This window comes from Cricetulus griseus, chromosome 6, assembly GCF_003668045.3.
Source record: "Cricetulus griseus strain 17A/GY chromosome 6, alternate assembly CriGri-PICRH-1.0, whole genome shotgun sequence".
NCBI lineage: Eukaryota > Metazoa > Chordata > Mammalia > Rodentia > Cricetidae > Cricetulus > Cricetulus griseus.
The window spans coordinates 31,826,807-31,934,297 of NC_048599.1; the positions used below are offsets into that span (position 1 = coordinate 31,826,807).

The 107,491-nt window shown below is 38.7% G+C and overlaps 1 protein-coding gene and 1 pseudogene across 1 annotated transcript; one reads left to right on the plus strand and one right to left on the minus strand.

Annotated features, from left to right (window-relative positions):
- Window positions 1–1,934: 1,934 nt before the first annotated feature.
- LOC107980340 lies at window positions 1,935–102,819 on the minus strand (annotated as a pseudogene).
- Window positions 102,818–104,287, plus strand: LOC113836350 (homeobox protein Nkx-2.4-like). The gene is given in 3 exon segments (XM_027420970.1): window positions 102,818–103,037; window positions 103,040–103,264; window positions 103,671–104,287. Coding segments are annotated over 3 exon segments (1,062 nt in total).
- The last annotated feature ends 3,204 nt before the right edge of the window (window positions 104,288–107,491 follow it).

The following is a 107,491-nucleotide window of genomic DNA, read 5'->3' on the forward strand; positions in this document are numbered from 1 at the left end:
AAAGTCAATCAAAAAATTGTTATGAATACCTGAATGCACATGGAATGAAGCTGTCTGTAGCTGTATTGTGTACCAAAAGTAGACTTTTATTACTTAAGAGACATTTTAGAGTCTGCCAAAAATTCAGCAGTCAGTCTGCTAAGAAGTGGGATCAGCCTGTTTCTCCTCGTGAGAGTAACTTACTATGCCATATAATTTTGTGCACAACTCGAGTTTAGAATACCCATGAAAAATGTGTGTGCTCTCCGATTGTGATGCTAATGTTGGTCAGCTTGACTGGATGTAGAATCACCATGAGCCGGGCATGGGGGTGCACACCTTTGGTTCCATCACTCTGGGGCAGAGGCAGGTGGATCTCTGTGAGTTCGGGGCCAGCCCGGTGTACATGATGAGTTCTGGGACAGACTGGGCTCTGTAGAGAAATCCTGTCTTTAAAAAATGAAGTACTGATACTGATGTATCTATTAAACTTGAAAACATTCTGCTAAGAAAAAAAGACAGCCACAGAGAACCACATATTGTCATATTGCAGTTATATAAAATATCTGAAATACACAAATCTCTAGAGACAGAAAATTAGGTTGCAGTTGTACAGGGCTGTATTGGAAGAATGGGCAGAATATGCAGCAACTACTACTAAATTCTAAATTCACTGCAAGGCATTAATATTTAAAAATCAGGCTATTGTGATATTACACTGCTCAGAGGTGTAGGAAAAGCAGAATCATACACTTTAAGTGGCTTAAATTTAGTGATATATAAATTATATTTGAGTAAATGTTGTCAAAACAGAAAAGGTTCAAATAAATGATCCCTAAAACCTAATAGGCTTTCAATTTTGGAATTTGTTGTTAAAGCAACCAATTGTATTTTCTTGTCTATTTTGTTTGTGAAGCATTCTGCTGACTTCTCTTGAATCCAAATAAATGACCACTTCACCCCACCTCAAAAAGAATCTCCATGGAACACACCCCTGTGGTGGTGCTTCCAGAAAGGTTTAGCTAAAGATGGAAGACACACCCTGAATGGGCTGGAGATTTGGTCTGAAGACAAAGGAGAAGGTCAGCTAAGTGCCAGATGGATGTAGTGTGGCCAGCCACCTCATACTCTTGCCTTGCCTTCCCTGTCATAATGGACTGTATCCTCCCACTGCGAGCAAGGTGGCCGTGATATATGGTCTTAAAGTGTTCTTGAATTCCACTTACAAGTATTTTGTGGAGAATTTTTGCATTTGTGTTCATCAAGGAAATTGGTCCATAATTTTCCTTGCTGTTTTTGTTACTATGTTCAACCTCTCCAATCTTATTCAATATAGTACTCAAAGCCTTAGCTAGAGGAATAGGGCAAGAAAATTATAAAAGAGTTAAAAAAGGAAATGAAGTCAAACTATTCCTATTTGCAGACAATACAATCAAATACTTAAAAGACCTTGCAGGCTCCACTAGAAAACTGTTAGATCTGATACTTTCAGTAAAGCTGCAAAATACAAATTCAACATATAAAAATCATTGCCTTCACTTATATTCCAGTAGTGAACTTGTTGAGGAAATAAAGGAGAAAATTACCCATTCATAATAGCTCCCCCAAATACCCAGAATCCTAACCAAAGAAGTGAAAAGATTTCTATAATGCAAATGTTAAGACTTTGAAAACAGAAATTGAAGAAGACAGTAAAATATGGAAAGATCTCTCATGTTCCTGTCAGAACTGATATTGTGAAAGTGGCTATACTACCAAAAGAATCTGCAGATCAAATTAATTCCCATGAATTTTCAGTCACATTCTTCACAGAACTAGAAAAATATCATTCTTTTTTTAACAGTCTCTGCAAGATTTTAATGCTCAGTTTTCACAAACAAGTTTCTATCCAATTTTATGAAAACGTAGTAGTGTTTAAAAATGGGCATTATTCAACTATCCTTCATACTCTCTTGCAATCTTTTAAAATTCATCACCAGGAGTTTTTAACCAAAGTAGTAACTCTGCTGTATTTATATCTGAATTGCGTGCCTTAAGAATAAATGAAATACATGATATCTTTTTGGTTAACTCAGTGTATTTTTAACATGAAAACTTCTATCAAAATACCTTTCACTGGAGAAAATAAATAGAAGAGACAATGGATCTACTCAAAGTCCACATTCACTTTGGTAGACTTCAGTGTAGGACAGTTCATGCCAAGCATATTTACCCTTATTCCCCCAGAGCCTATTAGCTTCCAAGCTAATGGTTAAATCATTTTTAACTGAGATTTTATCATGTTGGTATCTGGCTCATTCCACATCATCTTCAGTCAAGCTCTGAGCACTTACAGTTCTCTGACTAGTGGTTGGAAGCTTGGTCAGAAGCCTCTGGAACACTGGTGGTGGAAGAGCCTGCTGCAACACTCGCAGCAGCTGCTGAGGCTATCCACACACAGCAATTGCATTTGTCAGGTGGTCTACACCCTTCTCATATTTACCTTGTGCTAATAACTCGTCACCAAGTTGTATCTCTTCAAGGAAGAATTTTTGAACAGCTTCAGCATCTTTTAAGTCAGGTAACTTGGAAAGCCCAGCTCTTTCCTTAGCAAGCTTCCGTTTCTTTCTTTGTTCTCGAAGCCTGTTCTTGAAGTTGGGATCACTCTGCCTTTTGCAGTCAAAGTAGATGTAGTACCCAATGAAGAGGGCACCGCACACGCCCGCTGCGATGGTACTGCTCCAGTCCACCGTCTTTGCTCAGCTGGGGCATATGCTGGTCCTCGGAGGCCGGCCAAGCAGCAGTTAGCTCCAATAGATCGGAGCATGCCGGCCACTTGCAGGCCCAGTCCAGATGGAAAAGCAAAACAAAAATCACTCTTATAAAAACACAAAAGACCATGGATATCTAGCCAAGCGCAGTCCTAAGAAGGAGAACTGACCCCAAATTACTGCAGAACCACAGTGGTGTGGTGAATACAGCATATATTAGTACAAAAACAGGCATGTAAATCAACAGAGCATAATATAAGACCCATAAATAAACCTACATAGCTATGGCCACCTAATTTTTAAGAAAGTTATCAAAAACATACACCAGACAGGGGAGGCAACTTTATTTAACAAATAGTGCTGACAAACCTGGATATCCATCTGCAGAAGAATGAAATCAGATCCATATTCCCATCCTGGATAAAAATATATTCAAAGTGGATCAAATATCTCAATGTAAACATGAAATGCCAAAACTGCCAGGGGAAAAGGGAATAACCCTCAAGATAAGAGTATGGACATAGACCTTCTGAATAGGACTTTAGTAGCAAATGAAACATCCCCAAGAACAGATAAAGGGATTTTCATGGGATATCAAAGCTTTTGCAAAGCAAAGCAAACTACCAATAGAGTGATTAGACAGCCTCCAGGATAGGAGATAATCTTTGCCAGATGGACTTCAGACAGGGATTTAATATATATATTATATTATATATTATATTATATATTATATATTATATATTATATATATATAATATTTATATATATATATATACCAAAATTAAACACACAAAAAGTCAAGGAGGAAAGAAGAAGAAACAAATGGGTCAATGAATATTTTTAAGTGTTCAGCATCCTGAGATCACTAGGGGGATAAAGTTGCTCTCCATGCAAGCCTGGTAATCTGATTTCAATCCAGGGAGTCAATTAAAGGTGAAAGAGAAAAATGACTCCACAGAGTTGTCCTCTGAATTCTATACGTATAGTGTGGCACAGATATCCCTGAACTCATGTACACATCACACACACATACACACAAATTCAAATTAATAATAATAAAAATAATAAAATTTATAAGTATTTAATGTTATGATAGATCTTTCCACCAAAAGCCACCGAGCCCCACTGCCACGTGTGTGCTTTATGCCAGCTGCCCACTCGAGTTAGGGCCCCAAAGACTTCTATTATGTACAAATGCTGCTTGGCCAGTGACTAGGATTTCTCATCTGTTAGCTCAGTCTTAATTATCATAAATGTATATATTTTATAACACTTATCTTATCGAACACCTTCCAGTGGCATCCTCCCTTGCCGGTGGATCACATCTCGAATCTGGAGGAAGAGAGGAGAGGAAAAGGGACCACTTCCTGCTTGTCCTTCCTTAAATATGTCTCTCCCTACTATGTCACTTCCTGCCTGGATCATCACTTCTTTACTACATTTCCCAGAATCCTCTTTGACTCCTAGTCCCATCTAATGTGTTGCCTCATTGGCCAAACAGTACTTCATTCAACAATCAATAAGATGAACATACACAGAAATACATCCTTATTCATTAGGCAAATGCAAACTAAAACTACTTTAAGATTCCATCTAACCAAATCAGAATGACTGTTATCAAGAAAACCTATTATAGGGGCTAGAGAGATGTCTCAGAGGGTAAGAGCACTGGCTGGACTTCCAGAGGTCCTGAGTTCAATTCCCAAAACCACATGGTGGCTCACAACCATCTGTAATGAGATCAGGTGCCCTCTTCTGGCATGCAGACATACATGCAGCAGAGCACAGTACACATAATAAATAAATCTTTTTAAAAATTATAAAACTGGAGAGTTTTATAATAAAAATTATAAAACTTTTAAGGTTCAGCACTTAAAAGCTGACTGCTCTTTCAGAACACCTGAGTTCAATTCCCAGAACCCACCTGACAACTCAAAACCATTTGTAACTCCAAGGGATCTGATGCCTTCTTCTGGCCTCCTTAGGTGCCATACACATAAGTGGTGCACAGACATACATGCAGGCAAACTACACATATCTATAAAATAAAATTTAAATTTAAAAAATGCTGGTGAGGATGTGGGGAAAGAGGAACTGCTGGTGGGAGTGTAAGTATAAGCATATTCAGAAATCAGGGTAGAGGTTTCTCAAACATTTAAAAATGGAACTAACAGGACCCGGCTATACCAATCCTGGACACACACCTGAAGGACTCCATATCCTACCACAGACATACTTGCACATCCATTTTTATTGCTGCACTATTCACAATACCAAGGAAATGTAATTAGCCTAGCTGTCTATTAACAGATGAATGGATAATGAAAATATGGTACATATATGTTATGATAAATCTTTTTGCCAAAAGCCACCTGAGCCCCACCGCCATGTGTGAGCTTTACGTCAGCCGCCCGCCCGAGTTAGGCCCAAATGAATACACAGAGAGACTTGTATTAGTTACAAAGCTGCTTGGTCAATGACTAGGATTCTCATTTGTTAGCTCAGTCTCAATTACCATACATCTATATATTTTATGGGACTTATCTTATTGGACGCCTATTTGGCGTCCCTCCTTGCTGGTGAATCACATCATGACGCTGGAGCAGGAGCTGAGGGGAAAAGAGAGCGACACTTCCTTTTTCCTCTTCTTAAATATGAGTCTCCTTGTTATGTCACTTCCTGTCTGGAACACCATTTTTCTACTACAATTCCCAGAATCCTCTTTGACTCCTAGTCCAGCCTAACCTGCTGTCTCATTGGCCAAGCAAGTATTTTATTTATAAACATACACAGAAGTATTTCCCCCATCACATATATACAATGGAATTTCATTCATTTTTTTGTTTTTTTTGGTTTTTCAAGACACAGTTTCTCTGTGTAGCACTGGCTGTCTCAGAACTCACTCTATAGACTAGGCTGGCCTTGAACTCAGAGATCCACCTGCCTTTGCCTCCCAAGTGCTGGGATTAAAGGCGTGCCCCACCACCACCTGGTTCAAGAACAGAGATCTTGATGAGATCCTGTCTAAAACCAATGAAGGAAGAGGAGGAGAGAGAAAAAGTAGGATAAAGAAGAAGAAATGATAATATAAATCTGTATGAATATGGATTGATTACACACACAGAGAGAGAAAGAGAGTGAGAGTGAGAGAGAGAGAGAGAGAGAGAGAGAGAGAGAGAGAGAGAGAGAGAGAGAGAAAGTTAACTCAGGCTCAGGAAGACAAATACTACATGTTCTCTCATACATAGGCACTAGCTTCTAATTTTTACATATATGAACTTACTGTGACTGTAGATCATGAAACAAGATGGGGAAATCATGTCTTAGGAAGAGTATGAGGAGAGTGCTAGAACATGTGTTGCAAGGTAATTCCACAAGAGAACACCAATGCCCTTTTTTAACCTTGTTTTTATTGAGTCATGCATTTTCCCCACTTTCCTTCTCTCCTCCCCTCTCCCCTCTCACCCCTCCTCATACCCCTCCCACTCCCAATTTACTCAGGAGATCTTGTTTTTTTCCTATTCCTAGGTTGATCCATGTATGTCTCTCTTAGGGTCCAAATAATACAATTAAAAATGGCATATATATCTAAACAGAGAACTATCAACGGAAGAATCTCAAATGGCCAAAAGACATTTAAGGAATCCTCAACATCCTTAGCCATCAGAGAAATACAAATCAAAACATCTCCAAGATAACACTTTACACCTGTCAGAATGGCCAAGATCAAAAGCACTAATAAAAGGTTATACTGGAGAGGATGCGGACGGAGTGGGGAAAACACTCCTCTATTGCTGACTTGTATAGCCACTTCGGAAATCAATATGGTGGTTTCTCAGGAAACTGGGAACCAATCTACAAGATCCAGCAATACCACTTTTGTGCATATACACAAAGGATGCATATTCATACCACAAGGACATTTACACAATTATGCTCATAGTAACATTATTTGAATATATCTAGAACCTGAAAACAACCTAGATACCCCTCAACCAAAGAAAGGATAAAGAAAATATGCATACATTTGCACAATGGAGTACTACTCAGTGGTTAAAAAAAAAAGACATCTTGAAATTTGTAGGCAAATGGACAGAACTAGAAAAAAATCATCCTGAGTGAGATAACCAAGACCCAAAAAGACAAACATAGTATGTATTCACTAATAAGTGGATATTAGACAAAAAGCAAAGGATTAACAGCCTACACAGTCCACAACCTCAGAAGACCTAGGCAACAAGAGTAGTACCAGTACACTCTTAAAGCCAAATAGAAAGTCTGCATTGCCCAACAGCAGGGCAGGTGCATGGGAAACCTGCCCAAATCATGCAGCCCACAGCCTCAGTGTCCTTTATCTTTTGTGTTCAAAAAGCACATCCTGGTTTATACACTTTGGTTAACAGGAACAGTTAGTGAGAAGTGAAACTATAAAGCCAAAAAGAAAGGTTAGTACATTTAGGGACTTTTCTGGATCCTGGAACTGTGGGTCTTTAATGGTCTTTGTCTCTGTTTTGGCAGGTGTTGAGGCCTACATGCTGGGTTCTAAGGCCAGTGCCTCCAACATGGCATCAGTTGTGCTAAGTCTGGAGTCCTGTTACAACATGTGACATAAAAGTGGAAAGAAGATGCTGAGGTGGAATAATACAGTGGGGAGGGAGGAGGAGGATCAAATAAAACAGTGAAAGTGCCATAAAGAAAAACCTATTACTTTTTATGCTAACTAAAAATAAAACAAAAGCAAAAAAAATGTAAGCCAGAATAAACCCTTTCTTTCCTAAGTAGCTTTTGCCAGTTAGTTTGTCACAGAAACAGGGAAAGTGCCCCCGAGACTGATGTAAACATTTTAGATGCAGTACATGTGTGTGTGTAAAGGGATTTATTGGAATGACTTACAAGCTGAAACCCAGCTAATTCAACAATGGCTAGCTATGAAGAGAAAGTTCAAGAATCCAGTAGTTGCTCCATCCACAAAGTTGGTTGTCTCAGCAGATCTTCTATTTGCTAGCGTTCCAAAGAAGTAGGCTCCAATGCCAGTGAAGGAATGGATGCGCTAGCAAGGTGAGGTGAAGCAGGCAAAGAGAAAAAGCTCCCATATTCTATATTTTTATATAGACTTCCAGCAGAAGGTGTGGCCCAGATTAAACGAATGTGTCTTCCTACTCAAGATCTGGATCAAAGGCATGGATCCTCCTGCCTCAAAGGTCCAGACTAGAAGTGGATTCATCCACTTCAAACCAGGCAAAAAAATTCTCCCAGGTGTGCCTTCCATTCTGGATTATAGTTCATTTCAGATGTAGTCAAGTGGACAACCAAGAGCACCGAAGGAGTAGCACAAGATGATTTTAACTGTTGGAGCTCTAGACTGTTGAACATATATTTCTATCTGTATAAAGACTTTACCAATAACTACTAAGAATCACTACAAGTTTACTTCAAAAATAGAAGATAGTATTTTTCAAACCATTCACAGTGATTTGATTATTACTGTTATTACGTGTGTGTGTGTGTGTTGCCTGGGAATCAAGATTCACTAGACTCAGTACAGGTTAAGTAAAGTCTATTTGGGGAGAATGCACTTTCATAAGAGGCAGGTGACCGACACAGGTTCCAGCTCAAAGGATCCCCCCAGGGATCCCAAGCAGAAGCAAGAGTGAGCTCTGGGGTCCCAGCCCCAGTTCTAGTCCTCTCCTCTGTCTGTTCCCACCGGTGACCATGCCCGGTGTGGTCAGTGCTGCAGGTGTGGGAGGGGTGGATATCTCACTACAATTCCCCTTTTAGTTTAAAGAAAAAGATTTAGGCTTGATAGGAAACTATATACAAAGATAGCAAATATCAAGTATGCTCTAGGAGAAGGAAAAAAAAAGAACAAACACACCTAAGACCTATCACCAGTAACACAACTAGAGCAAATAGAAAGAACTACATATGCAGTCCTAGGGTAAAGACATAACAGAGATTATTGTAGAGTTATCCTAAGATGGAAAGTTTAAGTCTTGAATCTAATATTTCTATCTAGGAAGAGAGAACAATAATTGTGACAGTCTAATCTTCAAGCTCATCAAAGACCCAAGGGGTAGCATAACAATACTAGGGTAGGCAGTATTTGCATGTGTTTGCTGGATATTGTACCCAGGGTCTCATGTATAGTAGGCAAACACTCTACCACAAATACCTCCCTAGCCTGGAAATTATTTTTCATGTGAAAGAAAGTTTCTCTTTAATGTCAGACTTCAGGAAATTAGAGAAATTGATACCAAGTATCTTTTAAGTGTTTTTCCCCTGGGAAATTTCTTCCTCACTCAAAATCACTGCAGAATTGTCTTCACCCTTAAAAAATTATAGCTAATTCTGTGTCCTTCCTTTCTCTCCCCCATTCTTGTTCCTTCCCTTCCTTTCTCTTTTGAGACAGTCTTGCTATGTAGATCAGGCTCTGCTCTAATTCTCCATCTTTCTTCCTCAGCCTCCTTTGTGCTGGCATTCCAGGTGTACCCCATCTCAACCAGCAGTTAACACTAGAGGAAGTTTTAAGGAGAATCCTCATTTTTCTCCTTTTAATGATATCAAGATTTTTTTCACCTCCAAGGCTAGGAAGTAATCCCCAACTTACTTAAAGCAATCCAATGGCCTCCCTTCCCGACAAGGCACCCTTGGTCTTCCATGTTAGCAACTGCTTTTCTTATGGCTAACACGGAAGATTCCTCTCCCTTCCCAAGGACTCCCACAGTCAGGTGCTGATTCACTTCCTCCTAGACTGCTCTCACCAGTCTAGAACCATCAGGCTTGCACTAGTAGACAAGAAGACCCACCCACATGGCCTCACATCCTGTACCAAAGACACACAAAGCACCTAGTCCAGCACCTTCTGTTATAGGTGTCTAATATGGCCCTATATGCCCATTTTGTCTCACTATAATTATTTGAATGTGGAGTACAAATCCCAGCTCTCTGATCAAATAACCTGAGTTTAGGTCAAACACCCTTGTGACTGTGGTCTGATTAATCAAAATCTCTAAATCTCCTTTTCTTGGTCTATAAAATGGTAACAGTATTGGCCTAGTCCATAGGTACATTGGGTGGTTAGATATAACTATGTATATAAAGCCTTTAATAAGGCCCTGTATTATATATAGGTTATATAGCCTCTACAAATTCCAGCTCATTTTTAAAAATTTATTTATTATGTATACAGTGTTCTGCCTCCAAGTATCCCTGCAGGCCAGAAGCTGGCACCAGATATCATTACAGATGGTTGTGAGCCACCATGTGGTTGCTGGGAATTGACCTCAGGTCCTCTGGAAGAGCAACCAGTGCTCTTAACCACTGAGCCATCTCTCCAGCAACCCCCCCCCCACCCCAGCTCATTTTTATTAGCAACAGCTACCTGGTAATGTTCATGGCTTTAGTTTCTTCCCAAGTCCTGATAGTTTTTGCACATTGTTTTAGAGTAGAACTGCAGAAATGCAATTTACATTCATTGTGTTTTGTAGTACAAGATGTCAAATCCAGCACCTTGCGCATACTAAGCTAGTGATATACCTCCAAGGTATATCACCAATAATAATGTTGTACATTATTTTATTTAATTGTTTGTTTTTCAAGACAGGGTTTCTCTGTTGTCTTAGTTAGGGTTTCTATTGCTACAAAGAAATGACCACAGCAACTCTTATAAAGGAAAACATTTAATTAGGGCTGGCTTACAAGTTCAGAGGTTTAGTCCATTTTCATCATGGTGGGACATGGTTGTGTGCAGGCAGACATACATGGTGATAGAGAAGGAACTGAGAGTTCTACATCTTGATCCCCATTCAACAGGAAGTGAACTGTCACACTTGCTGTGGCTTGAGCATATATGAGACCTCAAAGTCTGCCTCCATAGTGACACACTTTCTCCAAGGCTATTACTACTCCAACAAGACCATACATTCTAATAGTGCCAATCCCTGTGGGCCATGCATTCAAACACACGAGTTTCTAGGGGCCATACCCATTCAAACCACCACATCTGTGTAGCCCTGACTGTCCTGAAATTCATGTTATAGATCAGGCTGGCCTATGCTGGAATCACAGGTATGTGCCACCACTGCCTGACGCATTCTTGCTTTAAGTGTTAACATTGCCACCAATGGGTCCCTACCCACTTCCCATTCCTTCATCTCTGTGCTGTCCTGGATCTGCCACAGTCTTTGGCCCCAAACTCTTTACAGATGCCCTAGAATTCAACACCTGTTTTCCACTCTGATGCTCCATTTCTAGCTTTTGTTCTGTGATAGCTGAACCCTTTGTGTTTATCCCACTCCCCAGTGAGTCTAACAAGGACTCAAGTCAAGATCTGAACCCAGCTCCTGGTGGGTTCTTCTTCTTCTTTTTTTTTTTTTTTTTTTGGTTTTTCGAGACAGTGTTTCTCTGTGGCTTTTGAAGGCTGTCCTGGAACTAGCTCTTGTAGACCAGGCTGGTCTCGAACTCACAGAGATCCGCCTGCCTCTGCCTCCCCAGTGCTGGGATTAAAGGCGTGCGCCACCAACGCCCGGCTAAAATAAACACACCACTTCCCTCCACCACGGCAGGACTCAAACCTGCAATCTTCTGATCTGAAGCCAGTCGCCTTATCCATTAGGCCACGCAGCCAACTCCTGGGGGGTTCTTAAACAGAGTACATTCAGTCAGTGTTCACTGTTGCTGTTGCAGATATTCTAACACCCATAAACCATTATGAGGATTGAAAGCATTAATTAAATGTCACTTTTCTTAGATTATCAACCACTATCAGCATGAGCAAACTCCAAAGTGTATTAGTAATGAGGCCAGGGCCTTCCCATGTGACCAACAGTCTTCTCATTATTTGTTGCCTAATAAATCTTAAATATTTGACCTCTAAGAACTATAGTTAGGTATGAATCCAAGGAACAAGCCATGCTCAGCCCCACTCAAGGAATTCAGCTAGAGTTAAAGAAAGTGTCTAGTCCAACTTTCAGAGTTTCTCAAATAATGTCAGAGTTTCTCAAATAATCTTAGTTAGGGTTACTATTCTTATGATGAAATATCATCTCCAAAATCAAGTTAGGGAAGAAAAGGTTTATTTGGCTTACACTTTCACATATTCATCCATCACTGAATGAAGTCAGGACAGGAGCTCAAGCAGGGCTGGAACCAAGAGGCATGAATTGGTACAGAGGACAACCTTTAAGAGTTGGTTTTCTCCTGCATCTATCTGTATGGATCCTGTGGATCAAACTCAGGCTAGCTAGCTCTAGAGAACATATTTTTACCAGCTGAGTCATCACTCCACTCCCCCACTGTACCTTTTTTGAAGTTAAGATTTGCAGTGTTCTATGACTAGATGTCAGCTAGGAAAATCATGCTTGGTACTGGAAACCTAGCCAGCTTCCCAGGGCTTGTGAGGTCATGGACCTTAAGAGAGAATCTCCTACTGCCATTTTGCTAGACCAGCATAATTCTTTACTACATTCTAAATCTTACCCTTATATTGACAGATAAGTGGTCATCATCCTCATCAAAGAAGCCTCTCTTTACACCACAGAAAACCAAAACTGGACATAGTGCAGAGATAGAGAGACTGTAGGGATCCCAGCTCCAACGGATACATCTATATCACAGCTCCTACATCTATGGCTTGAGGATAAACAAGAAAGAGGGGCAGACTAATTTAAGAGCCAGAATACCAGGAAATCTGCTGTGAAACAGTCTCTCTTAGAAATGACTGCATAAGCAATACCAGAACAATTTCAATATCAAAGGATATGTTAATGTGGAAGGGAGAAACTTTCATGGGATTCCACCCCTAGAACTACAGGCAACTAATGACTGCTGGAAGAATTAGCTTTTCCGAGAGATGAGCCCCACTATTGCATGTCCAGGGCAGAGTACTCATCCCTAAAACCATGTACACATAAACAATAAAAATGGACTCAAAAAGTTGTACATATATATATGTACATATATATATGTTCATATGCATACATACATATGAAAGAAACAATAGTAAAGAAAAAGAGACTATTAACTTGAGTGTAAGGGGACATGGAAAGGGCTCAAGGGAGGAGAGCTGTGGGGGGCTAGATCAGTGGTTCTCAACCTTTCTAATGCTGTGACACTTTAATACAGTTCCTCATATTGTGGTGACCCCAACCATAAAATTATTCCATTTCTACTTCATAACTGTAAAATTCTGTTACAATTATAAATTGTAATATAAATATCTGAGATGCAGAATATCTGATATGTGATCCCTATGAAAGAGTCGTTCAATACCCAAGTGGATCACAACCCACATATTGAGAACCACTGGGCAAGAGGGCTGAAAGGGAAGGAGAAAGTGATATAATTCTATTTCAATCAAAATATTTTACAAAATAAAATGTATTTTGCTTTGTATTGTTTGTATCTTGAAATTATTTTAGACTTATAAAAAGTCACAAAATTATTATGAAGAGTTTTTCCATCTACCTTTCATTCAGACCTGGGAATGTTCATGTTTTCTGACTGTAGTATGATTACCAAAACCAGAATATGAACACTGGGTACAACACCTGTAAAGAGTATGGATCTCAGTTGCTTCCCACTCCATCCTTTTCCTCGTCTTCATTTCCTCTTGCCCTTGAGCTGCCCCTCCTTAGCCTTTCTTCTCAAATCTGAGATATTCTCTTGTTATCACCTGTCTTCCCTGACAATCAACTATTTAAAGAAAATTCACTGGTTGCCTTATAAATGTTTTTCAGTTTAAATTTGCTTAATGTTTCCTCATGATTGAGAGTAAGTCATGTATTTTGGGCAACAATGCTCCAGAAGAAATGTGGGGGGTCTTAGTATGTACTGTCACAGTGGTACTGACTTTATCTTCTATATAAGGTGGTACCTGCCTTGTTCTTCCATCATGAGGTCACTGGTTTACTGCTTTTGTCATTAACAGTTGTCTTGAAGGGGTACTTAGTCATGCAGGCCTCCTAACACATTTGCATTCTGACTTTAGCATCCATGCATAGATCTTGCTTGCAGCAGTTATTATTGCTGGTGGTTTTGTATTTCCCCTTGACACTTTTGAATAGATATACTTGTGTTTCAAAATAAGGTTCATTTCTCAATCACTTTTTCTGTTTTTCTGTTTGTTTGTTTTATGAGACAGGGTTTCTCCATAGCTTTTTTGGAGTCTGTCCTGGAACTCTGTCTGTAGACCAGGCTGGCCTCCAACTAACAGAGATCCACCTGCCTCAGTCTCCCAAGTGCTAGGGTTAAAGGTGTGCACCACCACCGCCCAACTCAATCACTTTTTCTTAATAGTAATGTCCAAAGATTTTCTTTCTTCTCTTTTCTTCCCTCCCCCAACTCTCCTCTTTCTGACAGGATCTTATTGTGTATTCCAGGCTAACTTCAACCTCTCCATTTTCCTGACTCTGCCTCACCAAGCATTGGAATTACAAGGGTATGACACCATACCCTTTTTAAAAAAACACTCTTTAAAAAACTATTCTAAGATCATATGTGGAGATGTAGGATTGAGTAATCTCCTTCCCAAAAATGTTGAGAGGATTAGAAATGCCCAAGAGCTATGAGTACTCAAATGTTTCGGGGGAAACAGAGGTGGCTCAGTTCTTCATGAGGAGACACGTGGAAACAACAGGCACTTGGAAGACAGTTGCTAAGCACAACATCTGTCTAGTCTTGCTGAAACTCAAAGTCTCATTTCTGAAGTAATTGCCTGGCCCAGTTACCCTTCTTCTCCAATGTAAGCAAGCACTCAATACTGAAGCCAGGAGGTGATGTGGTAGCCCTATAAAGTTCTTTAAACATGAAATTAAGTGTCTTTATGGTGAGAAGTGGAAAGATCACAGGAAGTTAATTTTAGATGACAACCACTCATCTCTCCTAAAAGATAGTTAATTTATAGTCATAGCTCACATTTGTTGAGTACTTACCACATGAACTGTTGCAGATGCTTTGTATGTGTAACTCACTTAACCCTTATAAATTATTTTAATCCTTGTTTAGTAGGTACTACTTACCACTCAATTTTATAGATGGGTAACTTACATCACACACACACACAAAAAACCTATGTATCAGAAAACACAGTGAATGGGAGACCTGAGTTCAAATTCATGTATCTTAAAAATACATCTTATTATATTCATTTATTTTGTAAGTAGTGGGGAGCACATCTATGCTTCAATGTGCATTTGGTAGTTAATTCCGGGAGTTGGTGGTCTCCTGCCACCATGTGGGTCCTGCAGATCAAACTCAAAATTTCAGACTTGGCAGCAAGTAACCCACTAACCCATCTTGCTGACCCCAAACTCATTAATCTTTTTCCTTGTGTTCTAGTGTATGAAATAAACTGGATGATATAAAAAGCAAATGTCACCTCTTATAAAATGAAATATCAAGGTCAGCAATGACATATCTTCATGCCGGAATGCAGATTTCCCCAAAACTTACATCCTCCCCAGACCTTTAACACCCACCTTTTATCACAGAGGTCAAGTGGAGATCAGGGCAGATCCATCTGACATCATCACCCTTCTGTGATATACCCAGCTCCAAAGAAGTAGCTAATTTCAGCTACTGTGAGGGCTGTGTAACAACCTCAAACAGAGCCCCACTGTTATGGCTAAGAGTAAGCTCCACTACAAGGTCTTACAGTAAATCTTAACTGGATAGTTATAGAAAAAGAATAGAGCAAAGTAATGACACTGGAAAGAATACATTTTCTATAGATTTTCTTTTTGGAATCAAATCAATAGCCTCTGGATGTAGCCTGGGTGACTTCTCCAAGCTGTGCATTACTCTTAGAGGGGAAATGGGAAGAACTGTGCCCACCATATGCCCCAGTCATGAGACTAACACTGTACTGACCTCATTTGCTGAAAAAAGACAGCAAAGTAAGGTCCACTAATCTCTCATGGGGAACCAGTAGAGTTTGCAAAAAGAAGAGAAATTAGAGTACAGATCTAAATAGAGAATTCTCAATGGAAGAATCTCAAATGGCCAAAAGGCACTTAAGAAATTGTTCAACATCCTCAGCCAACAGGGAAATGCAAATAAAAACAACTCTTAGATACCATCTTATACCTGCCAGAATGACTAAAATCAAAGACACCAATGACGGTTTATGCTGGGGAGGATGTCGAGAAAGGCTCTTTCTGCCAGCCGCCTGAGTTCTACCAACATGTTAGGGCCCCCAAATAACACACAGAGACTTATATTAGGTACAATGTTGCTGGCCAATGACTAGGATTTCTTATATGCCTGCTCTGTTTTAAGTATGAACCATAACTATTAATCTATATATTTTATAAGAACTTATCAAGGACACTGGACATGTGCGTCCTCTCTTCCTGGAAATCACATGGCAACTCCTTTACTACATTTCCCAGAATCCACCTTCTCTCCTAGTCCTGCCTATCTTGCTTCCCTATTAGACAACAGTGCTTTATTTATCAACCAATAAGACAAACATACACAGAAGGACCGCCCCCATCAGAAATGCAAACTTGTACAGCCACTTTGGAAATCAATATGGCAGTTTCTCAGAAAATGAGAATTAATCTACCTCAAGACCCAGAAATTTGACTCTTAGACATATACTAAAAGGATGCACATTAATATCACAAGGACATCTGTTCAACTATATTCATAGTAGCATTATTTGTAATAGCCAGAACCTAGAAGCAACCTAGATACCCCTCAACCAAAGAATGGATAAAGAAAATTTGGTACATTTACACAATGGAGTAAAACAAAAACAATCACATCTTGAAATTCGCAGGCAAATGGATGGAACTAGAAGAAACCATCCTGAGTGAGGTAACCCAGACACAGAAAGACAAACATAGCACGTAATCACTCAAAAATGGATATTAAATATAGAGCAAAGGAGAACTAGCCTACAAACCACAACCCCAGAGAAGCTAGGAAACAAGGAGGACCCTACAAGGGACATACATAGACACTTCCTAGAAGGGGAAAGGGACAAGACCTCCTGAGTAAATTGGGGGCATGGAAATGTGGGTATCAGTTGGGGGGCTTGGGCAGTCTATGGGGCCTCTGGCAGTAGAACTAGTATTTATCCCTAGGGTATGAATGGGCTTTGGGAGCCCATTCCCTATGAAGGGATACTCTCTAAACCTAGATACATGGGGGAGGATCTAAGTACTGCCCCAAATGATATGACAGATTTTGATGATCCCCGATGGGGGCCTCATCCTCCCTAAGGAGTGGATGGGGGGGTGGGATGGGGAGATGGTGGGGGGCATGGGAGGATGGATGGGAGAGGGACTTGGGATTGATATGTAAAACAAGATTGTTTTTTAATTCAAATACAAATTAATTTTTAAAAAGAGGAATTGGAATTGGGACTCTTCCTTCAAATAAGACTAGTGTTTTGAGAGAGAGAGAAGAGAGAAGGAAGCAAGTGAGGGAACTAGAGAGTGCATGGGGTGGGGGGAAGACCCAAATGTCCTGCCCTATTCTTTAAAGCGCACTGTATAACTGCCATCTAGATTGTTATATTTTTCATTTCCCCAAGATTAGCAGCTCTCTGAGATGTCAGAATCATTTAGTTCATTTAAATGTAAGTAGCTGTGAGATCAATCAAGATTTTTCAGAAAGAAAATGAAATGAAAAGTTTTTATTTTGTTGGGTTCTAAACAAGGTCATGGCATGATGAACAGTAAAGTCCCACCATAGAGGCCTGAGATCAAGCACCATATCCCTAGACATTAGTGTTTTTAGGGACTTCATTAACCATTCACTGTTCATTCAGGTTTGCACCACATTGTCTGTAGAGCACACTGATACTGGTAGTTTCTATGTATGAGGCAGATTTGGAGACGAGAACACAGGGCAGAACAGAACATTCTTGGCAATGGCAGTCAATTTTTAATTCAAGTTTTCTGTAGCTGTACACATGAACCTAAAGACACCATTTGATGTTGTAGGTCAGGAATCCACGTAGGGCATGGGAAGGACTGTTCATGTTTGCTACTCTATGTTTCAGGTAGTCTGATCTGGAGTCTAGAGCTACTGGTGGTAGAAGATTCACTACTAAGAATTTCTTCATTCCTATGGTAGTGCCTGGCTGGGAAGACTTAAGGACAGACTCAACTCAGGCTGTCACAAGATGTCAAAGGAATTCCTGCCCAAGTGTGGTTTTGTCCTCATGGTGATCTCAGAATAATTATGTTTCTTACATGGAAAATTTAGGAATTCAAGACCAAGTATTCTCTAGGGGAAAGATGAATTATAGTAATGTGGCCTTAGAGGTTGCATTGCATTGCTTCTGTCATACTCTATCAAAGAAGTTAGAGTTTGTCCTGATTCAAAGGGATAAGATAGACCCCACATTTTCACAGTATGCATTTGTCCCCCAAATTCTGTATCTTGAAACAAAACATGCCATATGAGGTCATTAAGGTGTGACATTTTAGGAGATGACTAAATCATGAGGCCTCTGTACTATGGGATGGAATTGGCCCTTATAAGACTTTATGAAGTCTTCTAGTCTTCCACTTTATGAGGACATGGCTATTGTTAACCTCTGGAGGATGCAGCAACAAAACTCCATCTTGGAAGCATAAACAAATCCTTCACCAGACATTAAACCTGGGTGTCTTCACCTTGGATTTCCAGCTAGACTTGTGAGAAATAAACGTATGTTTTTTTTTTTAATTATGTATTTGTGTGTGGTGTGTGGTGTGTGTGTGTGTGTGTGTGTGTGTGTGGTGGCCCCAGTGCTATGGCACACACAGTCAGACGACAACTTGTGGATGTCCACTAAGTAAGGGTTTTTTTTTTTAAGATTTATTTATTATGTACACAGTTTTCTACCTTCATGTATGCCTGCAGGCCAAAGGGGGCACCAGATCTCATTACAGATGGTTGTGAGCCACCATGTGGTCACTGGGAATTGAACTCAGGACCTCTGGAAGAACAGCCAGTGCTCTTAACCTCTGAGCCATCTCTCCAGCCCAAAAGTATATTCTTTTTATAAATTACTCAGTCATAAGCTTGATTACAGGATCTAAACTGAAGGATATATAAATGATTTCTGGCCATATATAATGCTGCCACAATGGGTTGCTTTTGGGAAACTGAAGCCTACTTCTGCTACATGTTTATTTCCCATGACAATTTTCCAGATAGCCATGTAGATATTGCTCTGGATATATTCAAGTTTTCTTAAGTATTAGGGTACATAAGACTCAGTGGAGGAGCTTGTAGAAAACACACGCACACACAGCTCCTCTGCCCATACACCTCTTCCCTTGATCTACTGACTGCCATTCCTCTACACCCAGTTCAGTCTGGTGCTTCTGTTTATTACTAATTAAGGATGTTTTCTTTTGTGTGCGACATATGCATGTGTGTATGCATAATGTGTGCATGTGTGTGTGTGTGTGTGTGTGTGTGTGTGTGTGTGTGTGTTATACACGGAGGGTCAAGGTAGACATTGGGAGTCTTCAACTTCTCCACCTTATTCCTTGAGGTAGGGTCTTCCAGTTGAAACCAGACCTTGTCAATACAGCTAGCCTAGTTCATAAGTTTGCTCTGGTGATCTGTGGTCTCTCTTCTAACCTTTGTAATTATAAGCAAGCTGCCATACTAACCAGAATTTTTTTCTGTCTACATTCTTTTTTTATATTTTATTTTAGAAACAATCTTATTTTACATATCAGTTCCCCTATTCCCTCTCCCTCCCATCCTCCCATGTCCCTCCACCGATATCCCCAACCCAGCCCTACCCACTCCCCAAGGATAGTGAGGCCTTCCATGGGGGAATCATCAAAGTCTGTCACATCATTTGGGGGAGGGCCTAGGCCCTCTTTCATGTATCTACCCCATAGGGAATGGGCTCCTAAAGTCTATTTGTGCACTAGAGATAAACACTGGCTCTTGTTAGAGGTCCCATAGACTGTTGAGGCCTCCTAGCTGGCACCTACACTCAGAGGGCTTGGTTTGGTCCAATGCTTTGGTTCCCCAGCTTTAGGACTAGGGTCTCTGTGCTCTTGCTAGGTCACATCAACTGTTTCTGTGGGTTTCTCCAGCACAGTCTTGGCTCCTTTGCTCATTCCTCCTCCCTCTCTACAACTGGATTCCAGAAATATGGCTCAGTGTTTAGCTGTGGCCACCTGCTTCTGCTTCCATCAGCTACTGGACGAAGGCTCTATGATGGCAACCAAGGTAGTCATCAATCTCGTTACAAGGGAAGGGCATCAAAGGCAGCCTCTCCACTACTGCCTAGATTCTTAGTTGGGGTCATTCCTGTGGATTCCTGAACATTTTCCTAGTGCCAGACCTCTCTGGCTCCCTCTATCAAGGCATTTCCTTTCTTGTTCTCTACTACTCCCTTGTCTCAGTCTTTCTGATCCCTCTTGTTCTCCTCCCCTTTCCTCTTCTCCCCTTCTCTTTTTCCTACTTCCCTCTTCTCTTCCCCCCACCCCGTGCTCCCAATTTGATCAGGGGTTCTTGTCCCTTTCCTCTTCTTCAGGGGACCATGTGTTTTTATCTTGGGGATCCTCCTTGTTTCCTAGTTTTTCTGATGGTGTGGATTGTAGGCTGGTAGTCCTTTGCTCTATGTCTACTATCCATATATGAGTGAGTACATACCATGCTTGTCTTTCTGTGATTGGGTTACCTCACTCAGGATATTTTCTTCCAGTTGAATCCATTTGCCTGTGAATTTCAAGATTTCATTGTTTTTTTCCTGCTAAGTAATACTCCATTGTGTAAATGAAACACATTTTCTCCATCCATTCTTCAGTTGAGGGGCATCTAGGTTGCTTCCAGTTTCTAGCTATTACAAATAATGCTGCTATGAACATAGTTGAACATATGTCTTTGTTGTATGAATGTGCATTATTTGGGTACATGCCCAAGAAAGGAATTGCTAGATCTTGAGGTAGACTGATTCCCATTTTCCTGAGAAACTGCCATACTGATTTTCAAAGTGGTAGTACAAGTTTGCATTCCCACCAGCAATAGAGGAATGTTCCTCTTTCTCCACATCCTCTACAGCATAGACAGTCATTGGTATTTTTTATTTTAGCCATTCTGACAGGAGTAAGATGGTATCTCAGAGTTGTTTTGAGTTGCATTTTTTTAATTTTTTAAATCTTTTATCCATTTTACATACATACCAACCACAGCTCCCCCTCTCTACCCTCCTCCTGCTTCCCCCACCTCCTCCCAACCCACTGCCCATCCAACCATCAGAAAGAGTAAGGCCTCCAATGGGGAGTCAACAAAACCTGACATTCAGTTGAGGAAGAACCAAGTCCCTCCCCACTGCATTGAGGCTGGGAAAGACATTCCATCATATGGAATGGGCTCCAAAAAGCTAGCTCATGCACAAGGGATAGATCCTGGTCACACTGCCAGGAGTTCCACAAACAGTAGGCTATACAACTGTACCCCACAAGCAGAAGGCCTACTTCAGTCCCATGCAGGCTCCCCAGAGGTTGGTTAGAGTCCATGAACTCCCACGTGTTTGGGTCAACTGCCTCTGTAGGTTTCCCCATCATGCTCTTGACCCCTTTGCTCATATACTCACTCCTCATCTCTTCAAATGGACTCCAGAGGTTGGCCTGGTGCTTGGCTTCATCTGCTTCCATCAGTTACTTACTGGATGAAGGTAGAACCATTTTTAAAGCTTTCTCAGATCTTATGTGGATATATGTGGCTGGACATTGGGTACCATCTGTAGTCAGACCTTTATATCCAGACTGCCAGCTCTAGTTCTATTCTGTTGTGAGTTTTTACATTTCCTTAGGTGTATGTCTTACCATTGTTTTAGTTTTGGATATTTCTATTTAGACATCTTCAAGTTCAAACATTCTTTACTCAGTCATACAGTCTTCAAATTGAACTATCAAAAATTTTTGTCCTGTTACTTTTTTGTGTTTTGTGTTTTGTTTTGTTTCTTGTTTTTTTGGTTTTTTTTCTTTTTCTTTTCTTTTTCTTTTTTTTTTATTTGGTTTCTCGAGACAGGGTTTCTCCGTATAGTTTTGGAGCCAGTCCTAGAACTCATTCTGTAGACCAGGCTGGCTTTGAACTCACATAGATCCTCCTGCCTCTGCCTCCCGAGTGCTGGGATTAAAGGTGTGCACCACCAACACCTGTTGTCCTGATACTTTTTTAAAAGCTTCTAGCACTGTCATATTTTTATACCCCTTTCTTAGATTTTTCCTTCTCTCTTAATATTGTCTGCTCTTACATTCTATCTACCAATATTAGAACCCTTAGCATATTAATGATAGTTGTCCGAATTCCTGATCTGATCATTCTAACATCCTAACATATTCTAGACTTTTTAAATGCTCTTTCTGTCCTTTCAGACCTTGGTTTTTGCCTTTTAGTTTACTTTGTAATTGTTTCTTAAGAGATGGACACAATGTACTGTGTAAAAATAACTACAGTAATTAACTATTTTAGCAATATGGTGGTAAGCTTTTGGGGAGAGGAAGTACTCCACAAATGTATAATTAGGCCTCAGTCTTTATTCTCAGTTGTCAGTTAGGAATTTTGACATTTTTGTCTCCCCTTTTGTGTTTAGAATGGAGGGGATGCTGTCAGAGCTATATTTGAGTATTTCCCTTGCATTATTCGAGCTCTGGTAAAACTCCAGCAATTAGGCCTTTGCTAAAGTTTCTCCTTTGTTTAGAACAAAGTGCTTTTCTGTATTTCAAGATGACTGGGGAGTTTTTCCTTCCTTTGCTGGAAACACAGGGGAAGATTTCCTCTGAAGTTTGCTATGAGAACTTAAATGCCATGGACTACCCCAGCCAGGTATGGGAGTCCTTGGGAAGAGGGTCCTTGATGACTAGGTAGGTAAGGATTCGGCAGTGACAAACAGAAACAAACACAGAGGCACTTTGAATCTGAGTGTATTTTACAGTTCTCAAACAAGGCTTTTTTATAGAGATATTTTCTCAGGGGATGTTTTTGTTAAGCAAACCCTAACATATAACATTATTGTTACTTGGCAGAGTAATGTAGATATCCAAAACATAAAACCATCCAGAGTTAATAAAAACACAAAATCATCCTTGGTCAATCAAAACATAGATTTATCCAAGGCTAACCACATATTTCTTAAATCAAATTAATAAATTTTAATGGTCAGTTACTGTTTAACATCTATTACCTAGTTCTTATGAGTTTTTTAAATATTGAGCTATTTTAACTATTTTAACTCTTTCCTATTAAAGGCTTTCTTTACCAGACACTTAAGCCCACTCTTCATGATACATGTGCAGCAATATGAAATTTTAGTGTTGGGAAAGTTTTTATTATTTGTAGTTATGTGAATGATGTGAATGATCTGGAAAGTGCTGGTTTTTCTGGAGATGGTCATAGCTAGTGACCCCATCTCAGGGGATGGTTTCTTATCTATTTCTTTTGTTTAAAATGTCAGCATAGGCTTTTAGGAAATTTCGTTAATATGAAAGAAGAATAGAAGAACAAACAGAAATTGCCACGGGAATCACAGCCAAATATTTTTCTCTAACCGACAGTTTCACAACCAGTTCCAGGAGACATCCTACTTTTGAAGTTATCACCTCAGTCTGTGCAACTTGTCACACAGAATCTACTGGATTTGTTGTGACAATTAAGAGTGCTCCAGAAGGCTGAAAAACAAGTGCCCCCACCACTCCTGTCAGACTAGGTCTGCCTTGAAGCTTGACTCTTAGGTCTGTCCAAACTGAAGATACAGCACTTTGCCTGTTACAGCTCAGGTGTCCCTATCCCAGCATTTGTTCCCATGGTGATTGTTGCTCATGGGCTTCTGTTCTGGTAAGTTACAATTCTCTGATGTGCTTGTCAGTACCTCTAGTTTTGGGGGGTATCAGTGTAACCTGCTGAATTTAAGAAGAGCTGTTTTGTTTCGTTTTGTTTTATGTGTATATGCATGTGTCTGCACTTGAAGGTCATAAGAGTGTGTCTGGTCCCCTGGAGCTAGAGTTACAGGCAGTTGTGTGTCACCCAATGTGGATGTTGAGAACCAAGTGCTCTTAACCACTGAACAATCTTTTCAGATTTGACACATTGATTTTTCAGATAGTTTAGCTTTTTCCTGTGATAGCATGGTAACTAAAGCTTATTACATGTGGGACTAGAAACAATAGCTCAACAGCAGTCTGTATGTACACCATATAGTTACTAGAAAGTGAGTTGTATTTATGCCTCCATAATACAGTATATATGGACCAACTCCAATCAGATTTTACTACATTAACCTTGGTTTCAAGGTCATTTTCCTGGTTTTGACAGTGTGGTATGTCTATACTGTCTATATTATTTTTTAATTATTTTGTTTTAAATTATTTTGAAACACAGTATTAAATAATAAAAATTTTAAATTACTTCATCTATCTACCTTTGCTTCTATTAAGTAGGTATAGCCTTATAACCTACTCCATCACCAAGAAATTGAAAATATTATCTCAAAATCTTACAACAATCTTTTAAAAATGCTGTACCATGCTTAGAGCCTGACCATTGGTTCTTTTACTTGTCTTCAACTTTGGCTAAAGTAAACTAAAATAATACTGCAGTTAACAATACACCACAGGGGAAAAGTCAGGCTGAATAAGACTAGGATTCCAGTAGTATCTGCAAAATTCACTTCATCAGTAAGCTTCCCACAGAGAAGGAAAAGGTATACTGACTGAGCTGCTAAGTTCTCCAACAAAATTTTAAAAATCAATTATAAAGTTATTTAAACTTTTGTATGGCAAGCTTTTTGGTTCATTAAAACCTGAGAACCCAGCATTTTGCATAGATAATCTACTGAATCACCAAAGCCGCTGCCTTCTGACCCAGGAGTTTCCTGAATTTTAGGCATTCATTTGGCAAATATAATGAACTTTTTTTTCAAGAGGCAGTGTTTGAGACAGTTCACATAAATAATACATAGCCAATACTGGTCTTAACTCCCAAGCAGCTAGTGATGCATGTCACCAAACCTAACTTGACTACCCATATGCTACATATAACATGTGTAAGGTTGTTCTGACTAGCAGTGTTGGTAAGAGCATCCATCAATAGGGTCCTAATTAGATGAATAATAACAGGCTATTAAAATGGAATATTGTGCTTATCTTTCTACCTTTGCTTCTATTAAATAAAATGAAGAGATTCCCTTAGAATCAATTTACTCTGGGCAAAAGTGATACATGTCTTTAATCCTAACACTTGGGAGGCAGAAGTAGGCGGGTCTCCGTGAGTTGGAGGCCAGCCTGGTCTACAGAGTGAGTTCCAAGAATGCCAGGGCTGTTAAATAGAGAAACCCTGTCTTGGGGAAAGAAGAAGAAAAAAACTAGAAGAATCAATAGAAAAAGCTCCAAGATACATGATGAAAGATAAAAATGCAAGTTGAAGTACTCCAGTGTGTACCATATAAGCACTATGCAACCATATTTGTTTATATTTGCATAAAATATACACAAACACAGTGATTGTGCATGAATTTAAGAATGTGGGAACTGTGCAAGAGTAGAAGGGGGAAATGTTCATTAAATATTCACTTTGCTAAGTTATTTCTTTTGATTTGTGAGATATGTTTTCTATTTCTCTTTGTGAGATAATATTTTCTATTAAAACATAGAACTATTTTTAAGAAACAATGTTACAGTTCACATAAATAAAAACTGCTGCTTGTGCAGTGACTATAGATTTCTCCATGTGTGCTTTTCATATATACATATAACTGCATTATACACTGCATAAACATCGCTACTATCCCCACACAATTTAGAAATTTAAAATGTGATTAGTTTCCAGGACTCTTCACCCTATTTTATGTATATGGTGTCATCCTACTACAACAAATTCTCCATCATGTTCATAAAGTCACTGATAACTCAGAAAGTTCTTAGGCTGAATACATTTTATTCCACAATTTTGAAAAGTATGTAGGGAAAGAGGATTGGCTATGAAAACAAAGACAGTGTAAACTTTGATTCTCAGAGATGTGGGATGTTGGTTGCCTGGAAGGGCACAGTGAGGGAATAAACGGTGTATGTTTTGGTCCATCTTGTGTTATTAGAGAATACCCAAGGCTGCATAAAGTATCTTAGAAGCAACAGGAGCTCATTTTCTTACCAATTTGGAGAGAATCCAAGATCGAGATGCCAGGATGTGTGGTGTTTGACTTGCTGCAGGCCTTGCTGAATCCCCACACACTTGGCAGGAAGTAAAGAGGTAAGAGAGCAAGATATCAACATGAAGCCATTTTAAGAGATTTAATTCCATTGGCAATGAATGAAGGCTCAGAGTCTGAACACCTCTTAAATGCTGTACTTCTCACATTGACTGCCTGTCACTTTGACAGCACCTGGACTTCTGATTATCATCCAGTCTGGAGAGGGGCAATGCAGGATGAGAAGGTGAAGGAATTTACTTCTGTCTGATCTAGGATGTCCACTTTCTCCTGCACTAGAATATTGGCTTTCCTGGTTCTCAGGGAATCAGCCTTGGACCAGGATTTACAGATAGGATTCCAGATTTCATGTGGCAGATTGTGGGACTTCCTCCTCTCAGCTAATACATTAGAGAAACTTTCTCATTTTCACAACATCCATTTGAATGCAGACAGTATTATAAATAGCAAAGCAGTTCTATAAATTCACCAGGAACCTGGTTATCTGGTTATTTTTTCTACCATCACTAGAAAAACACCTATCCAATTCCTCTATGTGACATATTTTTATTATTATTAGAAAATTAGATATAATTTCAAAAGGTCTTTGTGGTCATTTATATTTGGGAAAGGTTTTTTTCCACTCTGTAAAATTGAAGCTAGGCAGTTAATAAAGACAATTATCTTATTAACTGCACTGAGAAAGTAACTGACTCTTTATGCTAGCACTAATAAATCTTAAAACCAAACAGTGCAGAAAATTATCCACTTTATCACAAAGAACAAAACATCCCAGTTACTTTAGGTGAATTGAAGAATTAAGGGTGAAGTACACCTGAAGAAAGGTTTCATTTCCATTGTTTCTCTATCATTTTCTTATTTATTCATTCATTTACTTAATTAAGAATACATTCTTCTCTCATACTGACCAGTCTCCCCTCCCTCTATTCTTCCTAGCTCTGTCCCCCATCTCCCCTCTGTCTCAGATCCACTCACTCTCCATTTCCCTACAGAAATGATCAGGTCTCCAAGAGACAACAAACAACACGACAAAACAACACATAGTAAGCCAAGGCAAAAACTCTAAGATTGAGGCTGGACAAAGCAACCCAACAGGAGGAAAAGGGCAGGCATGTTTTTATGGGATTCCTATCATTTTTGATAAAGTTTACTATCTCCTTATGTTACCTCTTTAAAGTAAAAAAAATGAGATAGGGTCTTGACATAGCTCAAACTGACCTCACATATAATAAAGGATGACTTTGAACTTCTTATGATCCTCCTGCCTCATCTCCTTAGTGCTAGGGTCATAGACATGTACTACCACACTATAGAACCCAGGGCTTTTCGGAAGTCTACCAACTGAGTTATAGTCCCAACCTCTTAAATTAAAAAATTTATTGAGGGTGCCCACTACAGTGCACATTTGAGGGTTAGAGCACAACTTGTGGGATTTATTCTCTTCGTTCATGTGGGTCCTGGGGATTGAACTCTCTGAGGCTTGGTGGCAAGTGCCCTCACTCATTCAGCCATCTTGCCAGCCTAAACAAAATTTTATATAAAAAAAAACAATTTGTAATCTGATTAAGAACCAAGGCTACATCATTTCTATTCATTGGAGAAGAAGCAAGTTTGGGAATCTTGGGTCAGCTGAAGCTTAAAATTTGCAGCCTTTCTCATTCCTGGCCATTTGAAGATGTGTGGGAGTTACATATTTGAGGCAATAGAGGTACAACTTCAGCATCCAGTTATTAACTTTTTTCCTGTGGCACAGAACACTGAACTCTTATTTTTGATAGCACTCATTTATTCTCTTCATGACTTACAGTTTAATAAAAGCCTAAATTGAGAGACAGTGGTTCCCTCTTTAAGAAAGCTGTCCTTGGTTAGCAAAGAGCAGGCTTTTGACTAGGATGTGGTTTACTTTCCTTGGTGGTTATTTATGATTCTTCTGTTACGCTTATTCTAAAGTCTACCATCGTTTGAGCAAATTTGCTCTCAACTCTCCACTGAGTTCACCAAAGACAAGTAATCTTCCTTCAATTGGCAGGGCTGAAGATTAAGCCACCCAATACGCAATTAAGCATATCCCAAGGTTCAGCTGCTGTGCTACAGTTTACATTCATTACAGCCATTTAGCAAGGTTCTGCTGCCTATGCCCTGCTCTGGAGGGGGATTTGTGTCCTTCATTAGCATGATGGTGCCAGCAAGGATGCTGGGGCATATTCCATGGTCAGGTTGAATCACAGCATTATGAGATTATGGCTGCAAATTTCACCCTTCTGTCACTAGTGGAGCCCTCTAGGAATAGATCTTTTCAAGCAGCTGTGCCAATGTTTGAATGGAAAGCTGGAGTGGTGCTGGTAAGCATAAACAACCGGGGTGAGTTAGAATGGTTATACAATTTGAAATTAGGGATTCTGTTTTTAATAAGGACTCAAAATGGGTACAAATAAGTTTAAGTTTAAAATCACCAAATTAAGCTTTCTGCTTGCTAATGCTGTGAGGGAAGAAGCTTCACTTAAAGCTCTCCTCTCCCTGCCATCACATGGAAGTCAGAGTCTCCTAAGGAACCAGAACAACTGCTGAAGCTCTTCATCAGAGGACCAAGCTTCAAAGCAACCAATGAGTCTCTGAGGAGTCATTTGAGCAATGGGAAACTCACCAACTGTGTGGTAATGAGAGATCCAAGTACCAAGCACTACAGGGGCTTTGGACTTGTCACCCACACCACCGAAAAGATAGGTACATGGGAGAGTTCTAAAACCAAAGAAAGCTGTGTCAAGAAAAGACTCTCAAAGACTAGGAGCTTAACTGTGAAAAATATCATTGTTGGTATTGAAGAGGACACTGAAGAACATCACTTCCGACATTATTTTGAACAGTATGGGAAAACTGAAGTGACTGACATCATGACTGACAGAGACAGGAACAAAGAGGGACTATCTTTGATGACCATGACTTCGTGGATAATATTGCCATCCAGAAACACATATTATAAATGGCTATACTGTGAAGTAAGAAAAGGCCTGTCAAAGCAAGACATGGTTAGTGCTTTATCCAGTCAAAGAGGTTAAAGTGGTTCCAGAAACTTTGGTAGTAGTTATGTAAGTGATTATGGTAGCATTGACAATTTTGGTGACAGAGGAAGCTTCAGTGATCATGGTGTCCTTGGTGGCAACTGAGGTGGTAGAGTATTTTGTAGCAGTAAGGATGGCTATAATGGATGGTAATGATGGAAGCAATTTTGGAGATGTTAGAAGATACAGTGGTTTTGGCAATTAACAACCAGTCTTCAAGTTTTGGAGCAATGAAGGGAAGAAACTTTGGAGACAAAAGTTCTAACCCTATGGTAGTGGTGGAGGCCAATACTTTAAGTCACAAAACCAAGGTGGCTATGGTAGTTCCAAGCAGCAGTAGCTGAAAGGTTCTAATTCTTGCCAGGAATGAGGAGCCTAGAATGAAAAAAAGCCAGAGAGTGACAGGAAAATTAGAGGTTTCAGTAAATTGTGAATTCATCCAAGTATAGTGGAGGTGGTGCCTAGATTCTATAAAGATATGTTTAGACGTTTCTTATGCATATGGGCAAAAAAGCCCTTCAGAATTTTCGACTAATTGAATAACTGATTATTTTAGTTGCTGTTCTGTAGAAAGTGAAAAATATCTGCAAATACAGGGTTTTACTGTAGTCTTTTTTCACCCATACTGTTGACTGCTAAATATAATAGTTCGATCACAACAGTGAATAAATATACTTATTTTCTAAATGTGCTATGTAAAGTTAGTCTACTTTAAAGTCAATTTGGTGAACTTTTCCACCAGTCTGAAGTTAGAAGTCCTTCAGGGTGATGTCATCGTTCCATTTGAAATATATTTATGACTGTTTGGATTAAGAAACCATTATCTTTAGAAACCTTAATAAAGTTAAACTGCTATGTTATTGTTGTGACCGTAATGAGTTTTTCCATATAAATGGTCACACAAAAAATTATTTCACATTATTTAGTTAGAAAAATGGTTGTTGGCATATCCTATGAAATATCAAAATTGAATGATGGTAACAGATAAAATAATAGAAAGGAATGTAGCTTGTGTATCATCCATTGTCATGTGTCAAGGGCAAAAGACACAAAACAGAAAGTGATGAAGGAAGACATACAATTTGCCAGAAGCAACAGTCTTGAGAATGTTTTTGGTAATGATGAAGAAAGGAAACAAGTCAATAAACAGCCAGGTCACTCATTTAAAGATCTGCTAATCAAAACAATTCATGACAGTACACATTTATAGTCCTAACAAGCACCAGAGAAACTCGGGTAGGATTGAGAGTTCCAGACAAGCCTGGGCTACACAGTGAAACTCTCTCAAAAATACAAAAAAAATAAACATAAAATTTAAAAACTTAAAATTTGGGGCTGGAGAGATGTCTCAGCAGTTAGGCACTTGTTCTTGCACAGGACTTGGATTCCTAACACATGGTGGCTCACAATCATCCATCACTATAATTTCAGGAATGACTCCTCTTATGCCTTCTATGGATACCAGGTACATGTGTGGTTCACATACATACATATAGGCAAAACACTCATACATATAAAATAAAATAAATAAATCTAAAAATAATTAAAAACAAAAATGAAGTACCCTTAAGATATACTAATAGGAGATTACTAGCCACATTTAGGAATGAGGATCCTGGGATTTTGCAGCTGGAACTCTAAGACCATCTAGACCACTGGTTCTCAGCTTCTTCAACAGATACATGGACATACATGATTTTACAAGCATTATGTGGAGCTAGAATTTGGGTCGAGAATCTCTCCCAAATCCCCATGCATTGAAGCCTTGGTCCTGAGCAAGCCCTATCAGGAAGTGGTGGAATCTGTAACAGGTGAGGATTTCTGGAAGGCTGTCAGGTCACTGAAGGCATTCAGTTAGGAATGCCTAACTGAAGGTTAGGCATTCAACTCCTAACCAGGAGTTGAATGGTTCTACTCCACTTCTCATTCTCAGAATGATATATTGTCTCGCCATAGCTATGGGGCCAACCAGTCACAGATTGGAAACTCCAAACTGTAAGTAAAAGTAAACCAGCTCTACGTTTATGATCTCAGATGTCTTACAGTAACACAAAACTCTCACTTACATATATGGACTCTCAGGCTAAAAATTACATTCCAGAAAAATCTTGTCATAGATGGGAAAACTGAGTTACAGTATGATTTCTTTATGATTCAAGAGATCTATCAGATGGTATGGAAATTATGTATTTAGAGAAGTTTAGTATTGAGTCAAGATTAATATAAACCAGGGCTGGATAGATGATTTAATGGTTAAGGACATTGACAAGTTTGGTTCCTAGAGCCCATGTCATGCATGCAGCTCCCAACTGTCTGTATCTCCAGCTCTAGGGGCTCCAACACCCCTTCTGTCCTCAATGGTCACCTACATACACATGGTATACACTCAGACACACATATACATAATTAAAAATAAAACAAATATTAACAAATTAAAAAGATGGCTATAAACAAGACTACAAGCCTAGCATGGTAGTACATGCCTATAATCTCAGTAGTTGTGATGATGAGGCAAGAAGACCAGGAGTTCAAGCCAGTTCTAGGCTACAAAGCAAGTTTGAGACCAGTGAAGGCTACATGGGACCCTAACTTACAATCAAAAATAACAATAATGAATTAAATTAGGCAGACTAGAACAGTGCACTCTTTAAGAACCCCAACAGCACTCCTTCACACAGGGTAGTCTCTTCTCCTTACTATAATCCTCAAGATTGTTAAGGGCTGGCCCTTACCCACCTTCATAATTTTATTATCATGTCACTTTCCTCTTGCATCACCATCCATCCAAGCAAGCTTCTGTGCTGTTCCCTGTACTTTCCAGGTTTGGAGTCCATACAGTTACTATTTCCTAGGCCAGATACTCTTTCCCTTAATGTTTACATTGATCTTGCATTTCCTTAATTTATGATTTCAGACTAATAGAGGCCTTCCCTGAACATGGAATTTCCTATGCCATTACCAATCAATCTTCTTGTGTTTATTAATGTAGTCAGTCATTTGTTATCCTCCACACACACAGTCAGTAAAACTATCTCAGAGTGGGAATTTCATTTTTTCTCCTCAGCATATCCTTAGTACCTATCATCAAGCCAGAAATACAATAGGTACTGGAATAGGTACCAAGTGATTTGACTGATATACAATAAAACATATTCACAAAGGAACCAAGAAAGGAAAATGTGTTATAGTGCTGAGTTGGGGATGTTAGCTCAGTGGTAGAACACTTGCCTAGCATGTACAAAGTCATGGGTTCATGTACAACAACAGCAACTTTGAAAATATAGCAGAATGAACTTCACAACTAAATTGTGAGAGTGCTCATATACCTTATTCTTACAAGGCAAAGGGCAGTTTTTCTACTAGTTTTCTGGATAGCTTTGACTTGACAATTGTAATGTTTAATCCAAGTAAATAATGAAAATTCATAAAATTAAACTATATCCAGACCTGGGAATTTTGTTTTTACTAATTTAGTAACAGATCTGCTAGTGTGGGTAGAAATGCTGTCTGGAAGTAATCTTTGGAAGGAGAACTTGTAATTTCTGGACCTATGGCTGAGTTGATACCTTTGCAGGTGGACACCATAAAGCTGTTTCTTGGTGCGTGGCTTTCCTCTGCATTACCAAACTTGGGAGTGTCTTACCAAACACTGACTAGAGGTGATGAGTTGGCTGTGAAGAGATTATAAGCTATCTTTCACCATGATTAATGAGGCTCTGATTTCAAAGGTTAACAAAGATTCGCTTTGGGTTTAATGTGCTATTTCCCCAAGTCATTCTGAACTGACAGCTAAATATGCAGCCTCTTTGTTGGCATCTTTTATGGGTAGGTGCAGCTGGATGAAATTCAGCCACAAAGGAGATCCTGGTGCCATCATTAATAGTGACTTTGTGTAACAGATGTTGTCTACATATTAGGCTGACTGATTAATTTGTCTCTTGCAAACATGAAGCCTCTTGAATATATAATGTACTACCCTCTATCTGAAAATTCCCATTCTTATTATAACAGAGTCCTTCTTCAGGAAGAGCAGTATTTACAATTCAAAGAACAAAAGAGAGCCTCAAATGAAGAAATGCTATGTTCTTAACAACTGTGTTCATCAAGATTACAATAAAAAGAACAAGGGAAGAACATTACGGGAAAACACATGTATTAAAAACAAAAGCCCAAATGAATAGATACTGAGCAAGGGATGAGATGGGTTCTGCCTCTTGTTGTTCCAAATGCTCACTGCTTAGGATAAATAGAATAGGTGACAAAGAGTTAGAAATTTTGTGTATATTGCTAGGGAAAAGACTTCATCCCTCCCACTATCTGGCTATAACTGTCTTATTTTTAGGTAAAGAACTAGTTGTTTGTTAAGTACAGTGAACTCCGGTTTTCTATGAACTCCTCTCCCATAATAATGATACCATATATCACATTTTCTCTCTTTGCTTTTAAAATAAAAATATACATAAGTTCCACTTTTATTTTGGAATAGCTAAGGATACTGTCATGTGTATCATCAACTTAATCAGTTCCACGTTTCCCTCACTAGATGAAAATCAACCTTAGGCAGGTGTGCTGGTACATACCTGTAATCATACCTCTTGAAATGCTGAAGCAGGGGGATCAAGAACCCTTAGACATACTGATCTACATAGTGAGAGCCTGCTAAGAATAAAGTTGTATATGAAGAGATTACACATTCTGAAAACATTTGAAAATTGTATCAAAAACTTAAAAATATTTAAATATAATGACCCCAAACTTCACAGTTGAAAATATATTCTTAATAGTTTAAAATAATAAAAAAGATTACAAAACTACATTTTAATAGCATAAAGGGAAGCAATGACACATTCTTATCTTATATCACTTGGAATAAATTATTACTCAATAAAATATTATTTAGCCATTAAAACTATGCATATAAGACTACATAATATGACATTTATATTTCACATTAAATGGAAATAATGTAAAATAATATATAAGTTAAGTACAATGATATATAACTTTGAAAATAAGAACATGAAAACAATTACAAGACAACATAGAATAAAGTTAAATATTTTGTACAAAAAGGTGGCTATAGATTGGAAGCATGATATATCAGAAGAGTAACTGTCTTCTGCAGTAATTATCAACAGTATTATTTTGGAAGCAGTTCCATGCCTACCAAATTACTTGATTATGACCTGAAAATCCTGTTCCAGCCTCATCTTCAGATTATTCTTTAACATACTTGTGTAAATATAGGGTAAATGTCAGTACCAGCCTCAGGTCAACACTGAAAACAGCATTTTTGCTTATTGATTTAGGAGGTCAAAGTATAGACATCTTACATCCTATTCATAAGGAACCTCCAGATTTTCAGAACAGGTGGTACAGAAGAGGCAATGGACTGTCCCACAATGTTTTATATAAATTAAATCCCCATGGTTTTAATATATGGAAACAACTATAAGTGGATAAGAAAAAAGGGGTAACCTATGTTTCTCTTAAAGTGTAGGGTTTATGTATCAAAGAAACTAAATTCCTACCTACAACATATATAACCACTACTTAAAGATGCTTCAGACTTTCAAGGAGAGGAGAAAAAGCAAGCACCACATGCTAGGTAAGGGTGCTAGGGACTATCACAGACACTATCTCACTTCATTTTCATACCAGTCCTTTCTTTCTCTATCTTTTTCTTTGCAGTATGGTAGGCAATCTCTTTATCACTACATCCCAAGTAAAAAAAATGGCCAACAAGAAGAACAAACTAATAAAAACATCAAGTAATTTTTGAGGGAAGATTAAGGATATGAATTCAGATCTGAACCTGAGTCTGTAAAACCCTCTCCAACTCCCAGACTTTTGCAGAGATTCTTAATTTACTTTCAATTATTTTGTGCACTATATGTGTGGTGTTCACATGTATGAGACAATCATAGATGCACATGTGTATCCATGTGTAGGTGAGGATTTGACATGTCTTCCACAATCCCTCTCCACTTTATTTTCTGAGGCAGGGTCTCTCTCTGAGCCTGTAGCTTAATAATTCAGCTAGCCTAGGTAGCCACTAGCCCTAAGCATCCCATATTCACCTCCCAAACATTGGGATTACAGGTGAGTAAGCACACCTGGTTTTTATGTTAGTTGCTGGCGATCCAAACTTCAGTCCTTAAGTTGCTCAGCAAGCCACTTGATGTTCTGAGACAGATCCTTCTCTTTCTTTCAATTTTCCAGGTAGAGTCCTTATCCACAATAGATCCATCCTATCCTTGGTCAGATATCTTGGAATTCTTGCAGCAGAGATACTTTGAAATTTTGTAGGAGTGAACATTGTTAGGAACTGAGGGTATATTGTCGACATTGAGGCCTTGGAAAAGAAGGTGGAAACCAAGACTAAAAGATGAATAAACAAGATTTGAGAGGTCAGCAAATAGATCCATTTAAGTAAAACTATTATTAATGCTGCCCATCAGCTGCCCACTTTAAAAACAAAGTTTAATACAAAAATTGTCAAGAATTCAAAAGAAGAGATAACTAATGCTCATATTGTTCATCACCCAGTTTACATTTACCCAGATGTTGCCATGTTTGCCTCATCTATCATTTACCATTTTTTTCCTTGTTAAAATGTTTTAAAGTAAATTGTGAGCATGTGTTTTCTCCATGTGGATATTTTCTTACATAACTGTAATGCCCTGGTCACAATGTTGAAGAAATCATTGTTTTGCATAGTTGACATCAAGTAAAGAGAGCAGAGCTGAAGGCATGTCATAGAAGAAAGCATGTTTCTGGAGCCATGTTCTGTAGGGTCCATATGAGAGAGAAACTTTTTAAGGTCTTCCCTCTAAAGCAACTCGCTTGCCTCAACCCCAGACAATACTCAGTCTATAGCCATGTTGCCTCTATTGTTCCCAATTTTTTCTTTTTAAAAACTGGCTTGCTCTGGCAGTGGTGGCCCATGCCTTTTATTAAAGCACTTGGGAGCAGAGGCAGGTGGATCTCTATGAGTTTGAAGCCAGCCTGGTCTACAAAGCTACACAGAGAAACCCTGTCTCAAAAAAAAAATGGCTTGTTCAAATCTGGAGTTTAAAAGCCACCATTTTTAAAGTACTGAGAATGACTAACTGTTGGATGCTAAATGAGTTATCTATATCACCCATCCCAGGCTCAAGAAACATCATGGGGAAAACAAAGACTGTGAGAGACAGAGGATAAAGGAGAGTTATATGAAACAATTAATATGGCATGGCTATCGCAATCTCAAAAACACAGCAGCTGTGACTAAACGTGTGTGTAACACACACACACACACACACACACACACACACACACACACACACAACATAGGGTTAGGAGGGAATTGGTTGCAAAGAAGGGAATCAGTAAGAGAAGAGGAAATGGCGAGGGTAATGAGAAATGGGCACAATCTCAATGCATTCTATACATGCGTATAGTTGTCAAAATAAAACTTAAAAAGCCACTACCTGCTTTAAGATGACATTATTCTATCTGACTTTGCTTCAGGGTACATTTTACTCCTTTTTTCTTATGGCTATTTATTTGTTGTGAATACTGGGTCTGACATTTGTAAAGCTTGTTTCTAAGTCTTGGATTTTCTTTAGCTGATGTACGTAATGATAGAAATAATTCAATTTTCCACCTACAAAACCATTTACTTCATCTACTTTTAAATTACTGATATAAATTTACCAATAGGATTACCTTAGAACTCATGTTCTCTGTATCTGTAGTTGTTTATGCCTTTGTGGTTTGTTACAGGTCTTTGGTTTCCTGACCACAACTCTAGTTTATCATTTCAAAGAACTTCCTTTGTGCTTTACTGAAATTCATTTGTTTTATTTTATTTATTATATTTTAAATATATTTATTCATTTATCTTTTAATTGTTTTCATTATTTCTTTCCTCTTGCTCTAATCCTGGCAGTCTACAGAATCACTGGGAAATCTGCTTGACTGCCAGCAGCTCTGAACCCAAGTAGTACTGCTCAGACTGGATACAGTCTGGTCACAGATATGACCATTCTTCAGTAGGCTTCCCTGAAAACATCTGAGATGCAGTTTCTTCTTTCAGCCATTTCCATTTGCTTTTCATTTTTCTGGGATTCATCATTGTTACAAACACCTTCAAATGATGTTTTATGAACTGCAAAGAAAGCCTAGCAGTTAGAAATGCTTCCTGCTCTTGCAGAGGACCCAAATTTGGTTCCCAGCATGCATGTCAGGTGGCTCATAACTATCTGCCTGTAACTTTGGTTCTGGGGGATCCGATACACTCTCGTGTCTTTGGGCACTGACATATGTGGGGGCAGACATACACATGCACATAGACAAACAAAATGTGAGGATTTAAAACAATAATTACTAGATGAATATCTCTTATCTGAAATGCTTAGGAACAAAAGTTTCTGGCTTTATATATTTTTTCAGATTTTAGAATATTTGTATTTTCTTTTATTCATTAATTCTTTTATTTTTGAGATCATTACATCATTTCCCCTTCCTCCCTCCCTTTAAAGCCTTTCTCTCTTCCACATTGATGGCCTAGTGGAAGGTTCAGGCAGATATTTAGACAGTTTAAAGTGCCCTGTGTTTCGTGGCCATGTCACGGCTATGTCACTCATTATGGGGCTGTATAGGGACTCTGTGCATGCGCGAGCTCCCCCTTTTAAGCCCGTGACCTCATCCCCCTCCTCTCTCTCTGTTTCTGGTTGGTCAACCACTAACGACCCCTCTCTTTCCTCTCTTCTCTTTTGCTCTCTTCACTTCTCTTACTCTTACACTCTCTTCCCCTCCTCTCTCCTCTCTCTTACTCTCCCACCTGTAATAAACTCTATGATTAATGTACTCTCTACAGTTCATGTTCCATCACATCAGTCCCATCTCGAAAACTTTTTTCTAATTTTTAAACTTTTACAATTTCTACAAAATAACTACACCTAGTCTTTCATTGATTGTTGTTACATGTATATATGTATATGTATATGTATATGTATATATATATATACATTTATTTATAAATCTATAAATACAACTACCTCCTCCTATATAGTGTTGCTTGGATAAATGGAAAATAAAACATGCATACACACTATGGAATCTTACTGAACTAAAAAAAATGAAATCAGAACTTTGTGGGTAAATGGATGGAACTAGAAAAGATCATACTGAGTGAGAAAACCCAAACCCAGAAAGACAATGTTGCATGTTTTGACTCAGCAAAGGCTTCTAACTCCAATGAAATGTACTTCAGATGTGACACCATATACTTCAGACAAAGGCCTCTAAGCTGGAACTTATCTGAAAGCCTCCTTCCTGAGGACTAGTTTTTATGGTACCAGAAAGCACCATGAAAGCTTCCAAAGGAGGGAAGCAACCCACAGTCCTATCCAAAGACTCATAATAAGCCTAAGAATGAAGTAGTGACACGCATACCTTGGTGGTAAACAATGGCTTTCTAATTGGACTTAAAGACAACTCATTAAGAGGGAAATCATGCATGGTACCAGAAACCTAGCCAATTACAAAGGGCTAGTGAAGTCATGGATCTTGAAGGAAAAACTACAATCATCACTTTGCTAAGCCAGCACAATTCCTAATTGCATTCTAAATGTTTATCCTTATGCCCACAGATAAGTGTAGTGCTTACCCCTCGTCAAGGACACTTCTTGTCTTAGTTTGGGTTTTTATTTCTGTGAAGACACACCATTACCATGGCAACTCTTATACATGAAAACATTTAATTGAGATGCTTGCTTACAGTTTCAGAGTTTCAGTCTATTATCATCATGGCAAGAACCATGGCAGTATGCAGACAGACATGGTGCTGGAGTTGGCAGTCCTACATCTTGACTCAGAGGCAATAGGAATTTGACTGACAGTCACACGGAGGGAAACGAGCAAAAGAGAACTCAAAGCCTGCTCCCAGTGATACACTTAACATGCCACACCTCCTAATAGTACCACTCCCTTTGGGGGTCATTTTCTTTCAAACTACCACACTTCTCTTTGCAACAGATGGAGGAGACCATTATAGAAAAATCACAACGAATCAAAATACAGAGTTGTTGGCCCCAGGTCCCATGCATACATCTACAAAACAACTGCTGCACTTAAGGCTCAGAAAATATTATAGAAGAGGAGATGGAAAGATTGTAAGTGCCAGAATATCAGTGAGTTTGCTGTGAGATTGTCTCCTAATAGTATCAGAAGTTACATCTATTAAGTCTCACCAACATGACTGCCTAAACATAGGCTGAACAAGGACAACCACAGACATAGTAATGTGAACAATGGAAAGCCCATGAGACCTTAGCCTTACACAAAGAACTACAGACAACTAAGTAATACTGCGAGCAGGAGACAGTCTTCTCCAGGAAAGAGCATACCAATTGGTTATCCAATACCAAACAGTCAGTCCAGAAAACATTCATACAGCTAACATTATACAGATTGACCAGGTAATATTTATGTATGTGCAGTTTTCTAAGAGATATCTTGGGGATGGGACCCAAGTCTGAAAAAAGAAATTCACTAGACTCAGGCTTGCTTCCAAGCAACCACATGGTGCCTCACACCGTCTGTAACTCCAGTTCCAGGTGATCCAATGCCTTCTCCTGACTTTTGTAGTTCATGGTGCACATACATACATGACAAAACACTTATACACATAAAATAAATCTTAAAATATTTGTGCATAAAACAATTTCTGAACATTGAGTGGTCAAAAAGTAAAGACTACCTCAGACACCCATGTGAACCACCTGGATTTCCATTTATAACATGGTACTCATGCTCAAATATTTTTAAGAATTTCAGATTTTGAGTTTTCATATTAATAATAGCCTATATTTATTTTGCTGAGGAATCTGCCAAGCATGTAGGATCATATAGGGACAGGCCATGTCTGCTCCATGCAGTATCAACTGGGAAGGTACAACTGTTCTTGGTGGGCTCATTTCACATCAAGTCAGTTATCAACTAAAAGATGAACTAGAGCTGGAGTCAGCTCCACAGGTTGCTTAGGCTTCTTTACTATGTGCTGGTTTCATTTGAAGAGCAAGCTCAAGATATCAAAGGTACATGTGTGGCATTTTTACATTCTCTCATGCCTCATATAGCAGCTCTTACAATATCTTTACTGGTTGAGACGTAACAGTTCCTCCATGTTCAACAGAAATTATATACCCCACCATTGGGAAAGAAAAATGTCATAGTTGCATTCTAGAAAAGGCACACAAAGGAGATGCTGAAGCTATGCATTTAAAGTGCCAAGTATTATTCATTACCATGACGGTTTTCAATTTTTGAGCACTGTAACTTTATAACAAATAAAATGGTTGTTTCTGAAGAGCATGTATTAGCTAATAGGCCATATTAGTCACTCTTATCAGAAAATTTCAAGAAACCTATACAATCATTATTAAACAAAATTAATGAGGTAATTTTTTAGGGTTGGCTAGACCTCAGACCCTTAAATACTCTTGATTTTTCTTCTCATAGATTAGGGGAGATTCTTTCATGGCAAACCTGTTTCTTTTCCAGTGGCCATAATCACCTAAGTTCTATTTAGTGTTTTCTTACCCCTTTAGTTTAAAAAGAGGAAGACCTAGAGTTTATAGTCACTTACACAAGTTGTCTTTCTTCCATGAATGATCAAAAGCATAGTTTGAGCCTGTGCAGCAAAATAGGAAGGAACAGTAACCATGTTTGTCCACAAGGAATAGAGGACTATTGTCTTTCCCTTTCCCAACAGTTTCTGTGTGCTCCACCCCAGGTCTATTTTCCACTCTTCTCTACCCCATTTGGCTGTGTGCCCTGGGAGGCTTGTCCTTCTGAGCTGAATAAACAGGGCTCCAGGTCCCTCTGAATTCCAGTTGGAGTATAGAAAGAAGACAGAAGTCTGAAACATCTTTACCTACCTTAAATCATTTACTTATACCTTTATTACCTTAAATACATTTTTGTGTTCTTTTAGTCAGAAGGTACATCTGAAACCTGAAGCCTGTGTACAAGGCAAACCTGTCTGTATTTTTTTAACAAGCAACTTAACTAATGAACTACCAAGGGGTTGTAGGCTAGTGGGTGGGGCAACTGTTAAACTGGTAAAACTATCAGTAACCTAGTCATTAAACACCATCAGATCTGAGAAGGATAAACTTCACCTGAGTAAGCATAAGTGCAGACCAAGAAGCTTCCAAATATATTAAAAATGACAGGGACTTACTGGCAACCTAGGCAGCTACCCTAGGTTCCTCCATGGTTGTTGGGGACAAAGGTCCAAAGGAAGCATTAGTCTTTGGCTGCCAGGTTCAGGAGATCTAACAGACTTATCTGTGGAGTAGGAACTTGGTGGTGGTGGTTGTGGTGGGCAAAGTGGGGCAATCAGTTCCCCAGTATCCTGCCTGTCCATAGTCTAGACAGGGTCTTGGCAGCAACTGAGGTGAAAGGTAGTTTTTTTTTCTGCCCAGTGATCAGTTTTGCCATACTTAAAGCAAGCTCCAGATGGAAGTTCTTCTGTGTCCATCTATCTTCTTTGTATGAGATAGGGGTACTGCCAGGAGCTGGCATGTCTCGCTATCATAAAAAGCTTTTTTATTAAACATTTTTTAAATGCCATATTCTCAGATTTCTTGAAGCATTGAGAACCATTCTCAGTTAAGTATATCTAGATTAGACAAATGTTTGCCTCATGGCAAGGAACCAATCAGAAGTTAACTGGTGGTGCTATGCTTTAAGGCTCTGGGTGTACTTTACGGACAAGTGCACAGCAATGACACGCAGAGCATAGCAATCACCCTGGGAGGGCCTATGGGCCATAACAACCAGTTGACCAATCAACACAGGGCAAGCCCTCCAAGCCTGGAGGCACACCAATCCTGAGCCTGCGTGTACCCCTAGACACTCCCCTTACGCTGCCCTATAAGATCTTTGCCCCATGGTTTTTCGGGGTCTTTCCCAGCCATCTGCCATGGTGGGTGGATGAAAGGCCGGAACTAACATTGGGTTAGCTCATTAAACAACTGCAATAAAAGACTCCATTTGTTCCCAAATGAATGCGGTCCTTGCTGCTCTTATCCTGGAGTCAATAAAGAAACCTTTGTCCTTGCATTCGGTGAGTCGCCTCCTTGTTGGCGGGTTCTTTTGGGGCTCCGAAATCTCGGCGCAACATATCAAAGTAGAACATTGTCAGGGTGGTCAGGCTGGCTGCAAGGCGAGAGAAAACCAGGAGAGAAAAGAAAAGTTAAGTACTCATGTGGGTCAGCAAGCCAAAAGAACCAGAGCCATGTGGAATACAATGGCCTAGAGCTGAAGCTGTGGCTCTCCCAGGCTGCTGGGAGAGGTGAGAGAGCAGGAGAGGAGATGTCCACATGGGTGCAGGAGGTTGGAGGAGCCAGATGAGTGCACATGTGCCCATGTGGATGGTGACACAGGACTGAGGAAAGCAGCAACTGAAGAATCAGATTCTAGAATTTGAAATCAAATTTATAGACAAATGACCTATACATACCTTATTGAGGGTATTATTATTATTATTATTATTATTATTATTATTATTATTATTGTTCTCTCTATGAGGGAGAACAGGCATGTGCTGGGCATGCAGCAGCTGGCCTCTCTGGCTCTATCACATTGTAACAAATTTAATGAGAGAACATTTGCAAAGTTTAGGATGAGAAGGCAGACAGAAACAAAGAGAGAGGATCTATTGCAGGTGGAATGGGCAGGTAGGATCCCAGCATGGTTGGGTGGGAGGGCAAACAGAAATAGAGAGCAGGGATCTGTTTCAGGTAGAGTGGGCAGGTAAAATCCCAGCATTGCCAAGCCAAATACCAGGAGAGCCTAGTGAGTCTTTGGCACCAATGAAAAGATTTTTTAAAAAGGCAAACTGGGATAAGGGAGCTCAAATCATTTGAGTGTATGGTGTGAGACAGCCCCAATTTGGATGAATTTCACAGAAGACACCCCCCAGAGGTGAATCAGGATCAGTTTTAGACCTGGCACTGCCCATTTCTAAGCCTGTGCCAGAGACTGAAGACTAGGGCAAGGTGTCCAACACAATAGCCTGGAATCAAGCAGTGGGGCTGGGGGTAGCTTTGGGAAGGACATCTCCTAACACAAAGATCCCCCAGAACAGAGACTGTCTCTGCTCTGGGATAGACAGTCTTGCCCTGGCATGGTCACGACCTGGAGGGGATACTGAGAGTCCTGGATACTGAAAGAGGTACCCTTTAGGCAGTGGCTGGGAAATAGGTGACTTACCCAAAGTCAAAAGTTGATCATGCCTGGCAGAGAGAAAGATAAAGGGAAAGGAGTGCCCCCCCATGTGGCCAGAGCACCTAGTCCATCTGGCAGGAGAGCTCAGCTCCTCCTGGGTTTCATCACCAAGATAATAGGTTTTCTGTTCCCCCATAAAAGGTTTCTCTGCCAATGCAGTAAGCCAAATCACTCTGAATTGAAAAGGTATAACAACAGGTTTATTTGAGCAAAGCAACTCCTGAGCAGGTTCTCCAGATCCAGAGATTGAGGCTGGAGAAGCTGCGCCCCCCAATTAAAGCAATGAGATTATATAGCTTGTAAGTGAGGGGCGATGATGTGTCTACCACCAGCTGGGTTTATGCCCCAGTATGGTCAAAAGTTCAATGCTTTAGGCAGGGACTTGGGTGGCTGGCAACTTCAGGGGAGGAAGTTGTATCCCCCAAGAATGTGGAACTGGGCTTTTTGGTGCCTTTCCTTTGTTTGGAGATTCTCTGAGTGGGTGGGGTTTGTAGAGACAGGAATGGGGCTTTCCAGATCATGCAGGGGTGAGCTGGAGGTTCCACCCTGAATACGTGTGTGTGTGTGTGTGTGTGTGTGTGTGTGTGTTTGCTGCTGTTTTATTGTATTAAGTAATCTTTAAATTTAATTTTAATTTCAGGGTAACTCATTTCTCTTGAATTTGGACATCAGTTAGTTGGTGATCTTATGTCATTCTGGAGAACTTCAGGCACACAATTTGTCAATAACAAACAATGACATTAAGTGTTATTGTTTATTAATAGAACAGGTACACTAGTTACATTTAAAGTTGTCTACTCAAACATATTTTCACTTTAGAAAATATGGTATTAGTTTTTTATCAGAAACCTTTAATTATCTTCACTTAGGAGAAACTAAGTCTCCCAGATACAGAACACTTTTTTTTTAAATGATGTGAAAGTTTTAAAAATAGTATAATCAAGATGGTTTCATAGACAGTACTAGTTTCCAATCCTGAATATTTGCAAGTTTACATAACTTGATATAGATATGCATATATACACACACACACACATATATATATATATAGAGAGAGAGAGAGAGAGAGAGCTTAATTGACACAGATATTTTCCCAAATATCTCTCTAATCTGCACTTGAATTTTCTACCTAGAATCTCAGCAAATTATACCTCTGTCCTGATTAAGTACTTGATTGTGGTCAGTGATTTTTGAAGGTTTTCAATGGTTTGCTTAAGTTCCACTTCAGACACACTGTGATCAACCTCTGTATCAATTCTCCTACATTCCTACAGCAAATATGTTCTGAAGGATGCTCATGGGGACTTCATCATATCTCTGCTTTGGAGAGAGCTGAGCATCAAGCCACTGACCTAAACTCTGGAGAGCTAGATATTACATGGTTTGGTAGGTAGGAGCTCAATTATATATTTTTCATTCAGCAGACTAAGTAATTCCTTTGAAGAATCTTAAAGAGCAAAGGCCACATGAGGCTTTTTGTGAAAATTAAACAGGCAGCTCTCCACCAGATTAAAATTCCAAATCTTTCAGCATTTGTCATATTGATCAATACCATTTTGAATATATATGATTACTTTTCAGAATTTCACCTGGGCAAAATTCTATACATGAGCAGCTGGTTTTCTTTTGCTGCACCTTAAATAGCCCTGCTTTGTGATAACCTTCTCTACCCCACCCCAGTTAATAGCATTTCTTTGGATATTTGGCTGCTTTTCTAAAGTATACATTTTAAATAATGATATATGTTATATCAAAATGAATAAATATAGCATTGGCATATTATCATACCTTGAAATATTCCCAGGTTTTCATTTTACCCTGCAAAAAATGTTTAGATGAAATAGAATATTACATATTCAGAAAGATTAATATAAGTGACTTTATGTGCAAAGATCTCAGTGTCCTCCATAGATACTTGCTCAGCCATGTTCATTGGTGCTCTATTTATAATAGCTAGACAATGGGAACAACCTAGATGTCCTTTAACTGATGAATGAATAATGTAAAAGTGGTAATATACATTATGGAATACTATTCAACTGCAAACCAAAATGAAATGATGAAACATGCAGGTAAATGGAAGAAATTATATTGAGTTGGGTAACCCAGACTCTCAGACCAAGTAAGTAAATGACATATATTCTCTTCTCATCTGTGGTTCCTAACACTAATCTTTAAACATAAGTAGCCCTCGCCCCTTGTCTTAGGGTTTCTAGTGTTTTGAAAAGATGCCATCACCATAGCAACTCTTGTAAAGGAAAACATTTAATTCTGGCTGGCTTACATTTACTGAGGTTAATCCATGGTTGTGTGCAGACAGACATGGTGCTAGAGAAGGAGTTAAGAGTTCTACATCAGCTACCCCTCCACCCTACGCCTGCCGCCTGAGGTGAGTCTGGGCCCTGCTATGCCCCCAACTTCCACTACTACACCCTCCTCGCTTCTTCCTGAGCCTGCCCCTGGAGTAGAGTGGACCCACCCAAACGGGAAGGCCAACCCTGAGTCTGGACACACCTCACTCTTGGTTCCCCCTCTACCCTTCGCCCTTTTCTTGAGGAGACTAGAAGGGAGGAAGAGACCTCACCTGCACCCACTAGAAGAAGGGATGGGAAGACAACAGAATAAGAACACACTCAACAATGGAAAGATCAATATGACATCACCAGAACCTAGGAACTCCATACCAGCAAGAACTGAAAAGCCCAACGCAAAGGATGAAGAAGAGATGGACCTTAAATATTATCTTATGTGACACCCCATGGAAGGCCTCACCATCCAGTGGGGAGCAGAAAGCATATGCAATAGGTAGGGTTTTGGTTGTGGGGGTGGTAAGGGAGGACAGGAGGGAGAAGGGAACTGGGATTGTCATGTAAAACAATCTTGTTTCTAATTCAAATAAAAAAATCTGGAAAAAATTATCTTATGAAGATGATAGAGACCATTAAAGAGGAAACAAGAAAATCCTTTAAAGAAATAGAAGAAAAAACAAGCAAAAAATTACATGAAATGGAGGAAAAGACAAACCAAAAAATTCAAGAAATAAATAAATCTCTTAAAGAATCTAAAGAAAGTCAAGAAAAAACAACCAAAGGAAACAATTCAAACAGTTCACGGTTTGGAAGAAGAATTAGAAACAATAAGGAAAACACAAAATGAGGGGATGCTAGAAATAGAAGCTGGGTAAAAAAATCAGGAACCACTGATATAAGTATAACCAATAGAATACAAGAGATGGAAGAGAGAATCTCAGGTGTTGAAGACTCACTAGAGGATATACAGTCTTTGACCAAAGAAAATCTCAAGTCCAACAAATCCCTAACACAAAATATCCAGGAAATATGGGATACCATGAAAAGACCAAACCTAAGAATAATAGGTATAGAAGAAGGTGAAGAAATTCAGCTCAAAGGTACAGAAAACATATTCAACAAAATCACAGAAGAAAACTTCCCCAACCTAAAGAAAGATATGCCTATGAAAGTACAAGAAGCTTACAGACACCAAATAGATTGAACCACAAAAAAGAAGTCACCTCGCCACATAGTAATCAAAACACCAAACTTACAGAATAAAGAAAAATATTAAGAGCAGCAAAAGAAAATGGCCAAGTAACATATAAAGGCAGACCTATCAGAATTACAGCCAACTTCTCAATGGAAACTTTGAAAGCCAGAAGATCCTGGATAGATGTTCTACAAACGCTAAGGGAACATGGATGTCAGCCCAGACTACTGTATCTAGCAAAGCTTTCAATCACTATACATGAAGAAAACAAGATATTCCATGTAAAACCAGATTTAAGCAAATACAATTCCACAAATCCAGCACTACATAAATTACTGGAAGGAAAACTCCAACCCAACCCAACGAAAATAACTACACTCAAAAGACCATAGGCAATAGATAATCCCACTTTACGAAATACCAAAAGAAAAAAGGAGGTAAATCCACACATAATAACACTAACAACAGCAAATCCAAAACAAACAAGAATCAACAATCAATGGTCATTAATATCCCTCAATGCCAATGGTCTTAACTTACCTATAAAAAAATACAGGCTAACAGAATGGATACGAAGACAGAATCCATCCTTCTGCTGCATACAAGAAACATATCTCAATGTCAAAGACAGATGTTCTCTCAAAGTAAAGGGTTGGGAAAAGACTTTCCAATCAAATGGACTCAAGAAAAAAAACTGGTGTAGCAATCCTAATATCTAACAAATTAGACTTCAAACTAAAATCAATCAAAAGAGATGAAGAAGGGCATTTCATACTGTCACAGGAATAGTCCATCAAGATGAAGTCTCAATCCTGAAGTCTATGCCTCAAATACAAAGGCACCCACATTCGGAAAGAAACATTACTAAAGCTCAAATCACACATAAACCTCACACACTTATACTGGAGACTTCAACACCCCTCTCTCACCACTAGATAGGACCACCTGACAGAAACTTAACAAAGAAATAAAAGAACTAACAGAAGTTATGACCCAATTGGGTTTAACAGGTATCTATAGAACATTCCATCCAAACACAAAAGAATATACCTTCTTCTCAGTGCCATATGGAACCTTCTCTAAAATTGACCACATACTTGGCAACATAGCAAACCTACACAGATACAAACAATTGGAATAACCCCCTGTATCTTATCAGACCACCATGCTTTAAATTAGAATTCAGCAACAACACAAATTGCAGAAACCCTACAAACTCATGGAAACTGAATAATGCACAATTGCACCATTCCTGGGTCAAGGAAGAAATAAAAAAAGAAATTAGACTTCCTAGAATTTAATGAGAATGAAGACACAACATACCCAAACTTATGGGACACTCTGAAAGCAGTGCTAAGAGGAAAGTTCATAGCACTAAGTGTCCACATGAAGAAACTAGAGAATAGTCATACTAGAGAATGGACAGAACAACTGAAAGCGCTAGAACAAAAGGAAGCAAACTCGCCCCACTGGAGTAGACACCAGGAAATAATGAAACTGAGGGCTGAAATCAATAAAGTAGAAACTAGGAAACCACTACAAAGACTCAATAAGACAAAGAGTTAGTTCTTCAAGAAAGTCAGAGAGATAGACAAACCTTTATCCAAACTAACCAAAAGGCAGAGAGAGCATGCTAATTAACAACATCAGAAATGAAAATGGGGACATAACAACAGACACTGAGGAAATCCACAGAATCTTCAGGTCATACTTTGATAACTTGTACTCCACAAAATTTGAAAATCTAAAGGAAATGGACAATTTTCTGGATAGATATCACTTAACAAAATTAAATCAAGAACAGATAAGCAATTTAAACAGACCTATAACCCCTAATGAAATAGAAGCAGTCATCAAAAGTCTACCAACCAAAAAAAGCCAGGGCCAGCTGGTTTCAGTGCAGAATTCTACCAGAAATTCAAAGAAAAGCTAATACCAGTATGTCTCAAATTGTTCCACACAATAGCAGCAGAAGGAACATTACCAAGCTTTTTTGTGAGGCTACAATTACCTTGGTAACCAAGCCACACAAAGACACAACTAAAAAAGAGAATTACAGACCAATATCCCTCATGAACATTGATGCAAAAATATTCAACAAAATACTGGCTAATCGAATCCAAAAACACATCAGAGAAATCATCCACCATGATCAAGTTGGCTTCAGCCCAGGAATACAGGGATGGTTCAACATATGAAAATCCATCAATGTAATCCACCATATAAACAAACTGAAAAAGAAAACTCACATGATCATCTCGAGAGATGCTGAAAAAGCCTTTGACAAAATCCAACATCCCTTCATGATAAACGTCTTGGAGAGATCAGCAATAACAGGAACATACCTAAACATGATAAAAGCAATATACAGCAAACCAAGAGCCAACATCAAACTAAATGGAGAGAAACTCAAAGCGATTCCTCTAAAATCAGGAACAAGACAAGGCTGTCCACTCTCTCCATATCTCTTCAATATTGTACTTGAAGTTCTAGCTAGAGCAGCAAGACAACAAAAGGAAATCAAGTAGATATAAATTGGAAAGGAAGAAGTCAAACTTTCACTATTTGCAGATGATATGATAGTTTACATAAGTGACCCAAAAAACTCTACTGGGGAACTCCTAGAGCTGATAAACACCTTCAGCAAAGTGGCAGGATACAAGATTAACTCAAAAAAATCAGTAGCCCTACTATATACAGATGATAAATCCATTGAGAAAGAAGTTAGAGAAACATCACCCTTTACAATTGCAACTAACAACGTAAAATATTTTGGAGTAACGCTAACCAAAAATGTGAAAGACCTGTACAGTAAGAACTTTGAGTCTTTAAAGAAAGAAATTAAAGAAAATACCAGAAAATGGAAAGATCTCCAATGCTCTTGGATAGGTAGAATCAACATAGTAAAAATGACAATCTTGCCAAAAGCAATCTACAGATTCAATGCAATTCCCATCAAAATCCCAACACAGTTCTTCACAGACCTTGAAAGAACAGTACTCAAGTTCATATGGAAAAACAAAAAACCCAGGGTAGCCAAAACAACCCTGTAAAATAAAGGAACTTCTGGAGGCATCACCATCCCTGACTTCAAGCTCTATTATAGAGCCATAGTCCTGAAAACAGCTTGGTATTGGCACAAAAATGGACAGGTTGACCAATGGAATCAAATTGAAAATTCTGATATTAACCCACACACCTACGAACACCCGATTTTTGACAAAGAAGCTAAAGTTATACAATGGAAAACAGAAAGCATCTTCAACAAATGGTTTTGGCATAACTGGATTCGGACATGTAGAAGATTGAAGATAGATCCATATCTATCACCATGCACAAAACTTAAATCCCAATGTATCGAAGACCTCAACATAAATTCAGCCACACTGAACCTCCTAACAGAGAAGGTAGGTGGTACCCTTGAACAAATTGGTACAGGAGACTGATTTCTGAACATAACACCAGTCACACAAATATTGAGATTGACAATTAATAAATGGGACCTCATGAAACTGAGAATCTTCTGTAAAGCAAAGGACACAGTCAGTAAGACAAAACGACAGCCCACAGAATGTGAAATGATCTTCACCAACCCCACATCTGACAGAGAGCTGATACCAAAATATGCAATGAACTCAAGAACCTAGCCATTAAAACACCAAACAATGGAATTAAAAAGTGGAGTGCAGAACTAAATAGAGAATTCTCCACAGAGGAGTCTAAAATGACTGAAAGACACTTGAGAAAGTGCTCAATATCCTTAGCCATCAGGGAAATGCAGCTCAAAACCACTCTGAGATATCATCTTACTCCTGTTAGAATGGCTAAATCAATAACACCAATGGCAGTCTATGATGGAGAGGATGTGGAGAAAAAGGAACACTCCTCCATTGCTGGTGGAAGTGCAAACTTGTACAACCACTTTGGAAATCAGGTTGTGGTTTCTCAGGAAAATGGGAATCGGTCTACCTCAAGATCCAACTATTCCTCTCTTGGGCATATACCCAAATAATGCACCTTCATACAATAAGGACATATGTTCAACTATGTTCATAGCAGCATTGTTTGTAATAGCCAGAATCTGGAAGCAACCTAGATGCCCCTCAACTGAAGAATGTATAGAGAAAATGTGGTACATTTACACAATGGAGTACTACTCAGCAGAAAAAACAATGGAATCTTGAAATTCGCAGGCAAATGGATGGAACTAGAAGAAACCATCTTGAGTGAGGTAACCCAGTCACAAAAAGATAAACATGGTATGTACTCACTCATATATGACTTTTAGACATAGAGAAAAGGATTACTAGTCTATAATCCACACTGCAAGAGAAGCTAGGAAACAAGGAGGACCCCAAGAGAAGATTGCATAGTCCCTCGAAGAAAAGGAGGGGGACAAGAACACCTGACCAAAGTAGGAGCCTGGGGGGGGGAGAGAGGAAGGAGGTGGCAAGGGAATAAGGGGGGAGGAGAACAAGAGGACTGAGACAGGGGAGGAATAGATGATGGCAAGAAAGGAGATGTCTTGATAGAGACAGCACAGGTTTGGAGAGAGGTCTGGCACAAGGGAAATGTTAGGGGATCCACAGGGATGACCCCAACTAAGAATTCAAGCAGTGGTGGTGAAGATGTCATTGATGCCCTTACCCTATAATGAGATTGATGTCTACCTTGGTTACCATTCCTAGAGCCTTCATCCAGTAGCTGTTTGAAGCCAAAACAGGCACCCACAGCTAAGCACTGAATCATACTCCTGGAATCCAGTTGTGGAGAGGGAGGAGGGATGAGCAAAGGAGCCAAGACGGTGCTGCAGAAACCCACAGAAACAGTTGACCTGACCTAGTGAGAGCATGGAGACCCTATTCATAAAGCTGGGGGAACAGCATTGGACCAAACCAAGCCCTCTGACTGCGGGTGCCAGCTAGGAGGCCACGACAGTCTATGGGACCTCTAACAGTGGTTCCAGTCTTTAACCCTAGAGTACAAATGGACTTTGGGAGCCCATTTCCTATGGAGGGATATTATTGCAGCCCAGATACAGCAAGGAGGGCCTAGGCCCTCCCCCAAATGATATGACACACTTGAAGGTCCCTGATAGAGGGCCTCACTATCCCTGGGGAGGAGTTGGGGGGGTTGGTGGGGAACATGGGAGGATGAGGGAATGGGGGAATGGATATGTAAATATGAGTAGTAATTAAAGAATTTAAATTTTTAAAAATGGAAAGAGTTCTACATCTTGATTCATAGGTAACAGGAAGTGAACTGAGTGCCACACTGTGTGTAGCTTGAGCATAGGAGACCTCAAAGCCCACCTCCACAGTGACAAACTTCCTCCAACAAGGCCATACTTATTCCAACAAAGCCATACCTCATAATAGTGCTATTCCCTATGGAGGCCCTTTTCTTTCAAACTACCACACCCTCTTCAAAAAACAAAACATTAAAAAAAAACCAACTTCTCTTTGTAACAGAGACCATTACACAGAGACCATTACAGAAAACCACAACAAATTAATATGAAGATAGCAAGTGATGCCCAGCCCCAGTTGACACATCTACAATACAACCCCTGCATGGAAGGCTCAGGGAACACCAAAGTAGAGGGGGTAGTAGAAAGGTTGTAAGAACTGAAGAAAAAACAAGTCTGCTCTGAGATTATATCTCCTAGAAATATCACGGAAGTCTCATAAACATGTGTGTCTAAACAGGATATGAGCAAAGATAACATCAACAGAAAAGCTAACATGGAAGGGGGAAATCTGAAAGAGCCTGATCCTAGACATTATACGTGTGTGTGTGTGTGTGTGTGTGTGTGTGTGTGTGTGTGTGTGTGTGTGTGTGTTACATGTGTACTTTGCCACTAAGCCACATCCTAGCCCAATGACCTATTTTCAATTTTTAAACATATTGACCATTTTTACCATTTAAAAAATCTCTAACCACTCTGCTATAAAATTGTAACTACCTGTGTTTTACAACACATTCCACCTTTTTAACTTTTATCTTCGCTGGTATGTCCCATGTCCTTTTTTGTGGTTATTCCTCAAGACTCATCTTCACTTTCTTTGCTTTCTTTTCCATTCATTATTTTCTCCTTATAAATGCTAGTTCAGTATTATCAACTTGACCCAAACTAGACACATCTATGAAGAGGGAATCTTAATTGAAGAACTGCCTACATCAGAACATCCTATGGACAGGTCTATAGAGGTATGTCTTGATTGATGATTGGTGTGGGAGGACCCAGCCCACTGAAGGTGGTAGCATGCCTGGGCAGCTGGTCTTGAGTGGTATAAAAAATGCAGGTTCAGTAAGCCATGAAGAGCAAGCCAGTAAACAATGTTCTTTCATGGCCTCTGTTTTTCAGTTCTTCTGGTTCCTTCTTTGAATTCCTATCCTCACTTGCCTCAGTGATACCCTGGGGCATGGAAGTGTGAGCTAAAAGAAACCTTTCTCTCTCCTGAGATTGTATACATTTGTCACAGCAATAGAAACTAAAGTAGGGCACTAAACATCCTTCTCTTGCCATTGTTTGGTTAGATACCTAAATCCATCCTTGGCCAACTCCTGAGTTTCAGGACTACATTATCAACCAGTGAAATTATTTCTCACAGATATTCCAAACTTGAACAACATTAATGATCTCTCCCTCTTCAAACCATATCTTACAGCTCAAACACCTAACCATCCATCCTAGTTCAGTAATGCAAGACTGATATTCCTCCTTTATTCCTGATCTCTAACAGGACTCATCCTACTTTGCTAGAGACCTACCAGAGTAGCTAGTATTAATGCCACCATCTAGCCTCTTTACTAGATTGTAGTTGAAGTCCTTAACATGCAAGTCAAAGCCCCTCAAATCCCTTGCTGCTGAGGCCTGGGAACTGCATGCTGTGGATCCCATCCCGGCGGGGTCCAGCCCAGCCAGAGACTGCCAGCCAGTGCCCTAGTCGCTTTCTCTGCCCACGGGACAAGAAAAACTTGGGCCTGTTTCTGGCCAGCCTTCTGGGCCCTGCTAGGAGCCACCTAAAGCCTGGGGACTGTGCTGAGGATTCCATCCCAGTGGGGCCAGACCACCCAGAGACTGCCAGTCAGTGTCCTTGTCCCTTTCTCTACCCACAGGACGAGGAAGAGGAGAGCCATCAGATTATTGGACCTGGTTGCACCCACAGGAAGGGAACCTTGGCCCTGTACCCACCAGGTGAGGAAGGGACTCCTTCTGCACCCACTGGAAGAAGGGATGGAAGAAGACAATATAAAAACACATTCAACAATAGAAAAACCAATATGACACCACCAGACTCTACACCAGCAAGACCTGAACATCCCAATGCAGATGAAACAGAAGAGAAGGACCTTAAAACAACTTCATGAAAATGATAGCGGCCCTCAAAGAGGATATGAGAAAATCCCTTAAGGAAATGGAAGAAAAAAAAAACAAAAAAATTGCAAGAAATCAACAATTCTCTTAAATAAAGCCAAGAAAAAAACAATCAGATGAAGGAAACAGTTCAAGACCTGAAAACTGAAATAGAGACAATAAAGAAAACACAAACTGAGGGAATGCTGGAAATAGAAAAGCTGGGTAAACGATCAGGAACTACAGATGCAAGCGTAACCAACAGACTACAAGAGATGGAAGAGAGAATCTCAGGCATTGAAGATACACTAGGAGAAATAGATTCATCAACCAAAGAAAATCTTAGGTCCATCAAATCCCTTGCTGATCCAGGTATAGTCCATCTTCTGCTCTCACTTCCCCATCTCTCTTCATAATTGTTTTACTTGGTTTCTCACTGAGTATATTGCATGGCCTCCTTCTGTTGTTTCTCTTCACAGGTTTGCTGTTCTCTCTGCACTTCTATTAGCCCTCCATCTGGTGATCCTACTTATCTCCAGGCCCAGTTTAAGTAACAGTTTCATCATAAGTCTTTCCATATCCCTCCTGCTATATTTGAGTGGACTAGATTTAATTCTCTGGGCCGCAACCATGATTTGAACTTTTGTTTTGATGCTATCTGCAGACTAACAAATAGAATGTTTTGTGACAGGTGGACCTGTCCCACCTTCCACATTTTTAACTCCTAGGAGGTAGGGATACTTGTGATCCAATTCTTTTAACTTCTAGCAATTCCCAGGCACATGGTAAGCTGTCAACAAATGTTTCAGATGAATTTTATTTCTTCCTATTACAATTATGCCAGTTGCCCTGAGACATTGTAGCCAAATCTGCCAATTTTACTTTGAAGTGCTTTTTTTTTTTTTGATAACCCAATTATAGCTCACTCCTTTATCTATCTTCACTTCTCACTTCTGCTCTGTCCTATCAGGCATCATTGTACTACACTGATATCTACCTTCCTTTTTCTTGCCCTCATCTGTGCCCCCCCACAGCCTTTTCATCCCTCCTCCCTCTTGCAATCTCTCATTTAACCCCCTTAAGTCCCCTGGACACCATTCTGTTGTTGTTATAAAATAGGGTCTTGTTATACAAGCCAGGCTGACCTGAAACTTAGTCTAGGTCTAATCCTTCAGTTTCAGCCTTCTAAGAACTGGGATTATAAGCATGTGCCAACTGACCTGGCCTACCCTCTTCGCTGAAATTTGCTATTATGAAAGAGGTGGGATTACACTTTATTTACAAGGATACGTAGAGCTAACAATTCAATCCTCTTCAAAGACTTTTATATTATTTGCTTGTGACAGGATAGTAGGGACTGGAAAAATTATATCAAGATTAATATATGAAAATCCAATGACAAATCATAGAGAGGTTGGGGGGAAACTTGGAATGGAGAGGCTGGAAACTATAAAAGGCTATGCACTGAGTGTCTGGACTGTTTTCCTAAACTCACCAGGCCACTTCTATTCTTGGGAATGTTCTTCTCTACTTCTAGATCTAATGGATCCCCGGGACACAAAAGTCTGAGGTCAAATGTCCTCTGAACTTAAACCTGCAGCTTCTAAGCACATTTTCCTAGTACTATTGGCTTCCTCACCATTTCTCTGATCTCCATGGCTAAATTAAAAGGCATGACTTTTTCTCCATATCCCTTTCTGGTAACTGCTGGGATTTTTAGTTTGTCTATATTGTTGCTTTTCTTTCAAAATCTAATAAAATTGTCCTCAAGTTTCCTTCTTAGTCTGTTTTTAAATTATTTAAGAGACTATAAACCATCCCTCAAATAGAACCTCATTTTCCCCACTAACAATCTTGTCACAATTCTTCAGCCCCTACCAGGTGAAGTGTAAGCTCCAGTGACACACCAGAGAATATCATATGGAAATTCTAACTTGTAGACCAAAACAATGACATTCAAAGGAGGTTAGCAAACTTATTCAAGGTCATCTAAGCAGTTGGCAGCAGCCTTTTGAGTCCACCGTATTTTCACTTTTCAGCATCCCTATGAAGAGAGCTTTACACATCATCACTAATAATGCTGGAACAGTCTCCCATGAAAGCCCATTTCACAACACCAGCTCATCTTATCTAGAGCCAGTCATTGTTCCTATTTTTGATTGCTGAATGTATTATATTTTTCTATGTTTGCTAAGTATGTTTTCATGTATTGGAAATAACTGCAGAAAGACAATGTCTCACATATGGGAACTAACTAAACATCAATTTTTATTTTGCCAGATAATTGCAAAATAATAAAACCCTGGAAAAAATCAGATATAGTTTTCTATACTCTATTGTCCTCAATAGCATTGGGTTTGATTAACAAGGGGGAAAAGAGCTGAAACGAGAAAATGGAAGAGGGTTATTTACATCCTGGTTTGTTTGCACATCCTCAAAGAAACTGTAATGCAGCACAATTTCAATGATTGTCACAAAATTGGTAGTTCTCAGCAGCACCTAAGATTCTCCATTGACCTGATTGTTCCTGGAATTCATTATAAAACAAAGATAAGGATAATTTTCGTAGGATTATTGTTAAGCATCTGGTTATGTGTGTAAGCAACTACCATTTTCAGTTTTCTGAATATAAAAGCATGGCAAACAAAAAGCAGTGATTAGGAAGAAATCCAAAGCATGTCATACTCAAACTTCATAATATGTGTCAGTATTTGTTCTGTTTTTAGAATTCAAATTCAGAGAAACAGAAACTATATCCTTTTGTATTCATCTTTACTTAATATTTCCTGGAGCTCATGTAAACATGTGTAGGAACCTGCACTCTCATATGTATCACACACACACACACACACACACACACACACACACACCACCACCACCTCCACCACCACCACCAACAACATATATACATTACATACATACAAACGCCATAGACACCTTCACATCCCACACATTAAATAAAAATACTTATGAGTCAAGCATCTTAGCTGTCTCTGGAGAAGAGGTGTTAGATGTTATGAAACTAGGTGATAATACAGAAAAGATTATATTTTTTATCTACTTCTTACACCGTAAGAATTTTAAATGGATCAATGATTTCACTGTAATGCGGCAATAGTGGCGGATGCCTGCAATCTTAGCATCTGGGGGGCTGAAGCAGTAAGAATGTCATGAGTTGAGGCCACCCTGGGCTATATAGTGGGTTCAATGCCAGCCTAAACTACAGATTGCACCCTACTACCCCACCTCAAAATTTTTTTCTGCATAAAAAAATGAATATGGGGAGGGGGCAGGGAAAAGTCACTGTCTCTATAATCTAAAAAATGAAATTATGACTTTAAAATCTAGAAATGTGGTGATGGTATAGTTCTGTTGATAAAGTGCTTACTGCACAAGTATGTATAAATTCAATCTGAGTTTAATTCCCAGTAGCCCCATAAAAATCAAACCATGGTGGTGAATTCTTGTAGAAACAGGATGGTCTCTGGAGCTCACTCACCATCCAGTCTAGCTTAATTGGCAAGTCCCAGACCCCAATGAAAGAAGCTGTCTTAAAAATACCTTGTAGGGGCCAACCTGATCCATAACGAGAGCCCTCATCCAGTGGCTGATGGAAGCAGAGACAGACATCCACAGATATACACTGAGCTGAAATCTGGAATTTAGTTGAAGAGAGGGAGGAATGAAGATCGAAGGGGTCTGTACCAGGTTGGAGAAACCCACAGAAACAGTTGGCCTGAACAAGGGAGAGCACATCGACCCCAGATGCTGTCTGGGAGGCCAGTACAAGACTGATCCAAACCCCTGAACATGATGTCAATAAGAAGGCCTCTGCACTCCAGAGAGCCTCTAGTAGTGGATTAGTATTTTTCCCTGGTGTAAGAAGGGACTTTGAGAGCCCATCCCACGTGAAGGGATGCACTCTGGCCCTGGACACATGGGGAAGGGCCCAGGCCCAGCACAGGAAGATTTGGTGGACTTTGCAGAGCCCCCGTTGAGGGCCCTACCCTGCTTGGGGAGTGGTGGGTGGATGGGGTGGGGGGTAGGTTGGGGTGGGGGAGGAGGGATGGGGTGAGGGGAGGGAGAGAGAGAAGGGACTTACATGTGAAACAAGCTTGTTCCCTAACTTGAACTAAAAAAAAAAAAAATACCTTGTAGGTGGCTCCTGGGAAACAATGACCTAGGTTGTCTCTGACCTCCACATACACACATATACAAGTGCATCTGCACACACATGCACATCATACACACAAAACTCACAAACATACATCTAGAAAGAATAAAGGGAAGATAGGTCACAAAATGAGCTCCAAAATGGCAGTGTGGTGCTTTTTAAAGAGGGAAGCTAGGGTCCCACTAGAACTGGTTTTTGCTAGGAAACAGAAACCTAGCCTCCAACACTCATTCTCACCTCTTCCTGTAAGTCCCTATACCAACCTCAGGCTGTTTTGGCCTACAGGCCACTTCCCAGGATAAAACTGACAAAAATTTTCCTGCCAAGCTGCTTTCTGCTCTAGTGAGCCAGCCAGGCAGTCTATCCTCCAATAAACTTTTTTTGAGTATGTACAGAGTGGTCTAGTTTGGTGGTTTTGCTGCACTTGCTTATAATGATAAACTAAGAAAATACTTTTGCTACTCACAGCAAGGCATACAGGGGTGGCATTCTTATTTAGGAAGAGATTCCAAAGAAAAGGAAAATTTCAATATCCCCCCCCAAAAAGGACCAGGAAAGAAATTCAAATTGCATCCTAGTTTGCTTTCGATTGCTATGGTAACACACCATAGCCAAAACCAACTTGAAGATGAAAGGGTTTATCTTACAGTCATAGTCCATCATTGGGGAAGCCAATGCAGGAACTCAAGGCAGGAACCCAGGAGCCTAGAGGCAAGAATCCAGAGGCAGGAAGTGAGGCAGGGAACAAAGAGTGATGTTGCTTACTGGTTTGCTCTGCATAGCTTGCTTAGCCTGCTTTCTTATACCACCAAAATAAGCTGTACCCTCCTGTATTTGCCTACAGGCAATCATATGTAGGCATTTTCTCAACTGAGGTTCCTTTTTCCCAGATGACCTTAATTTATGTCAAGTTGATAAAAAAAAAATTATCCACCACAGCTGAGGATACAACTCTGTTTAGAGAACATGCTTGGCAAGCTGGTGTCCCAGGGTTCATTCTCTTGTGTAAAGGGAAGACAGGGTAGGGAAGGAGAGGGAAAGGGAATAGGAAAGAAATTCTTAGCCATGTGAAAAGTTCTATACCACATGAAAGGATGTTGAATCATATTTACAAGAAGGGAAATGTAAATTAAGAAAATACTGGAATATCATTTATCAGATTAGCAGAAGTTATCAAAAAACACTAGTGGCAGGTATCCAAAATGACACAACCTTCCCAGGAAAAGAACATGGAAGTATTACAAGGGTAGTTTTTTTTTTTTTTCTTTAACCTAGTAATTCCATCCTAAACTCCAAATACATCCTGGAAATTAAAATGTGTAATGATACATATTATTCACTGCAGCAAGTTTTATAACAGCAAAAGACTTGAAACAACTCAAATTTCAAACAGAAAGATACTAGGTGATTTATTATAACACATCCATAAAATGGAGCATCATTTACCAGCTCAAAAAGGCTAGGAAATGTACATTACCTCCACACAGTGATCCCCAGGATATACTGGCATGTAAAATAGTAAAGTAAAATTAAGTGTACACAATATACTTCCCCCTGCACACACCTTCATTATAGGAACATCAACTGGATTATTTTATATTGTGGGTAATTACTTGGTCATATGTCTAATAATAGCACCAAGCTTTTAAAATTTACATTTTTAGGAAGGAGATATGAAAATATATACTCCATGAGACCCAGAAAGAGGAAGGGAAGACTCAGAATGCAAAGACATATACATGGTGGTGTTGCATTATATTTGCATATACTGTAAAGATGTGTCTTTGCCTATGGTGCTTTCTGGTTGGTTTAATAAAATGCTGAGAGGCCATTCGCTAGGCAGAGGATAGGTGGGACTTCTGGGGAGAGAGAGGAAGAGGAAGAGGAATCTAGGCATGTAGATTTCACCAGAAGACTCGGAATTAAGTCAGACATGCTGTACTGAGGCAAGGTAACTGAGCCATGTGGCAGAACATAGATTAAAAATATGGGTTAACTCTCACCACTGGACAGGAACACCAGACAGAAACTTAACAAAGAAACAAAAGAACTAATAGAAGTTATGGCACAATTGGACTTAACAGATATCTATAGAACATTCCATCCAAATACAAAACAATTTACCTTCTACTCAGCGCCACATGGAATCTTCTCTAAAATCGATCACATACTTGGCAACACAGCAAACCTCAACAGGTACCAAAAAATTGAAAAAAAACGCTGTGTCTTATCAGACCACCATGCTTTAAAATTAGAATTCAACAATACGAATTACAGAAAACCTACAAACTCATGGAAATTAAGTAACACCCAATTGCACAATTCATGGGTCCAGGAAGAAATAAAAAAGAAATTAAGGATTTCCTAGAGTTCAATGAGAATGTGGACACAACATATCCAAACCTGTGGGATACTTTGAAAGCAGTGCTAAGAGGAAAGTTCATAGCACTAATTGCCTACATGAAGAAACTGGAGAAAAGTCACACTAGAGAATTAACAGCACAACTGAAAGCTTGAAAAAACAAAGAAGCCAATACACCCCCCGAGGATCAGACACCAGGAAATAATCAAATTGAGGGCTGAAATCAATAAAATGGAAACTAGGAGAACAATACAAAGGATCAATATAACAGAGTTGGTTCTTCGAGAAAATCAACAAGATAGACAAAGCTTTATCCAAACTTACCAAACAACAAAGAGTGAACATGCAAATTAATAAAATCAGGAATGAAAAGGGGGACATAACAACAGACACAGAGGAAATCCAGAGAATCATCAGGTCATACTTCGAAAACCTATATTCCTCAAAATTCAAAAATCTAAAGGAAATAGACAATTTTCTGGACAGATTTCACTTACCAAAATTAAATCAAGAACAGATAATCAACTTCAAAAGACCTATAACCCCTAATGAAATTGAAGCAGTCATCAGAAGTCTCCCAACCAAAATAAGCCGAGGGCCAGATGGCTTCAGTGCAGAATTATACCAGAAATTCAAAGTACAGCTAATAACAATTCTCCTCAAAATATTCCACACAATAGAAGCAGAAGGGTCATTACCAAACTCTTTTTATGGGGCTTCAATAACCTTGATACCCAAGCCACACAAAGACACAACTAAGAAAGAGAACAACAAACCAATATCCCTCATGAACATTGATGCAAAAATTCTCAAAAAATACTGGCAAATCGAATCCAAGAACAACACATCAGAGAAACCATCCATCATGATCAAGTAGGCTTCATCCCAGGGATGCAAGGAAGGTTCAACATACGAAAATTCATCAATTCACCATATAAACAGACTGAGGAAAAAAGCCACATGATCATCTCATTAGATGCTGAAAAAGCCTTTGACAAAATCCAACACCCCTTCATGACAAAGGTCTTGGAGAAATCAGAGATAACAGGAACATACCTCAACATAATAAAAGCAAAATACAACAAGCTGATAACCAATATCAAATTAAATGGAGAGAAACTCAATGCAATTCCTCTAAAATCAGGAACAAGACAAGGCTGTCCACTCTCTCCATACCTCTTCAATATTGTTCTTGAAGTATAGCTAGAGCAATAAGACAACAAAAGGAGATCAAGGGAATACAAATTGGAAAGGAAGAAATCAAACTCTCACTATTTGCAGATGATATTATAGTCTACATAAGTGACCCAAAACTCTACCAGGGAAATCCTACAGCTGATAAACACCTTCAGCAAAGTGGCAGGATACAAGATTAACTCAAAAAATCTGTAGCCCTACTATATACGGATGACACATTGGTAGAGAAAGAAATCAGAGAAACATCACCCTTTACAATTGCCACAAACAACATAAAATACCTTGGGGTAACACTAACCAAAAAAGTGAAAGACCTGTACTGTAAGAATTTTGAGTCTCTAAAGAAAGAAATTAAAGAAGATACCAGAAAATGGAAAGATCTCCCATGTTCTTGGATAGGCAGGATCAACATAGTAAAAATGGCAATCTTGCCAAAAGCAATTTACAGATTCAATACAATCCCCATCAAAATCCCAACACAATTCTTCACTGACCTTGAAAGAACTATACTCAACTTTATATGGAGAAACAAAAGACCCAGAATAGCCAAAACAACCCTGTACAATGGAGGAACTTCTGGAGGCATCACCATCCCTGGCTTCAAGCTCTATTACAGAGCTATAGTCCTGAAAACAGCTTGGTATTAGCACAAAAATAGACAGGTAGCCCAATGGAATTGAGTTGAAAACCCTGATATTAACCCACACACCTATGAACACCTGATTTTTGACAAACAATCCAAATATATACACTGGAACAAAGAGAACATCTTCAACAAACGGATGCAAACATGTAGAAGACTACAGATAGACCCAAGCCTTTTGCCCTGCACAAAACTTAAGTAAAAATGGATCGAAGACCTCAACATAAACCCAGCCACACTGTACCTATTAGAAGATAAAGTGGGAAATACTCTTGAATTAATTGGTACAGGAGACTGCTTCCTGAACATAACACCAGTAGCACAGACACTGAGATCAACAATTAATAAATGGGACCTCCTGAAACTGAGAAGCTTCTGTAAGGCAAAGGACACAGTCAGCAAGACAAAACGGCAGCCCACAGACTGGGAAAAGATATTCACCAACCCCACATCTGACAGAGGGCTGATCTCCAAAATATACAAAGAACTCAAGAAGCTAGTCTCCAAAACACCAAACAATCCAATTAAAAAGTGGGGTACAGAACTAAATAGACAATTCTCAATAGAGGAATCTAAAATGGCTGAAAGACACATAAGAAAGTGTTCAACATCCTTAGCCATCAGGGAAATGCAAATCAAAACAAATCTGAGATACCATCTTACTCCTGTCAGAATGGCTAAAATCAAAAACACCAATGACAGTTTATGCTGGAGAGGATGTGGAGAAAGGGGAACCCTTCTCCACTGCTGGTGAGAGTGCCAACTTGTACAGCCACTTTGGAAATCAGTATGAAGACTCCTCAAGAAAATGGGAATCAGTCTACAACAAGATCCAGCAATTCCACTCCTAGACATATACCCAAAAGAAGCATATTCATACAACAAAGACATCTGTTCAACGATGTTCATAGCAGCACTATTTGTAATAGCCAGAAACTTGAAGCAGCCTAGATGCCCCTCAACCGAAGAATGGATAGAGAAAATGTGGTACATTTACACAATAGAGTACTACTCAGCAGAAAAAAACAAAGGAATCTTGAAATTTGCAGGAAAATGGATGGAACTCAAAGAAACCATTCTGAGCGAGGTAACCCAATCACAAAAAGACAAACATGATATGTACTCACTCATATGTGGATTTTAGACATAAGAGTAAGGGATTGCCAGCCTACAATCCATACTGCCAGAGAAACTAGTAAACAAGGAGAACCCTAAAAGAGACAAACTTTGTCCCCTGGAGAAGGGGAAAGGGTCATGATCCCCTGAACAAATTGAGAGCATGGGAAGAGGGGGGAAGGAGCTACGAGAATGAGAAGGGAAGAAGAGGAAGGATGCAGAGGTCATGAGGGAGCAGAAAAGTTGAGTCAGGTGTAGATTAGAAGAAAGGATAGGTAGGGTTTTAGTTGCAGGGGTGGTAGGGAGGAAGGGAGGGAGAAAGGAACTGGGATTGTCATGTAATTCAATCTTGTTTGTAATTCAAATAAAAAAAATAAAGAGGAAGCACCTGCAAAAAATAAAAAAAAAAGAATGGCCAGGCGTTAGTGGCACGTGCCTTTAATCCCAGCACTTGGGAGGCAGAGGCAGGCGGATTTCTGTGAGTTCAAAGCCAGCCTGGTCTCCAAATCGAGTGCCAGGATAGGCTCCAAAGCTACACAGAGAAACCCTGTGTTGAAAAAAAAAGGATGTAGATAGAAGGATGATGAACAAAGCATCAACTCTTCTTCATGGATATATATATATATATATATAATATATATATATATATATATATGGTTAATTATGTTATGAGTTAATTGGAAACAAGCCTAAGCTAAAGACCAAGCTTTCCTAATTAATAAGTCTGTGTGTCATTATATGGGGCTGGCAACCCAAAGATAGTCCAACAAGAAAGCTTGCTACGTGAAGGCCAGGCATGGTAGTGCACAAATTTAATTTCCGCACTCAGGAGGCAGAGGTACAGGCAAAGATCTTTGTAAGTTAGAGGCCAGTCTGGTCTGTAACAAGTTCCAGGCCAGCCAGGACAACACAATGAAACCATGTCTCAAAAACAAAAAAACAAAAACAAAAAAACAGAGAAGTAGAATATAGATGCAAAACCCCTTAAAACATATGAAATCTATATAAGGCAAATAGATACAAGTCAGATACATTTTATATACCAACAGCAATCAAAGTATTTTACTTACAATGGAAAAAACTACAAAATGTTTAGAGATAAATATGTACCCTAAAACATTATTGGTAAAAAAAATTAAAGGTCTAAATAATGTCCTTAAAGCCAGTTATGTACTATTGAACATAACTAGTTTTAGAACTCTTGGACATGAACAGGAAGATCAGAAGTTCATGGTCATCCTCAACTACATAGTGAGTTCAAGTTCGGACCAACCAACATGAAATTCTGTCTCAAAAAAAAGGTTCATAAATTGTACAGCTTGATGTTGTCAGGATGACAGTTCTCTGTAAACTGATCTATAGAATCTAATACAATTTCACCTAAAATCCCAATACAGTACTTTGTTGAAATTAAATGTATGTATTGAATGGCTCTAAAATCATTTCAATTCCATATAATCCATTCTAGATGAGGGAGAATTCTGTTGGTGGTAGTTATGGTGTTGGAGCTGGCTTGTGCACCCTTTCTTTCTCCCTCCATCTCCCTCCCACTTTTCCCCTACTCCTCTCTGTTTTTTGGAAATAGGTTCTTGTATTATGAAACCCTGGTTAGTCTTAAACCTGCCTCTGCCTCCTAAGTGTCAGGATTACTAAGATTAGCTACCCAACCCACTCTGGATCTGTTTGAAGCCAGTTTTATAGCACCAGGAAGATAAACAGTAGTAACTGCCAGGTGGTGGTGGCACACACCTTTATCTCTGTGAGTTTGAGGTCAGCCAGGTCTACAAAGTGAGTTATAGGACAGTCAGCACTGTTAAACAGAGAAACCCCGTCTCAAAAAAAAAAAAAATATAAGCACTCTTAAGAAAATGAGATTTAATCTGTCAACCAGGAACCTCAAATCAGAGTTTTACATTTTTGACATACTTTTTACTTTTTTTCTCCTCATATAATTTATCATTGAAATTTTTGATCAGAGACAGACTCCCACAGCAAAGTGTTTCTTATCAAATGTGAAGTAAATGCATCTTTTACTAAGGAAATGAAGAGACAGAGAGAGGAGTAAATGGGTAGTTTGCATACATACACACACACACACACACACACACACACACACACACACACACACACGCACACACACCTCACACACAAGGGGATAGGATTTCAAGTGTTTGTTTATAAAAACCAAAATTAAATATAAAAATTATTCTATGACTCTTAACATAATAAAAATAAATTTGTGGGGGGAAATATTTACTTGTTTTTTTTTTTTTGAGACAGGTTGTTCTGTATAGTAGGCTGGTCTCGAATTTACTATATATTTGAAGCTGGCCTTAAAATATTCTTTGTGTTAAGTCACTCTTCCTTCCTGCTCCACCGACCTGACCCCTACCAAGGTAAGTGACCCTCTGCTCTTGTCCAACTCCTGTACAAAGCCCCATTCACCCCGATCTTTCTGGGCCTGCACCTGCTTGGAGTGGACCCACCCAGCCAGGGAGGAGCCCCCTGAGTCTGGAAACACCTCACCCTTCCTTCCTGATCCGAAGGCCTGACCCTTCCCGAGGCCTAACCGAGTGAGGAGACTACCAGGAGAGGCAAGACCATCCAGAGCTGTGGACATTGAATTGATGGCCCAGACACACCACCAGGTCACAAGAGGAGATAGAGAGACCCCACCTGAACCCACTGGAAGAAGAGATGGGAAGAAGACAGAATAAGAACCTACTCAACAACAGAAAAACCAATATGACACCACCAGAATCTAGGGACTATACAACAGCAAGATCTGAAAAGCACAACACAAAGTTATGAAGAAGAGATGGACCCCAAAAATTATCTCGAGAAGAGGATAGAGACATTTAAAGAGGAAACAAGAAAATCCCTTAAAGAAATAGAAGAAAAAACAAGCAAAAAAATTACATGAAATGGAGGAAAAGACAAACCAAAAAATTCAAGAAATAAACAAATCTCTTAAAGAATCTAAAGAAACCCAAGAAAAAACAACCAAACAAATGAAGGAAGCACTCGAAACAGTTCAAGGCATGAAAGCTGAAATAGACACAATAAAGAAAACACAGAATGAGGCGATGATGGAAGTAGAAAGGCTGGATAAACAATCAGGAACTAAAGATGTGAGTATAAGCAATAGAATTCAAGAGATGGAAGAGAGAATCTCAGTTATTGAAGACTCACTAGAGGATATACATTCATTGACCAAAGAAAATCTCAAGTTCAACAAATCCCTAACACAAAATATCCAGGAAATATAGGACACCGTGAAAAGGCCAAACCTAAAAATAATAGGTATAGAAGAAGGTGAAGAAATACTACTCAAAGGTACAGAAAACATATTCAACAAAATCACAGAAGAAAAATTCCCCAACCCACAGAAGGATATGCCTATGAAAGTACAACAAGCTTACATAACACCAAACAGACTGGAACACAAAAAGAAGTCCCCACACACACATAATAATCAAAAAGCCAAATCTACAGAATAAAGAGAAAATATAAATATTAAGAGAAGCAAAGGAAAACGGCCAAGTAACATATAAAGGCAGACCCATCAGAATCACACTCGACTTCTCAATGGAAACTCTGAAAGCCAGAAGGTCTTGGATAGATATCCTACAAACACTAAGGGAGCATGGATGTCAACCCAGACCACTGTACCTAGCAAAACTTTCAATCACTACAGATGGAGAAAAGAAGATACTCCATGACAAAAACAGATTTAAACAATACATATCCACAAATCCAGCACTACAGAAGGTTCTGGAAGGAAAACTCCAACCAACAAATATAACTACACTCACAAAAACATAGGCAAAAGATAATCCAATTTTACCAAACACGAAGAAACAGGAGGGTGAAATCCACACACAATGACACCACCAACAATAAATCCAAAACAAACAAGAACCAATAATCAATGGGCATTAATATCCCTAAATGTCATGGTCTTAACTTACCCATAAAAAGATATAGGCTAACAGAATGGATATGAAGACAGAATCCATCCTTCAGCTGTATACAAGAAACACACCTCAACTTCAAAGACAGGCATTACCTCAGAGTAAAGGGTTGGGAAAAGATTTTCCAATCAAATGGGCAAAAGAAACAAGCTGGTGTAGCAATCCTAATATCTAACAAATTAGACTTCAAACTAAAATCAGTCAAAAGAGATGAAGAAGGGCATTTCATACTCATCACAGGAAAGGTCCATCAAGATGAAGTCTCAATCCTGTCTCAATCTCTATGCCCCAAATACGAAGGCAGCCACGTTTGTAAAAGAAACATTACTCAAGCTCAAACCACACATAAAACCACACACACTTGTAGTAGGAGATTTCAACACTCCACTTTCACCACCAGACAGGAACTTAACAAAGAAACAAAGGATCTAACAGAAGTTATGACCAAACTGGGTTTAACAGATATCTATAGAACATTCCATCCAAACACAAAAGAATATACCTTCTTCTCAGCGCCACATGGAACCTTCTCTAAAATTGACCACATAGTTGGCAGCAAAGCAAACCTCCACAGTTACAAAAGAATTGAAATAACCCCCTGTATCTTATCAAATCACCATGCATTAAAGCTAGAATTCAACAGCAATACGAATTGCAGAAAACCTACATATTCGTGGAAAATGAGTAACACCCAATTGCATCATTCCTGGGTGGAGGAAAAAATAAAAAAAGAAATTAAAGACTTCCTAGAATTTAATGAGAATGTAGACACAACATACCCAAACTTATGGGACACTCTGAAAGCAGTGCTAAGAGGAAAGTTCATAGCATTAAGTGCCCACATGAAGAAACTGGAGAAAAGTCACATTAGAGAATTGACAGAACAACTGAAAGCATTAGAGCAAAAAGAAGCAAACTCACCAAGGAGGAGTAGACACCAGGAAATAATCAACCTGAGGGCTGAAATCAATAAAGTAGAAACTAGGAAAACATTACAAAGAATCAATGAAACAAAGAGTTGGTTCTTTGAGAAGATCAACAAGATTGACAAACCTCTAGCCAAACTAACAAAAAGGCAGAGAGAGAGAGCATGCTAATTAACAAAATCAGAAACAAAAAGGGGATATAACAACAGACACTGAGGAAATCCAGAGAATCTTCAGGTCGTACTTTGAAAACCTGTACTCCACAAAATTCAAAAATCTAAAGGAAATGGACAGTTTTCTGGATAGATATCACTTACCAAAATTAAACCAAGATCAGATAAGCAGTTTAAATCAACCCCTAATGAAATAGAAGCAGTCATCAAAAGCCTCCCAACCAAAAAAAGCCCAGGGCCAGATGGCTTCACTGCAGAATTCTACCAGAAATTCAAACAAGAGCTAATACCAGTACTCCTCAAATTGTCCCACACAATAGAAGCAGAAGGGACATTGCCAAACTCTTTTTACGAGACTACAATCACTTTGATACCAAAGCCACACAAAGACACCACTAAGAAAGATAACTACAGACCTATATGCCTCATGAACATCGATGCAAAAATACTCAATAAAATATTGGCGTATCGAATCCAAGAACACATCAGAAAAATCATCCACCATGATCAAGTAGGCTTCATCCCAGGGATGCAAGGATGGTCCAACATATGAAAATCTATCAATGTAATCCACCATATAAACAAACTGAAAAAGAAAAACCACATGATCATCTCACTAGACGCTGAAAAAGGCTTTGACAAAATCCAACATCCCTTCATGATAAAGATCTTGGAGAGAACAGGAATAACAGGAACATATCTAAACATGATAAACGCAATATACACCAAACCAATAGCCAACATCAAACTAAATGGAGAGAAACTCAATGCAATTCCTCTAAAATCAGGAACAAGACAAGGCTGTCCACTCTCTCCATATGTCTGCAATATTGCACTTGAAGTTCTAGCTAGAGCAATAAGACAAGAAAAGGCGATCAAAGGGATACAAATTGGAAAGAAGAAGTCAAACTTTCACTATTTGCAGATGATATGATAGTCTACATTAGTGACCCAAAAAAACTCTACCAGGGAACTCCTACAACTGATAAACACCTTCAGTAAGGTAGCAGGATACAAAATTAACTCAAAAAATCTGTGGTCCTACTATATACAGATGATAAATGCAATGAGAAAGAAATCAGAGAAACATCACCCTTCACAATATCCACAAGCAACATAAAAATATCTTGGGGTAACACTAACCAAAAGAGTGAAAGACCTGTATAGTAAGAACTTTGAGAATTTAAAGAAAGAAATTAAAGAAGATACCAGAAAATGGAAATATCTCCTATGCTCTTAGACAGGTAGAATCAACATAGTAAAAATGGCAATCTTGCCAAAAGCAATCTACAGATTCAACAAAATCCCCATCAAAATCCTGACACAGTTCTTCACAGACATTGAAAGAACAATACTCAACTTTATATGGAAAAATAAAAAACCCAGGATAGCCAAAACAACTCTGTACAATAAAGGATCTTCTGGAGGCATCACCATCCCTGACTTCAAGCTCTATTATAGAGCCATAGTCCTGAAAACAGCTTGGTATTGGCACAAAAATAGACAGATAGACGAGTGGAATTGAATTGAAAACCCTGATATTAACCCACACACCTATGAACACCTTATTTTTGACAAAGATGCTAAATCTATACAATGGAAAAAAGATAGCATCTTCAACAAATGGTGCTGGCACAACTGAATTTCGACATGCAGAAGATTGCAGATAGATCCATACCTGTCACCATGCACAAAACTTAAATCCCAATGTATCAAAGACCTCAACATAAATCCAGCCACAATGAATCTTCTAGAAGAGAAATTGGGAAATACCCTTGAACAAATTGGCACAGGAGACTGCTTCCTGAACATTACACCAGTAGCACAGAGACTGAGGTCTGCAATTAATAAATGGGACCTCCTAAAACTGAGAAGCTTCTGCAAGGCAAATGACACAGTCAGTAAGACAAAACACAGCCCACAGAATGGGAAAAGATCTTCACCAACCCCACATCTGACAGAGGGCTTATTTCCAAAATATACAAGGAACTCAAGAAGCTAGCCACCAAAACACCAAACAATGTAATTAAAAAGTGGGGTGCAGAACTAAATATCGAATTCTCAACAGAGGAATCTGAAATGGCTGAAAGACACTTAAGAAAGTGCTCAAAATCCTTGGCCATCAGAGAAATGCAACTCAAGTCAACTCTGAGATACCATCTTACACCAGCCAGAATGACTAAAAATAAAAACACCAATGACAATCTATGCTGGAGAGGATGTGGAGAAAAAGGAACTCTTCTCCATTGCTGGTGGGAGTGCAAACTTGTAAGACCACTTTGGAAATCAGTATGGTGGTTGCTCAGAAAACTGGAAATCAGTCTACCTCAAGATCCAGCAATTCCTCTCTTGTGCATATACCCAAATAATGCATGTTCATACAATAAGGACACATGTTCAACCATGTTCATATCAACATTGTTTGTAATAGCCAGAACCTGGAAGCATCCTAGATGCCCCTCAACTGAAGAATGGATAGAGAAAATGTGGTCCATTTATACAATGGAGTACTACTCAGCAGAAAAAAAGCAATGGCATCTTGTAATTCGCAGGCAAATGGAAGAAGAAACCATCCTGAGTGAGGTAACCCAGTCACAAAAAGACAAACATGGTATGTACTACTCATGTATGATTTTTAGACATAGAGCAAAGGATTACCAGCCTATAATCCTCTTCACCCTGCCTGGGGAGTGGAGGGTGGATGGGGTGGGGAGATAGGTCGGGGGAAGGGAGGGGATGAGGGTGAGGAGAGGGAGAGGAAGAGGGAAAAGGGATTGACATGTGATACAAGCTTGTTCCTAATTTGAACTAATAAAAAAAAAGAAACAATAATAATAATCTTTGTGTTTCCACCTCCTAAGTGCTAAGATTACAGTTGTCTGATATCATACCTAGCAAAATATTTCACTTAAAAGAAATTATATGTGCAAGTAAGATTATACTAACTTTATAAATAGTATAAAATGAAGCATAAGTATGCCATTATTTGTATGTAAAACATAATTACAAAAATCACAGGGATGAGAGGAGAAAAGAAGTACCAGTGTACCAAATCTCTTGACTAATAAAGTTATTTCAAAATACTGCTTTTCTCTTATCTCTGAAGATTATAGAAATAATGACTACATATAATTTCTGAAAAGTGTGAAAGTAATCACTAGCAGAATTTAAGATAGGAATATATCTTTTTGATTACTGAAAATTCAGAAAATGCACACAATTATTTATATGAAAAGAAAAAGTTAAAATGGGAAAAAACAGAAAACCAAAACAAGATGACAAAAACAAGTCTTACAAATTATAATAATAATGACAAATCCCTTGACTCAGTAACAACAATGTCTCATCAAAAAGACCAAAAGGTCAGGTGAGTATTAATCGGGCAATTCAAACAACACAAAATCAGGTTACAAAATTAATATCAAACAGCTAAGAATTTAGGGCAAACATTAATTGGGCAAAGATATTAAAGCAGATAAAGTTTACAATTTTCAAAATTAATTAGTTTCATGAAATTGTACTTTCTATATCTAAGTAGAATTACATTAAAATATACAGAAGTTATATATTCATATCTTGTATTTGCAAGGATAAATTTACCAAGGTTTTGTAAATGCCACTATGCCCTGAAGTTTCCCATTGTCGACCATGGTTGACATTAGCGTTGAAGGCAAACCTTTGGGCTGCTGCATCTTCTTTGAGCTGTTTGCAGACAATTTCCAAAGATAGTAGATAAGATTTGTTCTCTAAACACTGAAGAAAGGGGAGTTGGTTTCAAGGGTTCCTCCTTTCATATAATTATTCCAGGATTCATGCGACAGGGTGGTGACTTTACATACCATAACAGCAAGTCCATCCATGTGGAAAATTTCAACCAGAGCATACCAGCATTTTGGCAAATGCTGAAACAAACACAAATGTTGGCCAGTTTGTCATCTGTACTAACAAGACTGGGTAATTGGATAGCAAGCATATGAACTTTGGGAAGATAAAAGATAGCAAGAGTCTTACAGAAGACATGGAACATTTTAAGTCTAGGAATAGCCAAAACTAGCAAGATCACTGCTGCCACTTAATATTTTGACTTGTGTTCATCTCAACAAGGAGACCATTTCTTTTGTAGCTGAGAAGAGTACACTCATTCCCTTCTAAGTCTATGTGAATTGCAGAGCTATTTATGATTAGGAATAAAACCTAAATAACAACAAGAAAAAGAACAAACATTACCACATTGTTATATGAGCAGTGGTGGTAGGAGTCACTTTCAGTGATCGTCACTGGCAGATCAAATAAACGAAAGGTAACTCTTATGGGTCAGGTTCCTAGGAAAGAGACTCTGAGACAGCTATTGCCTCCAAGAGATTTATTGGTTACATTCTTAAAATTAATACTTGTGAGGGAATGGTGACAAATGGATGCATACAAAGGGAACCTAAACCATGCTGCAGGTACATCAAACACCTTAGATCCTACAAGGAGCTCTGGAGCTGGCAGGATCCTTCAAAACAAAGTCCCCACTGAAGGAAGGCTAGAAAATCTTTTTATTTCCTTTTCAGTTTCTTAGGCAGAATGCACCCCAGAAAGTCTTAACCTCTCTACTGAAGACAGTCACTGGGAACTGACTCAGATCTAAGTTATAAGCAGCTAACAGTCATTACAGTGTTTAGGGCAATGACAGTACTGTTCTCAACAAAATGAAGGGAAGCTAGAATCTCATGAGGACTTCTGGATCAGAATAGAAACGTATGGAAGAGAGGTGAACTGGATACACCCCCTCTAGATTACTCTGATATGCTTCTTCCAATCCAAGTCAGAAGCACTAAAACCTAAATAACGCAAAATTTAAAGTTGGTTTAAAAATATATCATGCCTTTCAACCTGGAAGGGTAGGTCAGTGGTTAAGAGCACCTGCTGCTCTTCCAGAGAACCAAGTAAGTCCCAGCAACCACATGGAGGCTCACAATTTCTGTAACTCTAGTTCCAAGGAATCCAGTGCTCTCTAGCCTTCATAAACAGCAGGCATGCTCACAGTACACAGAAATACATGCAGACAAAATACTTATACATATAAAATAATAAGTAAAATTAAAAATTAATGCTTCTAAATTTAAAAATTGAACTTACTTTCCAAGCCAGCATCTAGGCAACATTTACAAAATCTTACCAAATTATTAGATTATAGAAAGCATATCATAAAAGCATATAACATCCATAGTGTTCTAAACATAATAATTTTAAGAAGGATAAGATAAGACAATAATCAGCAAAATTTAATTGATTAATAAATTATCAGGGTCCAAAATAGTAAGGGTAAATCAAATGAAATACAGAAAGGATATTACTATTGCTAACAAGAAAAGTTGCTTTCAGATCAAGAGGGAAAAAGTGAAGAAAAAACTTTCACAGAAAAGTGAGCAAAATAAACAGGATATTGTATTGGTTGGAAACCTTGGGACCTGCAATATTGTCATCACTGCTTTCACTAAAGCTACTACAGCTGCCTTTTCTCACTTTCATAAAAGTATCAGACCACATTATCCTTATGGTGATCATTTTTTCCTTCTAGATTAAGTCAGATTTTCACTAGAAAAAATACACTGGAGTGGAAGGGTAAGCAAATAGGAAATAAGCAGAATAATTTGCCTTGTGTCTCAGTCCTAGTATAACAGGAATAGGCACTTTGTGTCTTGTCAAGAGATGCATGGGAAAAGGTGTATAAAGTATGAAAACGTCTCACAATGGATTTATCTCTGTATTTTCTGGTAGATAACTAATGCCATAATTTTTCCCTCATTGCTTTCTCACAGTAAGCTCACAAAAGTCTGTCTTTCAACTTCAGTGATAGTATTATATCCAATAGGTACCAAACACAGAAAGAATGGTTTAGGAAGAAACAGAACTTCAACCAACTTCTAAAATGTTCTTTATGTTAAAAGGCTGAGGATATTTTAGAGTAAAACCACTGTGAGGTAATACTACAATGGAAATTGGAGCCTTATTTTAGAATGTTAATTTGAAAATTAACAGGTATATTAGTGAGGGCTCTTTGGAAAAACAGAACCAAAATGAGAAAAAGAGATGTATACATACAGTTACCCCTTGAGATCTATAAAGGACTAGTTGTGGCCCGTCACTCATGGATACAAAAATCCGTTGCTATGTTCATTTCTCACATGAAATATGATATACATAGAATCTATATATTTTTCCTATATGCTTGTTTTCTTTTTCATTGTTGTTTTTGTGGTCTTTTTAGTGTTGGAAATTAAACCCTTGGCCTTATGTATGTTAAGGAAGAACTCTACCTCTGCACTACACTATCAGTTCATCTCAAATGTTTGAATGATCTCTAGGTTATCTATAGCATATATAAAGTCACACAATCTAACTATCTATTATACTGTAACATTTAGAGAATAATAACAAATGTCCATACACATTCCATACAGCTTTAGAAAACAATTTTGGACTATAGTTAAAGCCACAAATGTGGAGTTCATGTATATGTAAAGTTGACAGTATATATAGGACCTGGTCAATACAACTTTGGGAGTTAGAAAATCTGATATCTACAAGGCAGAATTCCAATCCCTAGAGACTGCAACTTTTAAGATTGTCAGCTGGCAGGATGAAGCTCACCCAAATTATGGAGAGTAATATACCCAAATTATGGAGAATAACATGTTTGAATTCATATATACTGATTTAAATGTTAATTGCTTCTAAACAATTCTATATACTAGAAACATATAAGCATCAAGAGAGTCCCAGGACTAGTCTTTCTAAATGCATTGGAGTACCATGCAATTCCATACAGAAATCTGAGTCACCTGAGAAAATCTACTAAACATCAGCCTAGAGAAAGTCTTCATAATTTATTCAAATCTCTTAAAGGACAATAGGAACACTCTAGTGGGAAGCATGATAGCAGTATTTGATGTAACCATATTATATTAAGAACTTAAAACATTGTCTTTTTAATATCTTTTCTTGGAAACTATGGTTGTTAACATCAGTTTTACACTTTTATAGCACTATTTCATTACTGTATTATGTTTATTTTTATGAGAAGTAAGACACATTTCTCTTTCAATAGTTACTGTGTTGATATATTGACAGCAATTTTGATATACTACAGTAATGACAGTGAATATGTTATAGTGCAAGTTTTTTTACATTTTTACATTTTAACATTTTACTTGCTGAAATTCTTCTGAATTTTGAGTTTGCTGATTTGATTCTATTTGGCATAAAAAGCAAATCTATAATCTCTTTACATGTTACTTTTGAGTTCTAGTTTTAAGTACACTGAACCAACAGTATTTTTATTAGATTATTGCCTTCAATAGATATTAGATTATTGTGACAAATTGCCTAAATCTTTCCAAAATTGGATCTGTGATTATTTTTCCTTATTTTTTTCCTTTTTTTAAAAATTTGAATTAGAAACAAGATGTCAATCCCAGTTCCCTCTCCCTCCCCTCAACTAAAGCCCTACCTATCTCATATCCTTTCTGCTCCCCAGGGAGGGTGAGGCCTTCCATAGGGGGTCATTAGAGTCTATCATATCCTTTGGGATAGGGCCTAGGCCCACCCCCATGTGTCTTGGCTCAGGGAGTATTCCTCTATGTGGAATGGGCTCCCAAAGTCCACTCCTATGCTAGGGATAAGTACTGAACTACTACATGAGGTCCTGTAGATTTCCTAGGTCTCCTCACTGAAACCCACGTTCCTGGGGTCTGGATCAGTCCCATGCTAGTATCCCAGCTATCAGTCTGGGAACCAAGAGCTCCCCGATGTTCAGGTCAGCTGTTTCTGTGGGTTCACCAGCCTGGTCTGGACCCCTTTGCTCATCACTCATCCTTCTCTGCAACTGGATTCCAGTTCAGTTCAGTGATTAGTTGTGAGTGTCGGCTTCTACTTCCACCAGCTGCTGGATGGAGGCTATAGGGTGGCATATAAGTCAGTTATCAATCTCATTATCAGGGGAGAGCATTTAAGGTAGCCTCTCCTCTGTTGCTTAGATTGTTAATTGGTGTCATCTTTGTAGATCTCCAGACATTTCCCTAGTGCCTGATTTCTCTGTAAACCTAAAATGTCTCCCTCTGTTATGGTATCTCCTTTCTTGTTTTCTTCTATTCTTCCCCCACTCAACCTTTTTGCTCCCTCATGTCCTCCTCACCCCTCCTCTTCTCCCCTTCTCATTCTCCTAACTCCCTGCCCCTCCTCCCATGCTCCCAATATTTTTCCTTATTTTTTAATTATTATTTTTAAGTGTGTGAAGTGTGTGTGTGTGTGTGTGTGTGTGTGTGTGTGTGTGTGTACAATTTAGAGCCGGTGCTTGTAGAGGCCAGAGGCACTGGATACCCTGAAGCTGGAGTTACAGGTATTTGTGAGCACCTGGTGTGGGGTTACTGGGAACCAAACTCAGTTAATCCTCTGGAATAACAATAAGGGCTCTTAGCTGCTGAGTCATTTCTCCAGCCCCTTATTTTTAATTTTCAAAGTATCTACATCATCATTTTCATTTTCACCAAATATTTCCAGCAAAAAATTCTTTGATTCCATGAACTTAATTGATGTGTGAAATTTCTGTTGAATTATCAGAATTTTCTGGTTCAAAAACAAAGAGAACACAAAGACATTTTATTGTGAAATGTGCTTGATTAATGCTTTGAAAAAGAAAGTGAACTTTTGTAGATAGGATTTTTAAAGATACACTATAAAACAAAAAGACAGACAACTAACCTTTAGAAAAAAAGCTACAAAAAGAATTTATGACTCAACCTGACAACCTTTTACAGAATGCAAAAATTAATTGCATAACACTAAGAGGTGAAATATAAGTAACAAGCCAAATTTATCTCAAAACTGAATATTTTCACACACAAGCACACACATATATCTTATCTAAGTAAAAAAAAAAATACTGAAATGAAATGGCCATTTACACTCTCCACAAAAGCAGATATATCTATAGGGAAAAAATCTCTGTCAGTTTGTACTGTTGAAAGTGGTTACAAAGAAAGACAGAAAATCTGAAAAGCAAGCAGTTAAGGGCAGTAACTGCTGCCTAAAGAAATAGAATGAAATTACTGACAATGATGGAGTGATTTCAGGAGGAAATGAGAAAATCATACATCAGCGAATAGAATTTTCACAAAGGAAAATAGCCCCAGTTTATCAAAGCTTTGATACTCAGTATTCTAGAAATAAATGCACTGCTGACATCTGATTCATAGAGCATTAGTAACTAAATCACCACGTAATAGGGAAACTCAAAAGACTGAGGCATTACCATTAGAAGAGTATAAGGTCATTGTGCACCCATATGGTGAGAATCATTTATAGTCTCTCTCAACATAAACGTCCAAGCGGCTCAGATTATCTCAGGCTGAGTATGGTGAATACCCACATCATGATCTTGTGAGCTACTGGCATGAATATTTTAGGCAGTTAGTTGGTTATTTCCAGTTATTAGCAACTATGCAAATGTATTTGAGTATTAACTCACCTATGAAGGAGTGAATCCTTTTCCCACCTGTCACCATTAGAGGCCCTTTGGATATGTAAATGAGACTGCTCAGAAAACAGGGAGACCATTAGCTCTCTACTTCTGACTGCTATCTGTATTTGAGTTTTCCCTTCTCTATCCCTTTGCCTCACATCTGGGCAAGCTGAGAAAAATCTAGGCACTCCTTTCCTGCTTTTCTTGAGCCATTTCACACCTGTTCTGCTTTCTCCAGAACTAATTATGCATGTAATAAAGTTTTTCATATCTTCTTGGTGTTTGTGTGTTGTCACTAGTATCAACATCTGAAACCAATTTTGAGAAAATGTCCTTTCTGTTCCCCAGTGGTTAAAAAAAAAAAAAAAAAAAAAAAAAGTAGTTCATAATATATTGCTGAATGGGGATTCTTTTCCCCGGATTTTTCTGAATAAAAGAAAAATCCAGGCTACTGTTAGTGGCTTACAAATTACAATGCTGGTATAGATTTGGTGACAGCTGTAGATTTTTTTAAAAAAATGGTTGATTTAATGACAAGAGAATCTACATTTAATTTGCTTACAGCACTTTTGGAATAATTGTGGAAATGACCCTGATGATACAACATAATCAAACTGAACTCCTGATCCTACCTTATTTTTGTGGTGTTTGTAAGATTCTATGTCAGTTGTTCTCAACCTTCCTAAGGCTGGGAACCCTTTCATACAGTTTTTCATGTTGTGGTGACTCCCAACCATAAAATAATTTTCATTGTTATTTCATAACTGTAATTTTGCTACTGTTATGAATAATAATTTAAATATTGATATGAAATATATCTGATATGCAACCCCTGTGAAAGGATCATTTGATAACCCAAAGGGGTTGCAATCAACAGGTTTGATGTCATTAGATCAATTTAGAGTGGCTTCATAATATATTACCCTTCTCCATTTCACCATTCAGCATTCTCATAAGACAGATGTTCTGTGCTTAGATAAAAAAAAAAATTAAGAATCAATACACGGGGCTGGAGAGATGGCTCAGAGATTAAGATCACTGGCTGCTCTTCTAGAGGTCATGAGTTCAATTCCCAGCAACCACATGGTGGTTCACAACCATCCATAATGAGATCTGGTGCCCTCTTCTGGCACGCAGGCATACATGGAGACAGAATGGAGACAGAATGTTGTATACATAAAAAAAAAATGCAAAAAAAGAATCAATACACTTAACTATCTTTTTATCAGAGAAAAGTGTGAAAAGCCAGAAGCTACAAAAGAAAATAACTATATAAAACTGTTTCATTTTGTCAAGGCAGAGATGAAGGTTTCCGAAGCCACAAAAAATGGTAGCTTCTGTGGCCACCCAATAATAGTTTAAACATAAGAGTCACTGGGAATGTGGACAGGAAACCTGTATCAAGTCACCTCCCGTTTCTTTCCCTTCCTCAGTTATCGTGATGTCCAGAGTGATTCAGAACCTTTAGCAGTATAAGGAAAACCCCAGTGTTTAACAGCAAGTACTCTATCCCTAGCACTCTACACTACCAACAACAATAGAGACAAAAAAATCTATCTATAGCTAAGTAGTATGAGAGATGGATTAGTTTAGAAGCTGTGGTGGTTTGAAAGAAAATGGCCCCCAAAGGGAGTGGCACTATTAGGAGGTGTGGCTTGTTAGAGTAGGTGTGGTCTTGTTGGAGGAAGTGTGTTACTGTGGAAGTAGGCTCTGAAGTGTCAAGCCATGCCCAGTGAGACAGACTACTTCCTATTTCCTTCAGATCAAGATGAAGAATTCTCAACTACTTCTCCAGCACCATGTCTGCCTGCATGCCACCATACTCCCAGCTGCCATGCTCCCACCATGATGATAATGAACTAAACAGCTAAAACTATAAGCTGCCACTTCAATTAAATTTTTCTTTATAAGAGTGCCATGGTCACCAGCCTACAAGCCACAACCCCAGAGAAGCTAGGAAACAAGGAGGACCCTAAGCAAGACATACATGAACCCCTAGAGAAGGGAAAAGGGACAAGATCTCCTGAGTAAATTGGGAGCATGCGGCGGAGGTGGGGGGAGGTAAGAGAAAGAAGAGGGGAGAAGGAGAGAGGGGAGGAGAACATGAGGGATCAGGAAGGTCAAGTTGGGGGAAGAACAGGAAAGGAGAGCAAGGAAAGAGATACCTTAATAGAGGGAGCCATTATGACCTTAATGAGAAATATGGCACTAGGGAAATATCCGGGGATCTACAAGGATGACCCAACTAAGAATCTAAGCAATAGTGGAGAGGCTACCTTAAATGCCCTTCCCCTATAATGAAATTCATAACTACCTTAAATGCCATCATAGAGCCTTCACCCAGTCTCTGTTGGAAGTAGAAGCAGAAATTCACAGCTAAGCACTGAGCCAAACTCCTGGAATTCAGTTGTAGAGAGGGAGGAGTGATGAGCAAAGGTATCAATACCATACTGGGGAAACCCACAGAAACAGCTAACCTGAGCAAGTGGGAGCTCACAGACTCCAGTCTGACAGCTGAGAAATCTGCATGGGGACATTAACGAAATTGTCATTACATGATTGCATATTTGTCAAAACTCATATCCCTAGGAAGACTAAAAAGAACAAATTTTGCCACATATATTTATACTTAATTTTGATTATTTTCTAGGTATGAGTCTTAAAAATTGGGCTGGAGAGATGGCTCGGTCATTAAAGGCGAGGCTCACAACCAAAAATATAAGAGTCTTAAAATTATTATTTTATTTGACATTATGACATACTTCTACAATTCCAGCACCCAGAATGCTAAGGCAGAAAGGTAGCAATTTTGAGGCCAGCCTGGGCAAATGGGTATCTAGTGAGTTCTAGGACATCCTAGGTGACATGAAAAGACCCTTTCTAAAAATAAAAAGAAAGAGAAATCACTTTTTATACAACTTCTGCCACTGGCCACCAAATATGACTTGGGTACCAGACAAACTTTACTAGGCTCAGCTCTTTTATGTGGATGAGCAGGAAGGACAATGTCTTACTTTGTAGCCCCAGCTGGTCTGGAATTCACTGTGTAAACCAGGCTGGCTTCAAACTCAGAGATCAGCCTGTCTCTGCCTGAAGGAGTATTGAAATTAAAGCATGGACCAGCACACCCTGCCTGGGCTCAGCTCTTTAACAAGTATATTGAAGTCAACATAAGTGGCTTCTAGAACATATTGTATTCATAGATATTTCTTTAAAGTAACTAGGATAAAGGAAACTCTGTATAAGACTTAGAAGCCATACATTACATATAATTTAGAATCAGTATTACTTCAAAATGATATTTCCCAGTTTTTGGAAACAATCTTTAAAGTATTTCATTTATTTTTAAGCTTTAGAAAAACAAATATTTCTTCAAAATGAAACAGTAACATGTAAAGTAACCAATAAAGTTCTTTCTTTGATTATTAACAATGAAGTATTAGTAAAAAAGCAAAACAAAATAGACACACTGCACACAAGCTCTGTATTTTCAGGAGGCTTACTCTGCACAGTAGTTTTCCAAGAATAGAGATCAATCTCAAGGTCTTTCTCTTCCCTGCAGAAAGAAGGTTAACAACACAAAAGTTTGTATGCAAAGAAAATTCTGTTCTCTCCCTGTTCCACAGACACACTTATGAGCTTGTCCTAAAAAACCATCATCACACTGAAATTCATGTTTGGCCATAGAGATCTCCTTTAAGTACATGCCAATGCGCTGAACAAGAAACTAATTTCTCACCTCCATCATAAAGGAACATGAGTCTTAGCTTAAAACCTGAAACATAGTTCAGAACATTAACTACATCAGTTCTTTCAAAGACCATCACCATTATAATTGAAAAGTGGACTTAAACTCTAGTTAAGCAGGCTGAGTGTATGACTCGGAGGTAGAACACCTACTTGGCATGTATGAGATTTTGGGTTCAAGCTTTAGACCCCCCCCACCACCAAAAACTCCACAGATGATTATTTAAAAGGCAAAGTAGACCTTTTCTTCTTTATTTTTTTTTCTTATTTTTTCAGTACTGGGATAGAACACAAGGCCTTGTGCATGCCAGACAAGTCCTCTGCCATTGAACCACATCCCCAGATCTCCTCTGGAAGTTTGAAAGAATTACTCCTGAGAATCAAAGAATCTCCACATTGGAAATTATATAGTCCTATAGCTCATCCAAGATAAGTTTTCCTTTACTATGAGTACTTGAGTCTGTTATTTAGATTCTACTTTCACATGCTTACCTTAGGTCCACAATGCCTCCTATGTTCATGAAAATCTTAATGGCACTCCCAAGCCTATCCACAATTAACAATTAGACTTTGAAGCTCATAAAGTACCATCTATATGTCAATATTGTTTTAAAAACTTTCATGAAAGGCTTTTATTTTGGATTAGGTCTATCTACACATAATTTTTACTAATAGGTCATTTGATACCATAAAGAACAAATCTAATTTTGCTCTTACATTATAATTCTCAAAATATTTGAAGATAACTTTAATTTTTCACTTAAAACTACATAAATATCTGGCAATTCCCAGAACAACAACAATAAGTATGTTTTTTTCGACAGGGTTTTGCTTTATAGCCCAGGCTGGCCTTAAACTCATCTCATTCATTAGCCTCCCCAAAATAAGTATGTACTACTACCATGACTGGCAATGTTCTTTCTTTTCTTATTTTAAAGATTTACTTTAATTATAAGTATGTGTATGTTCATCATGTGTGAGTTCTAGTGCCCACAGAGTCCAGAAGAAGGTAACTGATCCCCTGGAGCTAAAGTTACAGGTAGCTGTGAGGCAACTGGTGTGGTCTGTTGAGAATGGAACTTAGTCATCTTCAACAAAATTATGTATTCTTAGTCACTGAGCCATCTCTTGGCCCCTGGTCAAGTTTTTAAACAAAAACATGAAAGTCTAATATCTAATATGTAACTTATTTGTTTCTAAATGTTCAAGACATTTTAGCTCTGATGTGAAAAAAGGATCTCAGAAGTCATTTATCCCCTTTTTATAAGAAAAGTAGAAATTACCAAAAGTTGAAATCAGTAGCTTTTCTTAGGCCCACCAGAGAACTAAGACTATGTTGTACAGAAAAGCTGTGGCTGCAATATCAGTAGGAGGAGGAATATTACAAATCCCAAGATGTGTGGTTCCACAGTGAGTTTCAGTACAGTTTGAGCTACCTAAGGAGACTCTGTCTCTGAAAAAAAATAAAATACAAATAAAACCTCAAGGATGCAAATCTACTGGCATTGTGTAATACAGACGAACAGAGAATCTGTCAATCTGTGCAGAAGTGATAGGTCTATACTCTGGTAAGAACAATTTAATGGTGAATGCAATTAACTGCTGGAGTTTGAAGGTCCACTATTATGAGTGAAAAACTCCTGTTGGTACAGCATTAGGGGAACCCACATTTCATGAGTCTTACCTAGAAAAACCCTAGAAAGTACTGTAATTAAAAGACAATGAAAAGGAGTACCAGCCTATAATCCACACCACCAGAGAAGCTAGGAAATAAGGAGGACCCCAAGAGAGACATGCATGGTCCCCCGGAGAAGGGGAAAGGGACAAGATCTCCTGAGCTAACTGGGAGCATGGGGGAGGGGAGAGGGAGCTAGAAGAAAGAGAGGGAGAGAAGGGGAGGACATGAGAGAGCAGGAATATTTAGTCAGGGCAAGAACTGAGGAGAGCAAGAAAAGAGATACCACAATAGAGGGAACCATTGTAGGTTTAAAGAGAATTCTGGCACTAGGCTAATGTCCAGAGATCTATGCGTTTGACCCCAACTAACAATCTAAGCAGTAGTTGAGAGGCTACCTTAAATGCCCTTCTCTGATAATGAAATTGATGACTACCTTATATGCCATCCTAGGGCCTTCATCCAGTAGCTGATGGAAGCAGAAGCAGACACCCACAGTTAAACACTGAGCTGAAATCTGGAATCCAGTTGCAGAGAGAGAGGAATGATGAGCAAAGGGGTCAGGACCAAACTGGAGAAACCCACAGGGATAGCTGATCTGAAGAAGGGGTTGCTCATGGACCCCAGACTGATAGATGGGAAACCAGCATAGGACTGTTCCAGACCCCCTGAATGTGGTGTCAGTTAGGAGGCCTGGGCAATCTATGGGACCTCTGGTAGTGGATCAGTATTTATCCCTAGTATACGAATGGACTTTTGGAGCCCTCTCCACATAGAGGGATACTCTCTAAGCCTAGACACATGGGGAGGGTCTAGGCCCTGCTCCAAACGATATGACAGACATTTTTGGAGATCCCCCATGGAATGCCTCATCTCTGGGGAGCAGATAGGGGTTGGGATGGGGAGGAGGGGAGGGAAAGGGAACTGGGATTCAAATGTAAAAGAAGCTTGTTTTTAATTAAAAACCAAAAATGAAGGAACCCTTAAATTCCTGACAATGAAAGGAAAAAGTAATCGCTGTGAAATATACCAAGAACTTTCCTCTACCTATGCCAACTCTCCAGAAACAGTTTTTCAAAGACATGTGATCTGAGGAAAGATAGTTCTCTACTCCAGTAACTGCTAACTTTTCTGACCAAAAGGATGCAAGAGGAGGTAGAGGCAGAATGATCATGAATGTGAGAACAGTTTTGAAATATTGCAAATTTCAGACTAGTCTTGACTATGAGATAGTCTCAAGAAAAATAAATTATCATGGTTAAAGTATTAAAATTCTAATGGAAAGAATTGCATATAAGAACTCATAGGTAATATAAACAGAGAGCTGGAAACTAAGAGGAAAGAAACATTGCGGGGTGAGGCCTAGGCCCTGCTCCAAATGATTGACAGACTTTGATGATCCCCCATAGGAGGCCTCATCCTCCCTGGGGAGTAGATGGGGGGTTGGTGGGGGGCACAGGAGGATGGGAGGGAGAAAGAACTGTGATTGATATGTAAAACAAGATTGTTTTTAATTTAAATTTAAAAAGAAAATGAAACATTGTACTTGTGCTTTTATTCTTCCCAGGTGTTCAAGATAACAGAGTGAGGGCATGGTAGATCCTCTGGTGTGAAATTCTGTATTTCCCTGGATTTTTCCAGAATCAAAAATCTATATATCATCTTTGTGAAGGGATCAAGGAATGGTTGAACAGAATTCCTGCTGCTGGTATGAGTAACATGATGATGGTCTCAGTCAAGAAAGGCAACTGAATTCATACGAAAGAAAAGATGGGTTGTTGCTGTATCTTGAAGATAATTCAGGGCCACAGAAAAATTAAGATGAGATAAAGCTTCCACCATCACAAATTCAATTGCAAACCAGTGTGGCCCAGGAGTATATCCAATGTAGCCAGCACTACATAGCCTCCCAGTGTATTGTTATGTATAATACAATATGTATAATATAACAAAGCCTTTGTTTCAAAGAGACATGCTATAAATCATAATCAATAAGTAGATTTGAAGAGATGATAGTAGAAACTTTCCTAACTCAAATGCAAAGAATGAAAAAAAAATAAGAACATCTAAAAACTGTGGGGGCAATTTCCAAAGATGGGACATATACCTAAAAAGAATTCTAGGGAAGAGGAAACAAAAGAAATAATTGATGTAATAATAGCCAGGAATGTTCCAAAATTAATGATAAATGCCAAACTGAAGATCCAGAAAGCTCCAAGAACACTGGCAAGATAAAGCTATACTTAATCATATCATTCTCAAGAACAGAGAATCATAGCTGATTATTAAAAACTATACAAAGGAAGAAAGTGGGATCAAATATTCACATATCAGCACTGTGGTAAGTACTGAAAGGAAATTACATTATCAATAGCTAAAGAGTTAGCAAGCAGGGGAAGATGTGATTTCAAATCATTTTCTAAACACATAAGCACACTGGTAAATTTTTAAATATACATTTAGTGTGCATGGTAGTTGCTTTTTTAAAAATAAAATTGAATCATGTAGATAATCCCTTAACCGTTTTATGTATATAGGTGTTTTGCCTGCACATATACCTTGTCCACTATGTGTATGCAGTGCCTGTGGAGGCCAGAATATGGTGTCAGATCTCCTGGGTCTGGAGCTACAGTAGATTAGCCATCTGTCTAGCCCTTAACTTATTTTTATTATTCAACAGTATCACTGTGGTCTTTAATGGCTATGAAAGTAGGTGATTATAGCCTATTACTCTTTTCAGTGACTTCATTGCATCATTCTAGTGATGAAAGTACAGAGTATTCATAATACTATAAATGTGCTGTCTAGACAGTTTTCATGTGTAAGCATGTCCAATGATTTTTGCAAGATACTTTCCTGGAGATGAATCTGATGGATAAAAGGAGATGATATAAAATTTCCAGGAAAAAATGCTATATTATTTCAGTCTTGTCAACTACCTGCCTGTGTGGTTTTACATTCTCTAGCTCTATGTATAATGCAGATTTTCCTGGGAGCAAATAATGTCTTTTCATAGATATTTTATTTGCAAGTCCTTCATATTATGGAGGAATAAACACTTTTTTTCAGGTGGTGATTTACCCAATATCCTTTGTAAATTATTCTCTGCTGGCTTGTTTGAAGGCATTGCCACTATAAGTGGCAATATCAGGTTTTTTTTTTGTATTCAAGTAGTGTACATTTTCCCCCATCATAAGTATTTTTGAGAATAGCACAGTTTGCTCAATCAGTCCTATTCTTGGCATTTTCTTTCAAAATCCCACAATGTGGAAGGCTGCAGTCACTTCTTAGCAGCTTTCTCCAAATCTGCCAAATCTGCCTCTTTCTGAGTAGCCAGAAACCTCTTGTTCCTTCTGGTAAGCTGTCAGCTCTTCTATATTGATATCCTTCACTACATAAATACCCAGGTAATGGTCAAAGCCAATGACAGAATAACATACTGCAGGGCAAAAGCATCATCCCTACTTAGATTTGACATAAGAAATTTCATATATGTATGTCAATGTGACCAGGCCTATAACCTCTTTCCTTATTTTCCAGGCCCCTTCTAAATTCCAGCAGCTGTCTTTAAGAAGTAGTAAACAGTGAGTTAAATTTTGAGCTCAATTGTCCTTCCAGGCTTCACAAAAACATTTGTAGGTAGAAGAATGCCTTCTTTGATGTCTTTTGTCTTTTCATGATCTATTACAAAATTGATAAATATTTATAATATTGATAACTTTGTCAAAATTGGTTATAGAAACACCTTGATAACCCAAGGTGGGACTTAGTGGGGATCAAGGCCCTGAACTATCCTGCCCTTCCTGTAAAATGGTTCGGCTCATACCTTGGACTTCATGAGGACTAGAGTTAGCCAGCTTGGCTTAAACACAATGTGGCAACTAACAGTCTTAGTTCATCTCCCCTATCATCTGTCTTTTAGCCTTGCTTCTGATTTGCTTCATCAGAATAATTCCTATTGAATTTAACCTTTAATGTTTTTCAAAAGCAAATCCAGAGTCTTCATTCTACACATGTACAAACCAACTCAGGCCAAGTCACTTGCCCAGTTTATATTCCTACCTTGAATTCTATCAGAATACAGCTGTTTCCACATAATTCTCTTGAACAACAACAAAATGGAAAAATGATAAATGCAATTAATAAATTTAATATCATAGAAACCCAAATGTTGTATCCATTTTCATGTCATTAAAAAAAAAATTCAGCTGGGCAGTGGTGGTACATGCCTGTAGTCCCAGCACTTGGGAGGCAGATGCAAGCAGATCTCTGTGAGTTCAAGGACAGCCTGGGCCACAGAGTGAGTTCCAAAATGGCCAGGACAACACCCTGTCTCAAAGAAACAAAACAAGGCAAAAAACAAACAAAATGAACCCAAAATTCTAAAATGGAGTATGGCATCTAAGGAAAAAATCAAAGGGCTAGCCTGTCTGGAGAGTCATCACAGGAGAGAATCTGAGCTGGGCCTTGATGTATAGTTAGTATATGGGCTCCTGGGAGGAGTACAACACAAAGGTAGAGTGGCAAAAGTATTCTTGGGATAAAAAGATGACCAATCTGGCTGCTCACAAAACTTGCTTGGAAATAGAACCATTTGGAAAGTCACCTACAGAGTTACTGTTGGGGTCCTAAAAGCAGTGCGTTTTCTGAATAGAAATCAAGGAGATTGAGCACTTCTGTAAAAAGTTGTCTCTTCACTTCTCTTAATCTATATATAAGATGGCTAGATACAAGCTAGTGCTATTGTGTAGGGAGTCCTGGAGAGTAATATAAACAAGTGTATTCTTTTTCTTGATGGCTATTTGGAAAAAAATGAAGAGAAGAAAGCATGATGGAAGCAGGCAACCTAAGTTCTACCAATAAAAAGTATGAAATCTAGAGTTGAGGGTGTTGCATGGTGGCAGTTTACTGTTCTTGGTTGCTTTACTTATTTATTTACTGGTTTTTCGAGATGGGGTTTCTCTGTGTAGCTTTGTAGACCAGGTTGGCCTCGAATTCATTTACTTTTTATTAGCATGCAAAAAGAAACAAGTTTGAGATTTATTACTGCTCAGAACATCATGCGTTTCATATTTCATTATTTGTGAGGAGCAAGAAAAGAAAGGGGAATGAATATAGGAATTATACAATGAGCATAAAGTGGAGGGGAAACAGTAACAAAACCCAAGGGTGTTACAAAGATAGTAGCAGCAATGACAACAGTAAAGTCTAAGAAAAGAGCACTGGATGAAATCTATCAGATTGTAAAACAGAGGTGTGGCAATACTGTTGGATTTTTTTCTTTATTCTCCATTCATTCTTTGTAAGCTCTTACCCCATGGAATGCTGTGGCTTACATTCAAGCTCAATCATCCCCTTTAAGTAATCCTCCCTAGAAATAGACACACCTTTATAGTATGACTCACCAATACCCTTGTGAGTAGTCTTTTTCTGTCCCACCATCCAGCTCCCAAATGATGACACTGACACTTCTTATGAATTATGAAAGTTTAGCCTATAGCTTAGGCTTGTTTCCAACTAGTTCTTATAACTTAAATTAACTCATTTATATTAATCTACATTCTATCATGTGGCATTACCTCTTCCATCTTGCACCTCCTGTTTCCTTTCCATGTCTCCTGGTGTCTCCCCTTTCTTGTTCCTAGTGTACTCTCTGTCCCAGGAAGTCATGCCTAATCTCTTCCTACCTAGGTCATTCAGCTCTTTATCAAATCAGAAGGTGCCTTGGCAAAGACACATCTTCACAGTGTAAACAAATGTTCTGCAACTCAATATTTTAAGTCTGGACAAATTGGCAATGAATATTAACTATCACAAGTCTATCACTTGCCAACTTGACACACAAATACATTAAACCATGATTTCCTACCACTGTCTCCATAAAAGGCTAATTTGTATTTCTACACATAAGTCCAGCCCAAACGTCCCCATTGTTCCATTCAATGTTATTCAAAAGCCCAAGTTCAAAGTCCATACTAAAATTCAAGGCATTCTCTTTCCTGTGAATCCTTGTGAAAAAAATGTTCCATATTTCTAGTATACAATGACACAAAACAAATATTCCTAGTCTTAGAAAATAATTATTTTTTTAACTTTATGTGTATGGGTGTTTTGCTGCATGTCTGTCTGTATGCCACATGTATGCACTGTCCACAGAGGTCAGAAGAGGGCATCAGACCCCCTGGAACTGGAGTTATAGACTGTTGTGAACCACTGTGTGGGTTCTGGGAATCAAACTCAGATTCTCTGAAAAAGCAATCAGTGCTTTTAACTGCTGAGTTATCTCTCCAGCCTTAGTATTCCTATTCTTAAGAGAAGAATGGGAGCACAGAAAGGAGGGATGGGACCAAAGCAAGATTAAATCTAGTAGGGAAAACATTAAATCTTGTAACTTTGTATCATACTCCTGGAACACATGGTGACCTAATGTGAGCTCTACCAAGTGTGGGCAGTCCCATCCCTATGGCTTTATTGTAGGTCCATATGGCTTCTCTTATGCTGGGTTCCCTTGTTGCCTATAGCTTTTCTTGGCAGATGATCCACATTCCTACTATGTCCAGCATCCTAGAGTCTCCATTACAGCTTAGGCTTCAACCTCAGAACTTCACGCATTGACCTCTCCTGGGCTCCTTGCAAGGAAAACTGACATGTTGTCTGATTTCTAGAACTTCCTTAAAAAATATGGATGCCTCCATGACTCTAATTTGTATCCTGCATGTCTGCAAGAGCAATATCACATGGATGATGCAATGACTGGGTCCCCTTGGACCATGGTTGCCGTGGCCTTTACGTATATGGGTGGTTAAACCTAGGAAAATTCTTCCTCTCTGTTGTTATCTGATTATTTCATAATCTTTACTGTTCTACCTGCATTCTAATATTTTGGTTCCCACAAGAATCACCCATTAAGCTATGCTTATAGCATTCAGACCTCTCTAGCTTAAACTTCTAAACTTCACTTTTTTATGTGGCTTTTTGTAACAACCTTCTAACTGAATGCTCTGCATCAAGCATTAATATTCTTGAATTCTTTGTCTATAATGATGCTAATATGATTACCCAAAATATAAATCTAGTCTTGTTCAACAAACTACTTAATGTTTAGCAAAGTTCTTCATAATCTGGATCCTACCAAACTTTCCAATTCTATCTCCATTGAGTCTTAATTTGTAGTTTATGCTCCATTCACATGAAACAATCTGTCATTCTTGGAATACTGTACATTTTCTTGGACTTGGCAACATATTTTTGTTGCTATAACAAGGTATCTAAAGTTGCACACTTATTAAGAAAAGTTTATTTAACTAACAGTTATAGAAGATGAAAGTCTAAGATCAAGTGGTCCCATCTATCTGACCCATGGTGAAGGCTCCCTTAGTTGTACTACAACATAGTAGGGAAATTGCTATATGAAATAAAAGGTCAATAGTGAAGAGTAGCCTTATTTCAATAACAATGCACTCCTATAAGAAGAGATAAGTGAGGTTCTAAGAAAACTACATTAGCTCCATTAAATGGCAATGCCCTAAATGGTCTATAAATGACCAGTTTACCAATAGGACTCTCTTTTGTGGTGCTGGAAATTGAACTTGAGTTTGTGTATCCCAGACAAGCACTCTACCACTGAACCGCATCTCCAGTCACTGTCTCTCTTAAAAAGAACTAAGTTTTCAGCATATGAAGCTTGGGAACACAAACTCAAATCATATACAAATGATAGCAGTAGGCACTAAGTGATCACTGATTTAAATTACAGGACATGGTGATATATGCCTATACTCCCACTCACAGCTCTGGGAAAGCTGAGACAGGATTGTTAAGTTCAACCTTCTTGAGCCTGTCTCAAAGAAATATACATACCATTGATTCATTCACACATACATATATAACTTCTATAAATGCTCCTAAAATACTCTTCTGTCTGGAATATCATTATTTATTTTATGCCTGAAGATCCATGTTTTCACAAGTAGGATTTTATTCCACATTTTGGATATAGAGTGGCATATGACAAGTGAAGACATGTCATGAGATGACATTACAGTAAAATGACAGCTCTGGAGGAAATAAATCAATATATCTAGATTTATAAATAAATATATTAACATCATTCCTCAGCCATCACCATTTATATATTCTAAATATGGTTTTTTGTTGTTTTTATAAGGGAGTGAAATGAAGAATAATGTTATGGAATATTATTTTAAGATGTATCACATTCGTTTATGCTGTGAAATATTTGTTTAAATATGTGTTGCAATCTTTTAGGCTGTATTTGTTTAACTCTGTGAAACTGTTACTTTGCCTGTCTAAAACACCTGATTGGTCTAATAAAGAGCTGAATAACCAATAGCTAGGCAGGAGAAATGATAGGTGGGATTGGCAGGCAGAGAGAATAAATAGGAGGAGAAATCTGGGAAGAGAAAAGATCAAGAAGAGAGAAAAGAAGTGACAGCCAGTCCACCACACAGACATAGAATTAAAAAGAAAGATACACAGAAATAGAGAAAGGTAAAAGCCCAAAGGCAAAAAGTAGATGAGATAATTTAAGAAAAATTGGCTAGAAACAAACCAAGCAAAGGCTGGGCATTCATAAGAAATAAGACTCCATGTAATTTATTTGGAAGCTGGGTGGTGCCCCCCTCAAAAGAGCGAAAGGGAAAAAAAAACTAACATCAGAATAAAGTAAAGATCTTGGGGGAGACTTCTATGACAATTTAACCCATTTAATCTGTCATATTTTTACAGTTAAGAACAGTGTGATTCAGGCTGGAGAGATGGCTCACAGGTTAAGAGCGCCGACTGCTCTTCCGGAGGTCCTGAGTTCAATTCCCAGCAACCACATGGTGGCTCACAACCATCCATTATGAGATCTGGTGCCCTCTTCTGGTGTACAGATATACACCGAAGCAGAATGCTGTATACATAATAAATAAATAAAATCTTTAAAAAAAAGAACAGTATGATTCAAAAGGCTTAAGTAATATTTGTCGCCAAATTTTAGTTTGGTGGAGTAGGATTCAACCAAGGTCAATGTAACTCTAAAACATAATTACTTTTTAATAAACTATGTTGTTCTTAAAATAATGAAGAGAAAAATGAAAACATCATTCTAAGCTAAATTTTTCAGTTTATATATTGATACCCCTGGACATTATTTCAGGGAACTGTCACTTCAGACTTTATATATTCTTTGGTTAATTTTCTTTTCTTTTAAAATGAGTTACAATATTTTTAAAAAAGTAAAAAACATACTAGATATACTAAGATACTCATCTAATACTAAATTGGACTATTAAAGAGTTTAAAGCTGGAAAGATGGCTCAGTGGCTCAGGCACTTGCCATGAAGCCTGATCAATCCCCAGGACCCACATGATAGAAAAAGAAACTTGTTTCCAACAACTTGTCCTCTGACACATCTCTCTCTCTCTCTCTCTCTCTCTCTCTCTCTCTCTCTCTCTCTCTCTCTCTCTCTCTCTCACACACACACACACACACGTGTGCATACATATAAGCACATACTATGGTGTATGTATGCACAAACACATATAAATATAAACACAAAATAAATGTAATTTTAAAATTTGACTAATAGCTAGTGTTGGTGAGGGACATGAGGAGAAAGTTTATGCACACAAACATGCAAACTGATGGTCTTTTTGAAAAGCAATTTGGCATCTACTACCAAATGTAAAATAAACTCAACCTTTGATTAAACTTTACATCTAGAAATAGATCTTGAAAATTTTTCTGTACCACAAGGATCTATATGTATGTCACCGATAGCACTGTTTATAGTAAAAAAGAAAAAAGGAGAGAATGGGAACTGAGGAAAGAAGGAAGGAATGGAGTGAGAAAGGGAAGGAGGTAGGGAGAGGAGAGAAACAAGAGAATGAACCTAAACTCACTGGAGACTGGTTAAACAACCATGTGAAATACTGTAGAACAGAATGTGACCATTAAAAAGATGATGGATATCTACACTGTCATGAATAGTATATATATATATATATATATATATATATATATATATGTAACAAGGAACATATGTGTAACTATTAATGTGCCAATAAAAAGGAAGTATAATTGAGTAAAGAACATCATAGTATATTTAATGATACCATTACTAGGCACATTGAAATTACTACAGAATATGATTATATGCACATATATGTTTGCATATTTATGCACACATGTAGAACACACTATACCATACATGTATGCATAAATGTATAAAGAAGTACCAAGAAAAACACATAAAAAACCTTAATAGTGATTAATTCTGGAGACAGGTATGTGATCGTGTTTATATGCAAAGGTGATTTTCCATTTTACTAACAAGGGTTGGTCAATAGTATTTGTAAATGGGCTAGCAAATAAAAAATTTAGGACTGTGAGACAAATAATCTGTTGTAGATGCTTTGTTGCTGTATCATAAACACAGCCATAGACAAACGAGTGTAACTGTGTCCAATAAATCATTATTTATGAGTACTTAGATCTGAATTTTATAGGGTTTTCACATGAGATAAACTAATATTATTTGATTTAGTAGCTGAGTATGTGAGTATGTTGGTGCACACTTGTAATCCTACCACTGAGCAGGCTGAAGCAGGAGGATTGCCACGAGTTTGAGGCTAGTCTGTGCTAATAGATACCAGACCAGTCAGGACTACTTAGCAAGAAACTTTTAAGAAAAAAAAAAGAGTAAAACCAATTTAGTTCCTAGGATATACAGAGAGAGATGCTAAGTCAAAACTGGGGCACAAATTTCAGATCTATGTGAATTTCTGTGAAAACATATATTTGTAATGACAAGGAATATATCCTTAGGTGTGGACATAGGAAATTTGAATAAAATACTATAGAATCACTGTCTCTCAATACAATAACCATGAGTGACTAATGGCCACTGAGCCCTTGAAGTATGGTTAGGAGTGCAGTAAGCATAAACAAAACAAAACAAAAAACCCTCTTTAATCATTTCATATACAGTGGCTACAGAGACAGCTCAGTTTCCAAGAGCACTGGCTGCTCTTCCAGGGCTCAGTCCAACCACCCACATGGTGTCCCACAATTGTCTGTAACACAATTGTTCCAGGGGATCCAATGCCATCTTCTGACCCCCATAGGCACTGTATACACACACATTGCACTTACATGCTTGTAAAACACAAACACAAAAATAAACAAATTTTTAAAAATTAACTTCATGTTTAAATAATATTTCAGATATATTGGGTTAAACACAACTTACCTACTTGAGCATTTTCAATTACATATTGCCTTATATTTCTATTAAACAATTATGGTATATATACTTTTATTACTTGAATTTTCAACAAGCTTCTCTTTGTTACTTTTAATCTTAACAATGCCGAGGTGATATCAATAATCAATAACAATGGTCTGTAAATTTGTAATTCACTGTAACATGAGAAATTATACTGTTAAGGTTTCTAAGGAAATTATTTTATTATTGTAGGATCTGTAAGAAAGAAACACCTTTCATCTACTAACCATTTACAGGCACTTGAAACTTTCATAATGTTCCATTGTGCTCATAATATAAACATGTGTATATGTGCATATCCATCTGGATCCATACATATCATTATGTATACAAATATTGAGATGAATATTAACTTTGAAAACTTTGAGTAGCTATCAAAGTCATTGGGCAATTGTCTCTCACAACTGACACTCGAAGACAGCATAAATCCTGACCCATCACCCTTGCAGAGTTATAAGAAAGTGACACACAATTTTCTGAGATCTCCTTTCCTTTCCTATTGAGATTATTTAATTTATGCCAATGTCAATTACAATTTTAAGTTCAATGTATCAGTAAATTAGATAAATACATAAAACTCATGACAGCACTGAGTGTGTTACAAACAATAAGTGTTAAAGACTTTTCAAATTTTAACCTACTTTCACCTTCCAAGTAGGACATGTTCTAAGACGCTGACAGACTTAGGAGGCTTTATATGTAGTCTGTATAGTTAGATGTTTTTCTTCCTATTCTTTTAATAAAGTTCTTGTTTGTGATGTATTGATAAACTGCATTTTATGTTTTACAAATCAGAGGAAAAATTAAACTATTTTTGTGCCACATAAATTAATTCCTCCTGGGTGTCAAAATATTTATGTGAGAGACACAACTAGCTTGAACAGATATAAATGATGAAAACTAAACAAAGAAAGCTAAGTACAGTTTGTGGTTAGTTTTCCATCTTTTTTCTTAAAGATAAGATCTCACTAGGAAGTGTAAACTGACTTCAAACCTACCATCTTCCTATCAGCCTGTTTACTGCTGGAATTAAAGGTGTGTTCCATCATGCCTACCTTTGTAACTAGACTTTTGTGGTCATGAAAAGTACACTTTTCATGACTGCTTACTTTTCATGACTGCTCACCCATGTTCATTTATTATCTATGAAGATAAATTAAATCAGAGGAAACACTGTATATGCACAACATTCTCCATTTCATTTTTGGTATGGGTATACAGAAGATACTCTAATTTGTTCACCAAAAGAACCATGCTCAAATAATCTCTTTTTGATATTTTTTTCATGGCAGGGCACTTAATATGACACTTGTCTCTGCTAAAGCTGGTTTTATGCGAAGAGGATTTCAGAGGGCACTGGATGGCCCGAGTTTCCCTTCCATCCTCCAGTGTCTTTAGAATTCAATTTCTAAACCACCATTCCCACTACCCTTTTAATCTCTGCAAATTGTTGGTAAAAGCTATGTCAAGGCAGTCTGCCAACAGCAGCTCAATCATATATGTACTATCACTGATTATTCTAAAGAAATATTGTATTTAAGAGAATCCACTCTAGAATGTATATCTATCAAACTATAAAGACAAAATTTCAGACTTTTCAGCATATATCTTCACATGTCTACAGTGATAGCATATAAAACATAAAAATGCATTCTTAAACTGACTCATAAACTATTTTATTATTCAAACCCTAGGACGTGCGTGTGCGCGCGCACATACACACACAAACACATCCCTTGTATTTGAATGCTTATTTATATTATCTAAAAGTTAACTGTATAAAAGTATGGATTCAATTGTTAAAAATTTCATCCTTATTACATAATTTGTCTTTATTCATTGAGACTCACCATTTTTATTATTGAAATAGTGTTGTATTTAAAACTGATTCTACATATATAGTAGGCTTTTCATTATGGAAAAGAAATTGGCCACTTTAGGCTTTATTTGAGGTTATTATACATTCTTCATGACATGATAAATACCAACAATAAATTACTTTCATTTAAACTGGTACAGATTCCTCAAGCAATTCTTATTTCCATGGAGTTTATATTTTAGACTGAATTACAATGCTCTATGCTTTGGGAATACTGTGTTTTGTGAAATTCCTTATATTTTCAAAAGGAAAAAAGACAAACAAGAAAAAAATGGTTTTAATCACCTTTCCCATATTATTGCTATATAATTTCCTATAGGGAAAATTTCATATTTAGTAGTTCATTTTTTTAATCTTAAACATTATATTTGTTAAAGGGCCCAATCCCACTCTTAGTTCACTTCACAAGCTAGGCATTTTAGGGCAATAATTTTCAAGTCCATTTGACAAATGTACTATAGTTTGAGACTCTTTTTCCTGAGGGTATAGTTTACAGCACTTGGCCTTGGAGTTTATCCTCAGTACTGCAGAAATAAAACAACATTAAAAAAACTCTGCTGCTATTTGTTTATTTATTGACAGGGTCTCCTCTTGTAACACAAGTTGGCTTCACACTATGACACATGGGCAAGCCTTGGATCCACAATTCTCATTCCTCAAGAGACTTGAGATTACAAATGTGTCACTGTATTCAACTTGATTTTATTTATTTTTGAGATCATATGATACAACTTTATTAATCAGGTTTTCCTGATGGTACTCACAATGAATAGAGTAATTAAACTATTTTGTATCAGGCTTTTTAATGCAAATTATTGAGCTAATAATTAAATTGCTTGAAATTTACCCAAGCTGTTTTATGAAGTAGACATTAGCTTATTGCTTTCTTATATGTGCAATTCTCAGCCTAAAATTCAGACTGATATACATAAGCAGCTGCTAAACAACATCTCAGCATTAGCAGTACACAGAAAAAAAGAAAAAATAGAGGTTATTCTCTAATTGTAATATTGCTCAAGCTAGTCCTTCCAAAATATACATAAACTTTAATAACAATGCAATAATCTAATAATCAACTCACCAAACATCAAAAATTGGAGCTCTCCTTCAAGTAAGTGATGGCAACAAATAATCCAACTACCCAGCACAGATATAAAAAGGACACCTTCTTTGATCATTGCAAGCTAATTTGTAAAGCTAAGGTGATACCATGTTAACATAATTTGCATTAAAATCACTTGACTACTTAGACTGGGGAAATTGACTGCATATGAAAAAAATTTATAAAGGTGCAATTTTTAAAAGCTATGTGTGTGAGTCACTCCCATTAATAATGTATAAAGACAAAACATTTAAAACTTGCTCCCTGTATAAAATAATGACTTTTTCTTAAAATTCAAAGTATTCTTAATTTCTATAACAGATATTTAATGACATCCTAAAACATGTGAAAGAAACAATTAAATGCAAATAACATTTTAAAATTTCTATGGTAGCAAGATATTCAAGTAAACTTGTTTTTCAGAAACATAAATTATATTTCAATATTGTCAGTATTCCTATAGCATATAGAAAATAAAATCATTATTTTTAAAACTACAGAAATATGTAATATCTAGTTCAAATTTACATTCCTAAGGTAAGAGAATTTTGATATAGTAGATGTATTTTTACTTCTTATTACAAAGACCATGTTGTTTTCTGCTGTGAGTTAAAAATTAAGATTATAGCTTTCCTATAATATTAGGCAAAGTGCATTGTCTGGTTTTGGATTGTTTGATATTACTTGTTTGTGGAAGAGTTTTTTGATTTGTTTTTTCTTTGTTTTTTGCTTTGGGGAAATCATATTTGAAATTTACTATTATGATTTAGCCAAAGATAACATTTCTGGTATTTACCATTTGTTCTCATGCTATACTAATGGTTGTACTATTAATAATTGTACTAATTTAAAACAAACTCATTGGTTAGACTTACCATTGGTCAGAAAGCAGAAAGCAATTTTCAGTCTAAAAATACATGAATAGTAGAAAACAATCAGTCAAGAGGTTTTTTTGCCAGTAGTTAAATTAGAAGGATTTTCTATTTTGTAAAGAAAATATGAAAGGAGTACTTTGTAAACATAGAAAGTCATAAATACAGAAATAAAATTAACAAAAGAAATGTAAAATAATTAAAATAAACAATTAAAACCAAAAGCACTTAGGAAGACTAAAAACAAAAAAGGGAACAAGACGCCAGAAATTGATAAAAACAGCAAAATTTAAAATAAATTTCATTCTGTCTTCTTAGAATTTAGTTTATACTTTTGCTGCACAAAACATGCTACTGACATTATTCTTTATTCCTTTCCAAGTAAAAAGATCGTATTGTAATATTACAGCTACTTCTTCTGCATGAGAATTTCACTAGTCAAATTATTTTACAACTATTTAAACTAACCACAAGTGCAGCAAATGTCTCGTTTCTAAAATATCGCTTATGTTCTTGATTAGTCAGCAGAGAGTAATATTTTCAAGAATGGTTCAACTTGATGTAGAAAATCAGGAGCCACTGACAATCTATGTGCCACCACAGAAAGACAAAATCTCCCTCTTGGTTCTGGCTGGAACTCTGCATCAAAGGGGGTCTGTCACAAGGTTTCTCCCCTCTTCCCCAGGCCTCTCTGACTGAGCTTCATGACAACAGTAAATCCCAATTGCAGGGAAGGCTCTTTCTTCTTATTTTATTTTAGTGTTTTGTTTTGTTTTGCCAAGGTTTTTGCTTCTAAGGTTAATGAACATATCAGAGATTTTCAATAAAAGCCAATTATTATTTTTTAAAAGGCCAGAAGAACCTACTGAATCTTTTTGTCTTGCAAATTTTTCTTTATCTGCTATAGGCTATCTTAGTAAGTGTTCAGTGTTGTGTGAAACTACAAAAATATGAACTCTGGAAAAGAAGTGAAGGCACCAAAAACCAAATACATACTGTCCCCTGGTTGTAAAGCAGCATTGTGCTTCAATATGTAGAGCCAATCCCAGCAGCAGAGTAACAATGTCAAGTGTTGTGAGGAGAAGAAATGGAAAATGAGACTAGAGAGTAGAAGAGGGGGAATCATCTCTGTTCACTACTGTATTCCCTTTGAGAGTATTTATCTGTTTCCTTCCTTCTTTCTTTCCTTTCTCTTTCTGTGTCTTTCTTCCTTCCTCTTTTCCTTTCTCTCTCTGTCCCTTCCTTCCTTCCTTCCTTCCTTCCTTCCTTCCTTCCTTCCTTCCATCGTTTCTTTCATTCTTTCTGCTGAGTGTCAACATGAGGTCAGGGAATAACAAGAAAACATTCCTTGGAAATACATTTTCTGTGACAATCCCTGTGTCAATAATATTTAACAATCTACTAGCTATAAATTTTCATCATAATTTGGGCAGAAAATAATTGGAAGAAACCAGTTTGATGGAAATCTTCAACAGAATACCAAACTATTTTGTATTTAAATATACATGTATACATTCTCCAGATTCTATTATTAAATTCATCTGCACACACACAAATAGCACTTACATTTTAAAGGTATGAAATAAATGTCTAGGGTAAGACACATAAAACTTAGAAAATGTTGAAGATTTTTAAATGTTTTTTCTTTCAGAATCTTTCATGTTCAGGAAAGGAATTCTACTTGACTTATGATGTTCCTAAGCAGTCAGAAAGTGAATTTTGGCAGAGACTCTGTTTCATTTTGTTTTTAATTTAAAGATGGAAAACTTCCACATGCAAGTACACTGATAAACTAGGCAATAAAATATAGTTTAGCAACTTAGAAAATTGCTGCACTGAAGTTCTACAAATAAAATGTCATGAGATAAAACGTATAATTTGAAAACAGAGTAGCATTCATCTGAAAAAAAAAAAACTATAACCACTTTTTCCAGCTTGGACAACTCATCAACATGAAGTTTATAATAATGTTTTCATTTTTAAATGTGTCTAAACTTACAAAATATAATGGTTTGTATGAGACATTCATATGCAGACATTATGACAACTACATTTACTTACCTCATCTTTGATTAAAGTTTACGATTACTTTCTGTTGTTTTTAAGCTAATAAGTACTAAGCAATACAAATTGTAAAAGAATCCTAGCATTTGAATGATATCTCTCTCTCTCTCTCTCTCTCTCTCTCTCTCTCTCTCTCTCTCTCTCCCACCCACCCTCAGCTTCTTTGTATACCATTAGTTTAAGAAAGTAGGCAGTTCTGGCATAAGCTCAAGTGTCTCAAGTTCAGTAAAGACCTGTAAAAGTAGCATCATGTCAGACTGTAGCAATAACCAATCTTGTTAAGACAATAAGTGATGTAAATGACTAGTAGAACCTGGCATTTTGTCCCATAGTATGTATTTTAAAATATTAACCACTCCTCTGGTTATCACTTTCTTTCCATGAATGATCATATGGTCCTTTTCTCCCTACAAAGGGCAGATTCTTTGCAAAAGTGTACTTAAGTGAACACATTGTTAAAATAAGACAAAATCACCTAGAACATTCAAACCACAGGACTGAAATCAAGAAAAAGATAATGCTAAACTGTTCAGATCTTCAAGACATAGACATGTGCTGCCAGGTTAAACTTTGGTAGTTACCCTTTTGTTTTTAGACACAATAAAATCTTGCTTAAGAAACATGTTTCTTCTACTCCAGTTTCCAGGAAAACTTTAAAAATGTGTCTTTGTTTCCTTCTTATACTCATGCTTTCAAATTTTACCCATGCTTGCACACTTCTTTGTCTTTTTGTCTTGCTCAGCATTTGGTGGAAGTTCATAAGGTGTAAGTTCTTTGTCATGCTGGAACATTTGTAAACCAAGAGATGACAATTTTTAAAAAATAGCTTACAGGTTTGCATTTTTCAAGAGGAGATGCCATTTTCACCTGCTTTCTGCATCCACGTCCATTTCCACATTCCTTAAACAGGTTATTTCCCCACCACCACCAAAAAGATCCATTACAAACAAGTACAAATACTTGAAATGTCTGAGCCCCCCCCCCCCTCTCTCTCTCTCTCTCTCTCTCTCTCTCTCTCTCTCTCTCTCTCTCTCTCTCTCTCTCCAGAAGAAGAAATCCTAAGTCAGATTCTGGAGATGGGAACAAAGAAAAGACAGCGGCAATGGAGGTGCAAATTAAATATGAAACATTTCTAGCAAACACACTTTCTCTTGTTCAATTTCCATCCTGAGAGTAAGAACAGCATACTTACAAGCCAGCATCTCTGTTAGTATCTGTGTGTGTGTTGGCTCTCTTCTTTGGATTTGGATACTTTGAGCTAATTTGGAAGTGTCCGTTAGGTTGCCTACAAAATGATGCTTTAAAGGATCTAACGATGCATAAATTAGGGGGCTCTACAATGGCAGAGGACGGTCATTGTACCTCTTCTCTTTATGCGCTCTTATGGTGGGACCCAAGAGCCTTTTTTTTTTTTTTTTTTACACTTTAGATGATGTAGCCAGTGAGGAGCTGGTAGCTAGAAAGGAGGTGAACCCTCCAAACCACCCCCCTCCCAAACTTAACAGCTGGGTTGCCCCCGCCACACACACACACTCGACGTTATACTGAACTTTGCTACAAAGTCACTTTAGGAAAACTCCCCAGTCTGGATGAAACAAGAGTGGGGTCTTTCACTGGCCTCAGAGTTTCCATTTCTCGAGGGCAAGGTAGCCCAGATAGAAGTGCGAAGGATGAAGATCACAAAGGGGGGTGATCTTTTCAAGAAACATCCAAATGGTCCTTTACCTTTTTTGCCTCCGTTATGGGGAAGGGGGGTGAGAGAAAAAGATGTCAATGACCATTGTTTGCTCGTTGGGGATGTTGCTCCGCCCCCCGAGTCTGTCGTAAACCTGGCGCTGGACTAAAATAAACCCGAGATCCCGCAGCTCGGGGGCTCGCCGCGCCGCGGACAGCTCTCCACTGGCGCTGCCCGCCGGGCCGAGGTGGCGGCGGCGACGAGCGGCCGCCGCGTCCGCCCGCCGCCCGCCCGCCCCGGGCCCCCCTACCTGGCCGTCCGCCGAGCCATGTCGTTGAGCCCCAAGCACACGACGCCCTTCTCCGTGTCTGACATCCTGAGCCCCATCGAGGAGACCTACAAGAAGTTCGGCGGCGTCATGGACGGCGCGCCGCCCGGCCTGGGGACGCCCCTGGGGGCCGCCGCCTACCGCGCGCCGCCGCCCGGCCCCTCCTCGCAGGCGGCGGCCGTGGCGGGCATGCAGCCGGCCCACGCCATGGCGGGACACAACGCGCGGCGGCGGCGGCGGCGGCGGCAGCGGCGGCGGCGGCGGCCGCTACCTACCACATGCCGCCCGGCGTCTCGCAGTTCCCGCACGGCGCCATGGGCAGCTACTGCAACGGCGGCCTGGGCAACATGGGTGAGCTGCCCGCCTACACGGACGGCATGCGGGGCGGCGCGGCAGCCGCGGCCACCGGCTGGTACGGCGCCAACACGGACCCGCGCTACTCGTCAAGTGAGCGGGGCCAGGAGCGCGGGACTGAGGGCGAGCGGGCGGCGCGGGCTTTTCCCGCCACAGCGGGGGCGCGAGGGTGCTGGCGTTCCAGTCAGCGGCGCCCGAGGGCCGGCGCGCGGGGGGTCCTGGGACTCGGCCTGGGGCTCCTGAGGGGTTCTGGGTCACGGCTGGAGACGCGCGGGGCGGCCTGGGACGCGCGGGGTCTCTTGGGAGCCCCCTGGGGCACGCGGGGCTCGCCCGGCCCCTGGGCGCGCGGAGGGAGCGGGCGGCGGCTCGCGGCGCTCGTGGGGTCCCGCGAGCCACTCGGGGGGCCCGTGCCGTCCCGTCAAGCGAGGGGGGGCGACGGCGGGAGCGGTTCTCGCGGGCCCGGGGCTCACCGGCCGTCCTTCTTGGGCCCCCTCCCCAGTCTCCAGGTTCATGGGGCCGTCGGCGGGCGTGAACGTGGCCGGCATGGGTTCGCTGACCGGCATCGCGGACGCCGCCAAGTCGCTCGCGCCGCTGCACGCGGCCGCGCCGCGAAGGAAGCGCCGAGTGCTCTTCTCGCAAGCGCAGGTCTACGAGCTGGAGCGGCGCTTCAAGCAGCAGAAGTACCTGTCGGCGCCCGAGCGCGAGCACCTGGCCAGCATGATCCACCTGACGCCCACGCAGGTCAAGATCTGGTTCCAGAACCATCGCTACAAGATGAAGCGACAGGCCAAGGACAAGGCGGCGCAGCAGCTGCAGCAGGAGGGTGGCCTCGGCCCCCCGCCGCCTCCGCCGCCGCCGTCGCCTCGCCGCGTGGCGGTACCCGTGCTAGTGAAGGACGGCAAGCCGTGCCAGAACGGCGCGGGCACCCCGACGCCTGGCCAAGGAGGCCAGCAGCAGCCGCAGGCCCCGACGCCCGCGCCGGAGCTGGAGGAGCTGTCGCCCAGCCCGCCCGCGCTGCACGGTCCCGGGAGCGGTCTAGCGGCCCTGGACGCTGCCACCGGGGACTACGGCGGAGGCGTGCTCGGTGCCAACCTGCTCTATGGCAGGACGTGGTGATGAGCCCCGGGGGTCTGCCCGCGGCGACCCGCAGGATCTGCCAAGAAACTGCAAGAACGGATGGGGGAAATGTACAGAAGCTGAGCCTTTAGTGCATGGAGATAAGAACGAATGAGTCGCGGAGAGGGTCGGGCTGCTTTGAACCTCTTTGCTGGGGGTGGGAGACGGCCCAGGACCGAATAATGTGACACCACACTTGGAGGTGGTGATTTCCCTTCTTTCAGAAGTTCCTAAGTTATGCGAAGAACAGGCGGAATCCACATTCACCACTTTCCTAACCAAAGCTCTCAGAGTTTTAGAAGTTGGAAACTTTGTTGGTGTTTGTATCTCTCTCTATAAATCAACCAGCTTTCACGATGAATCCTTGAAGTGGAATTTATTTTGGGAGATTAATTTGCAAAGCCCCTCCCCTAAGTGCAATTTCGTTAATGCTTGATTGAAAGTAAATTGAATTGTAGCACAAAGTGGATCATATACACAGCAACATGATTGCCGAGGAATTACTGCCATTTGGGTAAAATAGAGCAATGGAATAAAAAGAATCGAAATCCTAATTATATGGATCGTTACTGTTTTTACATTTAAATGCTGATTTTAAATATCTTGTTCATTATTAGGCAGCCAAGTAATTGTGTATTATCCTAGATGAGCACAACCCCCCACCCCAAGATAAGGCTCATCATAAAAAAAAAAAGAAGGGTTGTAAAATACTTTTTATATAGAATCTGGTCTTTCCAAATTAGCTGATAAACATAGCATTTCCTTCTATAAACATGGTATTTATTCTCTTTAAAGTATTTTTGCCTGAATTTGAACTCCTCAACAAAGTACTAAAACAAGCAAGTAAAACTGCCAATATTACTATCAATCTATTTTAAAAACATGTCAAGAACGAGGTGATTTATTGAGTTGTAATCAAGATATGTAGAAAAGTAAGATAATTATACTTTTCCATCATGTTTATAATTTAGGAGTTGCACCAATTTTTATTGCATAAATAAATGTATTTACTCTTTAATATGCCAATTTATATTTCCAATATTTCAAATGGATATTTAAATATAACTTTAAAAAACCTTAAGTACTTTCTTCCTAAAAGTTAAGAGCTCATTTCTTTTTCTTAAGTGTTGTAAGGATATTTTTTCTTTTTCCTTTTGGCGGAATGTGGCAACACAGCTTATTTACTCATTATTAAAATAGTCGTATTGAAGAAAAAGCCGAGTGAATAATGTGAACTTACACAATTAATGGAAGTTAAGGGAAAAAATGGGGAAAATGTACTTTCAAATAATCAAAACAGATGGTCACCAGAGACCCCAAACCTCTTCTGCATTTGAGTTTTTAGAAGAACAAATTTGGGACTGAAACATTCAATTTCTTTTCATGGTTTGAACATTTTCCTGGAAAGTTCAAAGTAACTATATAGGAAGGCACATAGAAATCAAGCTGGAACTTTCTCCAAAATGTATTTTATAAACTAAATCCTCTTTTTTAAAAAAATAAACTCTAGTTCCTTTCACTGCAAGAAAAGGGAGGGGGCTATGGAGCAAAGAGATTGTCTTTTATCAAACCACGAATGTGGATTTTTGGAGGATGAGATTTAATTTTAAAGCATTTCAATAGACAAATTAGTCAAAACATGGTGTGATAAACAAACAGAAAAACCTTCCAGCCTGAGTTTTTGCATTATTAGTAGATTGACTTCAGAAATCAGTGTTAATCTTGCTGGTAAAGCTATTTTACTGACATGCTTCGATTCAAAGTGCTTTGTTTTCATCAGCTTGACTATATTACCTCTAGAAAACATGTTTTAAAAATCCACACAGTTGTAAATTTTTTAAAAAATTTTTACAGATCAACATTTACAGAAACAATAGCTTTATGGTCCGTAGGCATCCAGATACCCTTAAGGAAAATAAACCTATAAGTTTTTTTTTTTCCCGTAGATAACTTATTTCCAGAACAAAGCATCCTTTAAATTAAATGAACTCTACTGAAAATAAGGTCCCCGGGAGCAAACAATCTTTTTCCATTCACCATTTTCTGAAAGTATATTTACGGTAGCCATATCTTTTTCCGTTTAGCATTCCCTTAAGTAGTAAAAACCCCAAGCTTGAGGTAATTGCTGCAGAGGGCTTAACATTCTACACCCAGAGACTTACTGAGCACATCCTGACATTAGGAAAAGGTTTGATTCCTGAAACATTAAAAGAAATGTTTTTCCTATAGAATTCCACTTTCTGATTAATGCAAAGCAAGAGCCTTTTTCTTCTTTTGCAGTTGGTGCTTCACAGATCTTTTATAAAAATACAAACGGCTAGACTAGGTGAAACTCATTAACTGAAGAGGAGGATAAGTGTCTCCACAACCAAGAGGGAGAACTGGAGCAGGGGCTGGGTGGAACAAAGCCCTCTCTAAGTTGAGCAGAGGCCACAGCAAAATCGGGTTTTCAGAAATGCTAACTCTGCAGATGTGAATTTTGCAGTACATTTTGGGGTCTGACATCTTTCTCAGCAGAGGCATGGAAACTAAAATGCAGAATGAAAGTTGCAGGGAGTAAGAGCAGGGATTGCAGGTACTTCTGTGTAATCTTCATTAGGATGTAAATTGAAGTATGTGTGTGCAATTTTGAAGAACACAAGAAGGATGTTTTGTATATGCAAGGGTGAGAGTGTAACCCTCCTATTTAAGGCTTTGCTTAGAACCACAATCTAAAGGTCAGAACAAGTAGTTAATCAACACAGATGTGTTCAAACTCCATTCCGCTAGTAGCTGTTTACTTTCAATTTAAATCAAATCAGAGACACAATCCTGTTCACTGAATGCACACACCTTCCACAGGCTTGCTTTGTTAACCATACTGAACATATGGTTCTAAAAATGAATTTGTGGAACATAATTATATAAAGATGTATAGGTTTGATTTTGAGATATCAATTTGTGCATATAAAAAAGTAATACCTACATTATGTGGTAGCTATTGAAATTCCAGTTCAGATACAATCAAAGCAGATAATATTCTCCTGCCATTTAATGCCACAGTGTTGTGGTGGACCCCTGTATGTTAACTATTTGAAGTTAGTTCTCTTGAAATGCTGTTACTGGGCTATTCACAAGCCCAGTGAGAAAGAGAACTCAGATACATTGATGAAGCATAAGACTCCTTTTTACTGTTAGTGAGAATTGGTGAGTATCTGGGGAAAT